The following is a 134552-nucleotide window of genomic DNA, read 5'->3' as shown; positions in this document are numbered from 1 at the left end:
GAGATTACCCATCGGAGTCCAACACTGCATTGAGTTAACCCTGCAACACATCACCCACCCAGCTTCATCAACATCATGTATAACACCTGCTTCAAATGCTGACCGCAACATCATGGACCCTGAGCAAGACCGAAGAAGGATGCGATTTGATATAAATGTGTTCTGTAGTTTTCTAGAAAGAATGTACGTATACAAGAGTCACACAGTTGTCGAGGAAACGTATTGATAATGGACAAAAGAGGATTGAATGAAGACAGTTGCCTCTTGATGTAGATTTGAATGATGGAGTAAGGTTTAATCTTGCTGATGTTTGAAAGGCAGCTCTTTGGTAACAGATATTAGAAGACTGCTGACAATGCATTTACATTGTGTGCTGTTTACCATGTGTTGGTGGTCAGATTGGATATTAATGCTGCAACATCAAAGGGCTGTCTTTCGGCTTCATCTCCGACTGTAGTTTGGGGAGAGGTTCATGTTACGCTGATGATTAAATCGTGCAATCAAATTCTCTGGCTGGAGATAAACAGATCAACTTTTTTAAACGATCAAGGTACACTTTATACCTTTTTAATCTGTTTGATATATGTAGTCATTCATGTTGTATATATTTGATACTAATGTACTTATGCTGGCTTGCTGTACGCTGTTGTTGTTGCTGCTGCTGCCTGCACAGATCATCAGCATTCAGTCGGGATACAGCAAAGGGCACCTGTTGACTGCTGGAGAAGCCTGTGAAAGTAGGGGAAGTAACTCTATAGTAGTGATGCTCTTCCAATGAAGGCCGAGAAATTTGATAGAATTATGCACTCGAATTTGAAAAAAGGAAAGCACCTCTGTAACGATGAATTGAATTGAGCACGTGCTTTTATGTAGCTGGATGATTAATATGTTGAATTCTTGTCATGTTGTGAAATTCTTCAAAACATCATTTTCACAACATCATATTGTTTTAGTATCTACACAACTTGATTAAGAAAAAAGGCCTTTATTGTGTTGACTGAAGTCAACAGTCTTGATAGACATTTGTCTAATGTAGAAATATATATGGACAGCATACACACTACCGGAATATCCCCTACTGAGGAATGTCCACGTTGGTATCCCGACAACATAGACTTGCTTTTAGCCCTTTGTCCTTCCCTTGTGATCTTGTTTTAGCTCTGTGTCATGTACAGCATGCACATAACTTCTTAGTTGACGAGGATGCAGTTGTGTATAATATCATGCTGTAATTTGTGATGCTATATTATTTAAATCATTACTGTTTGTGCTTGTTAATGATTCCTCCCCGGCAGTGCAGGCATCTGGTAACATACAGCTTTTGTGGTTAGCCCAGTAGCAACAATGTCTTGTGTTGGTGACATTGGGTGGTTTGGTAGGGTAGCCTCATGGTTCATGCACTTGCTCCTTCACCTAGACGGTCCAGGTTTGACTCCCTGCTGGATTCAGCCTTGGCCTGTCCTGGTGTACTGGTAAGGTAGCCTAATGGTTCATGCACTTGCTCCTTCACCTAGAAAGTACAGGTTTGACTCCCTGTTGGATTGCCTTTGGTGTTTCTTCGGACATCCATCTGACACTTTGGACCCACTTTTAAGTGTAGTCTAAGTCAGAGTTTCAGTGTGGGTTGGAATAGCAGATCCACTAACATCATGATCCTTGGTTTGTCCAGCAAGTACTGAATGTATGCAACTTGACCATAACCAAACCAAACTCCTTTCTTTCATCACTATGTTGGTGCACCTTATTGACACTTGCTCCTGTCATACTTTCATTGTTTGCTTGAGGGCTTGTTCTGAACGACAACAGACAGTGTCTGGGCTTTGTTTTTATGTGTTTGTAAACTTATCAGAACCTGAAAGGATTTTGGAATTAGATTTCGAGAAAGTGAATTCATTTTGTACATGAAAATCATAATCACTCTCACTGTCAATAAAATTGACTTGACAGCCATCTGTGACATATCATCATTTAAAACATCAGCATGTTTTTAGCTGCTGTGACAGAGCAGATGTGTTCAATAGTGTGTGTTGCGATGACAAGCCCAGGACATTATCTCCCATGTGGCTGGAATGTTGAAGTAAAATACGCTAGCATCCAAACACCCACCTACTCCTACTCCCAAACCCCCATCAATCTCTCCCTCTCATCCACACCCTACCACCGACGCACCCACACATATTCCACCCATCCACCGAGTACCACCCTCCCACCAAGTTGGATGTAACTCAGTGTCAGTCTCACAATATTGCCACCCACCCATTAACTCAATCTTCCAGACATCCACACACCCTCACTCACTAGACAAGTTTTGTTTCTGTTTAATGCCTCACTCAACAGTATTCCAGCTATATGACGACGGTCCGTAAATAATGGAGACTGGACCAGAAAATCCAGTGATTGATGTCATGAGCATCGATCTACGCAACTGGTATACGATAACATGCATCAACCAGGTCAGCGAGCCAGACCACCCGATCCCGTTTGTCGGCTCTTACGACAAGCAGCAAGCATGGGTTGCTGAAGACCTATTCTAACCCGGATCTTCATGGGCATCCATGCTGAAGACCCTGTTCAATTGCCCGTATGGGTAAAATGTGTGAAGCCCATTTTGGTGCCCCCTACTGTCATGTGGCTAGAATAATAAGTTAAACCCTTCTCACTCACTCACTCACTACCTATCTTACCCACTCACAGATACACATAAACCCACCCACCCACCAACTGACACTCTAACACTCACCCACATGGAGTAGTTGGGCCACTGCTTGACTGACTGATAATATATCACAAAGCGTATTGTAAAGTTGCCTGCACTAGAGTTGCGGACTGAAGACTCCCTGCCTGTTACTCTCTGCAGAAGCTGTTATCACTGTATATTATTTGTTTATACGGGGAGAAAGATTCCTACATTGTTACGTCGATATAACCTAGATCAATATCGTCCTTCCTGATTGTATACAAAGCATGAGGTCAGTGACCTCACTCTGACATTTCCCTTTCCTTCCTGCAAATACTTGCTTGTCCATCAGTGTGGCTTTTACCTGTGCTATGCAACAATATGGGTTCGCAAAATGCATGATTTCTGTGAATGAGGCATCGTAATTAAGCCTTACCCTTAATTAGCTAATGAGGAAGAAGAAACGAGTTGTTTTTTATTCTTGGGTACTTATCATGTACAAAACACTCCTGCTTTTCGTCAAAGATGAAAATTGTGGTCTAAGTTTACTCACTGCAACAATATCTAGGTCAGCTGCACTAAATTGTAAGTTATCTACACTAATATGTAGAATACCTGAACTAATGTAGGTCATCTGTGCTAAATCGTAATTTAAATCCTAGAGAACGAAATGTTCTTATTTTTATTGCTAATGTTTACAACTTGTTTTACTTGATCACGTTGTGCAATTGTCTAACATTTGCAAAAAGCAGATGTCAAGAAGCTGAACTCCTGAACAGATCTATATACCCGAGCCGTTCCTCTCAGCAGTGTGTATATAGTCGTTTGCTAGAGCTTTCTGCTGTTTGTTTGAAATCGTCAGTAGGGTCTTTCTACTGCATTGATCTGTGATGAAGGTGCAACATTTGTATGTGTAATGATAATTATTGTTTACTTTGTTTATTCCGTCTCAACCCATTTGGGCCCCTTCAACAAAGGGGGAACGGTGGGGTAGCCTTGTGGTTAAACAGGGGTGAGAATCGTCCGCGGATCCGCAAATTTCCACAAATCTTAGTGACAACAAATTTCTTAAAATCTGATGGCTTTCCCTCATAAACTCCCACAAATTATGGACCATGCTCCTTTGCAAAGAAGTTTCAGCTGGAAACGAAAATATCCGTTCTCATCCCTGGTTAAAGCATTTGCTGCTCACGCCAAAGACCCAGGTTCGATGGGTACAGTGTGTGAAGCCCATTTCTGGTGTCCCCCGCCATGATGTTGCTGGAATAGTCCTACAGGCGGTGTAATACCATACTCGCTCACTCCACAAAGTGATCAACGCACTCTAACTACCATTATCATGCCTCTGTTAGAGATGCAGCATGGTTGCTGGTAGGGTTCTTTGTCCACTGTCAGTCATTGTGTATCTTTGTCCCCTTATGATGTCACTGTCTGAGAGCAATTCATTTCCAACAAGTTTATCAGCTCATCTCCATTTCAGGACATTGCTGATAGTTCTGGGGGTTTTCACCAACCTATTACTTATGAGACTGTGACCCTTTATTTTAATGAGACATCTCTGATTATACTTGAGGGCAACTGCTCAATCTGTTATCTATTAGATCAGTGTTTTCAATTGTAACCATAACCTTAGTAATAATATTTAATAATAATTTTGAAAGTATCTGTCTGTAAGAGTTCTGCATGGTAAACATAGACATTGTGCTGAGTCATCACTTTATGGAATGAGTTCTAGTGTGATTTCTAGCCCATTGCCTGGACTTCTGAGTCTAATGGAGAGAAACAGTTGTATACGGCCATGATTAATCTGTAAATCGGGATCTTTGATTGGATAGTGTTTCTTTCTCCATGCTGTGGGGCTACACTGTTCAGGCCACACCAATTTTGTTTTACAATTGCTCCTTCCCCAAAATTTAAAATATGAAACAAATTGATTGTTTTTGTTGTTTTCACTTCTCTGTCAGTGTGTCAAGGGTGTGCATCTGAGGTGGACAACCTTTTTTATGTCACAGTCTGCTTCAAATTGTGACTGTCGACCACTACATTTCACAACACTGTAATATCACAACACTCAGTCACAGTGAATGTTGACAACAACGGTAAAGTCGACAACCCCTGTGGAAGTCAACAATCGTGTTGAATGTCGTTCAAGGTGAATGTTGATGACCACAGTGAATGTTGACAACAACGGTAAAAGTCGACAACCCCTGTGAAAGTCAACAGTCGTGTTGAATGTTGTTCAAGGTGAATGTTGACGGCCACAGTGAATGTCAACCACCTCTGTATGGGCCCAATGGGAAGCAGGTTAAGGTACACTCAACTTATATCAACTTTTATCTTTCAATCAGCCTGTTTTGCAGATCTCATACTTAGATAATGTGTTCCTTATGATTGTGAATAGTCTCCGGATCTGTCTGACCTCCCTGTCTCCCCACAGTCTCTCTTAAAGTGATAATCCAGTTGTTGTTTTTTAAGCATTTCTCTCATGACATTGACATTCTCGCCTCCTTGTGACCTGGGATAAAACTATTTACAGAATTGACTGGTATGGAATTATGTGTATTCAAAGTAGTGAAATTGCTCATATAGAATTAATATCAGTGTTACTGGATAGAGTTGAGAACTAAGTAATGAACATTGTTCAGGATTATTACCTGTAGGCAACAATTGGGTACAAAATGTGAGATTTGTGATTGTGTGTTTCCTGGTTCTGAGGAAGATGGTTGTTAGCTTGGGGAAATGTGGGTGAGCTTCATGCTGATATACGCCTTGTGGTAAATAGGTCCTGTTTCACAAAACCATGTGTGCTGGAGTGGTGGGATAGCCTGGTGGTTGAGGCGTTTGGTCTGATTAATATAGGAAAGCCATTCTTTACTTCCCCTGCCAACATATTGCTGGGACATGACTCAAGCCAACATGCTACCATACATGCTCACTCACTTGTTAGAATGTCCATTGGAGCTTCAGTACTGGAACCTAGCATGGAATGTTTGATTACTAACGCAAGTCCATGTTGAAGTTAAAGGGTAGACTTTACTGACAATTGCTTTGTGAGACAAGGTGAAGGTCACGTGGAGGTGACGGCAAGAAGCCTTTTCATTACTTCTTTGGGTCTGATTTTTATCTATTCAACACACAGGCATTTGTGAAAGCAACATTGTCATCCTATTTTTGCCATTTTGCTAGTATTATTTTTTTCAGGGAAAGAAGGTCTATGTAAATAGGGGCATTACTCTTTTCCTATGATACTGTACTCAAGGCTTGTTTTTTGCTGCATGTTTTTCCACTATGTGGTATTATCTGGATTAACGGGGGGTTTATCAGTACTTGTAAGTAGGCCACAGTCAGGATGCTCCTTTTGTCCACTGCAAAGGGTATCAATGTCAAGGTTAGGAGACATCAAGGTCAAGGTTAGGGGCATCAAGGTTAAGACAATAACTTTTTCAGTCTTTTAACACTTAATGGAAACAATAAGAAATTTATCTTAAATGCAGATCTTCATCGATCAAATTTCATCTTAATTATTCATCTATGCATTACAACAAGTTAGAAATGTCATTGTAATGCCAGTGTAGGCATTCACAGTATGATAGCGCCAGACATTGCAATATGTGTACATATCTGCCTGTCTTGGGTATGATGCTTTATTAGGCCGTGGATGCTGTAAGAATTGTATTGACTGTTACTGGTACACTTTACACTCACTGTAACACTTCTAGTCTTCAAACTTGTTTGTCAGTATTCCTTCAAGTGTCACTAATGCCACAAGATTGCTTTTCCACAAAAGATGCCTACATTATTTCCTGTACATGTGTTTGTAATACATATTTTCTTCAAAATATTGTGCTGTGCAATGTTTTCTAAATCCTGAATGTTCTCAGATTTATTTCCGAGATGAATGTTTTCTGTAGAAGCTCCAGCTCCAGCTCCAGCTCCAGCTCGGACTCAAGCAGTCAGTGCTGATTCATTCCCATGCCTCAGTTCAACAGGGGTATGGTTGACATTGTAGCTTACCAACACACTAGTGTCTACCCTTTCACTTAAACATTATTTATTTGCTGGACCACACTGAACAGATGGAGATTCTGTGGGTATTTACAGCATGTGTTCATCTGCTCTCTCTCCGAAGGCTGTATCATGACGATGTCCTGTGTGGGTACACATTGATGTCATGTATTCACACTAAGTGTCATGTGCTGCTGTTAGTGTTAAGCTTCCATCATCCAATTTGACCAGTGCCAAAGAAATTCCTCTGTGTTTATTGTTGTAGCACTGCTAATGTTGTAGAGAACTTTTGATTCTACCTTGTAATTTACACCAGTTTATTTCGCTGAGATCGATTAAGATTTTTAAAGTAACCTACAGATTTCTGTAATATGTTTTCCTTGATTTCATGTCATAAGATACCACTATTGATCAGCCATTGTTAAAGATGGTGGTCAAGTTTGTCATTACAGGCTTGATAAAATGACATCCTTAGTTTAATTTCTGTAAACTGGTTCTAATTGAAGGTCTTTTTGATACAATTTGTAGAAAATGATTGAATCTATATACTAACTTTGACAGGTGGCAGTATTCAGTGTATAAGTGTGACAGATACTTGTAATTTGTAAAGAATCCTTGCCCTTCAGTGTACAGGCTGTGCTGGATGGCTCTACTTGGCTTTGCATAATGCTGTTCTTGTTATACCGTGGTGATTCTATATAGACCTGATCAAAAGCTAGCACTAATCGGAACCTTACTGTATAAAGGGTAAATAATTGTAACATTGTTTCTTAGACTTCTGTACATAATAAATACTGCCCAGCCTCATCATATTGCCCGTGTTGCTTGTCTCTTTGTTTCATTCTGGTCATCCTGTGTTCCTTACTAACTGGAACCTAGTGGTAGTGTCCGCCCAGAGAGCGGAAGGTTCGGGGTCCGATTCCCGGCCTTGTCATGCCAAATGACGTTAAAAGATGGTACTTGATGTTACCCTGTCTGGCGCTCTGCATTAAGGGGCGAAAACAAGGACTGATCTGCTCGGAGTGAGTATACTGTGTCTGAGTGGGGTATTCATGTTAAACTGAGGCTTGGTATCTCAGTGGGCTAGCACTATAAATCAGCATCAGTCTGGACTAGTACAAGCGCGCGCACAAACGCACGCCATTCACACACACACACACACACACACAGTGTGCATGCACGTTGCTATGTAAGTGCAATAATCTTGGACGCGATGTTAAACTCCATTTCACCTCACCTCACCTCACCTCACCTCACCTCACCTCACCTCACCTCACCTCACCTACGAACTGGAACATCAGGATCTGAGTCTCCAACCACTCTTACAAACACGGGGGCGGTCAGGTAGCCAAGTGGTTAAAGAGTTCGCTTATCACACCGAAGACCCGGGTTCGATTCCCAACATGGGTACACTGTGTGAAGCCCATTTCTGGTGTCAACAGAATCTCCACCCACTCCTACAAAAACAGGGGCTGTGACCTAGACTGACAACACAATCTCCACCCACTCCTACAAACATGGTGTGCTGGGACCTAGACTGACAACAGAATCTCCATCCACTCTTGCAAACATTGGGTTCTGAGAGCTAGAATGATGAAGAATCTCCACCCACTCTTACAAACGTTAGGTGCTGGGACATTGACTGACAATGGCACCTCTACCCACTCTTACAAACATGGGGTTCTGGAAGCTAGACTGATCCAGAATATCCACACGCTCTTGCAAACCGTTAGGTGATGGGACATTGACTGACAATGGCATCTCTACCCACTCTTGCAAATATGGAGTGGTTGGTTGGTTGTTTTACGCTGCATTCGGCAATATTCCAGCTATATGACGGCGGTTGGAGTGCTGGGACCTTGACTGACAACAGAATCTCCACCCGCTCTTGCAAAGTGTAACCGAGAATGCCCACTGGGGCGATTATAAAGCAGTCGAAGTGAAACAATCGTTTGACAATTCACATCTACAGTGAGTCGAAAGTCATAGCCCTGATATAGTCAACAAGAAGTAAATTCCCTACAGATGGTACCTGCGATGCCACATAGAAACTTGGAACTGTTTTAAAGGGAGATGGCTGGCGCGTTGGACGCTTCTCGGAATTCAGCGTCTTCTAGAAAACTAACAAAGCAATAAGTGTTGGTTAAGTAATAGGTTTGAAGGTGCCCTAAAGTGTGCCACCGTGCTCTTCCGCTTGCCCAGGACCAGGGTGTTTGGACAGCCCATGTGATAATTTCAATGATGATAAACAAATTCCAGCGAAGGATTGAAAAGCACACGTATCGTTTCCAAGAAAACGGCTAAGATTGAAAGCTTGGGTTGTATGAGGATATATAAAACCAATATAGACTAGAGAAAGCCAGTCTGTCTTTGATTTCGGATATATACAAACCCATCCAAGATTGCTTAGAGAAGCAAGCGTTTGAAAGAATCCACATGGAGATTTGATGACTACAAAGTGTTTCAGTACGCCTGTACATTTGTTGAAGCATTGAAAATGGACCCTTTTTCAAAGATACCATGGGAAGCGTCTGACTTGGAAAATGACATTGCCGATTATGCATGTGTTCGTGGTGCAGTCGGCAGCGCTGACAGTTTTTGAAAAGTGAGATTGTGAGTTGGAATCCTTGGTTGAAACAATATTTGTAATTATCTTTTAGAGATGTATACAAGCCTAGCTGAATGAATGTTTTAAGGGGCGTTAAAATTTTGAAAGACTCCATTAGAGCACGTGGAAAAGAGAAGCAATGTAAATTATTTGTTTGCTGTACCTCATACTTGGGATCAGGCTTGAAGCCCGAGTTTCAAGATGGCTACGGTGAACGGCTGTTTTGAAATATTCCTCTGCCGCTTCAGTCAGTTGTATCCTATTGAACGCCACATTCAGCCCCTCTCACCACAAGAACAGTCTACAGGGTACCGAAACGGCTATTTGTTTAGTTTGCCAGCCCCTTCAGTCAGTCAGTCCATGTTTGTTTGTTTCACGCCGCACTCAGCAATTACTACCAGCTATATGATGGCGGTCTGTAAATAATCCGTGATTTTTGATATCTTTAAATCCTACTTTGATATCATCAATTGAATATAAGATATCCGCCTTACGATCAGAAGTTAACTTAGTTGTGCTTTCTTCAGCCTGGAACATGCCTTTGCCTAGGTAAGTGAAATAATATCAGTGGGTGGAAAAGAGAACAATTCACTACTCCATCAGAATGTTTGTTTGCTTGATTGTTGTTTAACGCCGCACTCGGCAATATTGCAGCTGTGTGACGGCGATCTTTAAATAATCGTAGGAAGCCCTAAAGAACAATATTGCTGACTGGCTTGGCTAATTATTGCGTTAATTAGTGGACGCTTTACCACTGGCCCGAGAGCGCTATCACATGTAACGAGTGGTCGTTTAACAGGTGTTTGGCACCCCATTAACACACATGCGTAATTACGTGAATAATGAATTGCGGTCCGCACTCCCATTCATCTTTACTTGAAAGCACACCTGCCATTGTTTATGTCAACATGACCGACCAATAAGATTAAGCGGATTAACACTTGAAAAGGTAAGAATTTATGGCTAACCCTTGCCCTAAGCAAGCTAACCCTAAGGACCGAAAAGGGGTGTTGGAACGTAAAGACGTGTAAGTTTCCCTAAGGACCGAAAAGGGGTGTTGGATCGTGAAGACGTGTAAGTTTCCCTAAGACCGAAAAGGGGTGTTGGATCGTAAAGACGTGTAAGTTTCCCTAAGACCGAAAAGGGGTGTTGGATCGTGAAGACGTGTAAGTTTCCCTAAGACCCCATATTTTATTAAGGATTTTCACTATGAGCTGCAGGCAAAATGAGCTGTAGGCACAATGAGATGTAGGCAGTATGAGCTGCAGGCAGAATGACCTGTAGCCAGAATGAACCGTAGGCAGAATGAGCTGTAGGCAGGATGACTTATAGGCACAATGAGCTGTTGCCAGTATGAGCTGCAAGAAGAATGACCTGTAGACAGATTGGATGAAGACACAATAAGCTCAAGCCATAATGAGCTGCAGGCAGAATGACCTGTAGACACAATATATGTAGGCACAATGAGCTGTACTCAGAATGAGTGTAGACACAATGAGCTGTTCTCAGAATGAGAGTAGACACAATGAGCTGTACTCAGAAAGAGTGTAGACACAATGAGCTGCACTCAGAATGGGGGTAGACACAATGAGCTGTACTCAGAAAGAGCGTAGACACAATGAGCTGCACTCAGAATGGGTGTAGACACAATGAGCTCTATTCACAATGAGATGCAGGCAGAATGAGCTGTAGGCAGAATGGGTGTAAACACAATGAGCTGTATATACAATGAGCTGTCGGCAGAATGGATGTAGACACAATGACCTGCAAGCAGAATGAGTGTATACACAATGAGCTGCAGGAAGAATGAGCGTAGACACAATAAGCTGTACTTAGAATGAGTGTAAACACAATGAGCTGCAGGCAGAATGAGCTGTAGACAGAATGGGTGAAGACACAATGAGCTGTAGTCAGAATGAGTGTAGACACAATGAGCTGAAGGCAGAATGAGCTGTAGGCAGAATGGGTGTAAACAATCAGCTCTATTCACAATGAGCTGCAAGCAGAATGGGTGTAGACACAATGGGCTGTACTCAGAATGAGGGTAGACACAATGAGCTGTACTCAGAATGAGCGCAGACAAAATGAGTTGTACTCAGAATGAGTGTAGACACAATGAGCTGTACTCAGAATGAGGGTAGACACAATGAGCTGTACTCAGAATGGGGGATACACAATGACCTGTACTCAGTATGAGGGTAGACACAATGAGCTGTACTCAGAATGGGGGTAGCAACAATGAGCTGTACTCAGAATTGGGGTAGACACAATGAGCTGTACTCAGAATGGGGGAGACACAATGAGCTGTACTGAGAATAGGGGTAGACACAATGAGCTGTACTCAGAATGGGGGTAGACACAATGAGCTGTACTCAGAATGGGGGAGACACAATGAGCTGTACTCAGAATGGGGGTAGACATAATGAGCTGTACTCAAATTGAGTGTAGACACAATGAGCTGTACTCACAATGAGGGTAGACACAATGAGCTGTACTCAGAATGAGGGTAGACACAATGAGCTGTACTCAGAATGAGAGTAGACACAATGAGCTGTACTCAGAATGAGAGTAGACACAATGAGCTGTACTCAGAATGAGGGTAGACACAATGAGCTGTACTCAGAATGAGGGTAGACACAATGAGCTGTACTCAGAATGGGGGAGACACAATGAGCTGTACTCAGAATGGGGGTAGACATAATGAGCTGTACTCAAATTGAGTGTAGACACAATGAGCTGTACTCAGAATGAGGGTAGACACAAGGAGCTGTACAAAGGATGGGGGTAGCCACAATGAGCTGTACTCAGATTGAGTGTAGACACAATGAGCTGTACTCAGAATGATTGTAGACACAATGAGCTGTACTCAGAATGAGGGTAGACACAATGAGCTGTACTCAGAATGAGGGTAGACACAATGAGCTGTACTCAGAATGAGGGTAGACACAATCAGCTGTACTCAGTATGAGGGTAGACAAAATGAGTTTACTCAGAATGAGTGTAAACACAATGAGCTGTACTCAGAATGGGGTAGACACAATGAGATGTACTCAGAATGAGGGTAAACACAATGAGCTGTACTCAGAATGAGGATAGACACAATGAGCTGTTTTCAGAATGAGGGTAGACACAATGAGCTGTACTCAGAATGGGGGTAGACACAATGAGCTGTTCTCAGAATGGGGGAGACACAATGAGCTGTACTCAGAATGGGGGTAGACACAATGAGCTGTACTCAGAATGAGAGTAGACACAATGAGCTGTACTCAGAATGAGGGTAGACACAATGAGCTGTACTCAGAATGAGGGTAGACACAATGAGCTGTACTCAGAATGGGGGAGACACAATGAGCTGTACTCAGAATGGGGGTAGACATAATGAGCTGTACTCAAATTGAGTGTAGACACAATGAGCTGTACTCAGAATGAGGGTAGACACAATGAGCTGTACTCAGAATGAGGGTAGACACAATGAGCTGTACTCAGAATGGGGGAGACACAATGAGCTGTACTCAGAATGGGGGTAGACATAATGAGCTGTACTCAAATTGAGTGTAGACACAATGAGCTGTACTCACAATGAGGGTAGACACAATGAGCTGTACTCAGAATGAGGGTAGACACAATGAGCTGTACTCAGAATGAGAGTAGACACAATGAGCTGTACTCAGAATGAGAGTAGACACAATGAGCTGTACTCAGAATGAGGGTAGACACAATGAGCTGTACTCAGAATGAGGGTAGACACAATGAGCTGTACTCAGAATGGGGGAGACACAATGAGCTGTACTCAGAATGGGGGTAGACATAATGAGCTGTACTCAAATTGAGTGTAGACACAATGAGCTGTACTCAGAATGAGGGTAGACACAAGGAGCTGTACAAAGGATGGGGGTAGCCACAATGAGCTGTACTCAGATTGAGTGTAGACACAATGAGCTGTACTCAGAATGATTGTAGACACAATGAGCTGTACTCAGAATGAGGGTAGACACAATGAGCTGTACTCAGAATGAGGGTAGACACAATGAGCTGTACTCAGAATGAGGGTAGACACAATCAGCTGTACTCAGTATGAGGGTAGACAAAATGAGTTTACTCAGAATGAGTGTAAACACAATGAGCTGTACTCAGAATGGGGTAGACACAATGAGATGTACTCAGAATGAGGGTAAACACAATGAGCTGTACTCAGAATGAGGATAGACACAATGAGCTGTTTTCAGAATGAGGGTAGACACAATGAGCTGTACTCAGAATGGGGGTAGACACAATGAGCTGTTCTCAGAATGGGGGAGACACAATGAGCTGTACTCAGAATGGGGGTAGACACAATGAGCTGTACTCAGAATGAGAGTAGACACAATGAGCTGTACTCAGAATGAGGGTAGACACAATGAGCTGTACTCAGAATGAGGGTAGACACAATGAGCTGTACTCAGAATGGGGGAGACACAATGAGCTGTACTCAGAATGGGGGTAGCCATAATGAGCTGTACTCAAATTGAGTGTAGACACAATGAGCTGTACTCAGAATGAGGGTAGACAAAAGGAGCTGTACAAAGGATGGGGGTAGCCACAATGAGCTGTACTCAGATTGAGTGTAGACACAATGAGCTGTACTCAGAATGAGAGTAGACACAATGAGCTGTACTCAGAATGAGGGTAGACAAAAGGAGCTGTACAAAGGATGGGGGTAGCCACAATGAGCTGTACTCAGATTGAGTGTAGACACAATGAGCTGTACTCAGAATGATTGTAGACACAATGAGCTGTACTCAGAATGAGGGTAGACACAATGAGCTGTACTCAGAATGAGGGTAGACACAATGAGCTGTACTCAGAATGAGGGTAGACACAATCAGCTGTACTCAGTATGAGGGTAGACAAAATGAGTTTACTCAGAATGAGTGTAAACACAATGAGCTGTACTCAGAATGGGGTAGACACAATGAGATGTACTCAGAATGAGGGTAAACACAATGAGCTGTACTCAGAATGAGGATAGACACAATGAGCTGTTTTCAGAATGAGGGTAGACACAATGAGCTGTACTCAGAATGGGGGTAGACACAATGAGCTGTTCTCAGAATGGGGGAGACACAATGAGCTGTACTGAGAATGGGGGTAGACACTATGAGCTGTACTCAAATTGAGTGTAGACACAATGAGCTGTACTCAGAATGAGGGTAGACACAAGGAGCTGTACAAAGGATGGGGGTAGCCACAATGAGCTGTACTCAGATTGAGTGTAGACACAATGAGCTGTACTCAGAATGATTGTAGACACAATGAGCTGTACTCAGAATGAGGGTAGACACAATGAGCTGTACTCAGAATGAGGGTAGACACAATGAGCTGTACTCAGAATGAGGGTAGACACAATCAGCTGTACTCAGTATGAGGGTAGGCAAAATGAGCTGTTTTCAGAATAAGGGTAGACACAATGAGCTGTACTCAGAATGGGGGTAGACACAATGAGCTGTACTCAGAATGGGGGTACACACTATGAGCTGTACTCAAATTGAGTGTAGACACAATGAGCTGTACTCAGAATGATTCTAGACACAATGAGCTGTACTCAGAATGGGGGTAGACACAATGAGTTGTACTCAGAATGGGGGTAGACACAATGAGCTGTACTCAAATTGAGTGTAGACACAATGAGCTGTACTCAGAATGATTGTAGACACAATGAGCTGTACTCAGAATGATTGTAAACACAATGAGCTGTACTCAGAATGATTGTAGACACAATGAGCTGTACTCAGAATGAGGGTAGACACAATGAGCTGTACTCAGAATGAGGGTAGACACAATGAGCTGTACTCAGAATGAGGGTAGACACAATGAGCTGTACTCAGAATGCGGGTACCCACTATGAGCTGTACTCAAATTGAGTGTAGACACAATGAGCTGTACTCAGAATAATTGTAGACACAAGAAGCTGTACTCAGAATGAGGATAGCAACAATGAGCTGTAGTCAGAATGAGTGTAGCCACAATGAGCTGTACTCAGAATGGGGGAGACACAATGAGCTGTACTCAGAATGGGGGTAGACACAATGAGCTGTACTCAGAATGAGGGTAGACACAATGAGCTGTACTCAGATTGAGTGTAGACACAATGATCTGTACTCAGAATGAGGGTACACACAATGAGCTGCAGGCAGAATGGGGGAGACACAATGAGCTGTACTCAGAATGGGGGTAGACATAATGAGCTGTACTCAAATTGAGTGTAGACACAATGAGCTGTACTCAGAATGAGGGTAGACAAAAGGAGCTGTACAAAGGATGGGGGTAGCCACAATGAGCTGTACTCAGATTGAGTGTAGACACAATGAGCTGTACTCAGAATGAGAGTAGACACAATGAGCTGTACTCAGAATGAGGGTAGACAAAAGGAGCTGTACAAAGGATGGGGGTAGCCACAATGAGCTGTACTCAGAATAATTGTAGACACAAGAAGCTGTACTCAGAATGAGGATAGCAACAATGAGCTGTAGTCAGAATGAGTGTAGCCACAATGAGCTGTACTCAGAATGGGGGAGACACAATGAGCTGTACTCAGAATGGGGGTAGACACAATGAGCTGTACTCAGAATGAGGGTAGACACAATGAGCTGTACTCAGATTGAGTGTAGACACAATGATCTGTACTCAGAATGAGGGTACACACAATGAGCTGCAGGCAGAATGGGGGAGACACAATGAGCTGTACTCAGAATGGGGGTAGACATAATGAGCTGTACTCAAATTGAGTGTAGACACAATGAGCTGTACTCAGAATGAGGGTAGACAAAAGGAGCTGTACAAAGGATGGGGGTAGCCACAATGAGCTGTACTCAGATTGAGTGTAGACACAATGAGCTGTACTCAGAATGAGAGTAGACACAATGAGCTGTACTCAGAATGAGGGTAGACAAAAGGAGCTGTACAAAGGATGGGGGTAGCCACAATGAGCTGTACTCAGATTGAGTGTAGACACAATGAGCTGTACTCAGAATGATTGTAGACACAATGAGCTGTACTCAGAATGAGGGTAGACACAATGAGCTGTACTCAGAATGAGGGTAGACACAATGAGCTGTACTCAGAATGAGGGTAGACACAATCAGCTGTACTCAGTATGAGGGTAGACAAAATGAGTTTACTCAGAATGAGTGTAAACACAATGAGCTGTACTCAGAATGGGGTAGACACAATGAGATGTACTCAGAATGAGGGTAAACACAATGAGCTGTACTCAGAATGAGGATAGACACAATGAGCTGTTTTCAGAATGAGGGTAGACACAATGAGCTGTACTCAGAATGGGGGTAGACACAATGAGCTGTTCTCAGAATGGGGGAGACACAATGAGCTGTACTGAGAATGGGGGTAGACACTATGAGCTGTACTCAAATTGAGTGTAGACACAATGAGCTGTACTCAGAATGAGGGTAGACACAAGGAGCTGTACAAAGGATGGGGGTAGCCACAATGAGCTGTACTCAGATTGAGTGTAGACACAATGAGCTGTACTCAGAATGATTGTAGACACAATGAGCTGTACTCAGAATGAGGGTAGACACAATGAGCTGTACTCAGAATGAGGGTAGACACAATGAGCTGTACTCAGAATGAGGGTAGACACAATCAGCTGTACTCAGTATGAGGGTAGGCAAAATGAGCTGTTTTCAGAATGAGGGTAGACACAATGAGCTGTACTCAGAATGGGGGTAGACACAATGAGCTGTACTCAGAATGGGGGTACACACTATGAGCTGTACTCAAATTGAGTGTAGACACAATGAGCTGTACTCAGAATGATTCTAGACACAATGAGCTGTACTCAGAATGGGGGTAGACACAATGAGTTGTACTCAGAATGGGGGTAGACACAATGAGCTGTACTCAAATTGAGTGTAGACACAATGAGCTGTACTCAGAATGATTGTAGACACAATGAGCTGTACTCAGAATGATTGTAGACACAATGAGCTGTACTCAGAATGATTGTAGACACAATGAGCTGTACTCAGAATGAGGGTAGACACAATGAGCTGTACTCAGAATGAGGGTAGACACAATGAGCTGTACTCAGAATGAGGGTAGACACAATGAGCTGTACTCAGAATGCGGGTACCCACTATGAGCTGTACTCAAATTGAGTGTAGACACAATGAGCTGTACTCAGAATAATTGTAGACACAAGAAGCTGTACTCAGAATGAGGATAGCAACAATGAGCTGTAGTCAGAATGAGTGTAGCCACAATGAGCTGTACTCAGAATGGGGGAGACACAATGAGCTGTACTCAGAATGGGGGTAGACACAATGAGCTGTACTCAGAATGAGGGTAGACACAATGAGCTGTACTCAGATTGAGTGTAGACACAATGATCTGTACTCAGAATGAGGGTACACACAATGAGCTGCAGGCAGAATGAGCTGTAGGCAGAATGGGTGAAGACACAATGAGCTGTAATCAGAATGTGTGTAGACACAATGTGCTGCACTCAGAATGTGTGTAGACACAATGAGCTGTAGGCAGAATGAGCTGTAGGCAGAATGGGTGTAGACACAATGAGCTGTATGCAGAATGGGTGTAGACACAATGAGCTGTATGCAGTATGGGTGTAGACAGAATGAGCTCTATTCACAATGAGCTGCAGGCAGAATAAGCTGCAGGCAGAATGAGCGTAGACACAATAAGCTGTACTTAGAATGACTGTAGACACAATGAGCTGCAGGCAGAATGAGCTGTAGGAAGAATGGGTGAGGACACAATGAGCTGTAATCAGAATGTGTGTAGACACAATGTGTTGCACTCAGAATGTGTGTAGACACAATGAGCTGTAGGCAGAATGAGCTGTAGGCAGAATGGGTGTAAACAATGAGCTCTATTCACAATGAGTTGCAGGCAGAATGGGTGTAGACACAATCAGCTTCAGGCAAAATGAGTGTAGACACAATGAGCTGTAATCAGAATGAGTGTAGACACAATGAGCTGCAGGCAGAATGAGTATAGACACAATGCGCTGTGGGCAGAATGAGCTGTAGGCAGAATGGGTGTAAACAAAATGAGCTCTAATCACATTGAGATGCAGGCAAAATGGATGTAGACACAATGATCTGCAGGCAGAATGAGTGTAGACACAATGAGCTGCAGGCAGAATGAACTGTAGGCAGAATGAGTGAAGAAACAATGAGCTCTATTCACAATGAGCTGCAGGCAGAATGGGTGTAGACACAATCAGCTTCAGGCAAAATGAGTGTAGACACAATGAGCTGTAATCAGAATGTGTGTAGACACAATGTGCTGCACTCAGAATGTGTGTAGACACAATGAGCTGTAGGCAGAATGAGCTGCAGGCAGAATGGGTGTAAACAATGAGCTCTATTCACAATGAGCTGCAGGCAGAATGGGTTTAGACACAATGAGTTGTAGGCAGAATGGGTGTAGACAAAATGAGCTGTAGGTAGAATGGGTGAAGACACAATGAGCTGTAATCAGAATGTGTGTAGACACAATGAGGTGTAGGCAGAATGAGCTGTAGGCAGAATGAGTGTAAACAATGAGCTCTATTCACAATGAGCTGGAAGCAGAATGGGTGTAGACACAATGAGCTGTACTCAGAATGAGGGTAGACACAATGAGCTGTACTCAGAATGGGGGTAGAAAAAATGAGCTGTACTCAGAATGAGTGCAGACAAAATGAGCTGTACTCAGAATGAGTGTAGACACAATGAGCTGTACTCAGAATGAGGGTAAACACAATGAGTTGTACTCAGAATGCGGGGAGACACAATGAGCTGTACTCAGAATGAGGGTAGACACAATGAGCTGTACTCAGAATGGGGGTAGCAACAATGAGCTGTACTCAGAATGGGGGTAGACACAATGAGCTGTACTCAGAATGGGGGAGACACAATGAGCTAAACTCATTCTGCCTGCAGAAGGTGTCTACCTTCATTCTGACTGCAGCTTATTGTGTCTACACTCATTGTGAGTACAGCTCATTGTGTCTACCTTCATTCTGACTGCAGCTTATTGTGTCTACACTCATTGTGAGTACAGCTCATTGTGTCTACACTCATTCTGCCTCCAGCTCATTGTGTCTACACTCATTCTGAGTACAGCTCATTGTGTCTACACTCATTCTGAGTACAGCTCCTTGTGTCTACACTCATTCTGAGTACAGCTCATTGTGTCTACACTCATTCTGAGTACAGCTCATTGTGTCTACACTCATTCTGAGTACAGCTCCTTGTGTCTACACCCATTCTGAGTACAGCTCATTGTTGCTACCCTCATTCTGAGTACAGCTCATTGTGTCTACCCCTATTCTCAGTACAGTTCATTGTGTGTCCCCATTCTGAGTACAGCTCATTGTGTCTATCCTCATTCTGAGGACAGCTCATTCTGTTTACCCTCATTCTGAGTACAGCTCATTGTGTCTCCACTCATTCTGAGTACAGCTCATTGTGTCTACCTTCATTCTGAGTACAGTTCATTGTGTCTATCGAAATTCTGAGAACAGCTCATTGTGTCTACCCTCATTCTCAGAACAGCTCATTTTGTCTGCACTCATTCTGAGTACAGCTCATTGTGTCTACCCCCATTCTCAGAACAGCTCATTTTGTCTGCACTCATTCTGAGTACAGCTCATTATGTCTACCCTCATTCTGAGTACAGCTCATTCTGTTTACACTCATTCTGAGTACAGCTCATTGTGTCTACACTCAATCTGAGTACAGCTCATTGTGGCTACCCCCATCCTTAGTACAGCTCCTTGTGTCTACAATTATTCTGAGTACAGCTCATTGTGTCTACACTCATTCTGAGTACAACTCATTGTGTCTACCCCCATTCTGAGTACAGCTCATTTTTGCTACCCCCCTTTCTGAGTACAGCTCATTGTGTCTACCCCTATTCTGAGTACAGCTCATTGTGTCTACCATCATTCTGAGTACAGCTATTGTGTCTACCCCTATTCTGAGTACAGCTCATTGTGTCTCCCCTATTCTGAGTACAGCTCATTGTGTCTCTCCCATTCTGAGTACAGCTCAATTTGTCTGCACTCATTCTGAGTACAGCTCAGTGTGTCTACCCTCATTCTGAGAACAGCTCATTTTATCTGCACTCATTCTGAGTACAGCTCATTGTGTCTACCCCCATTCTGAGTACAGCTGATTGTGTCTACCCTCATTCTGAGTACAGCTCATTGTGTCTCCACTCATTCTGAGTACAGCTCATTTTGTCTGCACACATTCTGAGTACAGCTCATTGTGTCTACCCTCATTCTGAGTACAGCTCCTTGTGTATACAATTATTCTGAGTACAGCTCATTGTGTCTACACCCATTCTGAGTACAGCTCATTTTGTCTACCCCCATTCTGAGTACAGCTCATTGTTGCTGCCCCCTTTCTGAGTACAGCTCATTGTGTCTACCCCCATTCTGAGCACAGCTCATTGTGTCTATCATCATTCTGAGTACAGCTCATTGTGTCTACCCCTATTCTGAGTACAGCTCATTGTGTCTCCCCCATTCTAAGTACAGCTCATTGTGTCTACCCTTATTCTGAGTACAGCTCATTGTGTCTACCCCCATTCTTAGTACAGCTCCTTGTGTCTACTCCCATCCTTAGTACAGCTCATTGCGTCTACACTCATTCTGAGTACAGCTCAATGTGTCTACACTCATTCTGAGCACAGCTCATTGCGTCTACCCCCATTCTGAGTACAGCTCATTGTGTCTACCCAATTCTGAGTACAGCTCATTGTGTCTACCCCCATTTTGAGTACAGCTCATTGTGTCTACACTCATTCTGAGTACAGCTCATTGTGTCTACCCAATTCTGAGTACAGCTCATTGTGTCTACCCCCATTCTGAGTACAGTTCATTGTGTCTACACTCATTCTGAGTACAGCTCATTGTGTCTACCCCCATTCTGAGTACTGCTCATTGTGTCTGCCCTCATTCTGAGTACAGCTCATTGTGTCTACACTCATTCTGAGTACAGCTCATTTTGTCTGCACTCATTATGAGTACAGCTCATTGTGTCTATCCCCATTCTGAGTGCACCTTATTGTGCCTACAATCATACTGATTGCAGCTCATTATGTCTATCCTCATTCTGAGTACAGCTCATTGTGTCTACCCCCATTCTGAGTACAGCTGATTGTGTCTATCCCCATTCTCAGTACAGCCCATTCTGAGTACAACCATTCTGAGTACAGCTCATTGTGTCTACCCCCATTCTGAGTACAACTCATTGTATCTACCCCCATTCTGAGTACAGCTCATTGTGTCAATACCCATTCTTTCTACAGCTCATTGTGTCTACACCCTTTCTGAGTACAGCTCATTGTATCTACCCCCATTCTGAGTACAGCTCATTGTGTCTACCCCCATTCTGAGTACAGCTCATTGTATCTACCCCCATTCTGAGTACAGCTCATTGTGTCAATACCCATTCTTTCTACAGCTCATTGTGTCTACACCCTTTCTGCTTGCGGCTTATTGTGTATACAATTGTGTATACATGTGATTCTGCCTACAGCTCATTCTGACTGCAGCTCATTTTGTCTACAGCTCAATGTGTCTACACCCGTTCTACCTATAGCTCATTGTGACTACAGGTCATTCTGCCTACAGCTCATTCTGACTGCAGCTCATTTTGTCTACAGCTCAATGTGTCTACACCCGTTCTACCTATAGCTCATTGTGACTACAGGTCATTCTGCATGCAGCTCATTCTGACTGCAGCTCATTTTGTCTACAGCTCAATGTGTCTACACCCGTTCTACCTATAGCTCATTGTGACTACAGGTCATTCTGCATGCAGCTCATTCTGCCTACAGCTCATTGTTCAGGTCAGGTCATTCTGTGCAGAGCTCCTTGTGTCTATATCCTTCTGCCTACAGTTCATTCTGTCTACAGCTCATTCTGTATACAGCTCATTGTGTCACCACCCATTCTGCCTGCAGCTCATTGTGCCTACAAGTAACTCTACATGCAGCTCCTGGTGTCTACAGCTCATTCTGCCTTCAGCTCATTCTACCTGCAGCTCATTGTGTCTATACCCAATCTTTCTACGGGTCATTCTGCCAGCAGCTCATTCTGTCAACAGCTCATTGTGCCTACATGTCATTCGCCTACATACCATTCTGCCTGCAGCTCACACAGCTCATTGTGCCACTTCAGGTGCGCCTGAAGTCCACTTCCGTTGTACCTGATATCCACTTCCGGTGTGTTTGATGTCAACGTCTAGTGTACCTCATGTCCTGTTGCCTGTCTGGTAACTCCAAACCACACGACCTCACACGTCTATATGTAACACTAGATGACTGCAACAACAAAGTGTTTCAATGTTACATTCTCAGATCATCCGTCTTTAATCAGTAACACACTGTTTCGAAGTCATGAAAAGGCTTGCCATCGGTTGACAGCCGACAGACCATGGCTTCGCCACAGACACCTAAGCACATTAATTCATTTACATTCCACACGGGCTTTCATGGGCTTAGCGTAAATCGCAAACACAGCGTTTATCATGAACCCACTGCACTAATTCTTAATTCCTATTTCAAAAAGTGCGCTCCGTCTTTAATCAGTAACACACTGTTTCAACGTCATGAAAATCCTTGCTATCGGTTGTCACCTCAGCACATTACATCATTCACATTCCGCATGGGCATTCATGGGCTGAGCGTAATGTGCATACACAGCGTGTGTCAGGACATTCGTGCACTAATTATTAATTCCTATTTCAAAAAGCGCGCTGCGATATGGTAAGATCAATATAAATATATTATATAACATTCCAGAAATATTATTCATATCCAACAAATAGTTTGGTTCTTTCTGCTTTCAAATTAATCAATAGCACATGTCTTTGTGGTTTAGACATCTCTTGCCTGTTTACAAAACTTGAAATTTCATGCAACGTGCAACGTACGTATGGTACGTTCAATGCAGGCGCCAGGAAGAAAACCTGCACTGGGGGCGGGTAACGGGGGATGTTGCGAGCTCGTAACCTGCAAATAAATTACCCCATGGCCGGACAAACGATCCAGTACACACACAAGCTAGAATGTGGCCACCAGTAATCTTATGGTAATCTCGCGGTATATCCGAACACTTATTAATAGAAAGGGTGTTTTCCAGACAATTCACCCCCGTCCGTAAATCCACTTTGGGCTACTTTGGGCTCATTTGGAAAAGTGCTCATGCCTCCAGCTTCGGTCTGCAGTGGCTCGGCACCGCTCACTTTGGCCCAGGCACGCCTTGAGTCGGGGCAAACCCCCATTCTAGTAAGAACTCTGTTTTGAAGGAACTTCTTACCTATTGCATGAACCCCCATCTCAACTCTCACCCCTCAACCCTCGCCAATCCAAATGCTCCCTTTTCCCCGGCCGACTGATCGCTTTGCTCCCTTTCTCTTCTTCGGCCTCCATTACCCGGGCCTCGCTTTCGCCCCGCTTCCGCCCCGTTTTAACGCGCTTCTTTAATTTCCCCGCTTTCCACTACAATTTTTAAACCAGATTAACTCGTCTTGTGTCTTTTCTTCCATCTTTTCTTTCATTTCGTTACCTTTTGGGCCAAAAAAATATCACTACAACCACTTTTTCATTTTTCTTTAGTCTGCTTCGTGTCATTTCACTTCTTGCACGTGCGTGGCGTATTTGTTTCTTGCTCTCCTTGCAACTGCTTTAACTCTCTTTCCATTTCTCACCATTAATTTCACACACAAATTACTGCATTATTCTACTTTATTTTTCAAATAAACATCGTACATGTATAGTAGTTCCATTTTTTCGACTTCTTTCCACTTTTCACACAAATCAACCAAATGACCCAACCGACTGCACCGGCTACACCCGGAGCATCTTGGCATTGCACCGACCGCCAAAAAACGCAGTTTAGACAGCCGGCACCAAGCCGCACGGAAGTAAGCGGCTGAGCTAAGAGAGCATCTGGGCTTTGCACCGACCGCCAAAAAACGCAGTTTAGACAGCCGGCACCAAGCCACCCGGAAGGAAGCGGCAAAGCACCAATCACAAGCGACAACACGTCATTTCCTCCATCGGCAAGCTCGCCATGGCGGACCACGTTTCTTGTATTCTGGATGGCTGGCATCACCCCGCCCGACCTCGCGAGCTCGCGAGCTCGGTCTTGTCGCGTCTGCATCGGTGGAGGGGACGATCTGAAGGTAACTTCATTCATATATTTCACTCCACGTCTCTTTCGTTCCCAAACAGATCGGCAATTCCAAATGTTCCAAACCCTGTCCACCCTTGGCCATTTCATTTCAACGTCTTCTTTCATCACACCAAATGTCACCTGTTTTGGCCGCTCTCTGCTGCACGTTGCAAGTGTTGTCGTGGCCAAGGAGCAGGCAGCGTGCTTCCTGTATTCTTGTACGTGTGATAAATTGCCTACCTTCAAAACCGACAAAAGAACGGCACTTTATTCACTGAATTTTTTGTCTTTATTCCATTGCTCCTGTACAGGCCTGCCGAACCGAACCGATGTCACACGACCCCGGCCCTCTCCCCCCGGCTCTCCCTCCCAATCCTGTCATGCTGCATAAAATGCAAAGGAAAAAGTTAATTGTATCATCCATTATTCTTGCTCCTTAAACACATGCTATTTTTTTTCGTCTGAAAACCTAACCAAAAAGTCAATAACATTCTTCACATTAGTCTCTTTTTGTTACCGCTTCATCGTAACCATGGTAACAGTTCTGTAATTATTCCAGTACCGGAAAAGTGACATTTGTTGAAACCTTAATCACTTGTGTTCATTGTGTTGGGCATTGTTGCAGATCCTCACCAACATGGCTCAGTGGCTGCCGACACAGTCTCCTGATACAACTTACCACAGCCCCTGACAGTTTCATCTTTATTGAACATTGTGAAAGGTGGGTCATTTTATTCCTTGGTCTCATTGTTCTCAACAATATTTGTCATGTGCTGTACCGTATTTAAGGTCATTAGGGTTGGGTACCCCTTTCCGATCAACCGACCCTTTACGATCATTAGGGTTGGGTACCCCTTTCCGATCAAACACCCCTTTACGATCCTTAGGGTTGGGTACCCCTCTCCGATCAAGCACCCCTTTACGATCCTTAGGGTTAGTTATGTTGAAGGGCATGGGTTAGCTATCTCTTGTACTTGATCCAAAGTAATTTAGGGAAAATTCGTACCATTTTTATCAAGGGTTGGTACCCCTTTCTGATCAAGCAGCCCTTTACGATCATAAGGGTTGGGTATCCCTTTCCGATCAAGCAGCCCCTTTACGATCATTAGGGTTGGGTACCCCTTTCCGATCAAACACCCCTTTACGATCATTAGGGTTGGGTACCCCTTTCCGATCAAACACCCCTTTACGATCGTTAGGGTTGGGCACCCCTTTACGATCAAGCACCCCTTTACGATCATTAGGGTATGGTATCCCTTTCCGATCAAACACCCCTTTACGATCCTTAGGGTTAGTTATGTGGAAGGGCATGGGTTAGCTATCTCTTTTACTTGATCCGAAGTAATTTAGGGAAAATCTATACCATTTTTATCAAGGGTTGGGTACCCCTATCCGATCAAACGTCCCTTTACGATCCTTAGGGTTGGGTACCCCTTTCCGATCAACCACCCCTTTACCATCATTAGGGTTGGATACCCCTTTCTGATCGAGCACCCCTTTAACATCATTAGGGTTGGGTGCCCCTTTCCGATCAAGCATCCCTTTACCATCATTAGGGTTGGGTACCCCTTTCCGATCAAACACCCCTTTACGATCCTTAGGGTTAGGTACCCCTCTCCGATCAAGCACCCCTTTACGATCCTTAGGGTTAGTTTTGTGGAAGGGCATGGGTTAGCTATCTCTTGTACTTGATCCAAAGTAATTTATGTAAAATCTGTACCATTTTTATCAAGGGTTGGTACCCCTTTCCGATCAAGCACCCTTTTCCGATCATTAGGGTTGGGTACCCCTTTCCGATCAAGCACCCCTTTCCGATCCTTAGGGTTGGGTACCCCTTTCCGATCAAGCACCCCTTTACCATCATTAGGGTTGGGTGCCCCTTTCCGATCAAACACCCCTTTACCATCATTAGGGTTGGGTACCCCTTTCCGATCAAACACCCCTTTACGATCATTAGGGTTGGGTATCCCTTTCCGATCAAACACCCCTTTACGATCCTTAGGGTTAGTTATGTGGAAGGGCATGGGTTAGCTATCTCTTTTACTTGATCCAAAGTAATTTAGGGAAAATCTATACCATTTGTATCAAGGGTTGGGTACCCCTTTCTGATCAAGCAGCCCTTTACGATCATAAGGGTTGGGTACCCCTTTCCGATCAAGCGACCCTTTACGATCATTAGGGTTGGGTACCCCTTTCCGATCTAACATCCCTTTACGATCATTAGGGTTGGGTACCCCTTTCCGATCAACCACCCCTTTACGATCCTTAGGGTTAGTTATGTGGAAGAGCATGGGTTAGCTATCTCTTGTACTTGATCCAAAGTAATTTAGGGAAAATCTATACCATTTTTATCAAGGGTTGGGTACCCCTTTCCAGTCAAGCACCCCTTTACCATCATTAGGGTTGGGTACCCCTTTCTGATCAAGCATCCCTTTACGATCCTTAGGGTTGGGTACCCCTTTCCGATCAAACACCCCTTTACCATCATTAGGGTTGGATACCCCTTTCCGATCAAACACACCTTTACCATCATTAGGGTTGGGTACCCCTTTCCGATCAAACACCCCTTTACCATCATTAGGGTTAGTTATGTGGAAGGGCATGGGTTAGCTATCTCTTGTACTTGATTCAAAGTAATTTAGGGAAAATCTATACCATTTTTATCAAGTTTCAAGCACCGCTTGATCTCTGACAACATGTGTAACTTGTGGATGGTTTCAATAAGCACCCCACTTTGTCAATTCGCCAAGCACCCAGGGTGCTTACTACGGCTTCATTTTCAAGAGAAATCTACATTTGCCATGGTTTTGTAGACTTGCTTGGGAGCTTTCCGATATTTCTTCTTCAGTGTCTGTATGAGAGACGATTGCTGTTGTTCCTCACACAGTATAACACCATCATCCTAAGTGTTTCAGCACTACATGTCCATATACCATATACCATGTCCATATACCATGTCCCAGACTTGATTATTTACTGCTGTGGTGATGCTGGAATATTGCTGCAACTTTCATTCACTCATACACATGCTTATAAGACTGGGAGAGTAGAAGGTCCAGGGTTCAATCCCCTGGTGGCCGTGTCATTCCAAAAGATTGTCAAGGATGGTACTTGTTGTTAGGGTGAGGGTTGAGCGACATTTTAAAGTTTAAGCCACATTTACATCCTTGTTTGATTAAATTATCTTCTGAAAACATTTGAACAGGAACAAAAAAATAATGGGATTTTTACAAGAGAGGTGCATAATTTCAGAAACAGGAAACTTGAATTGTGTTTTGAAATAGTGGAAGACCGGCTGTTGTGGCAGTTGGGCTGTGTTAGTGTGGCATTTACTCTGAAGACCAGTCAGCCCAGGATCTTTTGTTTTAGAATTATTGAATATACCGTAGTACACTTTCTTAACATTCCAATCAGATTGTTATCTTTGACACTGTTCAAAACGGGGTTCTGGGGTCCAAAAGGGATGATCCTATGTTATTTGAATCAAAGGGCCAGCAGATTTTATTATTTTGACAATTGAGTTTTAATGAGGGCCCTTCCTCTTTAAGGCTTAATTTCAAACACCGTTCAATCTTCTGGTTTCTTTTGTATATTTTGTTTCGATTCATTTATTAATCATTTGCATCAGATTTAAAAAAAAAAAAAATGTTTGTTTTTTTACAAAACACAGTTGAAGTGTTCTGTTTGCTTGTTTGGTAGTAAGTAATTAGAGCTGTCTGTGTCCTTGAAAGACTATAGCTGTGAGATAAAGGACTATAGCTGTGAGATTATGCAGACCATGGAGTGAACCCACATTCACTCAACCATGCATTCAGATACTGCTTTATTGAACAGGCGATACAATCATACATGTTGACAAACCATTGAAAAAGTTAAGGTCATATCAATATTAACTATCATTGTAAATCAACAGGCTGCATTCAACTGCCAAGTGCTATTTAGCTGTATGTGTGTGTCACACAATTGGTTTCTATACCCCTTACTTCCTGGTTCGCCATGCTGACAGGTAGCCAGGTGCACACATAGATTACTTATGTTGGTATCAGGGGGGGTGTTGTAGGACATGGATAGGGCACATTTTATGGTGCACTTTAGAGTCTTGACAAGTGTTGGGAGCTCTGGAAAGTAGCTGTGCTCAATGTTGAGCTTCATAATACTTATGGGCCAATTTGTTGTTAGATTTTGTTTAATGCTCCACTCAGCAATATTCCAGCTATATGATGGAAGTCTGTAAATAATTGAGTCCCATGATTGACATCATGAGCATTGATCCATGTAATTGGGATGCGATGACATGCATTCAACAAAGTCCAGCTGATCCATTTAGTTACCTTTTAGGACAAGCATAAGTGGCTGGTGACCTATATTCTTACCTGGAATCCCTGTAACCCTTTACCTGTGAAAAAGAAGGATATGTTTTGGGAGAACAGTGACCATCCACTTCTGAACAGCATGGGTCCAAGGTGTATTGTTTTCACAGATATTTGTGATTCAGGTTCATTGACCTCGGAATTAATACCGTTTTTGTCTATTTTTGAAAAGTATGTAACACTTGTGTTGGAGAGTGTGGATACTAGGTCCATGTATTCACAGGTCAGTTGACCACTGGTTATTCAAATCAAACTGCAGCACTGAGGGACCAATATTTCTCAGAAATTGAATCATTTGGTTTTTTTCATGGGTTGTTGGAAAATATATTACTAATAAAATCTTAGAACACACTTCATTGTGATACCATGAATATAGAACATAGTGACAAATTTAGCTTCTTAATTCGTTGTTGAGTGCTGAGCATGAATAATTGATTTCTCAAGTCAGTGACATGAATATTTGACACTCTGTAGCAGTTGCACTCTGGCTGCTGGAAAGGGTTGTGAGTGAGAGGCCTATTACTAGTATTAGTGAGCATCAATCATTGATGTTCTTGCTGTAGTCTGACAGATGGCCGTGTACTAATTCCTTCATTAAAGAGAGTCCGTCCAGACTGGCAGAGGTCTTGCTACATGTGTTGTTTATTATCAACATGGTGTATGCTGACAGTCAATGAACTCATTCGGCTACACTGAAGTTGAAAAGGATGTAGATGGAGAAAATATTTGATGTAAATTCACTTTGGTATCTTTGACTAAAAAGGATATAAGGTACTGTTTTTTCAAAGTCTAAAGAAAAAAGATTTGAAAGAGAAAGATTGTTTTGTGTTCCACTCCCAGCACAAGACTTCTCATGACACTGTTCGAAATAGGCGACCCTTCCCAGACTGATAAAACCAACCTCCTAAAACAATTTGTGAACCCTCCAAAAGAATGCATGAATGGTCAAGTCTTGTTGCCAGGACTGTATTTCACTTGTTTAAGCTGAGACCACCATGAGGCCCAAATTTGATAAGATAAGACCCATGAAGATCTTCAGCAACCAATACTTGCTGTAAAAGGCAACTATGCTTGTCGTAAGAGGCGACTAACAGGATCGGGTGGTCAGGCTTGCTGACTTGGTTGATGCATGTCATCGATCCCAATTGCGTGAATCGATGCTCATGATGTCAATCACTGGATAGTCTGGTCCAGACTCAATTATTTACAGACAGCCATCATATAGCTGGAATATTGCTGAGTGATAAGATAAATTCATGCATCTATGGTGTGTATATATATATATACCATGTTCTCATCTCTGTACCATACAAATGCACTATTTTGGTACCAGGTCCCAAGTGGGTGTTTTTCTACAAAGAATTCTATTCTATGATCAATACAGTATCAACACTTAGTATACGCTGCCATGATGTACTGTAATGATAATGTACATTATGTATATCTACCTCTCATGTTGATAGTTATATTTATGTCCATATGTAGATAGTTAGTACCCTGCCCTACGAGGGTGTTCTGTACGATAAACATTCTTGATTCTTCTTCTTGATATATACAAGCTTGCTTAGTATTAGTTGGTTCAGTTGCTCTGTAAGTCGCCATGTAGCATGTTTAATGCCTGTGATTAGAGACTTGGAATGAGTTGTATCTGGCTTTTCAAAGAAAGTAATGTTGTTCCTTGTGGAAGAGAGAATGGAGGTTGGTGCTTCGATCGCTGGCCATGTCATACCAAACGATGTTATAAATGGTACTTGTGCCTAGCGCTCGGCATTGAATGGGATAAAACAAAGATTACTGTGTCTGAATGCGGTATCTCAGTGGGCTAGCGCTGTAAAACTGGCATAAGTCTGAACTAGTACAAGGAGACACGCATGCATGCACAAACACACTGGCGCGCACGCACACACACACTGACAAACACACACACACACACACACACACACACACACACACACACACACACACACACACACACACTGACAAACTCTCACACACAATATGTTGCATAAGTGCAATAATCTTTTGTGTGAAATTAAACATCATTTCACCTCACCTCACCTCACCTCACCTCACCTCACCTCACCTCACCTCACCTCACCTCACCTCAACCTTATGAAAGGTGAGATGGCTCACTTGCAGCAACAGATGGGGTGGAGATGATTGCCGTTAGGAACGATGTTGTGAAACACAAGCTGTGTTTGCTTCCCCATGTGGGGGGATAAAGGAGGTACCTCTACACAGCTAAATGCATGTAGGGGAGGGGTGTGTGTACACAGGCTGTCTGGCGCAGTCTGGGATATGGATTAGCACTACTGCCTGACGAGCCCAAATGCTGATTAGTAGGTTTGACTTTCCAATGAATCAGTGTAATGCTCTTGTGGCGTGCTTGACAAAAAGTGTTAAGATTACCTTGATGGTGTGTGGACTGAAGGTCAGGGGAACATTGAAGGTTGCTGCTTGGGTCATGATCATTTTTGAATCTGATGACTTCTAAATCTTTTGTTTTTGAATTATGACAAGGCCTAGTCTGTCTGACAGTCCGGAACCATTGTATTGTCCCTTCCACTCAGTCCTTCTGTGATGTTATACCCTAAATGAAGCAAGTCTAGATTTTCCACAGGTTCAAGAACTACTGTGGGTTTCCTTTTCAATTTAAATGTAGTTTCTATCAAACTGATATATTTTCACAGGGTTAGAAATTGGCACTAGTCCTGTAGTTCTTGCCAAACTGCCAAATAGTTAAGGTATCATAAGGACTAGTAGAAATATGCCATTTTTATGTGTTTTGCTATTTGTTATCATTATAAGGACTAGTGGACTAATAATGTTAGTGTCTACCACTGTTTTCAGAGACTAAGCTTTAGTCTAACAAGGACCCCGAAGACCTCACAAACTGTTGTGAGAGGCACTTACGATAGATTATCATCAGTATTCTAAAAGTCAGGGTGCCCTTTTCCATGTTGTCAAAACCCAAATGTTCAAGATTCCTGAATAAGGGATCCCCAGATAAATGCACTATAACAGAAACCTTCAAGGATCCCAGAATCCACCTTAATTTTCTGTTGTAAAAACATCTGAGCATCTAGATCAGGTGTAACATTTGATTTCAGAAGGATTATTAGGGACAGTGTGGCAGTTCGTTGTGATTATAACATTGATAATTTATATCACAACAGACAGAGTAACATCTTCCTTGTATTGCAGGGTTAGACCTTATGACAAATTGTAAGGACTAGCAGCTATTCCCCCAAAACTAATTACAATAAACTAAGGACGTTGGATTTTTACCCAAGCACTAGGTGGCTTTTTCTTACAAAGATGTGTTAAGTATACACAATTCTGCATGCCTCTCAATCAACCAACTTTGGAATTATTTTGCCTGAAGCAAGTCAGGTAGTAATTCAGTTCATGAAAGTTTGGCTTTGAAAGTGGTTTATCTGGATGCCTGCCATTGTCACGAAAAAACAACAACAGTTAATTCAATCAGGAATTTGTAATCAAAGCAGCAAAGACATCTTTGTTGTTATTGCTTTAGAATATTCCAAATCTTGCACAGCCAGGTATGAAAAATTGATCTCTTATTAAATGTGACTGTTTTAATGTTCAGATTTATATTGTCTATTTCTGTTTTGGGTAATCCATTGTGAAATGTGGATTATTTTTATCAGTTCCTAATCTTCACACAGAATAAATGATGATGCTCCAGCTTCTATCCAGACAGATGTGTGCAGCTCAAATGAAAGAATTGACACAGTCCAAGCATCCATCTTCAAATAGCCAAAGACGTACTGTCTGTAGCACCAAGACATAAAGACACATATCCCTTGTCCATTAGTTGCATCTCTTAACACATGCTAAAATGAAGCCCTCCTGTCGAAAATGACAGATCATCAGTTTACAAATATACAAATTAAACACGAAAGGAGATTTGCAAATGTGAGCGAAGACGAATACAAGCTACGGTAATCTTGCTACAGAGGAAGGGAATCCTTTAAGCTTGAAGTCCCTGAAGAAGAGCCCTCTTATCAACACACGTCTCTGCAGAAAGCCTGGTGCGCACAGGTGTTTTTGTTAGGACGCCATGAACTCTCTCATCCAAACAATACTAGTCTGTTGTCACTGGCTTGCTGGTCTGCCAGTAGACTTAACTTTTCCTCAGATCTTTTCTTGAAATTGTGTGTGAAAATGCTTCATATCATACAGACATGTCACAAATATCAGATTTTTTTGCTGAACTGACAATTTTGGAAAGAGAGTTTACATTCATTATCATGGCTATTTAGTCTAATATATTTGTGTTTTTAGAATAATTTCCCCGAATATAAAACCTCTATTACATCATCGCCATAAGTGCTCTTATTGAAGTTTTTCAACAGAAGCCCTCATCATTGATAACTATCCATAAATAGTTGTGCAATTAATAGTATCTTGCTGCCCATGACTCCTGTGCAACAATCTGCTGACTAGATGCAGATAATTAAGTAGGTTTTTAAAATTAAAAGACATAATAATGTGTTTATGTTGATAGGTCACACTTTTAGAGTAACATTTGATTGGCGGGGTGCAGGTTTTACTGAGCTGATAAGGAATAATCATGCCCTTTAGTACTGCATGGATAAGTGCATGGAAAAAGACATGGAAGCAATCTGTGCAATAACTTTTGAGCTAGTGGCCCGAACTAGCATAAAGCACCATATTCAGATTTAGTGTTACTTTATGAACTATTACTTGTTGAGCTTACTAGACCTAATAGGTTAATGTCGCACATTGTGGATCATATTTCTCGTTGTGACCGCCTCCATTGTCTAGTGGTATTAAGGGGATAAAACAAGGTGCTGGTTGTAAGCTATTGCTCCCTTGGGGATTCCGGGTTAGAATAGAACCTGTGCTGGCTGAAAGCTATTACCCCCTTGGGGATTCCGGGTTGGAATAGAACCTGTGCTGGTTGTAAGCTGTTGCTCCCTTGGGGATTCCGGGTTAGAATAGAACCTGTGCTGGCTGAAAGCTATTACCCCCTTGGGGATTCCGGGTTAGACTAGGATCTGTTCTAGTCGTATTTGGTAATTATTTACAGGCCACCATCAAATAGCTGGTATATTTCCGGGTGGGCATTCAACACAGAAACATGATCATGGTGGCATATGAATACACATTGTCAAAGTATACTTGTTCCCCACTGATGAAGTGTAGTTGTGTTTAAATAAATACACACTGTCATAGTCAGAGTCCCACTGCTATGGCATTGCCGTAGAAAATAAATACAATTGCTTTTTTATAAACAGACGAACAGCATCTCTTCATCCTCCCAATCGCAGTGTGCTGACGATGGACCACTTCTACACATTGGTCCAATATTTGAACAGCGGTTGGCCATCATGAGGTTTACCTTTCCCCACTCTGGTGCCATATGTCAACTTTTCCATTTGACATAACTTTGAAAAAGCCATTGCCGCCCTTCCTGTCGTACTTTTCTAATTTTTATTCTAAACAACACTGAGATTTGAGTGAAAATGTTGTGTGTGTGTAATCTTGGACCGATGTCGGCTCAACCCAGCTTTGGGGGACCGGAGCAGCTGGTTTGGATGTACATCGCTGCAGGGTAGCCGAGCTTCTAAACCCGCTCAAGAACCATCTACCATATGCAAGATTTGTAATTAAAATCAGTTGTGTATCTTTGCTGTTTGGACCCACCCAATACAGCCAAAACACCTTTGTTCAACATGGAGAATGTGTCCTGGAGTTACGATGTTTTACACAACAAACATGACTGTCCTTGGACAAAGATATTTGGGTTGAAGCATCAAGTGTGACCACAGGCTCCTTGCATGACTGACCTGGTGATGGGTTGGTTAGCTTGTGCCTGGGGTCATAAGTCATGATTCACATCATTGCCTAGCCTTGCTCCATGGCTGTGCTGAATGACAAGTCCACGGGTGTATAGTTATTATATCCTTATAGGCAAGTCTTGATGAGCGGATAGTACATCAATGAGCAAGTCTCTTATAGGGACAACTTGTTCTTATCATTTATATAATCTAGAAATTATGATTTCTGAAAGTTATTTCCTCCAAGACTTGCGCAAGTCTAATTACTGCTGTCACGGCACAAATATAGCCTTCTCATCAACTCTGGGCATATTTTCTCAAGTTGTTTTCATGCTTATTATTCACACATTTTGTCTGAAGAGTTCTGGCTGAAAATATGTTTGATAGATAGAAGAAGAAGAAAGAAGAACATTTTCTGAACTAAGTGCCCACTCAGAACAATGCAAACATTACAGTAATAATTTGGCACATATAATAACATGATATACAATTTGAAACAGGTTTAAACTCAACTCAACTCAACTCAACTCAACTCAACTCAACTCAACTCACCCTATGTTCAATACATGGTAACTTCAGGTCTTTCTCCCAGAATTACCAACCCACCATGGTAGGCTGACATATTGTCAAGTGAGATCGGACAACACACTGTCCGTTATTGTAGGACTCTATTGTAATACTTGACCAATACTTCACAGCCTTGTGAATCAACACTACCTGATGGACAGATCAGAAGCATGTTAGCACTGTGGATTATTTTTATATTCCCAGAGGGATACAGCTTTTGTTTTAGCATAATCAACATTGTTAAAGGAGGCCAAGACAAATATGGGTGACCAAGTCAAACACCTTGCCATACATCTAGTATGGCCACTGGGGGTCCGAGTGAAAGTGGTCGTAATGGCGGAGCATCCTGACTATGTGTGGCCTTCAGCCAATACAATATGGCTGGTTGCACCATGCTGAAGCCGATGGGCTCTGGAAATTTGGTACACCTCGCAGGAACACACTCCATTGTCTGGCCACTATTGGAATGTAGTCCACACCTGCAATTGTATTCAGCCAGATGATATTCATTCTCTGTTGTCCTTGCTTCTTAGCCAGGCATCTCCAGAATGGAGTGGAAGTATTTGGTGGCCATTGGCTGAACAATCGAAAAGGGAAAGAAATTGTAGATTAATAGAATTAATTTGTAATTTTGTACCGATTTAGAAATGCCTGAGGAGTTTGCATGTTCAGAAGAGGGGAATTTGAGAGTCACTTGATGCCATCATATTGATTTTGTTGCAAAGTCATTCTTTGAAATAATTAATTGAAAATTTTGGTCCTTGTACCTTATTTCTGAAGGCTATTTCATATTGATGCATTTCGATAGTTGTCTGATTTGTGTGATTCCAACAGTCATCAATGCTGTTGGAGCCAGAAGAAATACAATTAGAATGTTCCAGAGGTACATATTTTTTGTTGATAAGAATACAGAGTTACCCCGGATTACAATGGGTTTCATTGGATTACCTCAGGAAAGATTCGCTACAAGAGGTGGGATAGCCAACCCTAACTCACAACTAACCCTAATGGTCATCAATGGTATTAACCAGAACACGATAAAGGGGTTAGCTAGCATCGTGGTTTCAGTGAAACCCTTGAAGATCCGGGGTAGAACAGATCTTCAGCAACCAATGCTTGTCGTAAAAGGTGACTATGCTTGTCATAAGAGGTGACTAACAGGATTGGGTGGTCAGGCTTGCTGACTTTGTTGATGCATGTCATGGATCCCAATTGCGGGGAGCAATGCTCACTCACTCACTCCAGCTTGTTAAAATACAGGCCATTTATTGATAAGGGCAGTCTTTTGATTTTGGAAACCCTTCCGATGCAGGTGACAATTACTACACTCTGTGATCTCTGTGTGGACTGACACAGTACTCAATCAGGTACTACTCCTGGGTATTTGATAGGCTGTGGGAGAGCCCTGCAGGGGTAGGTGTGTTTGATGTAGGTGCAAGCCAGTCATGGCAAGGTGACAGCGTGTACTCCCACTGATTGATTAATGGTGTCCTCGTCACTGCACACCATCTTGAAGCCTGGTCAATTCAACTATTAGCTGACCAACTCACTCATTTTCCGATCTCATTCTTGAACAATAATGACTTTGTATAGCCATTTATAGCACTAATCATTGGTTAAGTATATTTTTACTATTGAACCATGCCATTTCAGGAGTGGCCAAGTGCATATTCCTTTCTGACTACTGGACTAGATTCATAGTGAAATTTTATTTTGTAATTGATATAATTTGTAACTTGTGAGCCCTGGGTTACAATGGGTCACGTTGAAGGCGATAACGGCATCGGGTGGTCAAGCTGGAATATAGCTGGAATATTGATGAGTACGTTGTTAACAACACTTCACTTTGTGAAAGGGAGCCCTGCTTTTGTTCAATGTTTAACCGAGTTGAGCACTGTCTCATCCTGTGTGTCTGACTCCTAGTTAAGCACACATCACATATTGACTCATTTCAGAAATTACACTCATTATTCCTTGTACATACCCTTATGATGCTTTCACAACTAATTCAACAACAAATGTATTCAAAATCAGATTGGAACAAACAATTATCGATCTCTATAGTCTAAGACTGAGCACACAATTTCACTATCCCCCAAAATATTCATGATCCCCCATTTTTTTTGGTTCAGTATATATACATGTATCCTGTATTGAGGCATGAGTGAGTGAGTTTGATTTTACGCAGCTTTTAGCAATATTCCAGCAATATCACAGCGGGGGACACAAGAAATGAGCTTCACACATTGTACCCATGTCGGGAATCGAACCCGGGTCTTTGGCATGACGAGCAGACACTTTAACCACTAGGCTCCCCAACCACCCCTTATTGATGCATGACATAATCATACTTGAATATAGTCGCAAACTGCCGTAGTGAAACCCAGATGTCTGCAGCCTTGATGTTCCTCAATATTGCTGTGAGTGTTATGACTTCAACTGAGACCACATTGATATAATCATGTAATTGTTGTCATTGTTTGTTTCAGAAAACTAGTGAAGAGTTATCAACCACGGAAGAAAGAAGAAGATGATTATGTGTAAGTATGACACGTGTGGAATTGTACTTTGTTCATGCCAGGAGCCATGCTCTGATGGTGGGCTCACATACAATCATTGTACCCCTGTGTGACATGTATTACCTATCATAATCTGTGTAACAATCATCGTCTGTCAACTGTCCGTTTTCCATTTCCAGAGCAGAACTCTTAAACTGTTGAATATTTCTCCGTTTCAATGGTGCCCTGAATGTGGATCTGACTAATTGTTTTTTTAATTATTTTTTTGAATTACTATTTTTTTATGACAAGTTAGACTTATACTGAACACGAGGGTAATAGTTTGTCATGAAGAAAGATTTTTCAGTTGTTTGAAATTATTTTAAAACCCAACCAGGACAGTCGGGCAGGTGACCCATCAGTGTTTCCTGCCCATCTTCAAAGTTACCTGCCCACACTCAGACATAATAAATAATGAAAAATCACCCCAAGCAAAATTAGAGACAAATAGCATCTCGATTCAGTTGAAATAATGCAACCAATTACTTGAGAATCTACAAGGAGTCATAATAAAACTGAATACGAAAGTAGTCATATATTTATGTGCCAGAAAGTCAGGTAGGTGGAGGAAAATTTCATGCAGCTCAGCAAAAAGGTTACCAGCCACGTGCAGGCAGTTATTTCGGACACTGGTTGTTAGGAAAATAGTGTGGAAAACTCAGCTGCCATGTCAAGACGACCATGAAGAGTAAATACTACACTGAAACATACAATGAAACTCGTTGTCATATCTAAAGGTTTCTGTCACCTTTATTCCTTTGAAGAATTCATTATGACTTTCGAGTTGAATGTCAATTCACAAGGGACAAAATCTAATGAAATCAGTATATGTCTTTTAGAGGTCTGGTGGGATGAAGTAAAGCCAATATTCTTGGAAGATTTATGGCCTAAAAGACTGCAGTTTTATCGATGGTTCCGTCTGTTCCAGTGTATTGATCGCAAGTTCAACAATTAGCCGAGTCAATCTCATGGCAGGAACAACAAGATTTTAGACCTGATTGGGTTGCTTTATTAAAGAGTGGACATTTTATAGATGGTGCCAATAACCTGACAGATTTGAATATTCGTGCAGAAAAGTGTTGGTTTGTGGTTTGAGATATGGCTCTTGCATATGAGCGTTTCATATCGATAGAATGTAATCGTGACATGATACCCAATCGTATCAACACTATTTTCTGCTAGATATTGACACAATAATACTTTACGATCTGTTACCTTGACTTTATGTGAAAACCATGTTAGATCACGTCATAGAGATGGGGAAGAGACCACTTGAGATGCCAGGCAATGTTGCATCTTCTGCCTGAAGCTGACACATTGGGATATAAGTGAAATGCTTTTTTAAGGGGGTGGCAAGCTGTTCAAACTTCGTTGAAACTAAACCTTTTGGATAATAGTTACTAACCAATTATATACCCCTTATAAGCTTAAAAAAAAAAAATGTAATATAGACAGTAAAATGTGGACTTCAATGTAAATTTTCGTTCTTAGTAGGGTTGTGGTTCGAGCAGGATGCATGATATGCCAACTTTGGTATGCTTTTGAAGTTTAAATAGACAATCAAAAGCTATGGCATATTGATAGAGCATCAGTCTGGAAAGTGAAAGGTCAGTGCTTCGATTCCCAGGCCATGTCATAACAAAAGACATTAGAAGCGGGTACTTTGTTATCAAGCCTGACACTTGGCTTTTCACTGCACCTTTTTGAAACTAACACGTTTCTTTAAGGCATATTCATTAGACTTGCCAGTTCAGCTGCCTGACTTGAGTTTATCTGAATTTATACACTGATCCCACACTACACAACTCACCATGGCATAATCACACCTCACTCTACACAACCCCAATACAGACCCCCCCACACTTGGGGATAGACACGACCTCTTGTCGGTGGTCAGGTGATCAGGTCAGGTGGTCAGCCTTGCTGACTTGATTGATGCATGTCATTGATCCCAATTGCATGGATCGATGCTCATGATATCAATCACTGGATTGTCTGGTCCAGACTCGATTATTTACAGACCGCTGTCATATACAGACTGTTGTCATACAACATTCCATGTCGGACCTACCTAACTCAACTCTGTTACCCCACATCACACCATCACACCACCACACCACCACACAACCACACCATCACACCACCACACCATCACACCACCACACCACCACACCATCACACCACCACATCACCACAACACCACACCATCACACCACCACACCACCACACCACCACACCATCACACCACCACACAACCACACCATCACACCACCACACCATCACACCACCACACAACCACACCACCACATCACCACACCACCACACCATCACACCATCACACCACCACACCATCACACCACCACACCATCACACCACCACACCATCACACCACCACACAACCACACCATCACACCACCACACCATCACACCACCACACAACCACACCATCACACCACCACACCATCACACCACCACATCACCACACCACCACACCATCACACCACCACACAACCACATCACCACACCACCACACCACACCACCACACCACCACACAACCACATCACCACACCACCACACCACCACACAACCACACCATCACACCACCACACCATCACACCACCACACCATCACACCACCACACCATCACACCACCACACCATCACACCACCACACCACCACACAACCACATCACCACACCACCACACCATCACACCACCACACAACCACACCATCACACCACCACACCATCACATCACCACACAACCACACCATCACACCACCACACCATCACACCACCACACCATCACACCACCACATCACCACACCACCACACCATCCCAACACCACACCACACCACCACCACATCACCGTCACCATGCTGTACGTGACAACCGACAGTGGCACCACTGAATCAGTATTTGTTATACTTGATGATAACACTGCTGACAACAATTTGCCAGCAGATGGGTTGCCACTTAGTCAGTATTGATGTTTACTTTATGGATTATTCAAATGCATTAATCAACTTTAACATTGGCCATTAACACCTGGTGTTGATATGGAAGTCTTGTTGACTGATGCAGATACAGGAATTGTTCTGATGTACTGCTCGGTGTATTGGGTACAGCGGGTGTCAGATGTATGGCAGTATGTGAGTCCGGTAATACTTAAACAGTCAGAATACTATTATGTAAAAAAATGTGAATCTGCTATGACCATATCGATAAATTTTACAACTTCTGGTCAACATGTCATATGCTTTTCATGTAATTGTTGGAATGACCTACATCCAATAAAAATGTAAAGGGAAAAAAAAAAGGATAGAAAGAGGCCTGTCCCCAAGGTCACATGGTCATCTAGCCCATGTTAAAAGTACAATAAAATAAAGAAAGGGGCGTGTCATCTAGCCCATCTAGCCCAGTTGTCTAAGGCGCCGCAATTCGTTGCACGGAGTTGCATCCCTTGGGCATGCCAGAAAGCTATGATTGTGGGTTCGAATTCTGGTTTGCCCCAGTTATGTTTCTTGGTTTGTCAGCACCGAAGTGGTAAATGTCTAAGACCTGCATCACTTCGAGCTTTCCTCCCACATTAAGCTGACATGCTGTGATAAAACTGGAATGCTGTTAAAAGCGGTGTTACGCCCAATTCACTCACTCACTCACTCACTCAAAGTACAATGATCTCTAGAAAGGAGCGTGTCCCCAAGATCACATGGTTATGTGGCTGAGAATTTGACCTCATGGAGTGACCACAATTGGCTTACCTGTTACAATGTTGGTGTGTACTTTAAAAGTTGAAGATGGAAGAAAATAAGAAACAGTACTTGGTCATGAACATTCTTATCAAGTAACCCCTGTCGACCTACTTGTCTATCGGTCCCTAGCAACATGCAGTCAACAGTCATAAGGCCATTTCACTTTATTTTCTTGTTCACTGAACTGTTGTGATATACATCCTGGTGTGTTAGCAGCACTAGGTGTCAGATGTCAGTATTGCATGGCCCACTGCTGATCTCTGTAGGATAACCACAATCTCTCCATCACACAGGTGATCACAGAGCAAGCTTATTCTGTTCATTACCATATAGAATGCAGTCACAGGAATGGCAGCTCAGATAAGGAGGCACCCATGCAAAAGTCATGTAAAGGGGTCGTGGCACTTAGATGACCAGTGGTCAGCTGTAATTGTGACCATAATGGTGAAAAGGGGGCGTGGCACTTGGATCCCAAGTGGTCAGCTGTAATTGTGACCATAATGGTGAAAAGGGGGTGTGGCACTTGGATCACCAGTGGTCAGCTGTAATTGTGACCATAATGGTGAAAAGGGGGTGTGGCACTTGGATCACCAGTGGTCTCTTGTAATTGTGACCGTAATGGTGAGAAGGGGGCGTGGCACTTAAATCACCAGTGGTCAGGTGTAATTGTGACCATAATGGTGAAAAGGGGGTGTGGCACTTGGATCCCCAGTGGTCAGCTGTAATTGTGACCATAATAGTGAAAAGGGGGCGTGGCACACGACAAGCAAGTGGTCAGCTGTAATTGTGACCATAATGGTGAAAAGGGGGCGTGGCACACGACAAGCAAGTGGTCAGCCAAGAAAGGTGGTTGTGTTAGTGGTATGTGAAGGTTATAAATCAAATATGATTCATAATCTGTGTCATGTTAAAAACAGATAGATATCTATCCACAGTATTGTTGACATTGTAGTCACAATTGTGTTTGAAAATAAACAACATGGGTTGTAGTGAAAATGCAGCTAATATACAGAATAACCGTATTTATTGTACAATTGCTGAGGTAGATTTCCAAACAGATAAGGTATGCAGGTAAACTGCATCCTGCTGGTAATCAGAATAAACATTTTACACCTATTGTATAGTTCGGCTTTCCCATGTGAGTACAATGGTATAAAAAAGGGGGCGTTTCCCCGAGGTCACATGGTCATCTGGCCCATGTAAAGTACAATGATATAAAGAAAGAGGCGACTCCCTGAGGTCCTGATTATCTGGCTGAGAATTTGACCTCATGGAGTGACCACAATCAGCTTACCTGTGACAGCCATGTGTGCTGCGGATTAGCACGTACCTTGCCTCATTATGTTACAATGTTGGTGTGTACTTTAAGAGTTGAAAATGGAGGACAATAAGAACAGTTGATGATGAATATTCTTATTAACCCCTGTTGACCTACTTATCTATTGGTCCCTTTCAACATGCAGTCAACATAAGGCCACACCACTTTATTTCCTTGTTTACAGACAAGCCTTCCCACAGTTTGTATCCTGCCTCTTACCATACTAGGGCTGGTGGGGTAGCCTAGTGGTTAGAGTGTTCACTTGTCATCCTGAAAGGTGGGGTGAAATGGGGTTTAACGTCGAGTCCAAGATGATTGCACTTATATCGCTGTGTGCGAGCGTGCACTCACACTTGTACTAGTCAGGACTAATGCAGATTTTATAGGGCTAGCCCACTGAGATACCATGCTGTAGTTTTAACATGAATACTCCACTCAGACGCAGTATACTGACTCCAAACCAACTAGTCCTTGTTTTAGCCCCTTAATGCCAAGCACCAGGCAGGGTAACAACAAGTACCATCTTTTAACTTCTTTTGGTATGACGCGGCTGGGATTGAACCCCAGTCTTGCTGCTCTCCGGTCGTAGTTTCTACCACAAGACCTCAGAGGTGGTCCATCTTGAAAGGCCAAGGCTGGGTTCCCCACATGCATGTACAGTATCTGAAGCCTATTGTTGGTGTACCCTCCTGTGATATGGCTGGAATATTGCTAAAAGTAGTGTAGAACCCACCTCACTCATTCTCACCAAGAAGCTCTGAAAAGCCTTCAACTGGCCTGATATGCTTAAACAACCTGGAAGACAAGCCACGTAACACCCATATCATGTCTAGCTGCAGTCAACCAGAAACTGCTGTCACAGGTTTTTGTGTTGAAGATACCTCCTCCTCCTCCCTGCCAGGGCAGATAGTCACCCGAAGCTCTGTGCCTTCTACATTATTACCAACTCCAGGCTATGATAAGAAACAGCTGGTGAACCTGGCCTGGCATCCAGTACAGTCTCCACACCGGCGTAATCATAAAAAGCAATTTAATCCTGTTTATCTTGTGTAGTAGGCTGGTGATTAGGCAATGCTGGCTTCTTTCGTCCTCTTTGTTGATTGTTTTCATATGAAATAAAACACACGGGCTTTAGGTTTTGGTTTTGATAGATTGTGATGGTGTAATCAGACTAAGTGTGTGCGACACAAAGAAAATACATGATTGACAGAACATTACCATGATTACAGGAACATGCAATGCTTTGTAACAGTGGTGCAGTGGAGGTTTGAGCTTTGGCCTTCAGTACCCTGTGTTGTATGAACTGACTAATTTGGCATGCTTGCCATAAAAGGCGACTATGCTTGTCATAAGAGGTGACTAACGGTATCAGACTCACTGACTTGGTTCATGCATGTCATCGTATTCCAATGGCGTAGATTGATGCTCATGATGTCAATCACTGGATTGTCTGGTCCAGACTCTTATTTACAGACCGCCGTCATGTAGCTGGAATATTGCTGAGTGAGGTGTTAAACAACAAACAAAAAGGACTATTTTGGAGATTGGGTGATCACAATGGCTGCTACATATGAATATGGGCTGGAGACTTCACTGGGCTGAAGAGGTGTAATCCAGTAAAACATACATTGTGAGTGATCTCAGAGAAACAGGTTTAAGAACTAATTCCATGCCCTCCTTGTCATGAGAGCTGACCTTGCTGAGTGTCAGTATGCCCAGTGGCATGGATTGGTGCTCATGCTATCAACCTCTGGTTTGTCTAACCTTCAGTTTATTACAGACTGGTAGAGGTGTAGTATTGCTATCTGTACCATGCAACAACTTTCACTTACTGACTCCTGCTCCTGCTTAGCAATAAATGTGTTAAGTATGTGAGGACAATTAAACACTGGCTGATTGTTCATACCAAAGTTCGTAATAATACAGACATTGTCAAGCACTTGTCTATTACCCTATGACTTGACCCTATGCAGCGGTAGAAACTAACAGTTTTCGTCCACTAGTCCTTATAATGATTACATCTAGCAAAACCCTTAAAAAGGGCAAGTTTGTACTAGTCCTTATGATACCTTAACTATTGGGCAGTTAGTCAAGGCCAATTTCTCACACTGCTATGACAGTGACTAAGTAACATTCCATCTTGCATCTAATCATCAATAGGATCTTTATTCTTCCTGGAATGGCTTTGACCCAAAGGAATGACACAGACAGTCCTTCTATACTGACATCTCACCTGTGAGGGTGTAACCAGTATCTATAGCTGCCCCAGTGTGTTTATCTCATCCTACCTGGCTTCATCTATGGCAACTCTGCATGATCCTACCCACCTACCTGTGTAAAGTTGTGTTTCCTGGCAACTGTCCGGAGGTGTGGGTGGGGCTGTGTATTACCCCCTCCCTCCCTCCCTCCCAGGTGGATGACATCCCCTTTATATACCTGACAGTCAGGTAGGGACTCCAGCTCTTTCCATCCTGTAGTCTTTTATCTCAACAGCTCTTGTCGGGTCTGAAGAAAATCCGTTTAGCCATTTGATGCTGGTTTGGGGGAAAACAGGTCTTATTTTACATGGAAGGAATACTGCAGCCATGTGATGCTGGTTTTGGGGAAAACTTTACAGTGAAGACCAAAATGGTCCTACTTTACAACAAACATTACATAAGTAAACAGCTGGTGGCTATTGTAACTAATCCGTGGGTTTGTGTTTCAGGTTTACGTGGTCGCGGGCGTTTGTGGACATGGTGAAGGAGCTGCATGACATCGCGGGCCAGCATGAGATGGTGGCTGAGAACCTGCAGGGCACCGTCTTTAAAGACCTGCAGGCTCTCATCGGGGAGCTCAGACAGGAGAGGAAAAGGGTGATTGCTTGTTTCAGACTCAGTCTTAATAGGGGCCTGGGGTAGCCAAGTGGTTAAGCATTGGCTCGTCATGTCGCAAGCACAGGTTTGATTCCCTAGATGGGTGTGATGTGGGTTTCTGGTTACCACCACCATGATATCGCTGGAATATTGCTAAGTGTGGCGTAAAACCAGTCTTAATCATAACACACCAAATTTTGTATTTTAAAGTGAAGCTGGATGCAATGCAAATTAAGAAGTTAGAATGTCTGGTTGATCATTGGTTAATTTACCCCCAAAATCCTTTTTAAGTTGTTTTATTGACAGATGCACACATTAAAAGATGTTTAAAAATAGACTATTGTTTTCATGCTTTTACAAAACTCATAGAAACCCTATTGTTTATAATTGATACATATAAAGAGGTGTCATATAGACATTAGTTATAGATTTCCAAATGGTGGAGAGATCCATCCCTTACAGGCCTACTTCCCAACCTACAGGGATCAACCAAACTATAGGATATGTACACACTTAATATAGAAATGGCCACACATTTACAAACAGGACACAATCCCCATAAAGCGTGTGTGATAATGATTAAAATCTGCCACGTTTTCATGTCTTAGCTCCTGTGGGGTGTTCATGGATGTGTGTTTATCATTTCAGCATTTACATGAAGGAACAAGGATTCAAGATTCACTTAAACAGTCATACCAACAGTTAGATAAGGTGAGATGCATGGCCGTGACTTCTCTGTTGGGAGTTACCAACAGGTTGGGACACCTGAGCAAGGGGAGACAATTGGGAGTACTGTTAGATACCAACTTGTAGAATAAGTACAAGGCTATGCAAGCTCTATTTTCTTAGGTGTTTGTCTCAATTACATATGCCATGTGGTTGCCTGCTTCCGTGTTCTTGAACAAAGAGAGGTAACGCTCAAGACTGTGTGCCAGCTATCACAGTTTCAGCGGTAGACACTACACTACTTGAATTGATGTTTGTGCAGAGGAGACCCGTGAAGATCCGGGGTAGAATAGGTCTTCAGCAACCCATGCTTGCCGTAAGAGGCGACTATGATTATCGGAAGAGGCGACTAACGGGATCGGGTGGTCAAGCTCTCTGACTTTGTTGATGCATGTCATTGTATCCCAATTGCATGGATCGATATTCATGATTTCAATCACTGGATTGTCTGGTCATTTAGCTGGAATATTGCTGTGTGTGGCGTTAAACAACAAACAAACAAACAAAAATTGTGCAGAGGAATTTGTTTTAAACAACTGATCAGAGTAATTACATTGCATGCAAATATGACATCCGGCATTTCAAGTAATTAATGCTTTCAAATTGTAGTAAAAATAAATATGACATGGTCATTTTTGTATTGATTGTATATTCTCAAGTGAAGAAATGTAGATTGATGCAATATCTCTGAGTTAAAGGTATGTTGTGTACTGTTTCTGAGGTATAAGAATAACTTTACATGGTGTTGACATTATTTCTACACCTTTCAGTCAAAACGACAGTACGAAAGGGCTTTCAAAGACAGTGAAAAGGCTCTAGACAATTACAGGAAGGCTGATGCAGACATCAATCTGTCCCGAGCTGAAGTGGAAAAGGTAATTATCACCCTGTGTGTCAGTCTTGTTTGAGTAGAGCTTGACTTCAGTACTGGGCTATGTATGTGGGAAGAGCTAGTGTAGTGAGAGAACGATCTTCCTGTCACAGGAAGGCTCCAGGTTTGTTCCTCAAATGGAACATAGGTAAAAGTGTTATGTATATACTATTATCAGCTGAAAGTTGTGAAAATTTCAGACTAGGAGGTTGAGAGTATTTGGCACGGACTGCAGTAGGACTTTTACCATTTCAAGTTTCACCATGCTTGGACTCCCATGTTTTATTTCTTAACTTTGCAGCATCGAATTGTGATGAATACGAAGGCTTCTCAATGTGAGGATTGCAAAAACGAGTACGCTGCCCAGCTCCAGCAGACCAATGCTCATCAGAGAGAGTATTATTCCACCGGCATGCCACAAGTATTTCAGGTAGTACACCCGTCTTCATCATTCACAACATACCGTGAACTACAGTCATAACCAACTCAAAGGGACCACTTAGTTGAGTTTGTTATAACCGTAGTTTGTTATAGGCATATATGCAGCATATACAGCTTATGGACAGGACAAAAAAACTAACTGTTCGTTATATCCGTCAGTTGGTTATAAACGTCTTGGTTATAAATGTAGTTTACTGTATGCAATTTGTTTGAGCAAGGACCTTTTGTTGCCCACCTGGCAGCCTGTTCACAGTCCTGTTACTAAGATTGTCATAAATGTCTCATTGTGAAAAAGATCTTATCTAAGCCCATTCTTGAAGCTGTCTTAGTGCTACGTTTCTTGAAGCTGTCTTAGTGCTAAGTTTCTTGAAGCTGTCTTAGTGCTAAGTTTCTTGAAGCTGTCTTAGTGCTAAGTTTCTTGAAGCTGTCTTAGTGCTACGTTTCTTGAATCTGTCTTTGTGCTAAGTTATCTTAAGTTTATTACCAAAATTATAACAGTCATGCGCGATTAAGTAAACAATGACTTGCGCATGCGTGTGATGTCCCATTAATCTTTTCTTGAAACTACAACCGCTATTGTTTATGTCAACATGACCGACCAATCAGATTAACTCTTGAAAGGTAAGAATTTATGGCCTACCCTTGCCCTAAGCAAGCTAACCCTAAGGACCGAAAAGATATGTTGGATCGTAAATATGTGTTAGTTTCCCTAAAACCGAAAAGGGGTGTTGGATCGTAAAGATGTGTAAGTTTCCCTAAGACCGAAAAGGGGTGTTGAAGGATCGTGAAGCGAGAGTCACTGGAGTAGTATTGCGAGACAGCGGTCACACTATAGCGCAGTAATTGAGCGAGATGGTAGAGATCAGCCTGCACCCGGTAAACTGCATCGTCCCTTTGACCATGAGTACAACGTATGAAATATAGTGAATTGAGTGATCTCCTTATCAACTATGTACAGCTGGATGACTCTCTGTTTGAAAAGTTATTGAAAGAATATTCCTTTACGAATGATGTTGAAAATGTTTAAGGGCCAGCACATTTAAAAATGGTAACTCGGGTACCCGGGTCGAGGGGGTAACGAGTAGGACCCGGGTACCCACAGGACAACCCAGACTTGTGGTTAGTCACGTGATGTATTGTTTAAAGACAAAAATTATCTAAAACTCTATGGTTACGCTACAAGTCACTAATGTTCGCATTTCTTTCTGACTATGCACCCATTCTTTCGGACTATTGTTGAATAAAGATAATACTTAAGTCAACTTTATTGTATACATGACCAGATTGTTTGATACATGTATCTTAATACGTTTTGCCAATTGGAATTTTGTACCTGTCTCTTGAGACCCACAGTGGGTACCCAGGTAATAGAGGGGTGGGTACCCGGGTAGTAGAGGGGTGGGTACCCGGGTAGTAGAGGGGTGGGTACCCGGGTAGTAGAGGGGTGGGTACCCGGGTAGTAGAGGGAGGGGTACCCGGGTAGTAGAGGGGTGGGTACCCGGGTAGTAGAGGGGTGGGTACCCGGGTAGTAGAGGGAGGGGTACCCGGGTAGTAGAGGGGTGGGTACCCGGGTAATAGAGGGGTGGGTACCCGGGAAATAGAGGGGTGGGTACCCGGGTAGTAAATTTGGACTTGTTCCAGTCCTATTCGACCCAAACATTTTTGATGAAGCAGGGAGACATACACTTGCAATATCAATTCCACTACACAACCAGTCAAACAGAAGCTTTTACTGCTATCACACCGAGTTCCCAGAGATTAAGTAGTGATAGATGAAGCCTTCATTTATCAAGGGAGGGCACTTGTGGCCCAGTCGTCTCAGGCACCGCAATTCACTGTGCAGAGTTGCGCCCCTTGGACTCGCTAGAAACCTATGTTTGTGGGTTCGAATCCCGGTTTGCCCCAATTATGTTTCTAGGTTTGGCAGCACCATACCCATGCTTGTTGGTTTCACCAAAGTGGTAAACGCCTGATACCTGCATCACTTTGGGCTTTCCTCCCACATTAAGCTGACACGCCATGATATAACTGGAATACTGTTAAAAGCGGTGTTAAACCCAACTCACTCACTCACTCACTCACTCACTCACTCACTCACTCATTTATCAAGGAAAGTATCAGCTTGTGAAACATGTTTGCGACTATATGTCATACGCCATTTGAAAGGTCTAATCTTACTGTATATAAAAATGAAAGTTATGTCATGTTTATCACATTACTTTAAAAATACTTAATTAATAATTACTAAAATAAAATATCAGCCCAAGAACAAATCTGTCGGACTTCAGCAACCTAAGCTTGCCGTAAAAGGTGACTATGCTTGTCGTAAGAGGCGACTAACAGGATCGGGTGGTCAGGCTCACTGACTTAGTTGATGCATGTCATCATATCTCAGTTGTGGGGATCGATGCTCATGATATCAATCACTGGATTGTCTGGTCCAGACTCGATTATTTACAGACCACCGTCATATAGCTGGGATATTGCTGAGTGCGGCGTTAAACAACAAACAGATCAAATCAAAAATCTTAATCAACTTTTTATGTCATATTACCCTTTCATCTTTTTACAAGTACAAGCTTATTTTTGTGTGTTTCAGGGTTTACAAGATATGGACGAGAAGCGAATCAACCGCCTCCAGTCAGCTATAGGTCAGAGTGCAGAGGCTGACAGGAATGTCATCCCCATCATCAACACCTGCATCGACGGCATGCAGAAGGCTGCAGCAGCCATAAATGCAAAAGAAGTGAGACCTCAATACAACCATGCACAATTGTTCAATGTCTGAATGTAGTGTTGAATATTGCTAGTAGAGAAGAATATACTAATGCTTACCAGGAAGTAGATGACAGAGTTAGAGTCTTTGTTCGTTTGTTTGTTTGTTTGTTTGTTGTTTAACCCCGCACTCAGCAATACTCCAGCTGTATGGCGGCGGTCTGTAAATAATTGAGTCCAGACCAGACAATCCACTGATTGACGTCATGAGCATCGATCTACACAATACATCAAGCAAGTCAACGAGACTCACCACCTGATCCCATTAGTTGCCTCTTACGACAAGCATAGTCGCCTATTCTGGCAGGCATGTGTTCCTGGAGACCTATTCTGTCCAAGCTCTTCATGGGTACAGAGTAGCAGTAGACTGCTTCCCCCCGCACACGCACACACACACGCACACACACACACACTTGTACGTCGCTATTTAAGTGCTATACTTTTGGACGTGGCGTTTACTCCATTTCATCGGACCTCATCTTATGTTTTCAGGATTCAAAGATGGTTATCGAGAGGCACAAGTCAGGGTTTCAGGTCCCCAGTGACATTCCATTCGAAGATCTGAGCAACATGCAGGCCACCGAAAACTCGAACCACTCCACACCCAAATCAGCGCCTTCAGACATGAAAAATACCTATAAGACATCCACTGTTTCTGGCAAGAGTCGGAAACGAGGGGGAATATTTGGTTTATTTCAGTCATCAAAGGTAGGTCATGTTCAGATTGTTGGTCTCTCTACTAACATATTGGTCATTTTGGATTAGAATATTAACAGGAGTGTGCACTGTTCTTTTAGGAAGCACATGTACTACCAACCGAACATAAGGGAACGATGCACTTTGCTTTGTCTGTCATACAGACCTGAAAACAAATTGATCCCGTACAGCCCATGCTGGTCTGTAATATTTGGCAAGTCTAGATTACTGCAGTTTCTCAAAATGAAGTCCCTGGGCTCTTTTTTGTTGTATTTTATTAAGAGGATAATTTATCTGTAAAATATTTTCATTCCAGAGACTAGATGTTAGTCCACATTTTATTGTAATCCTTTAGGTAAACTAGACTCAGAGATTCTTTTAAATGTAATGACTGTGACATCTCATCTCACATGTCTACTGATTTTACTGGTGTTTTCCAAGCTTTATTTCATGTTGGCTCATCTAGACTTAAAGAAACTTTTGAAGTGAATAGGGCATCCTACATATCTGTTTCAAATCCTGTGTTTGAACCTTTGACCAAAAGACCCACATAATACAATATCCTACCGTTGCCAGCCCCCTTTTATTTCACAGATGTAATTGATCAGTAAGTATTCAGTCTCAAGCTGTGTGTGTGAACTCACAAAATGTTAGCAGGTGGTACACTATGAGGAACTTTAAGAACGCCAAAATATTTCGCCCACTTTATTGTTCCCTTACTCTGTGTTGGTAGTACTGCTAGATTGTAAGATGTGTTTTTGACTATTGTAGGGCAAGGTATTATTGTCAGTAGATGTGATTTACCAGGGAGGGAATTCGTTCTGTTTACAATGAATCAACGTTTGTCTTACTTTCAAAAAAAGACAAGATGTTTATCCATACTATACCAAATCTTCTTTATTCCTAATGTTCTTAACTATGTGTAGGCAGCCATATGCCACTAACCCGAGCTAGAGTGTTTGTTGCATTGATTATAATAGGCTAGATTATAATACAGCTTTCACTGTAGAGACTGTGTGGTATGCACTCCGATGTATTTCACAACCTCTTGCATATGGTCATCTGACCTACTGTATCATGTGTAAAGTGAATATTTATCATGCACTTCATTGTACGGTCTACTCTAGGTGTTACTTTTGCAGATTCTTTTTTTAATTTTTTTAAAAGGTTTTTATTTAAAAATTTGGGGCGTAATGGAGTCATTCCTACAGATATGTTGTGCTCAGTTGTTTTTACCATTATTCCCAATTTGTAATTATAAATATGTGGAATTTCCAAGTTTGTTTTCTAAAGATGATTTGTCTTCTTAAACATTGACTGAACATTTTTATTAACTGTTGCTGCAGAAATCTCAGGTCTGTTTGATGGCAGTTAGACTAGATGTTGGATGTCAGTGAAGCTCCTGTGTTAGATCAGTTGTCAGACATGTTTCATCTTGCCTCATCGTCGGCTTCATCCTTCAAGGGCACATAACGTTCATCACATCAATTCACATGTATTCACATGTATTCTCATGTCTCACGTAGCAGACCTTTCACCGTAGTTCATTTTCATGAATTGCATACATCTTTCCTGACAACTGATTTAACTCAAGAGACGTATTAATGTTATGACGCTTCCAATTTTTCGTCAGGATATATTCTTTTCGATTTGAGTGCTTGGTGTCTGACTGTTGACTCAATTTGTTTGTAGGTTTCTCTTCAGTGTATTTGTGTGAGTGTTAACAACCAACAGAATTTCTCGGGAGAATTTTGTACCAAAGTTTTATTTTCTAGCCAGCCGTTATTATTTGTTTTTCCTCATGTTAAAGATCATTGGATTATTGGTATGTAAAGAATGCAGTCCTGTTTTCCATCCTGCATTATAGTTTCCCCTGAGTTTCCTGTCTAGTACCCAGTCCTATGTTTTCAGCATGGCATGAGTAGGTGTGTGAGTAGTTGTGCTGCAAGCAGTTTGACAGCGTCGGCCAGATTGGGAGGACACCTTGTGTTCCATGTAGTTTTGTAGCATCCGAATAATGTCACATTACTTTAATTTTATGAATGCGTTTTTAAAAGCTATATGGAAAGATAGCTGAGGTAAGTGTATCTCTGTGCTGCCTTGATATTGACATGTGGCTATGCACAGCTACGGGCTGTCCCATCATGTTTACCTAATAGATTCCCGATTTGGAACATCCGCACTAACAACCCTGCCGTATGTACATGAATCATAACCCCATGAAGACCACAAGGCAATTTGCTTCCTAATAGATTTGCCTTCAAATATGTGTACATCTATTTTCCATCATGCAGCTTTCCATGTACTTACCGGGTATGGATCCTCGAGAAGGTACAGATTTATGGCTGTCATCGTTGAGAGCTATTGCAGATAAAAAATCTTTACCAGTCCGATTTCCAACTCGATAAGTAAATATATTGTTGCTCCATCTACAATATAAGTACTTGTATGTGAAGACGAGTGTCTCATGAAGTAAATCATGTTGCCTTTGTCGTTAGATCATGACGCTGGCACTTTGCTGAAGCCTATAAAGTACGATGCACATTTGGATCGGGAATCTATTAGGAACACTGGCACAGTCAGCAGCTCCGTGTAGCAACAAGTCCAAATCTAAATTGTTTTAAGGGGGCAGCACTGAGATAGGGTTACTACAGCGATATGGTAAACCACAGGTAATAAGTCAACAATTAAACTTCTGAAATGGAGCCCTTTTATGAAGTCAATAAGTCCATGGAACACTAGAGGTAGCTGCTGATCATGGCATAATGCTGGGTATCTTTGTCAAGGTGCATGGTCAGATTGCTTCCAGGTATTGTTTTGTTAATTTTGTTCTTTTGTGCGTCACTGTTTACATTGCTTTTTTCCAGGACAAAGATTTATTACAATAGAATTTTACATTTCTCATTTGTTTGGAACTATGACGAACTGAGGTGATGGTTGGCACAGTTTTATTAGAAACCTCACCTTCTTCAGCACGTTTTCCAGGCCTACTTGGAATCAAGTTGGATGATTTCATCAACACCCAGAAAGTATCTCGATGCGTTAATTATTATTTGACTTGGTGAAAAAATTCAAAATTAATCCATCTTCTTTAACGATAATGTATCCCAACTTGGTAAAATGTGCGTACATGTTTCTATGAATTGCAACTTCGGTCTGATATGAAGAGTGGTTGGTTTTAGTTTGGGTAGCTTCATACAGAGAGAGTTGAATCCATATAAGCATAGAGCGCTAGAGATGCTCATCCAAGCTAGATACTTTGGAACTGAAGGCTATGTGTGTATTTATTTTGTTTCTAGCTGTTATCGCAGTTACCCACAATCTCTACCACGGTAAATATGTCGCCCACCTCGTATGTCTGTGTCACTGTCCGTCGTCCGTCAGTCTCTCTCACTGGATCTACTGCACTATGTCATAGACAGACCATGCATTACAGCCACAGACAATCACTCTACACAGTACTCCTATGTTTGCTCTCAGAAACTAGGTGTTCCTATGTTGGAATGCAGGAAATACGTTCCCTTTAAATTCTGAATTTCTTGTCTTTAAAAAGTTATAATTTAGATTTCAAGTTGAAAAATAGCTATCCAAAGTTTCATAAGTATCATCCAAATTCACAAAAACATCACTTCTGGTAAAGTTAAGATGTCACCATGACAACCTGTCATGTTTAAGTGTGATAACTGTTCGTTCTGATAGGACAGTGTCCACTTTCTTAGCAACCCACATCTTTTTTTAAACCAATTTCTAAAACGTAATCCCTGTGCCCTGTAACAAACAACTTTTACACCATTTCGAAATTATTATTTTTTATATCCCAGTAACATTTTGCATATATTTAATACTAACATAGCTTAAAGTATGGAATATATTGCAATCACATCACAGATGTATGCAACTTGTCACAGATGTAAGCAATGTGTCAAATATGTATGCTATGTGTCACACATGTACCCAGTGTATATGAAGGTTAGATCCAGGTATGCCGTGTCTATGATATCTTGTAGCATCCAGACCCAGGTGTCAGAACAGGCTGAGTAGATGATCATATCAGAACATGGCATTTCAGAAAACATCCCCTCCTCCCCTGAATCCCAAATCCCCTCTCATTTTTCAGTCGGTCTCATTTGTTCACCCCTGAATCCCAAAGACTACTTAACACAATTCTTAAAATTCACTCTACGAAGGCAGAATCCAGATCGCAGACGAAAAACTTTCAAACTCATTCCTAGCTCATGAAAGGGTATGATTTGAAATTGAATGACTGAGAAAAATATTTTAAAAATAGAATACATACCGGTAAAGGGAATTATTATGTACCTTATATTTTGTTAAATGTTGAATATACGTACCAAATAGATTTTATTTGCGTCCCAAATTCCCTTTAAATAGACCCTTGAATCCCATGTACAAAAGGACGTCTCTTTCTTGACTCCATTATATTGCTAGCATTATTGGTATTCATTATGGAGCTGTCAATCCTGGCCTGGGCAGATATGGTTTGATATGATGATCTACTGAGCCTGCATCTTACTCAGTTCCTAGAGTTAGCAGATGCAACACACTGTGACAGTTGATTTGGTCATGTCTAGGATTAGTGTAGTCAGTTGTATACACAGTGTTAAACTAGTTAATGAAATGTCATAACTACAGCCTGTTAGTTGTCACTGTGTGGCAAATCTGCTCCACAATGTTTTCTGTTGCCTGTTTTACAAAGCAAATGTCGGAAATTGCACAATGGGCTTTTTCCTGTTTAACGATCACAAGAATTCATTTTTTTTGAGAGCTCTGTGAAGTAAGAATTGTGTTTGCATCCTTTTACTCAGGAAGGAACAAAATGTATTTCCTCTGAATGTGTATAGCATGATGACATTTGCTTTGAAAAATGGCAGCAGAATGACAAGTAATATGATTCCAACTGGGTTAGCCATAGACTTCTGGATCTGTGGTATATACTGTGAATCTACCACCCTGTCTGGTGTATATATACAAGGGGAAATAATTCATCACACTCTGGCTTCTGAGCAAACAGTCAAGACTGTTGAATCTGTCATCCAGAAATATTTGAAACATGTTCTCAAACAGAAGATTGCACCTCCAACAAATTTCTTTTATCAGTGAAGATAGATGACAGTTTCTTTTCACATAGTTGTCAAGATCCGATGTTTATCAAACATGTAGTGCTATCAAATACGCAAACAACAATGTTTGGCATGGGGCATCTTTGCAGAAGAGTCCCAAGGAAATACATTTATGTTGCAACTGTTTAAAGTGCATGGAATACAATCAAAATTAATCCGGACAGGTGAGTTATGTAGACTTGTGATGCTGTATCTTGTTTGAAAACAGGATTTTCAGAGAGGAACAAATCTTATATACGTTGAAAAAACAGCTTCAGCATCTGATTTTCACTTGTGGGCTATTGTTTAAGAACATATTTCTCCCTTGTACAACACCAGATGGGGATATAAAACGTGGGATGGTCTGGGAAATTTTCTTAATCATTGTCAAAGAGCACTTTAACAAACAGCACAGCATAATGATTGGGAGAGTTTCACAGAGGGCATGCCCAGGTTACAAATTGACAACTTGTAGTCCTAGATGTACTTCCTTCAGTATGTAACCATGGTAACTGTCTTAGAGAACATGTAGCGACTCTGTGATGTCATCAAGAAAGATGCATGTCTATCTATTGTATATAACAGGAAATTGTTCCATCAAAGCAGTGTTGGTACAGAAATATGGATATCTATCTATGGAGAGAAATATTCGAGAAAGTTAACTCAAATTTGCTACATAGTGTGACCGTGTCTAAATCTTCATCTCTTTAGATGATACGTCCATTGTCACAAGCAACCAGCCTGAGCACCATGTTTTATATAATTATCTCCCCTAACTTTTGAAAAAGATAGATGCAACTATACTTTTTTTAGAAACAAGGAAGAAAAGCAAACAAACCATCCCATTTAGTTCCATCTCCAGCACTGTTTTGTGAGTTATTAACCAAATGATTTCTGTTGTACTTAACTACCATGATGACCTTGACCTTTAGATGTTGGTGGCCGGGAACTCTAATTACCATCAGTGTTGTTCTAACATGACACTGTTACTAATACAACATGGCTGTGCCCTGGAGGTGCCCAAATGTACGACAACATGTAAAGTTATTTCTTGTGGCTGCGATTTGATTCAGAATTCAACCCTGTCAAGATCCGGGTTAAAATTGGTCTTCAGCAACCCATGCTCACCTCAAGAGGCCACTATCAGGTTCAGATGGTCAGGCTTGTTGACTTGGTTGATGTATCCCATTTGTGTAGATGGATGCTCATGATGTCATGACTGGATTTTCTGGTCCAGACTCTATGAGGTGGAATATTGCTGAGTGTGGGGTTTGACAGCAAGCAAACAAATGACATGTCCACGGAGTGATGTTGAAGTGGATCTCCATTGATACCCATTGATACCCAATGATACCCTCTGACATGTCGGTGGGGATTCCAAGTATCTGATGTTTGTCTTAAGCACTTCTAAACCTGGGATCTTTCTGATACTATGGCTCTAGCTGGCGTGGATATTTGCTCATGCTGTCAACCACTGGTTTTCCTGTGTGAAATTCAGTTACTGGATGTTGTCATATAGCTGAAATACTTCAGCGAAAAACAACATTCACTCTCTCACTCACTCTGAAATGTGCAAATGCTTCATTAAACTCTAAAGTTTGATGTGAGGTGAAATGGGGTTTAGCGTCGTGTTCAAGATTGTTTTACTTATATCAACATACATGCATGAGTGTGTATGGCTGCTTGTACTACTAGTCCAGATTAAAACTGGTTTTACAGTGCCCGCCCACTGAGATACCATGCCACAGTATAACATGGATACTCCACTCAGACACAGTGTACAGACTGAGCTGACTAGTCCTTGTTTTATTCCCTTGATGCAGAGAACCGGGCAAGGCAACAACAAGTACCATATGACATGGCCAAGGACGCGAACCATTGACTTTCCATTCTCCAGGCGGACGCTCTGTCCACTAGGCCACAGGGCAGTCATAAAGTCAGAATACAAACCACAGTTGACAAATATGCTTGTGTAAATGTTAATTTGACTTAACATGCAACTATACATTAATGTCAACTGTCCACGAGGATGGATTAATGTCTTGATAACATGGTGCTCTGTAATATGGAAGACTACAGTTTACTTGACAAATAACGAAATCAATTTCTATTACATGAAGTTCAGGCTATGAATTCTAAGCGAGAACAGTATGTGACAACTATTTGGTACGACTTTGTTTACAAGGTGCAATTAGAGAGTGAGTATTGTTATTGTGCCAGAAGCTGTAAATCAAGCCATGGGGTCATCGGAGTGTTGCTGCACAATATCAACACTTGACTTCACAAGTAGGCGGGTCAGGTTGACTTCCTCAACCCTGTCCTCACACTGGTGTAAGAGGCTACTTAACATTCCCTGCGTTCTCACCAGTGTTTTCTGCATGTTGTCCATAACAGAACATTACATTGTCCTTAGGCTCGCAGTGGGTTTTTTTTGCCTGGAATTATTTTTTGTTGATTTAATGTGTTACATTTGCAGGATATGCTTTACTTTTCCTAAGCAAGTGTCCAGGTTTGATATTTGATGGACTGAGGCACCATTCACTGGACATTTAATCAATGCCTGGGATATTTATTTACATTTTTGCTGTGCTCAGTAAATGCTGTTTACGATCTACTGATTAATTTAACTGACCGGTGGAGATCCGGGGTAGAATAGGTCTTCAGCAACCCATTCTTGCCCTAAACGGCAACTATGCTTGTCATAAGAGGTGACTAACGGGATCGGGTGGTCAGGCTCACTGACTTTGTTGATGGATGTCATCGTATCCCAACTGCATGGATTGATGCTTGTGATGTCAATCACTGGATTGTCTGGTCCAGACTTGATTATTTACAGATCGCTGTCATATAGCTGGAATATTGCTGAGTGCGGTCTTAAACAACAAACAGAACAAAAAGATTAATTTAAGTATTTCATCTGATAACATTTTGTAATGAAACAGTATAGACAGCTTAATCGCTGTCTCGTGCTTACAAATGAGTAAGTGGAATACCAAAACGGTTTTAGGTGGTTATAAACAGCAGTGGTAGAAATTGCATGCTGTGGTATGCTTTGGTATTGCATGCGTGCATGTTGAGGGTTATCAGTGGTAGATGCTAGTATGAGGTCCCTTGACCTCGTTGTGGCATTGTCATTAATACAGTTGTCCTTTACGAATGATGATGGTGATGATGATGTGCGGTCATTTCAGTGACATACAGCCATATCATTGTATATGAATTGTGACCTGCCATGAAATTAACATTGAGTAATTTTGTGTAACATGGCATGATCCCACAGATAAAGAACGCAAATTTAGCAGCTTATTTCGCTTTGCTTAATGAACATGTAGAGTATTGTTATGTGAATGACATGCTTTGTGGTAAATACAAAATGTTTTGTTAGAAATGATTTGTTAAAGATACTTGTGACATATCTGCTTGATGGTGGGCGTTTACATGGATATTGACCAGTTTAGAGTGAGATATGACTGGTTTGATTGTCTTCAGGTGGATGACCCAAAGGAAGACTTCAGTGACCTGCCTCCCAATCAGCGTCGGAAGAAGCTGCAGCAGAAGATTGATGCAATCAAGAAGGAAATGGCCAAAGAACAGGCAGAGAGGTACTCTAGGGTTGTGGGAGGGTGGTAGTCCTTGGGGGTAAGACAGACAGAAAGGTACTGTAGGGTTGTGGGAGGGTGGTAGTCCTTGGGGGTAAGACAGGCAGAGAGGTAATGTAGTGTTGTGGGAGGGTGGTAGTCCTTGGGGGTAAGACAGGCAGAGAGGAACTGTAGGGTTGTGGGAGGGTGGTAGTCCTTGGGGGTAGCACAGACAGAGAGGAACTGTAGAGTTGTGGGAGGGTGGTAGTCCTTGGGGGTAGCACAGACAGAGAGGAACTGTAGGGCTGTGGGAGGGTGGTAGTCCTTGGGGGTAGGACAGGCAGAGAGGAACTGTAGAGTTGTGGGAGGGTGGTAGTCCTTGGGGGTAAGACAGGCAGAGAGGTAATGTAGAGTTGTGGGAAGGTGGTAGTCCTTGGGGGTAGGACAGGCAGAGAGGAACTGTAGAGTTGTGGGAGGGTGGTAGTCCTTGGGGGTAAGACAGGCAGAGAGGTAATGTAGAGTTGTGGGAGGGTGGTAGTCCTTGGGGGTAAGACAGGCAGAGAGGTAATGTAGAGTTGTGGGAGGGTGGTAGTCCTTGGGGGTAGGACAGGCAGAGAGGAACTGTAGGGTTGTGGGAGGGTGGTAGTCCTTGGGGGTAAGACAGGCAGAGAGGAACTGTAGGGCTGTGGGAGGGGGGTAGTCCTTGGGGGTAGGACAGGCAGAGAGGAACTGTAGAGTTGTGGGAGGGTGGTAGTCCTTGGGGGTAGGACAGGCAGAGAGGAACTGTAGAGTTGTGGGAGGGTGGTAGTCCTTGGGGGTAAGACAGGCAGAGAGGTAATGTAGAGTTGTGGGAGGGTGGTAGTCCTTGGGGGTAAGACAGGCAGAGAGGTAATGTAGAGTTGTGGGAGGGTGGTAGTCCTTGGGGGTAAGACAGGCAGAGAGGTAATGTAGAGTTGTGGGAGGGTGGTAGTCCTTGGGGGTAGGACAGGCAGAGAGGTAATGTAGGGTTGTGGGAGGGTGGTAGTCCTTGGGGGTAGGACAGACAGAGGTAATGTAGAGTTAAACTGTTACAGGGATAGCTTTGTTTCAACTTGAGATTATATAGGACTTGCTGTTACAGAGATAGCTTTGTTTCAACTTGAGATTATATAGCACTTGCTGTTACAGGGATAGCTTTGTTTCAACTTGAGATTATATAGCACTTGCTGTTACAGGGATAGCTTTGTTTCAACTTGAGATTATATAGCACTTGCTGTTACAGGGATAGCTTTGTTTCAACTTGAGATTATATAGGACTTGCTGTTACAGGGATAGCTCTAATTCAGCTTGAGATTATGTGGGACTTGCCTGTACAGGGATAGCTATAGTTCAACTTGAGATTACATGGGACTTGCCTTTACAGGGATACCTTGAGATTACAGTGAAACACTGTTGTGTCAAACTTACTGTTGTCTCAAAGTAAAAGCATTGCCCCTGCATGTTCCTTCTTTATTTATCATTTTCGGTTGTGTGGAACCTCAGTATTGACATAGGTCTCTCAACTCCAACACAACGGTGTTTGACTGTATACATGGCTTGCTGTTACAGGGAAGGCATGTTGAAGATGAAAGATGTTTATGCAAACAACCCGGCTCTAGGAGATCCAAGTACCTTAGATAAGAAAATAGAAGAAAATGCTCAAAAGATAGATGATCTACGGCAAGATCTGCAAAAGTTTGAGGTGAGTGAAAACACGTTGATGCCATTTAAACAATATGATTCCAAGTACAGACATGGGGGGCAGGTGGACACACAGACACGTCAGTTAGATCACTCTCGTCAATCAGTAGGTCCTGAAACATATAACATTATACTGGAGAGTTCTTAAGGATTGTCGTATGAATACTTCCGACAATATGTTTGGAAAATACTGGTGTATATTGGGTTTTTCAAAATCATGCATATTTTCATCTTGTTGGCAAAATGTACATCAGTGACAACTCCAGTTGAAATTATGAAATTAGCATCTGATTCCTGTGATCGAAGAAGCCAATTTATTCACGACCAGCCTCCTGTATAGGATCTGTCTATTACGTTTGTGTTGTGGCCAGAGTAACATCCAACAAAATGGTGGACTGCTACAAAGTTGTCAAAAAACTGCAGGGGAAGTGTGATGTATGTGACCTTTTTTAGTATTTTGTTACATGAATCATTATTGCAATTTATGGCTATAGAAAAGGCCAATACCCATCACTACTGACTACGTAAATCTACCTACTGTTTTCGTAGAGATGAATTGCTTGCTGAAATTAGTTGTTTGGATAAACAAGTGTCCGGCAATAATGAGTTTCATGTTCAACATTGTCCCTGAATTATTTCCAGGCTATCGAGGTTCCACGAAAGTCAGCATTCAACTTACTAGGTAGTGTGGACATATTGAGTGATGAAATGAGTGTTTGTGTTATGTGTTCCAGAATTATCTAGGTGAGGCTGATGGTAAACATCGGCGCCACAGTACGTCTAACGAGTCGCTGTCCCCAAGTGTGTCAGATGGCAGTACCCCAGCCAGTCAACAGCAGGTCTCCGAGCCAGGAACACCAAACCTGCAGCATAATGTGTATGCGTAAGTATATGCTGTCCGTGTCTGTCACATCATGGTGCTGTGGGGGCACGGGGTGCCCAGTCGTCTAAGGTGCCGCAGTTTGCCGTGGGTTTTGAATCCTGGTTCGCCCTGGTAATGTTTCTAGATTTGTAAGCAGCACACCCGAGCTTGTGGGTTTCACCAAAGTGGTAACTTCTGAGACCTGAATCACTTCGGTCTTTCCTCCTGACTTGAAGTGACATCACAAGTGGAATAAGTGATGTCACGACCGGAACCAATACCGGAAGTGACGTCATAGATGACACTTTTATGACCTTTGAGAGACCGGAAATGACATCTAGAAAGGAAATGAAGTCATTTAGACCCGAAATGACCTGCCTCTGCACATGGAAGAGGTCGTCCAGAGTGCTATTAGGGATACGACTAATGATGTATAGTTGACAGTGAGGAGGACTTCTGATGAAAATCTGATTGTTTAGTTTTAGTGTGGTCGCAGCCTGAATACAATATTATGGCAGTGATGTAATAGAGGTAGTATTCCAAGAATTATCAACAATAACAATTGTTTTGATGTTGATACAAATGTTACTCTGAATATTTGCAATGTTCATTTCACATCCATAGAAAACAAACATCTAGCTGAACCTTACATATGATATGTACCTCTGATATTTATGTTTCTGTGTGGAAACTTCACTGTATCGTAATATGAAACTGCCTCCCACTCACTGCTAACGTCTCATACTGACCTTCTGTTTCAGGCCTATTGATGGAGATGAGGAGGGGGAGGATGAGTTTGAAACGTTTCCTATCATCGGAACCTGTCGGGCATTATATCCTTTTGATGGTGAGTTCTACAACTGTAGCAAAGCCCATGCCAACTTTCATCACAACATCCGTACCAAAGTAGCTTGATGCTGATTTATCTTTATGTACACGTGTTGACCATCTGTCATTAGACAGCAGAAAACACAGTCCTCCTAAATAAGACCGCCTCCATGGTCTTGTTGAAACAGCATCTGCCCGGAGACGTCATGCCAATAGACGTTAAAAGAAGGTAGTTGTTTTTGTCCTGCCTGACACTCAGTAGTTTGGGGACAAGACAAGGACTGGTTGGCTCGGAGTCAGTATACTGTGTCTGAGTGGAGTGTCCATGTTGAACTGCAGCATGGTTTCTCAGTGGGCTATCACTATAAGACCGGCAATAGTTCGGACTAATACAGGAAGACACGCACACGCATGCACGTCGCTATATAAGTGCAATAGTCTTTAACATGACATTACCCCCATTTCACTTTACATTACCTCTCCCAAATAAACTCACCCTGTTGCTGTGGTTTTCAGGAAGCAGCGAAGGGTCGATCTCCATGCTGGAGAATGAAGAGTTCAACATCATAGAGGCTGACCAGGGCGACGGGTGGACGCGGGTCAAGCGGGACGATACCTCCGAGGGCTTCGTGCCGACATCCTACATAGAGGTCCACCTGTACGATCAGGATCAAGTCTAGCACACCATATAGCATTACTCTAGTTCACAGACCTGAAAGATGTCACTGTCGGTTGTTAAAACGAGATCTCCAGGATGCAAGCTGCTGATTGAGTGTCGTGTTTCATAACCAGGAGAACATTGAGGTGTCTGCAGCGGGCAAATCCCACTAGTGTTTGGAACAGACCGTCTCCATAGTTCCTTCATCAAGCCATGCTAGAAAATGCACCGTCCTGTTTTAACAGACTGAGAGCCGACTTGGAATGTGTGAAAGTACTATCATCAGGTGACAAGGTAACCTAGGTCATCTTTCAGGTGGTCAGTCCACAGCTCCATGCTTGCAATCAGTCAGATGCCTGCGCAGGCCCATCAGGTGATGGAGAAGCCCTAGCTTGCGTTGTCATCGGTTACACAGCTACGTAACATTCACCTTGTGATTGCATCAATTATCAAGCTACATAGATGCATCTTATGACCTTGTACGGGACAGGGTTGCATCAGTTCGTAAGCTAGTAGGATTCACCTTGTGACCTTGTGGGTACCGGAGATGACTGATGATACCTTCCACTGGGCAGTATCTGCCTGAAGCAGCTTCAGCCTCTCCCACTACAGTCCACGGTCCATGATGCTGTGTCACGCCATTGCTGTCCAGTGTCCATCTGCTTCATCTAGTAACTAGGTCAGTCAGATCTATGTAGGGTAGGGTTGATGGTGTCATTACTTCACGTGGTGAGATTACCCATCGGAGTCCAACACTGCATTGAGTTAACCCTGCAACACATCGCCCACCCAGCTTCATCAACATCATGTATAACACCTGCTTCAAATGCTGACCGCAACATCATGGACCCTGAGCAAGACCGAAGAAGGATGCGATTTGATATAAATGTGTTCTGTAGTTTTCTAGAAAGAATGTACGTATACAAGAGTCACACAGTTGTCGAGGAAACGTATTGATAATGGACAAAAGAGGATTGAATGAAGACAGTTGCCTCTTGATGTAGATTTGAATGATGGAGTAAGGTTTAATCTTGCTGATGTTTGAAAGGCAGCTCTTTGGTAACAGATATTAGAAGACTGCTGACAATGCATTTACATTGTGTGCTGTTTACCATGTGTTGGTGGTCAGATTGGATATTAATGCTGCAACATCAAAGGGCTGTCTTTCGGCTTCATCTCCGACTGTAGTTTGGGGAGAGGTTCATGTTACGCTGATGATTAAATCGTGCAATCAAATTCTCTGGCTGGAGATAAACAGATCAACTTTTTTAAACGATCAAGGTACACTTTATACCTTTTTAATCTGTTTGATATATGTAGTCATTCATGTTGTATATATTTGATACTAATGTACTTATGCTGGCTTGCTGTACGCTGTTGTTGTTGCTGCTGCTGCCTGCACAGATGATCAGCATTCAGTCGGGATACAGCAAAGGGCACCTGTTGACTGCTGGAGAAGCCTGTGAAAGTAGGGGAAGTAACTCTCTAGTAGTGATGCTCTTCCAATGAAGGCCAAGAAATTTGATAGAATTATGCACTCGAATTTGAAAAAAGGAAAGCACCTCTGTAACGATGAATTGAATTGAGCACGTGCTTTTATGTAGCTGGATGATTAATATGTTGAATTCTTGTCATGTTGTGAAATTCTTCAAAACATCATTTTCACAACATCATATTGTTTTAGTATCTACACAACTTGATTAAGAAAAAAGGCCTTTATTGTGTTGACTGAAGTCAACAGTCTTGATAGACATTTGTCTAATGTAGAAATATATATGGACAGCATACACACTACCGGAATATCCCCTACTGAGGAATGTCCACGTTGGTATCCCGACAACATAGACTTGCTTTTAGCCCTTTGTCCTTCCCTTGTGATCTTGTTTTAGCTCTGTGTCATGTACAGCATGCACATAACTTCTTAGTTGACGAGGATGCAGTTGTGTATAATATCATGCTGTAATTTGTGATGCTATATTATTTAAATCATTACTGTTTGTGCTTGTTAATGATTCCTCCCCGGCAGTGCAGGCATCTGGTAACATACAGCTTTTGTGGTTAGCCCAGTAGCAACAATGTCTTGTGTTGGTGACATTGGGTGGTTTGGTAGGGTAGCCTCATGGTTCATGCACTTGCTCCTTCACCTAGACGGTCCAGGTTTGACTCCCTGCTGGACTCAGCCTTGGCCTGTCCTGGTGTACTGGTAAGGTAGCCTAATGTTTCATGCACTTGCTCCTTCACCTAGAAAGTCCAGGTTTGACTCCCTGTTGGATTGCCTTTGGTGTTTCTTTTGACATCCATCTGACACTTTGGACCCACTTTTAAGTGTAGTCTAAGTCAGAGTTTCAGTGTGGGTTGGAATAGCAGATCCACTAACATCATGATCCTTGGTTTGTCCAGCAAGTACTGAATGTATGCAACTTGACCATAACCAAACCAAACTCCTTTCTTTCATCACTATGTTGGTGCACCTTATTGACACTTGCTCCTGTCATACTTTCATTGTTTGCTTGAGGGCTTGTTCTGAACGACAACAGACAGTGTCTGGGCTTTGTTTTTATGTGTTTGTAAACTTATCAGAACCTGAAAGGATTTTGGAATTAGATTTCGAGAAAGTGAATTCATTTTGTACATGAAAATCATAATCACTCTCACTGTCAATAAAATTGACTTGACAGCCATCTGTGACATATCATCATTTAAAACATCAGCATGTTTTTAGCTGCTATGACAGAGCAGATGTGTTCAATAGTGTGTGTTGCGATGACAAGCCCAGGACATTATCTACCATGTGGCTGGAATGTTGAAGTAAAATACACTAGCATCCAAACACCCACCTACTCCTACTCCCAAACCCCCATCAATCTCTCCCTCTCATCCACACCCTACCACCGACCCACCCACACATATTCCACCCATCCACCGAGTACCACCCTCCCGCCAAGTTGGATGTAACTCAGTGTCAGTCTCACAATATTGCCACCCACCCATTAACTCAATCTTCCAGACATCCACACACCCTCACTCACTAGACAAGTTTTGTTTCTGTTTAATGCCTCACTCAACAGTATTCCAGCTATATGACGACGGTCCGTAAATAATGGAGACTGGACCAGAAAATCCAGTGATTGATGTCATGAGCATCGATCTACGCAACTGGTATACGATAACATGCATCAACCAGGTCAGCGAGCCAGACCACCCGATCCCGTTTGTCGGCTCTTACGACAAGCAGCAAGCATGGGTTGCTGAAGACCTATTCTAACCCGGATCTTCATGGGCATCCATGCTGAAGACCCTGTTCAATTGCCCGTATGGGTAAAATGTGTGAAGCCCATTTTGGTGCCCCCTACTGTCATGTGGCTAGAATAATAAGTTAAACCCTTCTCACTCACTCACTCACTACCTATCTTACCCACTCACAGATACTCATAAACCCACCCACCCACCGACACTGACACTCTAACACTCACCCACATGGAGTAGTTGGGCCACTGCTTGACTGACTGATAATATATCACAAAGCGTATTGTAAAGTTGCCTGCACTAGAGTTGCGGACTGAAGACTCCCTGCCTGTTACTCTCTGCAGAAGCTGTTATCACTGTATATTATTTGTTTATACGGGGAGAAAGATTCCTACATTGTTACGTCGATATAACCTAGATCAATATCGTCCTTCCTGATTGTATACAAAGCATGAGGTCAGTGACCTCACTCTGACATTTCCCTTTCCTTCCTGCAAATACTTGCTTGTCCATCAGTGTGGCTTTTACCTGTGCTATGCAACAATATGGGTTCGCAAAATGCATGATTTCTGTGAATGAGGCATCGTAATTAAGCCTTACCCTTAATTAGCTAATGAGGAAGAAGAAACGAGTTGTTTTTTATTCTTGGGTACTTATCATGTACAAAACACTCCTGCTTTTCGTCAAAGATGAAAATTGTGGTCTAAGTTTACTCACTTCAACAATATCTAGGTCACCTGCACTAAATTGTAAGTTATCTACACTAATATGTAGAATACCTGAACTAATGTAGGTCATCTGCGCTAAATTGTAAGTTAAATCCTAGAGAACGAAATGTTCTTATTTTTATTGCTAATGTTTACAACTTGTTTTACTTGATCACGTTGTGCAATTGTCTAACATTTGCAAAAAGCAGATGTCAAGAAGCTGAACTCCTGAACAGATCTATATACCCGAGCCGTTCCTCTCAGCAGTGTGTATATAGTCGTTTGCTAGAGCTTTCTGCTGTTTGTTTGAAATCGTCAGTAGGGTCTTTCTACTGCATTGATCTGTGATGAAGGTGCAACATTTGTATGTGTAATGATAATTATTGTATACTTTGTTTATTCCGTCTCAACCCATTTGGGCCCCTTCAACAAAGGGGGAACGGTGGGGTAGCCTTGTGGTTAAACAGGGGTGAGAATCGTCCGCGGATCCGCAAATTTCCACAAGTCTTAGTGACAACAAATTTCTTAAAATCTGATGGCTTTCCCTCATAAACTCCCACAAATTATGGACCATGCTCCTTTGCAAAGAAGTTTCAGCTGGAAACGAAAATATCCGTTCTCATCCCTGGTTAAAGCATTTGCTGCTCACGCCAAAGACCCAGGTTCGATGGGTACAGTGTGTGAAGCCCATTTCTGGTGTCCCCCGCCATGCGGTTGCTGGAATAGTCCTACAGGCGGTGCAATACCATACTCGCTCACTCCACAAAGTGATCAACGCACTCTAACTACCATTATCATGCCTCTGTTAGAGATGCAGCATGGTTGCTGGTAGGGCTCTTTGTCCACTGTCAGTCATTGTGTATCTTTGTCCCCTTATGATGTCACTGTCTGAGAGCAATTCATTTCCAACAAGTGTATCAGCTCATCTCCATTTCAGGACATTGCTGATAGTTCTGGGTTTTTTCACCAACCTATTACTTATGAGACTGTGACCCTTTACTTTAATGAGACATCTCTGATTATACTTGAGGGCAACTGCTCAATCTGTTATCTATTAGATCAGTGTCTTCAATTGTAACCTTAACCTTAGTAATAATATTTAATAATAATTTTGAAAATATATGTCTGTAAGAGTTCTGCGTGGTAAAAATAGACATTGTGCTGAGTCATCACTTAATGGAATGAGTTTTAGTGTGATTTCTAGCCCATTGCCTGGACTTCTGAGTCTAATGGAGAGAAACAGTTGTATACGGCCATGATTAATCTGTAAATCGGGATCTTTGATTGGATAGTGTTTCTTTCTCCATGCTGTGGGGCTACACTGTTCAGGCCACACCAATTTTGTTTTACAATTGCTCCTTCCCCAAAAATTTAAAATATGAAACAAATTGATTGTTTTTGTTGTTTTCACTTCTCTGTCAGTGTGTCAAGGGTGTGCATCTGAGGTGGACAACCTTTTTTATGTCACAGTCTGCTTCAAATTGTGACTGTCGACCACTACATTTCACAACACTGTAATATCACAACACTCAGTCACAGTGAATGTTGAAAACAACGGTAAAGTCGACAACCCCTGTGAAAGTCAACAATCGTGTTGAATGTCGTTCAAGGTGAATGTTGACGACCACAGTGAATGTTGACAACAACGGTAAAAGTCGACAACCCCTGTGAAAGTCAACAGTCGTGTTGAATGTTGTTCAAGGTGAATGTTGACGGCCACAGTGAATGTCAACCACCTCTGTATGGGCCCAATGGGAAGCAGGTTAAGGTACACTCAACTTATATCAACTTTTATCTTTCAATCAGCCTGTTTTGCAGATCTCATACTTAGATAATGTGTTCCTTATGATTGTGAATAGTCTCCGGATCTGTCTGACCTCCCTGTCTCCCCACAGTCTCTCTTATAGTGATATTCCAGTTGTTGTTTTTTAAGCATTTCTCTCATGACATTGACATTCTCGCCTCCTTGTGACCTGGGATAAAACTATTTACAGAATTGACTGGCATTGAATTATGTGTATTCAAAGTAGTGAAATTGCTCATATAGAATTAATACCAGTGTTACTGGATAGAGTTGAGAAGTTAGTAATGAACATTGTTCAGGATTATTACCTGTAGGCAACAATTGGGTACAAAATGTGAGATTTGTGATTGTGTGTTTCCTGGTTCTGAGGAAGATGGTTGTTAGCTTGGGGAAATGTGGGTGAGCTTCATGCTGATATACGCCTTGTGGTAAATAGGTCCTGTTTCACAAAACCATGTGTGCTGGAGTGGTGGGATAGCCTGGTGGCTGAGGCATTTGGTCTGATTAATATAGGAAACCCTTTCTTTACTTCCCCTGCCAACATATTGCTGGGACATGACTCAAGCCAACATGCTACCATACATGCTCACTCACTTGTTAGAATGTCCATTGGAGCTTCAGTACTGGAACCTAGCATGGAATGTTTGATAACTAACGCAAGTCCATGTTGAAGTTAAAGGGTAGACTTTACTGACAATTGCTTTGTGAGGCAAGGTGAAGGTCACGTGGAGGTCACGGAAAGAAGCCTTTTCATTACTTCTTTGGGTCTGATTTTTGTCTATTCAACACACAGGCGTTTGTCAAAGCAACATTGTCATCCTATTTTTGCCATGTTGCTATTATTTTTTTCAGGGAAAGAAGGTCTATGTAAATAGGGGCATTACTCTTTTCCTATGATACTGTACTCAAGGCTTGTTTTTTGCTGCATGTTTTTCCACTATGTGGTATTATCTGGATTAACGGGGTTTATCAGTACTTGTAAGTAGGCCACAGTCAGGATGCTCCTTTTGTCCACTGCAAAGGGTATCAATGTCAAGGTTAGGAGACATCAAGGTCAAGGTTAGGGGCATCAAGGTTAAGACAATAACTTTTTCAGTCTTTTAACACTTAATGGAAACAATAAGAAATTTATCTTAAATGCAGATCTTCATCGATCAAATTTCATCTTAATTATTCATCTATGCATTACAACAAGTTAGAAATGTCATTGTAATGCCAGTGTAGGCATTCACAGTATGATAGCGCCAGACACTGCAATATGTGTACATATCTGCCTGTTTTGGGTATGATGCTTTATTAGGCCGTGGATGCTGTAAGAATTGTATTGACTGTTACTGGTACACTTTACACTCACTGTAACACTTCTAGTCTTCAAACTTGTTTGTCAGTATTCCTTCAAGGGTTACTAATGCCACAAGATTGCTTTTCCACAAAAGATACCTACATTATTTCCTGTACATGTGTTTGTAATACATATTTTCTTCAAAATATTGTGCTGTGCAATGTTTTCTAAATCCTGAATGTTCTCAGATTTATTTCCGAGATGAATGTTTTCTGTAGAAGCTCCAGCTCCAGCTCCAGCTCCAGCTCCAGCTCGGACTCAAGCAGTCAGTGCTGCTTCATTCCCATACCTCAGTTCAACAGGGGTATGGTTGACATTGTAGCTTACCAACACACTAGTGTCTACCCTTTCACTTAAACATTATTTATTTGCTGGACCACCCTGAACAGATGGAGATTCTGTGGGTATTTACAGCATGTGTTCATCTGCTCTCTCTCCGAAGGCTGTATCATGACGATGTCCTGTGTGGGTACACATTGATGTCATGTATTCACACTAAGTGTCACGTGCTGCTGTTAGTGTTAAGCTTCCATCATCCAATTTGACCAGTGCCAAAGAAATTCCTCTGTGTTTATTGTTGTAGCACTACTAATGTTGTAGAGAACTCTTGATTCTACCTTGTAATTTACACCAGTTTATTTCGCTGAGATCGATTAAGATTTTTAAAGTAACCTACAGATTTCTGTAATATGTTTTCCTTGATTTCATGTCATAAGATACCACTATTGATCAGCCATTGTTAAAGATGGTGGTCAAGTTTGTCATTACAGGCTTGATAAAATCACATCCTTAGTTTAATTTCTGTCCACTGGTTCTAATTGAAAGTCTTTTTGATACAATTTGTAGAAAATGATTGAATCTATACACTAACTTTGACAGGTGGCAGTATTCAGTGTATAAGTGTGACAGAAACTTGTAATTTGTAAAGAATCCTTGCCCTTCAGTGTACAGGCTGTGCTGGATGGCTCTACTTGGCTTTGCATAATGCTGTTCTTGTTATACCGTGGTGATTCTATATAGACCTGATCAAAAGCTAGCACTAATCGAACCTTACTGTATAAAGGGTAAATAATTGTAACATTGTTTCTTAGACTTCTGTACATAATAAATACTGCCCAGCCTCATCATATTGCCCGTGTTGCTTGTTTCTTTGTTTCATTCTGGTCATCCTATGTTCCTTACTAACTGGAACCTAGTGGTAGTGTCCGATCAGAGAGCGGAAGGTTCGGGGTCCGATTCCCGGCCTTGTCATGCCAAATGACGTTAAAAGATGGTACTTGATGTTACCCTGTCTGGCGCTCTGCATTAAGGGGCGAAAACAAGGACTGATCTGCTCGGAGTGAGTATACTGTGTCTGAGTGGGGTATTCATGTTAAACTGAGGCTTGGTATCTCAGTGGGCTAGCACTATAAATCAGCATCAGTCTGGACTAGTACAAGCGCGCGCACAAACGCACGCCATTCACACACACACACACACACACACACACAGTGTGCATGCACGTTGCTATGTAAGTGCAATAATCTTGGACGCGATGTTAAACTCCATTTCACCTCACCTCACCTCACCTCACCTCACCTCACCTCACCTCACCTCACCTCACCTACGAACTGGAACATCAGGATCTGAGTCTCCAACCACTCTTACAAACACGGGGGCGGTCAGGTAGCCAAGTGGTTAAAGCGTTGGCTTATCACACCGAAGACCCGGGTTCGATTCCCAACATGGGTACACTGTGTGAAGCCCATTTCTGGTGTCAACAGAATCTCCACCCACTCCTACAAACATAGGGGCTGTGACCTAGACTGACAACACAATCTCCACCCACTCCTACAAACATGGTGTGCTGGGACCAAGACTGACAACAGAATCTCCATCCACTCTTGCAAACATTGGGTTCTGAGAGGTAGAATGATGAAGAATCTCCACCCACTCCTACACACGTTAGGTGCTGGGACATTGACTGACAATGGCACCTGTACCCACTCTTACAAAAATGGGGTTCTGGAAGCTAGACTGATCCAGAATATCCACACGCTCTTGCAAACCGTTAGGTGATGGGACATTGACTGACAATGGCATCTCTACCCACTTTTGCAAATATGGAGTGGTTGGTTGGTTGTTTTACGCTGCATTCGGCAATATTCCAGCTATATGACGGCGGTTGGAGTGCTGGGACCTTGACTGACAACAGAATCTCCACCCGCTCTTGCAAAGTGGTGTAACCGAGAATGCCCACTGGGGCGATTATAAAGCAGTCGAAGTGAAACAATCAGTTGACAATTCACACCTACAGTGAGTCGAAAGTCACATAGAAACTTGGAACTGTTTTAAAGGGAGATGGCTTGCGCGTTGGACGCTTCTCGGAATTCAGCGTCTTCTAGAAAACTAACAAAGCAATAAGTGTTGGTTAAGTAATAGGTTTGAAGGTGCCCTAAAGTGTGCCACCGTGCTCTTCCGCTTGCCCAGGACCAGGGTGTTTGGACAGCCCACGTCATAATTTCAATGATGATAAACAAATTCCAGCGAAGGATTGAAAAGCACACGTATCGTTTCCAAGAAAACGGCTAAGATTGAAAGCTTGGGTTGTATGAGGATATATAAAACCAATATAGACTAGAGAAAGCCAGTCTGTCTTTGATTTCGGATATATACAAACCCATGAAAGATTGCTTAGAGAAGCAAGCGTTTGAAAGAATCCACATGGAGATTTGATGACTACAAAGTGTTTCAGTACGCCTGTACATTTGTTGAAGCATTGAAAATGGACCCTTTTTCAAAGATACCATGGGAAGCGTCTGACTTGGAAAATGACATTGCCGATTATGCGTGTGTTCGTGGTGCAGTCGGCAGCGCTGACAGTTTTTGAAAAGTGAGATTGTGAGTTGGAATCCTTGGTTGAAACAATATTTGTAATTATCTTTTAGAGATGTATACAAGCCTAGCTGAATGAATGTTTTAAGGGGCGTTAAAATTTTGAAAGACTCCATTAGAGCACGTGGAAAAGAGAAGCAATGTAAATTATTTGTTTGCTGTACCTCATACTTGGGATCAGGCTTGAAGCCCGAGTTTCAAGATGGCTACGGTGAAGGGCTGTTTTGAAATATTCCTCTGCCGCTTCAGTCAGTTGTATCCTATTGAACACCACATTCAGCCCCTCTCACCACAAGAACAGTCTACAGGGTACCGAAACGGCTATTTGTTTAGTTTGCCAGCCCCTTCAGTCAGTCAGTCCATGTTTGTTTGTTTCACGCCGCACTCAGCAATTACTACCAGCTATATGATGGCGGTCTGTAAATAATCCGTGATTTTTGATATCTTTAAATCCTACTTTGATATCATCAATTGGATATAAGATATCCGCCTTACGATCAGAAGTTAACTTAGTTGTGCTTTCTTCAGCCTGGAACATGCCTTTGCCTAGGTAAGTGAAATATTATCAGTGGGTGGAAAAGAGAACAATTCACTACTCCATCAGAATGTTTGTTTGCTTGATTGTTGTTTAACGCCGCACTCGGCAATATTGCAGCTGTGTGACGGCGATCTTTAAATAATCGTAGGAAGCCCTAAAGAACAATATTGCTGACTGGCTTGGCTAATTATTGCGTTAATTAGTGGACGCTTTACCACTGGCCCGAGAGCGCTATCACATGTAACGAGTGGTCGTTTAACAGGTGTTTGGCACCCCATTAACACACATGCGTAATTACGTGAATAATGAATTGCGGTCCGCACTCTCATTCATCTTTACTTGAAAGCACACCTGCCATTGTTTATGTCAACATGACCGACCAATAAGATTAAGCGGATTAACACTTGAAAAGGTAAGAATTTATGGCTAACCCTTGCCCTAAGCAAGCTAACCCTAAGGACCGAAAAGGGGTGTTGGAACGTAAAGACGTGTAAGTTTCCCTAAGGACCGAAAAGGGGTGTTGGATCGTGAAGACGTGTAAGTTTCCCTAAGACCGAAAAGGGGTGTTGGATGGAAAGACGTGTAAGTTTCCCTAAGACCGAAAAGGGGTGTTGGATCGTGAAGACGTGTAAGTTTCCCTAAGACCCAATATTTTATAAAGGATTTTCACTATGAGCTGCAGGCAAAATGACCTGTAGGCACAATGAGATGTAGGCAGTATGAGCTGCAGGCAGAATGACCTGTAGCCAGAATGAACCGTAGGCAGAATGAGCTGTAGGCAGGATGACTTATAGGCACAATGAGCTGTTGCCAGTATGAGCTGCAAGAAGAATGACCTGTAGACAGATTGGATGAAGACACAATAAGCTCAAGCCATAATGAGCTGCAGGCAGAATGACCTGTAGACACAATATATGTAGGCACAATGAGCTGTACTCAGAATGAGTGTAGACACAATGAGCTGTTCTCAGAATGAGAGTAGACACAATGAGCTGTACTCAGAAAGAGTGTAGACACAATGAGCTGCACTCAGAATGGGGGTAGACACAATGAGCTGTACTCAGAAAGAGCGTAGACACAATGAGCTGCACTCAGAATGGGTGTAGACACAATGAGCTCTATTCACAATGAGATGCAGGCAGAATGAGCTGTAGGCAGAATGGGTGTAAACACAATGAGCTGTATTTACAATGAGCTGTTGGCAGAATGGATGTAGACACAATGACCTGCAAGCAGAATGAGTGTATAAACAATGAGCTGCAGGAAGAATGAGCGTAGACACAATAAGCTGTACTTAGAATGAGTGTAGACACAATGAGCTGCAGGCAGAATGAGCTGTAGGGAGAATGGGTGAAGACACAATGAGCTGTAGTCAGAATGAGTGTAGACACAATGAGCTGAAGGCAGAATGAGCTGTAGGCAGAATGGGTGTAAACAATGAGCTCTATTCACAATGAGCTGCAAGCAGAATGGGTGTAGACACAATGAGCTCTACTCAGAATGAGGGTAGACACAATGAGCTGTACTCAGAATGGGGGTAGACACAATGAGCTGTACTCAGAATGAGCGCAGACAAAATGAGCTGTACTCAGAATGAGTGTAGACACAATGAGCTGTACTCAGAATGAGGGTAGACACAATGAGCTGTACTCAGAATGGGGGATACACAATGACCTGTACTCAGTATGAGGGTAGACACAATGAGCTGTACTCAGAATGGGGGTAGCAACAATGAGCTGTACTCAGAATTGGGGTAGACAAAATGAGCTGTACTCAGAATGGGGGAGACACAATGAGCTGTACTGAGAATAGGGGTAGACACAATGAGCTGTACTCAGAATGCGGGAGACACAATGAGCTGTACTCAGAATGGGGGTAGACACTATGAGCTGTACTCAAATTGAGTGTAGACACAATGAGCTGTACTCAGAATAATTGTAGACACAAGAAGCTGTACTCAGAATGAGGGTAGACACAATGAGCTGTTTTCAGAATGAGGGTAGACACAATGAGCTGTACTCAGAATGGGGGTAGCCACAATGAGCTGTACTCAGAATGAGAGTAGACACAATGAGCTGTACTCAGAATGAGGGTAGACACAATGAGCTGTACTCAGAATGAGGGTAGACACAATGAGCTGTACTCAGAATGGGGGAGACACAATGAGCTGTACTCAGAATGGGGGTAGACATAATGAGCTGTACTCAAATTGAGTGTAGACACAATAAGCTGTACTCAGAATGAGTGTAGACACAAGGAGCTGTACAAAGGATGGGGGTAGCCACAATGAGCTGTACTCAGATTGAGTGTAGACACAATGAGCTGTACTCAGAATGATTGTAGACACAATGAGCTGTACTCAGAATGGTGGAGACACAATGAGCTGTACTCAGAATGGGGGTACACACTATGAGCTGTACTCAAATTGAGTGTAGACACAATGAGCTGTACTCAGAATAATTGTAGACACAAGAAGCTGTACTCAAAATGAGGGTAGACACAATGAGCTGTTTTCAAAATGAGGGTAGACACAATGAGCTGTACTCAGAATTGGGGTAGACACAATGAGCTGTACCCAGAATGGGGGTAGACACAATGAGCTGTACTCAAATTGAGTGTAGACACAATGAGCTGTAATCAGAATGATTGTAGACACAATGAGCTGTACTCAGAATGATTGTAGACACAATGAGCTGTACTCAGAATGAGGGTAGACACAAGGAGCTGTACAAAGGATGGGGGTAGCCACAATGAGCTGTACTCAGATTGAGTGTAGACACAATGAGCTGTACTCAGAATGATTGTAGACACAATGAGCTGTACTCAGAATGGTGGAGACACAATGAGCTGTACTCAGAATGGGGGTACACACTATGAGCTGTACTCAAATTGAGTGTAGACACAATGAGCTGTACTCAGAATAATTGTAGACACAAGAAGCTGTACTCAGAATGAGGGTAGACACAATGAGCTGTTTTCAAAATGAGGGTAGACACAATGAGCTGTACTCAGAATGGGGGTAGACACAATGAGCTGTACCCAGAATGGGGGTAGACACAATGAGCTGTACTCAAATTGAGTGTAGACACAATGAGCTGTAATCAGAATGATTGTAGACACAATGAGCTGTACTCAGAATGATTGTAGACACAATGAGCTGTACTCAGAATGAGGGTAGACACAAGGAGCTGTACAAAGGATGGGGGTAGCCACAATGAGCTGTACTCAGATTGAGTGTAGACACAATGAGCTGTACTCAGAATGATTGTAGACACAATGAGCTGTACTCAGAATGGTGGAGACACAATGAGCTGTACTCAGAATGGGGGTACACACTATGAGCTGTACTCAAATTGAGTATAGACACAATGAGCTGTACTCAGAATAATTGTAGACACAAGAAGCTGTACTCAGAATGAGGGTAGACACAATGAGCTGTTTTCAAAATGAGGGTAGACACAATGAGCTGTACTCAGAATGGGGGTAGACACAATGAGCTGTACTCAGAATAGGGGTAGACACAATGAGCTGTACTCAGAATGAGGGTAGACACAATGAGCTGTACTCAGAATGAGGGTAGACACAATCAGCTGTACTCAGAATGAGGGTAGACAAAATGAGTTTACTCAGAATGAGTGTAAACACAATGAGCTGTACTCAGAATGGGGTAGACACAATGAGATGTACTCAGAATGTGGGTAAACACAATGAGCTGTACTCAGAATGAGGATAGACACAATGAGCTGTTTTCAGAATGGGGGTAGACACAATGAGCTCTACTCAGAATGGTGGTAGACACAATGAGCTGTACTCAGAATTGCGGAGACACAATGAGCTGTACTCAGAATGGGGGTAGACACTATGAGCTGTACTCAAATTCAGTGTAGACACAATGAGCTGTACTCAGAATAATTGTAGACACAATGAGCTGTACTCAGAATGGGGGTAGACACAATGAGCTGTACTCAAATTGAGTGTAGACACAATGAGCTGTACTCAAATTGAGTGTAGACACAATGAGCTGTACTCAGAATGATTGTAGACACAATGAGCTGTACTCAGAATGATTGTAGACACAATGAGCTGTTTCAGAATGAGGGTAGACACAATGAGCTGTACTCAGAATGGGGATAGACACAATGAGCTGTACTCAGAATGAGAGTAGACACAATGAGCTGTACTCAGAATGAGGGTAGACACAATGAGCTGTACTCAGAATGAGGGTAGACACAATGAGCTGTACTCAGAATGAGGGTAGACACAATGAGCTGTACTCAGAATGGGGGAGACACAATGAGCTGTACTCAGAATGCGGGAGACACAATGAGCTGTACTCAGAATGCGGGTACACACTATGAGCTGTACTCAAATTGAGTGTAGACACAATGAGCTGTACTCAGAATAATTGTAGACACAAGAAGCTGTACTCAGAATGAGGGTAGACACAATGAACTGTTTTCAAAATGAGGGTAGACACAATGAGCTGTACTCAGAATGGGGGTAGACACAATGAGCTGTACTCAGAATTGGGGTAGACACAATGAGCTGTACTCAAATTGAGTGTAGGCACAATGAGCTGAATTCAGAATGATTGTAGACACAATGAGCTGTACTCAGAATGATTGTAGACACAATGAGCTGTACTCAGAATGAGGGTAGACACAAGGAGCTGTACAAAGGATGGGGGTAGCCACAATGAGCTGTACTCAGATTGAGTGTAGACACAATGAGCTGTACTCAGAATGATTCTAGACACAATGAGCTGTACTCAGAATGAGGGTAGACACAATGAGCTGTACTCAGAATGAGGGTAGACACAATGAGCTGTACTCAGAATGAGTGTAAACACAATGAGCTGTACTCAGAATGAGGGTAGACACAATGAGCTGTACTCAGAATGAGGGTAGACACAATGAGCTGTACTCAGAATGAGAGTAGACACAATGAGCTGTACTCAGAATGGGGGAGACACAATGAGCTGTACTCAGAATGCGGTTACATACTATGAGCTGTACTCAAATTGAGTGTAGACACAATGAGCTGTACTCAGAATAATTGTAGACACAAGAAGCTGTACTCAGAATGAGGGTAGCAACAATGAGCTGTAGTCAGAATGAGTGTAGCCACAATGAGCTGTACTCAGAATGGGGGAGACACAATGAGCTGTACTCAGAATGGGGGTAGACAAAATGAGCTGTACTCAAATTGATTGTAGACACAATGAGCTGTACTCAGAATGAGGGTAGACAAAATGAGCTGTACTCAGAATGAGTGTAAACACAATGAGCTGTACTCAGAATGGGGTAGACACAATGAGCTGTTTTCAGAATGAGGGTAGCAACAATGAGCTGTAGTGAGAATGAGTGTAGCCACAATGAGCTGTACTCAGAATGGGGGTAGACACTATGAGCTGTACTCAAATTGAGTGTAGACAAAATGAGCTGTACTCAGAATGAGTGTAGACACAATGAGCTGTACTCAGAATGAGGGTAGACACAATGAGCTGTACTCAGAATGGGGGATACACAATGACCTGTACTCAGTATGAGGGTAGACACAATGAGCTGTACTCAGAATGGGGGTAGCAACAATGAGCTGTACTCAGAATTGGGGTAGACAAAATGAGCTGTACTCAGAATGGGGGAGACACAATGAGCTGTACTGAGAATAGGGGTAGACACAATGAGCTGTACTCAGAATGGGGGAGACACAATGAGCTGTACTCAGAATGGGGGTAGACACTATGAGCTGTACTCAAATTGAGTGTAGACACAATGAGCTGTACTCAGAATAATTGTAGACACAAGAAGCTGTACTCAGAATGAGGGTAGACACAATGAGCTGTTTTCAGAATGAGGGTAGACACAATGAGCTGTACTCAGAATGGGGGTAGACACAATGAGCTGTATTCAGAATGAGAGTAGACACAATGAGCTGTACTCAGAATGAGGGTAGACACAATGAGCTGTACTCAGAATGAGGGTAGACACAATGAGCTGTACTCAGAATGGGGGAGACACAATGAGCTGTACTCAGAATGGGGGTAGACATAATGAGCTGTACTCAAATTGAGTGTAGACACAATGAGCTGTACTCAGAATGAGGGTAGACACAAGGAGGTGTACAAAGGATGTGGGTAGCCACAATGAGCTGTACTCAGATTGAGTGTAGACACAATGAGCTGTACTCAGAATGATTGTAGACACAATGAGCTGTACTCAGAATGAGGGTAGACACAATGAGCTGTACTCAGAATGAGGGTAGACACAATCAGCTGTACTCAGAATGAGGGTAGACAAAATGAGTTTACTCAGAATGAGTGTAAACACAATGAGCTGTACTCAGAATGGGGTAGACACAATGAGATGTACTCAGAATGTGGGTAAACACAATGAGCTGTACTCAGAATGAGGATAGACACAATGAGCTGTTTTCAGAATGGGGGTAGACACAATGAGCTGTACTCAGAATGGTGGTAGACACAATGAGCTGTACTCAGAATTGCGGAGACACAATGAGCTGTACTCAGAATGGGGGTAGACACTATGAGCTGTACTCAAATTGAGTGTAGACACAATGAGCTGTACTCAGAATAATTGTAGACACAATGAGCTGTACTCAGAATGGGGGTAGACACAATGAGCTGTACTCAAATTGAGTGTAGACACAATGAGCTGTACTCAAATTGAGTGTAGACACAATGAGCTGTACTCAGAATGATTGTAGACACAATGAGCTGTACTCAGAATGATTGTAGACACAATGAGCTGTTTCAGAATGAGGGTAGACACAATGAGCTGTACTCAGAATGAGGGTAGACACAATGAGCTGTACTCAGAATGAGAGTAGACACAATGAGCTGTACTCAGAATGAGGGTAGACACAATGAGCTGTACTCAGAATGAGGGTAGACACAATGAGCTGTACTCAGAATGAGGGTAGACACAATGAGCTGTACTCAGAATGGGGGAGACACAATGAGCTGTACTCAGAATGCGGGAGACACAATGAGCTGTACTCAGAATGCGGGTACACACTATGAGCTGTACTCAAATTGAGTGTAGACACAATGAGCTGTACTCAGAATAATTGTAGACACAAGAAGCTGTACTCAGAATGAGTGTGGACACAATGAGCTAAACTCATTCTGCCTGCAGCTCATTGTGTCTACCTTCATTCTGACTCCAGCTTATTGTGTCTACACTCATTGTGAGTACAGCTCATTGTGTCTACACTCATTCTGCCTGCAGCTCATTGTGTCTACACTCATTCTGAGTACAGCTCATTGTGTCTACCCCCATTCTGAGTACAGCTCATTATGTCTACCCTCATTTTGAGTACAGCTCATTGTGTCTACAATCATTATGAGTACAGCTCATTGTGTCTGCACTCAATCTGAGTACAGCTCATTGTGGCTACCCCCATCCTTAGTACAGCTCCTTGTGTCTACAGTTATTCTGAGTACAGCTCATGGTGTCTACACTCAATTTGAGTACAGCTCATTTTGTCTACCCCCATTCTAAGTACAGCTCATTGTGTCTCCCCCATTCTGAGTACAGCTCATTGTGTCTACACCCATTCTGAGTACAGCTCATAGTGTCTACCCTCATTCTGAGTACAGCTCATTGTGTCTACACTCATTCTGAGTACAGCTCATTTTCTCTACCCCCATTCTGAGTACAGATCATTGTGTCTACCCCCATTCTGAGTACAGCTCATTGTGTCTACCCTCATTCTGAGTACAGCTCCTTGTGTCTAGAATTATTCTGAGTACAGCTCATTGTGTCTACCCTCATTCTGAGTACAGCTCAACGTGTCTACACTCATTCTGAGCACAGCTCATTGTGTCTACCCTCATTCTGAGTACAGCTCATTTTGTCTGCACTCATTATGAGTACAGCTCATTGTGTCTATCCCCATTCTGAGTGCACCTTATTGTGCCTACAATCATACTGATTGCAGCTCATTATGTCTATCCTCATTCTGAGTACAGCTCATTGTGTCTACCCCCATTCTGAGTACAGCTCATTGTGTCTACCCCCATTCTGAGTACAGCTCATTGTATCTACCCCCATTCTGAGTACAGCTCATTGTATCTACCCCCATTCTGAGTACAGCTCATTGTGTCAATACCCATTCTTTCTACAGCTCATTGTGTCTACACCCTTTCTGCTTGCGGCTTATTGTGTATACAATTGTGTATACATGTGATTCTGCCTACAGCTCATTCTGACTGCAGCTCATTTTGTCTACAGCTGAATGTGTCTACACCCATTCTACCTATAGCTCATTGTGACTACAGGTCATTCTGCATGCAGCTCATTTTGTCTACAGCTCAATGTGTCTACACCCGTTCTACCTATAGCTCATTGTGACTACAGGTCATTCTGCATGCAGCTCATTCTGCCTACAGCTCATTGTTCAGGTCAGGTCATTCTGTGCAGAGCTCCTTGTGTCTATATCCTTCTGCCTACAGTTCATTCTGTCTACAGCTCATTCTGTATACAGCTCATTGTGTCACCACCCATTCTGCCTGCAGCTCATTGTGCCTACAAGTAACTCTACATGCAGCTCCTGGTGTCTACAGCTCATTCTGCCTTCAGCTCATTCTACCTGCAGCTCATTGTGTCTATACCCAATCTTTCTACGGGTCATTCTGCCAGCAGCTCATTCTGTCAACAGCTCATTGTGCCTACATGTCATTCGCCTACATACCATTCTGCCTGCAGCTCACACAGCTCATTGTGCCACTTCAGGTGCGCCTGAAGTCCACTTCCGTTGTACCTGATATCCACTTCCGGTGTGTTTGATGTCAACGTCTAGTGTACCTCATGTCCTGTTGCCTGTCTGGTAACTCCAAACCACACGACCTCACATGTCTATATGTAACACTAGATGACTGCAACAACAAAGTGTTTCAATGTTACATTCTCAGATCATCCGTCTTTAATCAGTAACACACTGTTTCAAAGTCATGAAAAGGCTTGCCATCGGTTGACAGCCCACAGACCATGGCTTCGCCACAGACACCTAAGCACATTAATTCATTTACATTCCACACGGGCTTTCATGGGCTTAGCGTAAATCGCAAACACAGCGTTTATCATGAACCCACTGCACTAATGCTTAATTTCTATTTCAAAAAGTGCGCTCCGTCTTTAATCAGTAACACATCGTTTCAACGTCATGAAAAGCCTTGCTATCGGTTGACACCTCAGCACATCACATCATTCACATTCCGCATGGGCATTCATGGGCTGAGCGTATATTGCATACACAGCGTGTGTCAGAACGTTGGTGCACTAATTATTAATTCCTATTTCAAAAAGTGCGCTGCGATATGGTAAGATTAATATAAATATATCATATAACATTCCAGAAATATTATTCATATCCAACAAATAGTTTTGTTCTTTCTGCTTTCAAATTAATCAATAGCACATGTCTTTGTGGTTTAGGCATCTCTTGCCTGTTTACAAAACTTGAAATTTCATGCAACGTGCAACGTACGTATGGTACGTTCAATGCAGGCCCCAGGAAGAAAACCTGCACTGGGGGCGGGTAACGGGGGATGTTGCGAGCTCGTAACCTGCAAATAAATTACCCCATGGCCGGACAAACGATCCAGTACACACACAAGCTAGAATGTGGCCACCAGCAATCTTATAGTAATCTCGCGGTATATCCGAACACTTATTAATAGAAAGGGTGTTTTCCAGACAATTCACCCCCGTCCGTAAATCCACTTTGGGGTACTTTGGGCTCATTTGGAAAAGTGCTCATGCCTCCAGCTTCGGTCTGCAGTGGCTCGGCACCGCTCACTTTGGCCCAGGCACGCCTTGAGTCGGTGCAAACCCCCATTCTAGTAAGAACTCTGTTTTGAAGGAACTTCTTACCAATTGCATGAACCCCCATCTCAACTCTCACCCCTCAACCCTCGCCAATCCAAATGCTCCCTTTTCCCCGGCCGACTGATCGCTTTGCTCCCTTTCTCTTCTTCGGCCTCCATTACCCGGGCCTCGCTTTCGCCCCGCTTCCGCCCCGTTTTAACACGCTTCTTTCCCCGCTTTCCACTACAGTTTTTAAACGAGATTAACTCGTTTTGTGTCTTTTCTTCCATCTTTTCTTTCATTTCGTTACCTTTTGGGCCAAAAAAATATCACTACAACCACTTTTTCATTTTTCTTTAGTCTGCTTCGTGTCATTTCACTTCTTGCACGTGCGGGACGTATTTGTTTCTTGCTTTCCATTTCTCACCATGTATTTTACACACAGTCTTCAGGTTTAATACATCTCCTAAAATTAATGCATTATTCTACTTTATTTTTCAAATAAACATCGTACATGTAGTAGTTCCATTTTTTCGACTTCTTTCCGCTTTTCACACAAATCAACCAAATGACCCAACCGACAGCACCGGCTACACCCGGAGCATCTTGGCATTGCACCGACCGCCAAAAAACGCAGTTTAAGTCAGCCGGCACCAAGCCGCACGGAAGTAAGCGGCTGAGCTAAGAGAGCATCTGGGCTTTGCACCGACCGCCAAAAAACGCAGTTTAGACAGCCGGCACCAAGCCACCCGGAAGGAAGCGGCAAAGCACCAATCACAAGCGAGAACACGTCATTTCCTCCATCGGCAAGCTCGCCATGGCGGACCACGTTTCTTGTATTCTGGATGGCTGGCATCACCCCGCCCGAGCTCGCGAGCTGGCGAGCTCGGTCTTGTCGCGTCTGCATCGGTGGAGGGGACGATCTGAAGGTAAGTTCATTCATATATTTCACTCCACGTCTCTTTCGTTCCCAAACAGATCGGCAATTCCAAATGTTCCAAACCCTGTCCACCCTTGGCCATTTCATTTCAACGTCTTCTTTCACCACACAAAATGTCACCTGTTTTGGCCGCTCTCTGGTGCACGTTGCAAGTGTTATCGTGGCCAAGGAGCAGGCAGCGTGCTTCCTGTATTCTTGTACGTGTGATAAATTGCCTACCTTCAAAACCGACAAAAGAACGGCACTTTATTCACTGATTTTTTGTCTTTATTCCATTGCTCCTGTACAGGCCTGCCGAACCGAACCGATGTCACGCGACCCCGGCCCTCTCCCCCCCCCCCCCCCCGGCTCTCCCTCCCAATCCTGTCATGCTGCATAAAATGCAAAGGAAAAAGTTAATTGTATCATCCATTATTCTTGCTCCTTAAACACATGCTAATTTTTTCGTCTAAAAACCTAACCAAAAAGTCAATAACATTCTTCACATTAGTCTCTTTTTGTTACCACTTCATCGTAACCATGGTAACAGTTCTGTAATTATTCCAGTACCGGAAAAGTCACATTTGTTGAAACCTTAATCACTTGTGTTCATTGTGTTGGGCATTGTTGCAGATCCTCACCAACATGGCTCGGTGGCTGCCGACACAGTCTCCTGATACAACTTACCACAGCCCCTGACAGTTTCATCTTTATTGAACATTGTGAAAGGTGGGTCATTTTATTCCTTGGTCTCATTGTTCTCAACAATATTTGTCATGTGCTGTACCGTATTTGCGGTCATTTGGGTTGGGTACCCCTTTCCGATCAAGCGACCCTTTACGATCATTAGGGTTGGGTACCCCTCTCCGATCAACCGCCCCTTTACGATCATTAGGGTTGGGTACCCCTTTCCGATCAAGCGACCCTTTACGATCATTAGGGTTGGGTACCCCTTTCCGATCAAACACCCCTTTGCGATCCTTAGGGTTAGGTACCCCTCTCCGATCAAGCACCCCTTTACGATCCTTAGGGTTAGTTATGTGGAAGGGCATGGGTTAGCTATCTCTTGTACTTGATCCAAAGTAATTTAGGGAAAATCTGTACCATTTTTATCAAGGGTTGGTACCCCTTTCTGATCAAGGAGCCCCTTTACGATCATTAGGGTTGGGTACCCCTTTCCGATCAAACACCCCTTTACGATCATTAGGGTTGGGTACCCCTTTCCGATCAAACACCCCTTTACGATCATTAGGGTTGGGTACCCCTTTACAATCAAGCACCCCTTTACGATCATTAGGGTTGGGTACCCCTTTCCGATCAAACACCCCTTTACGATCCTTAGGGTTAGTTATGTGGAAGGGCATGGGTTAGCTATCTCTTTTACTTGATCCAAAGTAATTTAGGGAAAATCTATACCATTTTTATCAAGGGTTGGGTACCCCTATCCGATCAAGCAGCCCTTTACGATCCTTAGGGTTGTGTACCCCTTTCCGATCAAGCAGCCCTTTACGATCCTTAGGGTTGGGTACCCCTTTCCGATCGAGCACCCCTTTAACATCATTAGGGTTGGGTGCCCCTTTCCGATCAAACTCCCCTTTACGATCATTAGGGTTGGGTACCCCTCTCCGATCAAGCACCCCTTTACCATCCTTAGGGTTAGTTATGTGGAAGGGCATGGGTTAGCTATCTCTTTTACTTGATCCGAAGTAATTTAGGGAAAATCTATACCATTTTTATCAAGGGTTGGGTACCCCTATCCGATCAAACGTCCCTTTACGATCCTTAGGGTTGGGTACCCCTTTCCGATCAACCACCCCTTTACCATCATTAGGGTTGGATACCCCTTTCTGATCGAGCACCCCTTTAACATCATTAGGGTTGGGTGCCCCTTTCCGATCAAGCATCCCTTTACCATCATTAGGGTTGGGTACCCCTTTCCGATCAAACACCCCTTTACGATCCTTAGGGTTAGGTACCCCTCTCCGATCAAGCACCCCTTTACGATCCTTAGGGTTAGTTTTGTGGAAGGGCATGGGTTAGCTATCTCTTGTACTTGATCCAAAGTAATTTATGTAAAATCTGTACCATTTTTATCAAGGGTTGGTACCCCTTTCCGATCAAGCACCCTTTTCCGATCATTAGGGTTGGGTACCCCTTTCCGATCAAGCACCCCTTTCCGATCCTTAGGGTTGGGTACCCCTTTCCGATCAAGCACCCCTTTACCATCATTAGGGTTGGGTGCCCCTTTCCGATCAAACACCCCTTTACGATCATTAGGGTTGGGTACCCCTTTCCGATCAAACACCCCTTTACGATCATTAGGGTTGGGTATCCCTTTCCGATCAAACACCCCTTTACGATCCTTAGGGTTAGTTATGTGGAAGGGCATGGGTTAGCTATCTCTTTTACTTGATCCAAAGTAATTTAGGGAAAATCTATACCATTTGTATCAAGGGTTGGGTACCCCTTTCTGATCAAGCAGCCCTTTACGATCATAAGGGTTGGGTACCCCTTTCCGATCAAGCGACCCTTTACGATCATTAGGGTTGGGTACCCCTTTCCGATCTAACATCCCTTTACGATCATTAGGGTTGGGTACCCCTTTCCGATCAACCACCCCTTTACGATCCTTAGGGTTAGTTATGTGGAAGAGCATGGGTTAGCTATCTCTTGTACTTGATCCAAAGTAATTTAGGGAAAATCTATACCATTTTTATCAAGGGTTGGGTACCCCTTTCCAGTCAAGCACCCCTTTACCATCATTAGGGTTGGGTACCCCTTTCTGATCAAGCATCCCTTTACGATCCTTAGGGTTGGGTACCCCTTTCCGATCAAACACCCCTTTACCATCATTAGGGTTGGATACCCCTTTCCGATCAAACACACCTTTACCATCATTAGGGTTGGGTACCCCTTTCCGATCAAACACCCCTTTACGATCATTAGGGTTAGTTATGTGGAAGGGCATGGGTTAGCTATCTCTTGTACTTGATTCAAAGTAATTTAGGGAAAATCTATACCATTTTTATCAAGTTTCAAGCACCGCTTGATCTCTGACAACATGTGTAACTTGTGGATGGTTTCAATAAGCACCCCACTTTGTCAATTCGCCAAGCACCCAGGGTGCTTACTACGGCTTCATTTTCAAGAGAAATCTACATTTGCCATGGTTTTGTAGACTTGCTTGGGAGCTTTCCGATATTTCTTTTTCAGTGTCTGTATGAGAGACGATTGCTGTTGTTCCTCACACAGTATAACACCATCATCCTAAGTGTTTCAGCACTACATGTCCATATACCATATACCATGTCCATATACCATGTCCATATACCATGTCCCAGACTTGATTATTTACTGCTGTGGTGATGCTGGAATATTGCTGCATCTTTCATTCACTCACACACATGCTTATAAGACTGGGAGAGTAGAAGGTCCAGGGTTCAATCCCCTGGTGGCCGTGTCATTCCAAAAGATTGTCAAGGATGGTACTTGTTGTTAGGGTGAGGGTTGAGCGACATTTTAAAGTTTAAGCCACATTTACATCCTTGTTTGATTAAATTATCTTCTGAAAACATTTGAACAGGAACAAAAAAATAATGGGATTTTTACAAGAGAGGTGCATAATTTCAGAAACAGGAAACTTGAATTGTGTTTTGAAATAGTGGAGGACCGGCTGTTGTGGCAGTTGGGCTGTGTTAGTGTGGCATTTACTCTGAAGACCAGTCAGCCCAGGATCTTTTGTTTTAGAATTATTGAATATACCGTAGTACACTTTCTTAACATTCCAATCAGATTGTTATCTTTGACACTGTTCAAAACGGGGTTCTGGGGTCCAAAAGGGATGATCCTATGTTATTTGAATCAAAGGGCCAGCAGATTTTATTATTTTGACAATTGGGTTTTAATGAGGGCCCTTCCTCTTTAAGGCTTAATTTCAAACACCGTTCAATCTTCTGGTTTCTTTTGTATATTTTGTTTCGATTCATTTATTAATCATTTACATCAGATTTAAAAAAAAAAAAAAATGTTTGTTTTTTTACAAAACACAGTTGAAGTGTTCTGTTTGCTTGTTTGGTAGTAAGTAATTAGAGCTGTCTGTGTCCTTGAAAGACTATAGCTGTGAGATAAAAGGACTATAGCTGTGAGATTATGCAGACCATGGAGTGAACCCACATTCACTCAACCATGCATTCAGATACTGCTTTATTGAACAGGCGATACAATCACACATGTTGACAAACCATTGAAAAAGTTAAGGTCATATCAATATTAACTATCATTGTAAATCAACAGGCTGCATTCAACTGCCAAGTGCTATTTAGCTGTACGTGTGTGTCACACAATTGGTTTCTATACCCCTTACTTCCTGGTTCGCCATGCTGACAGGTAGCCAGGTGCACACATAGATTACTTATGTTGGTATCAGGGGGGTGTTGTAGGACATGGATAGGGCACATTTTATGGTGCACTTTAGAGTCTTGACAAGTGTTGGGAGCTCTGGAAAGTAGCTGTGCTCAATGTTGAGCTTCATAATACTTATGGGCCAATTTGTTGTTAGATTTTGTTTAATGCTCCACTCAGCAATATTCCAGCTATATGATGGAAGTCTGTAAATAATTGAGTCCCATGATTGACATCATGAGCATTGATCCATGTAATTGGGATGCGATGACATGCATTCAACAAAGTCCAGCTGATCCATTTAGGACAAGCATAGGTGGCTGGTGACCTATATTCTTACCTGGAATCCCTGTAACCCTTTACCTGTGAAAAAGAAGGATATGTTTTGGGAGAACAGTGACCCTCCACTTCTGAACAGCATGGGTCCAAGGTGTATTGTTTTCACAGATATTTGTGATTCAGGTTCATTGACCTCGGAATTAATACCATTTTTGTCTATTTTTGAAAAGTATGTAACACTTGTGTTGGAGGGTGTGGATACTAGGTCCATGTAATCACAGGTCAGTTGACCACTGGTTATTCAAATCAAACTGCAGCACTGAGGGACCAATATTTCTCAGAAATTGAATCATTTGGGTTTTTTCATGGGTTATTGAAAATATATTACTAATAAAATCTTAGAACACACTTCATTGTGATACCATGAATATAGAACATAGTGACAAATTTAGCTTCTTAATTCATTGTTGAGTGCTGAGTATGAATAATTGATTTCTCAAGTCAGTGACATGAATATTTGACACTCTGTAGCAGTTGCACTCTGGCTGCTGGAAAGGGTTGTGAGTGAGAGGCCTATTACTAGTATTAGTGAGCATCAATCATTGATGTTCTTGCTGGAGTCTGACAGATGGCCGTGTACTATTTCCTTCATTAAAGAGAGTCCGTCCAGACTGGCAGAGGTCTTGCTACATGTGTTGTTTATTATCAACATGGTGTATGCTGACAGTCAATAAACTCATTCGGCTACACTGAAGTTGAAAAGGATGTAGATGGAGAAAATATTTGATGTAAATTCACTTTGGTATCTTTGACTAAAAAGGATATAAGGTACTGTTTTTTCAAAGTCTAAAGAAAAAAGATTTGAAAGAGAAAGATTGTTTTGTGTTCCACTCCCAGCACAAGACTTCTCATGACACTGTTCGAAATAGGCGACCCTTCCCAGACTGATAAAACCAACCATACAAATGCACTATTTTGGTACCAGGTCCCAAGTGGGTGTTTTTCTACAAAGAATTCTATTCTATGATCAATACAGTATCAACACTTAGTATACGCTGCCATGATATACTGTAATGATAATGTACATTATGTATATCAACCTCTCATGTTGATAGTTATATTTATGTCCATATGTAGATAGTTAGTACCCTGCCCTACGAGGGTGTTCTGTACGATAAACATTCTTGATTCTTCTTCTTGATATATACAAGCTTGCTTAGTATTAGTTGGTTCAGTTGCTCTGTAAGTCGCCATGTAACATGTTTAATGCCTGTGATTAGAGACTTGGAATGAGTTGTATCTGGCTTTTCAAAGAAAGTAATGTTGTTCCTTGTGGAAGAGAGAATGGAGGTTGGTGCTTCGATCGCTGGCCATGTCATACCAAACGATGTTATAAATGGTACTTGTGCCTAGCGCTCGGCATTGAATGGGATAAAACAAAGATTACTGTGTCTGAATGCGGTATCTCAGTGGGCTAGCGCTGTAAAACTGGCATAAGTCTGAACTAGTACAAGGAGACACGCATGCATGCACAAACACACTGGCGCGCACGCACACACACACACACTGACAAACACACACACACACACACACACACACACACACACACACACACACACACACACACACTGACAAACACTCACACACATTATGTTGCATAAGTGCAATAATATAGGACTGTATTTCACTTGTTTAAGCTGAGACCACCATGAGGCCCAAATTTGATAAGATAAGACCCATGAAGATCTTCAGCAACCAATACTTGCTGTAAAAGGCAACTATGCTTGTCGTAAGAGGCGACTAACAGGATCGGGTGGTCAGGCTTGCTGACTTGGTTGATGCATGTCATCGATCCCAATTGCGTGAATCGATGCTCATGATGTCAATCACTGGATAGTCTGGTCCAGACTCAATTATTTACAGACAGCCATCATATAGCTGGAATATTGCTGAGTGATAAGATAAATTCATGCATCTATGGTGTGTATATATATATATACCATGTTCTCATCTCTGTACCATACAAATGCACTATTTTGGTACCAGGTCCCAAGTGGGTGTTTTTCTACAAAGAATTCTATTCTATGATCAATACAGTATCAACACTTAGTATACGCTGCCATGATATACTGTAAAGATAATGTACATTATGTATATCAACCTCTCATGTTGATAGTTATATTTATGTCCATATGTAAATAGTTAGTACCCTGCCCTACGAGGGTGTTCTGTACGATAAACATTCTTGATTCTTCTTCTTGATATATACAAGCTTGCTTAGTATTAGTTGGTTCAGTTGCTCTGTAAGTCGCCATGTAACATGTTTAATGCCTGTGATTAGAGACTTGGAATGAGTTGTATCTGGCTTTTCAAAGAAAGTAATGTTGTTCCTTGTGGAAGAGAGAATGGAGGTTGGTGCTTCGATCGCTGGCCATGTCATACCAAACGATGTTATAAATGGTACTTGTGCCTAGCGCTCGGCATTGAATGGGATAAAACAAAGATTACTGTGTCTGAATGCGGTATCTCAGTGGGCTAGCGCTGTAAAACTGGCATAAGTCTGAACTAGTACAAGGAGACACGCATGCATGCACAAACACACTGGCGCGCACGCACACACACACACACTGACAACACACACACACACACACACACACACACACACACACACACACACACACACACTGACAAACACTCACACACATTATGTTGCATAAGTGCAATAATATAGGACTGTATTTCACTTGTTTAAGCTGAGACCACCATGAGGCCCAAATTTGATAAGATAAGACCCATGAAGATCTTCAGCAACCAATACTTGCTGTAAAAGGCAACTATGCTTGTCGTAAGAGGCGACTAACAGGATCGGGTGGTCAGGCTTGCTGACTTGGTTGATGCATGTCATCGATCCCAATTGCGTGAATCGATGCTCATGATGTCAATCACTGGATAGTCTGGTCCAGACTCAATTATTTACAGACAGCCATCATATAGCTGGAATATTGCTGAGTGATAAGATAAATTCATGCATCTATGGTGTGTATATATATATATACCATGTTCTCATCTCTGTACCATACAAATGCACTATTTTGGTACCAGGTCCCAAGTGGGTGTTTTTCTACAAAGAATTCTATTCTATGATCAATACAGTATCAACACTTAGTATACGCTGCCATGATATACTGTAAAGATAATGTACATTATGTATATCAACCTCTCATGTTGATAGTTATATTTATGTCCATATGTAAATAGTTAGTACCCTGCCCTACGAGGGTGTTCTGTACGATAAACATTCTTGATTCTTCTTCTTGATATATACAAGCTTGCTTAGTATTAGTTGGTTCAGTTGCTCTGTAAGTCGCCATGTAACATGTTTAATGCCTGTGATTAGAGACTTGGAATGAGTTGTATCTGGCTTTTCAAAGAAAGTAATGTTGTTCCTTGTGGAAGAGAGAATGGAGGTTGGTGCTTCGATCGCTGGCCATGTCATACCAAACGATGTTATAAATGGTACTTGTGCCTAGCGCTCGGCATTGAATGGGATAAAACAAAGATTACTGTGTCTGAATGCGGTATCTCAGTGGGCTAGCGCTGTAAAACTGGCATAAGTCTGAACTAGTACAAGGAGACACGCATGCATGCACAAACACACTGGCGCGCACGCACACACACACACACTGACAAACACACACACACACACACACACACACACACACACACACACACACACACACACTGACAAACACTCACACACATTATGTTGCATAAGTGCAATAATATAGGACTGTATTTCACTTGTTTAAGCTGAGACCACCATGAGGCCCAAATTTGATAAGATAAGACCCATGAAGATCTTCAGCAACCAATACTTGCTGTAAAAGGCAACTATGCTTGTCGTAAGAGGCGACTAACAGGATCGGGTGGTCAGGCTTGCTGACTTGGTTGATGCATGTCATCGATCCCAATTGCGTGAATCGATGCTCATGATGTCAATCACTGGATAGTCTGGTCCAGACTCAATTATTTACAGACAGCCATCATATAGCTGGAATATTGCTGAGTGATAAGATAAATTCATGCATCTATGGTGTGTATATATATATATACCATGTTCTCATCTCTGTACCATACAAATGCACTATTTTGGTACCAGGTCCCAAGTGGGTGTTTTTCTACAAAGAATTCTATTCTATGATCAATACAGTATCAACACTTAGTATACGCTGCCATGATATACTGTAAAGATAATGTACATTATGTATATCAACCTCTCATGTTGATAGTTATATTTATGTCCATATGTAAATAGTTAGTACCCTGCCCTACGAGGGTGTTCTGTACGATAAACATTCTTGATTCTTCTTCTTGATATATACAAGCTTGCTTAGTATTAGTTGGTTCAGTTGCTCTGTAAGTCGCCATGTAACATGTTTAATGCCTGTGATTAGAGACTTGGAATGAGTTGTATCTGGCTTTTCAAAGAAAGTAATGTTGTTCCTTGTGGAAGAGAGAATGGAGGTTGGTGCTTCGATCGCTGGCCATGTCATACCAAACGATGTTATAAATGGTACTTGTGCCTAGCGCTCGGCATTGAATGGGATAAAACAAAGATTACTGTGTCTGAATGCGGTATCTCAGTGGGCTAGCGCTGTAAAACTGGCATAAGTCTGAACTAGTACAAGGAGACACGCATGCATGCACAAACACACTGGCGCGCACGCACACACACACACACACTGACAAACACACACACACACACACACACACACACACACACACACACACACACTGACAAACACACACACTGACAAACACACACACTGACAAACACACACACTGACAAACACTCACACACAATATGTTGCATAAGTGCAATAATCTTTTGTGTGAAATTAAACATCATTTCACCTCACCTCACCTCACCTCACCTCACCTCACCTCACCTCAACCTTATGAAAGGTGAGATGGCTCACTTGCAGCAACAGATGGGGTGGAGATGATTGCCGTTAGGAACGATGTTGTGAAACACAAGCTGTGCTTGCTTCCCCATGTGGGGGGATAAAGGAGGTACCTCTACACAGCTAAATGCATGTAGGGGAGGGGTGTGTGTACACAGGCTGTCTGGTGCAGTCTGGGATATGGATTAGCACTACTGCCTGACGAGCCCAAATGCTGATTAGTAGGTTTGACTTTCCATTGAATCAGTGTAATGCTCTTGTGGCGTGCTTGACAAAAAGTGTTAAGATTACCTTGATGGTGTGTGGACTGAAGGTCAGGGAAACAGTGAAGGTTGCTGCTTGGGTCATGATCATTTTTGAATCTGATGACTTCTAAATCTTTTGTTTTTGAATTATGACAAGGCCTAGTCTGTCTGACAGTCCGGAACCATTGTATTGTCCCTTCCACTCAGTCCTTCTGTGATGTTATACCCTAAATGAAGCAAGTCTAGATTTTCCACAGGTTCAAGAACTACTGTGGGTTTCCTTTTCAATTTAAATGTAGTTTCTATCAAACTGATATATTTTCACAGGGTTAGAAATTGGCACTAGTCCTGTAGTTCTTGCCAAACTGTTTAAAAATAGTTAAGGTATCATAAGGACTAGTAGAAATATGCCATTTTTATGTGTTTTGCTATTTGTTATCATTATAAGGACTAGTGGACTAATAATGTTAGTGTCTACCACTGTTTTCAGAGACTAAGCTTTAGTCTAACAAGGACCCCGAAGACCTCACAAACTGTTGTGAGAGGCACTTACGATAGATTATCATCAGTGTTCTAAAAGTCAGGGTGCCCTTTTCCATGTTGTCAAAACCCAAATGTTCAAGATTCCTGAATAAGGGATCCCCAGATAAATGCACTATAACAGAAACCTTCAAGCACCCCAGAGACCACCTTAATTTTCTGTCGTAAAAACATCTGAGCATCTAGATCAGGTGTAACATTTGATTTCAGAAGGATTATTAGGGACAGTGTGGCAGTTCATTGTGATTAAAACATTGATAATTTATATCACAACAGACAGAGTAACATCTTCCTTGTATTGCAGGGTTAGACCTTATGACAAATTGTAAGGACTAGCAGCTATGCCCCCAAAACTAATTACATTAAACTAAGGACGTTGGATTTTTACCCAAGCATTAGGTGGCTTTTTCTTACAAAGATGTGTTAAGTATATACGATTCTGCATGCGTCTCAATCAAGCTACTCTGGAATTATTTTTCCTAAAGCAAGTCCAGTTGTAATTCAGTTCATGTAAGTTTGGCACCAGCTTTGAACGTGGTTTATCTGGATGCCTGCCATTGTCATGAAAAAAACAACAACAGTTAATTCAATCAGGAATTTGTAATCAAAGCACCAAAGACATCTTTGTTGTTATTGCTTTAGAATATTCCAAATCTTGCACAGCCAGGTATGAAAAATTGATCTCTTATTAAATGTGACTGTTTTAATGTTCAGATTTATTTGAACATTCCAAGTTTTGTAAAGCCAGGTATGAAAAAGTTATCTCTTATTAATGCGACTTTTAATGTTCAGGTTTATATTGTCTATTTCTGTTTTGGGTAATCCATTGTGAAATGTGGATTATTTTTATCAGTTCCTAATCTTCACACAGAATAAATGATGATGTTCCAGCTTCTAGTTCTATCCAGACAGATGTGTGCAGCTCAAATGAAAGAATTGACACAGTCCAAGCATCCATCTTCAAATAGCCAAAGACGTACTGTCTGTAGCACCAAGACATAAAGACACATATCCCTTGTCCATTAGTTGCATCTCTTAACACATGCTAAAATGAAGCCCTCCTGTCGAAAATGACAGATCATCAGTTTACAAATATACAAATTAAACACGAAAGGAGATTTGCAAATGTGAGCGAAGACGAATACAAGCTACGGTAATCTTGCTACAGAGGAAGGGAATCCTTTAAGCTTGAAGTCCCTGAAGAAGAGCCCTCTTATCAACACACGTCTCTGCAGAAAGCCTGGTGCGCACAGGTGTTTTTGTTAGGACGCCATGAACTCTCTCATCCAAACAATACTAGTCTGTTGTCACTGGCTTGCTGGTCTGCCAGTAGACTTAACTTTTCCTCAGATCTTTTCTTGAAATTGTGTGTGAAAATGCTTCATATCATACAGACATGTCACAAATATCAGATTTTTTTGCTGAACTGACAATTTTGGAAAGAGAGTTTACATTCATTATCATGGCTATTTAGTCTAATATATTTGTGTTTTTAGAATAATTTCCCCGAATATAAAACCTCTATTACATCATCGCCATAAGTGCTCTTATTGAAGTTTTTCAACAGAAGCCCTCATCATTGATAACTATCCATAAATAGTTGTGCAATTAATAGTATCTTGCTGCCCATGACTCCTGTGCAACAATCTGCTGACTAGATGCAGATAATTAAGTAGGTTTTTAAAATTAAAAGACATAATAATGTGTTTATGTTGATAGGTGACACTTTTAGAGTAACATTTGATTGGCGGGGTGCAGGTTTTACTGAGCTGATAAGGAATAATCATGCCCTTTAGTACTGCATGGATAAGTGCATGGAAAAAGACATGGAAGCAATCTGTGCAATAACTTTTGAGCTAGTGGCCCGAACTAGCATAAAGCACCATATTCAGATTTAGTGTTACTTTATGAACTATTACTAGTTGAGCTTACTGGACCTAATAGGTTAATGTCGCACACTGTGGATCATATTTCTCGTTGTGACCGCCTCCATTGTCTAGTGGTATTAAGGGGATAAAACAAGGTGCTGGTTGTAAGCTATTGCTCCCTTGGGGATTCCGGGTTAGAATAGAACCTGTGCTGGCTGAAAGCTATTACCCCCTTGGGGATTCCGGGTTGGAATAGAACCTGTGCTGGTTGTAAGCTGTTGCTCCCTTGGGGATTCCGGGTTAGAATAGAACCTGTGCTGGCTGAAAGCTATTACCCCCTTGGGGATTCCGGGTTAGACTAGGATCTGTTCTAGTCGTATTTGGTAATTATTTACAGGCCACCATCAAATAGCTGGTATATTTCCGGGTGGGCATTCAACACAGAAACATGATCATGGTGGCATATGAATACACATTGTCAAAGTATACTTGTTCCCCACTGATGAAGTGTAGTTGTGTTTAAATAAATACACACTGTCATAGTCAGAGTCCCACTGCTATGGCATTGCCGTAGAAAATAAATACAATTGCTTTTTTATAAACAGACGAACAGCATCTCTTCATCCTCCCAATCGCAGTGTGCTGACGATGGACCACTTCTACACATTGGTCCAATATTTGAACAGCGGTTGGCCATCATGAGGTTTACCTTTCCCCACTCTGGTGCCATATGTCAACTTTTCCATTTGACATAACTTTGAAAAAGCCATTGCCGCCCTTCCTGTCGTACTTTTCTAATTTTTATTCTAAACAACACTGAGATTTGAGTGAAAATGTTGTGTGTGTGTAATCTTGGACCGATGTCGGCTCAACCCAGCTTTGGGGGACCGGAGCAGCTGGTTTGGATGTACATCGCTGCAGGGTAGCCGAGCTTCTAAACCCGCTCAAGAACCATCTACCATATGCAAGATTTGTAATTAAAATCAGTTGTGTATCTTTGCTGTTTGGACCCACCCAATACAGCCAAAACACCTTTGTTCAACATGGAGAATGTGTCCTGGAGTTACGATGTTTTACACAACAAACATGACTGTCCTTGGACAAAGATATTTGGGTTGAAGCATCAAGTGTGACCACAGGCTCCTTGCATGACTGACCTGGTGATGGGTTGGTTAGCTTGTGCCTGGGGTCATAAGTCATGATTCACATCATTGCCTAGCCTTGCTCCATGGCTGTGCTGAATGACAAGTCCATGGGTGTATAGTTATTATATCCTTATAGGCAAGTCTTGATGAGCGGATAGTACATCAATGAGCAAGTCTCTTCTAGGGACAACTTGTTCTTATTATTTATATAATCTAGAAATTATGATTTCTGAAAGTTATTTCCTTCAAGACTTGCGCAAGTCTAATTACTGCTGTCACGGCACAAATATAGCCTTCTCATCAACTCTGGACATATTTTCTCAAGTTGTTTTCATGCTTATTATTCACACATTTTGTCTGAAGAGTTCTGGCTGAAAATATGTTTGATAGATAGAAGAAGAAGAAAGAAGAACATTTTCTGAACTAAGTGCCCACTCAGAGCAATGCAAACATTACAGTAATAATTTGGCACATATAATAACATGATATGCAATTTGAAACAGGTTTAAACTCAACTCAACTCAACTCAACTCAACTCAACTCACCCTATGTTCAATACATGGTAACTTCAGGTCTTTCTCCCAGAATTACCAACCCACCATGGTAGGCTGACATATTGTCAAGTGAGATCGGACAACACACTGTCCGTTATTGTATGACTCTATTGTAATACTTGACCAATACTTCACAGCCTTGTGAATCAACACTACCTGATGGACAGATCAGAAGCATGTTAGCACTGTGGATTATTTTTATATTCCCAGAGCGATACAGCTTTTGTTTTAGCATAATCAACATTGTTAAAGGAGGCCAAGACAAATATGGGTGACCAAGTCAAACACCTTGCCATACATCTAGTATGGCCACTGGGGGTCCGAGTGAAAGTGGTCGTAATGGCGGAGCATCCTGACTATGTGTGGCCTTCAGCCAATACAATATGGCTGGTTGCACCATGCTGAAGCCGATGGGCTCTGGAAATTTGGTACACCTCGCAGGAACACACTCCATTGTCTGGCCACTATTGGAATGTAGTCCACACCTGCAATTGTATTCAGCCAGATGATATTCATTCTCTGTTGTCCTTGCTTCTTAGCCAGGCATCTCCAGAATGGAGTGGAAGTATTTGGTGGCCATTGGCTGAACAATCGAAAAGGAAAAGAAATTGTAGATAAATAGAATTAATTTGTAATTTTGTACCGATTTAGAAATGCCTGAGGAGTTTGCATGTTCAGAAGAGGGGAATTTGAGAGTCACTTGATGCCATCATATTGATTTTGTTGCAAAGTCATTCTTTGAAATAATTAATTGAAAATTTTGGTCCTTGTACCTTATTTCTGAAGGCTATTTCATATTGATGCATTTCGATAGTTGTCTGATTTGTGTGATTCCAACAGTCATCAATGCTGTTGGAGCCAGAAGAAATACAGTTATAATGTTCCAGAGGTACATATTTTTTGTTGATAAGAATACAGAGTTACCCCGGATTACAATGGGTTTCATTGGATTACCTCAGGAAAGATTCGCTACAAGAGGTGGGATAGCCAACCCTAACTCACAACTAACCCTAATGGTCATCAATGGTATTAACCAGAACACGATAAAGGGGTGTTAACCGAAAGGCTTGTAAGGGATGTTAACCAGAAAATTATAAAGGGTGTCAGGGATTTACCTGGGTCCATCTACTTTTGGCTTCTAAAGAACTCAGTAATAGATTTTGGGGGCCAAGATTTTCTGGATGTCAAGCCATTGCGCATGATCAGAAACTTTTAGCCTGTTATAGATAGGGATTCTAATGTTAGACTGAAGAAGTTTCCCTGTGACACCTTGAACTTTTCAGTGTATTTCTTACGAGAAAAGAAATATCACTAATATGTGACATGCAGTCTGCAATGTTGATAAGTTTATTGACACAGTCAATTTTTCTTCCGTCCAACAGGACTCACAGTGAGTATTATGTGCGCCCATTCACAATTTGTATGCATGTAGGATGCTATACCTTGCATCCAGTAAAACCCTGGGGGGTTACCCATAAGGATTGTAAATGGGGGTTGACCCTAATGATTGTAAAAGGGTTCTTGATTGGACAGGGAATCTAAGCGCTAAGGATAGTTGGGTTGAGATTAAGATGATATTTCCGATATTGATTGAGATTGCTTGTGGCTTAGGTAGATGGCAGACTCCATAAGACACTGTAACCTACATTGGGACACTCATAGTGCCTGTGCCAACGATAAGCCCAACAGTTAGCTATCATCGTGGTTTCAGTGAAACCCTTGAAGATCCGGGGTAGAACAGATCTTCAGCAACCAATGCTTGTCGTAAAAGGTGACTATGCTTGTCATAAGAGGTGACTAACAGGATTGGGTGGTCAGGCTTGCTGACTTTGTTGATGCATGTCATGGATCCCAATTGCGGGGAGCAATGCTCACTCACTCACTCCAGCTTGTTAAAATACAGGCCATTTATTGATAAGGGCAGTCTTTTGATTTTGGAAACCCTTCCGATGCAGGTGACAATTACTACACTCTGTGATCTCTGTGTGGACTGACACAGTACTCAATCAGGTACTACTCCTGGCTATTTGATAGGCTGTGGGAGAGCCCTGCAGGGGTAGGTGTGTTTGATGTAGGTGCAAGCCGTCATGGCGAGGTGACAGCGTGTACTCCCACTGATTGATTAATGGTGTCCTCGTCACTGCACACCATCTTGAAGCTGGTCAATTCAACTATTAGCTGACCAACTCACTCATTTTCCGATCTCATTCTTGAACAATAATGACTTGGTATAGCCATTTATAGCACTAATCATTGGTTAAGTATATTTTTACTATTGAACCATGCCATTTCAGGAGTGGCCAAGTGCATATTCCTTTCTGACTACTGGACTAGATTCTTAGTGAAATTTTATTTTGTAATTGATATAATTTGTAACTTGTGAGCCCTGGGTTACAATGGGTCACGTTGAAGGCGATAACGGCATCGGGTGGTCAAGCTGGAATATAGCTGGAATATTGATGAGTACGTTGTTAACAACACTTCACTTTGTGAAAGGGAGCCCTGCTTTTGTTCAATGTTTAACCAAGTTGAGCACTGTCTCATCCTGTGTGTCTGACTCCTAGTTAAGCACACATCACATATTGACTCATTTCAGAAATTAGTCATTATTCCTTGTACATACCCTTATGATGCTTTCACAACTAATTCAACAACAAATGTATTCAAAATCAGATTGGAACAAACACTTATCGATCTCTATAGTCTAAGACTGAGCTCACAATTTCACTATCCCCCAAAATATTCATGATCCCCCAACTCTTTTGGTTCAGTATATATACATGTATCCTGTATTGAGGCATGAGTGAGTGAGTTTGATTTTAGGCAGCTTTTAGCAATATTACAGCAATATCACAGTGGGGGACACAAGAAATGAGCTTCACACATTGTACCCATGTCGGGAATCGAACCCGGGTCTTTGGCATGACGAGCAGACGCTTTAACCACTAGGCTCCCCGACCACCCCTTATTGAAGCATGACATAATCATACTTGAATATAGTCGCAAACTGCCGTAGTGAAACCCAAATGTCTGCAGCCTTGATGTTCCTCAATATTGCTGTGAGTGTTATGACTTCAACTGAGACCACATTGATATAATCATGTAATTGTTGTCATTGTTTGTTTCAGAAAACTAGTGAAGAGTTATCAACCACGGAAGAAAGAAGAAGATGATTATGTGTAAGTATGACACGTGTGGAATTGTACTTTGTTCATGCCAGGAGCCATGCTCTGATGGTGGGCTCACATACATTACAATCATTGTACCCCTGTGTGACATGTATTACCTATCATAATCTGTGTAACAATCATCGTCTGTCAGCTGTCCGTTTTCCATTTCCAGAGCAGAACTCTTAAACTGTTGAATATTTCTTGCTATACTGATCAGTCTAGTGGTAAACGTCCTTCCTACACCAACTTGAACCGTCTGTTTGGTCAGATTATCAGCTCCATCACTGCCTGTCTCCATTTCAATGGTGCCCTGAATGTGGATTTTTAATTATTTATTATTTATTATATGATTATACTGAAAACAAGGGTAATAGCTTGTCATGAAGAAAGATTTTTCAGTTGTTTGAAATTATTTTAAAACCCATCCAGGACAGTCGGGCAGGTGACCCATCAGTGTTTCCTGCCCATCTTCAAAGTTACCTGCCCACACTCAGACATAATAAATAATGAAAAATCACCCCAAACAAAATATGAGACAAATAGTGTCTGGATTCAGTTGAAATAATGCAACCAATTACTGGAGAATCTACAAGGAGTCATAATAAAACTGAATACGAAAGTAGTCATATATTTATGTGCCAGAAAGTCAGGCAGGTGGAGGAAAATTTCATGCAGCCCGGCAAAAAGGTTACCAGCCACGTGCAGGCAGTTATTTCGGACACTGGTTGTTAGGAAGATAGTGTGGAACACTCAGCTGCCATGTCAAGACGACCATGAAGAGTAAATACTACACTGAAACATACAATGGAACTCGTTGTCATATCGAAAGGTTTCTGTCACCTTTATTCCTTTGAAGAATTCATTATGACTTTCCAGTTGAATGTCAATTCACAAGGGACAAAATCTAATGAAATCAGTATATGTCTTTTAGAGGTCTGGTGGGATGAAGTAAAGCCAATATTCTTGGAAGATTTATGGCCTAAAAGACTGCAGTTTTATCCATGGTTCCGTCTGTTCCAGTGTATTGATCGCAAGTTCAACAATTAGCCGAGTCAATCTCATGGCAGGAACAACACGATTTTAGACCTGATTGGGTTGCTTTATTAAAGAGTGGACATTTTATAGATGGTGCCAATAACCTGACAGATTTGAATATTCGTGCAGAAAAGTGTTGGTTTGTGGTTTAAGATATGGCTCTTGCATATGAGCGTTTCATATCGATAGAATGTAATCGTGACATGATACCCAATCGTATCAACACTATTTTCTGCTAGATATTGACACAATAATACTTTACGATCTGTTACCTTGACTTTATGTGAAAACCATGTTAGATCACGTCATAGAGATGGGGAAGAGAGAGACCACTTGAGATGCCAGGCGATGTTGCATCTTCTGCCTGAAGCTGACACATTGGGATATAAGTGAAATGCTTTTTTAAGGGGGTGGCAAGCTGTTCAAACTTCGTTGAAACTAAACCTTTTGGATAAGAGTTACTAACCAATTATATACCCCTTATAAGCTTAAAAAAAAAAAATGTAATATAGACAGTAAAATGTGGACTTCAATGTAAATTTTCGTTCTTAGTAGGGTTGTGGTTCGAGCAGGATGCATGATATGCCAACTTTGGTATGCTTTTGAAGTTTAAATAGACAATCAAAAGCTATGGCATATTGATAGAGCATCAGTCTGGAAAGTGAAAGGTCAGTGCTTCGATTCCCAGGCCATGTCATAACAAAAGACATTAGAAGCGGGTACTTTGTTATCAAGCCTGACACTTGGCTTTTCACTGCACCTTTTTGAAACTAACACGTTTCTTTAAGGCATATTCATTAGACTTGCCAGTTCAGCTGCCTGACTTGAGTTTATCTGAATTTATACACTGATCCCACACTACACAACTCACCATGGCATAATCACACCTCACTCTACACAACCCCAATACAGACCCCCCCACACTTGGGGATAGACACGACCTCTTGTCGGTGGTCAGGTGATCAGGTCAGGTGGTCAGCCTTGCTGACTTGATTGATGCATGTCATTGATCCCAATTGCATGGATCGATGCTCATGATATCAATCACTGGATTGTCTGGTCCAGACTCGATTATTTACAGACCGCTGTCATATACAGACTGTTGTCATACAACATTCCATGTCGGACCTACCTAACTCAACTCTGTTACCCCACATCACACCATCACACCACCACACCACCACACAACCACACCATCACACCACCACACCATCACACCACCACACCACCACACCATCACACCACCACATCACCACAACACCACACCATCACACCACCACACCACCACACCACCACACCATCACACCACCACACAACCACACCATCACACCACCACACCATCACACCACCACACAACCACACCACCACATCACCACACCACCACACCATCACACCATCACACCACCACACCATCACACCACCACACCATCACACCACCACACCATCACACCACCACACAACCACACCATCACACCACCACACCATCACACCACCACACAACCACACCATCACACCACCACACCATCACACCACCACATCACCACACCACCACACCATCACACCACCACACAACCACATCACCACACCACCACACCACACCACCACACCACCACACAACCACATCACCACACCACCACACCACCACACAACCACACCATCACACCACCACACCATCACACCACCACACCATCACACCACCACACCATCACACCACCACACCATCACACCACCACACCACCACACAACCACATCACCACACCACCACACCATCACACCACCACACAACCACACCATCACACCACCACACCATCACATCACCACACAACCACACCATCACACCACCACACCATCACACCACCACACCATCACACCACCACATCACCACACCACCACACCATCCCAACACCACACCACACCACCACCACATCACCGTCACCATGCTGTACGTGACAACCGACAGTGGCACCACTGAATCAGTATTTGTTATACTTGATGATAACACTGCTGACAACAATTTGCCAGCAGATGGGTTGCCACTCAGTCAGTATTGATGTTTACTTTATGGATTATTCAAATGCATTAATCAACTTTAACATTGGCCATTAACACCTGGTGTTGATATGGAAGTCTTGTTGACTGATGCAGATACAGGAATTGTTCTGATGTACTGCTCGGTGTATTGGGTACAGCGGGTGTCAGATGTATGGCAGTATGTGAGTCCGGTAATACTTAAACAGTCAGAATACTATTATGTAAAAAAATGTGAATCTGCTATGACCATATCGATAAATTTTACAACTTCTGGTCAACATGTCATATGCTTTTCATGTAATTGTTGGAATGACCTACATCCAATAAAAATGTAAAGGGAAAAAAAAAAGGATAGAAAGAGGCCTGTCCCCAAGGTCACATGGTCATCTAGCCCATGTTAAAAGTACAATAAAATAAAGAAAGGGGCGTGTCATCTAGCCCATCTAGCCCAGTTGTCTAAGGCGCCGCAATTCGTTGCACGGAGTTGCATCCCTTGGGCATGCCAGAAAGCTATGATTGTGGGTTCGAATTCTGGTTTGCCCCAGTTATGTTTCTTGGTTTGTCAGCACCGAAGTGGTAAATGTCTAAGACCTGCATCACTTCGAGCTTTCCTCCCACATTAAGCTGACATGCTGTGATAAAACTGGAATGCTGTTAAAAGCGGTGTTACGCCCAATTCACTCACTCACTCACTCACTCAAAGTACAATGATCTCTAGAAAGGAGCGTGTCCCCAAGATCACATGGTTATGTGGCTGAGAATTTGACCTCATGGAGTGACCACAATTGGCTTACCTGTTACAATGTTGGTGTGTACTTTAAAAGTTGAAGATGGAAGAAAATAAGAAACAGTACTTGGTCATGAACATTCTTATCAAGTAACCCCTGTCGACCTACTTGTCTATCGGTCCCTAGCAACATGCAGTCAACAGTCATAAGGCCATTTCACTTTATTTTCTTGTTCACTGAACTGTTGTGATATACATCCTGGTGTGTTAGCAGCACTAGGTGTCAGATGTCAGTATTGCATGGCCCACTGCTGATCTCTGTAGGATAACCACAATCTCTCCATCACACAGGTGATCACAGAGCAAGCTTATTCTGTTCATTACCATATAGAATGCAGTCACAGGAATGGCAGCTCAGATAAGGAGGCACCCATGCAAAAGTCATGTAAAGGGGTCGTGGCACTTAGATGACCAGTGGTCAGCTGTAATTGTGACCATAATGGTGAAAAGGGGGCGTGGCACTTGGATCCCAAGTGGTCAGCTGTAATTGTGACCATAATGGTGAAAAGGGGGTGTGGCACTTGGATCACCAGTGGTCAGCTGTAATTGTGACCATAATGGTGAAAAGGGGGTGTGGCACTTGGATCACCAGTGGTCTCTTGTAATTGTGACCGTAATGGTGAGAAGGGGGCGTGGCACTTAAATCACCAGTGGTCAGGTGTAATTGTGACCATAATGGTGAAAAGGGGGTGTGGCACTTGGATCCCCAGTGGTCAGCTGTAATTGTGACCATAATAGTGAAAAGGGGGCGTGGCACACGACAAGCAAGTGGTCAGCTGTAATTGTGACCATAATGGTGAAAAGGGGGCGTGGCACACGACAAGCAAGTGGTCAGCCAAGAAAGGTGGTTGTGTTAGTGGTATGTGAAGGTTATAAATCAAATATGATTCATAATCTGTGTCATGTTAAAAACAGATAGATATCTATCCACAGTATTGTTGACATTGTAGTCACAATTGTGTTTGAAAATAAACAACATGGGTTGTAGTGAAAATGCAGCTAATATACAGAATAACCGTATTTATTGTACAATTGCTGAGGTAGATTTCCAAACAGATAAGGTATGCAGGTAAACTGCATCCTGCTGGTAATCAGAATAAACATTTTACACCTATTGTATAGTTCGGCTTTCCCATGTGAGTACAATGGTATAAAAAAGGGGGCGTTTCCCCGAGGTCACATGGTCATCTGGCCCATGTAAAGTACAATGATATAAAGAAAGAGGCGACTCCCTGAGGTCCTGATTATCTGGCTGAGAATTTGACCTCATGGAGTGACCACAATCAGCTTACCTGTGACAGCCATGTGTGCTGCGGATTAGCACGTACCTTGCCTCATTATGTTACAATGTTGGTGTGTACTTTAAGAGTTGAAAATGGAGGACAATAAGAACAGTTGATGATGAATATTCTTATTAACCCCTGTTGACCTACTTATCTATTGGTCCCTTTCAACATGCAGTCAACATAAGGCCACACCACTTTATTTCCTTGTTTACAGACAAGCCTTCCCACAGTTTGTATCCTGCCTCTTACCATACTAGGGCTGGTGGGGTAGCCTAGTGGTTAGAGTGTTCACTTGTCATCCTGAAAGGTGGGGTGAAATGGGGTTTAACGTCGAGTCCAAGATGATTGCACTTATATCGCTGTGTGCGAGCGTGCACTCACACTTGTACTAGTCAGGACTAATGCAGATTTTATAGGGCTAGCCCACTGAGATACCATGCTGTAGTTTTAACATGAATACTCCACTCAGACGCAGTATACTGACTCCAAACCAACTAGTCCTTGTTTTAGCCCCTTAATGCCAAGCACCAGGCAGGGTAACAACAAGTACCATCTTTTAACTTCTTTTGGTATGACGCGGCTGGGATTGAACCCCAGTCTTGCTGCTCTCCGGTCGTAGTTTCTACCACAAGACCTCAGAGGTGGTCCATCTTGAAAGGCCAAGGCTGGGTTCCCCACATGCATGTACAGTATCTGAAGCCTATTGTTGGTGTACCCTCCTGTGATATGGCTGGAATATTGCTAAAAGTAGTGTAGAACCCACCTCACTCATTCTCACCAAGAAGCTCTGAAAAGCCTTCAACTGGCCTGATATGCTTAAACAACCTGGAAGACAAGCCACGTAACACCCATATCATGTCTAGCTGCAGTCAACCAGAAACTGCTGTCACAGGTTTTTGTGTTGAAGATACCTCCTCCTCCTCCCTGCCAGGGCAGATAGTCACCCGAAGCTCTGTGCCTTCTACATTATTACCAACTCCAGGCTATGATAAGAAACAGCTGGTGAACCTGGCCTGGCATCCAGTACAGTCTCCACACCGGCGTAATCATAAAAAGCAATTTAATCCTGTTTATCTTGTGTAGTAGGCTGGTGATTAGGCAATGCTGGCTTCTTTCGTCCTCTTTGTTGATTGTTTTCATATGAAATAAAACACACGGGCTTTAGGTTTTGGTTTTGATAGATTGTGATGGTGTAATCAGACTAAGTGTGTGCGACACAAAGAAAATACATGATTGACAGAACATTACCATGATTACAGGAACATGCAATGCTTTGTAACAGTGGTGCAGTGGAGGTTTGAGCTTTGGCCTTCAGTACCCTGTGTTGTATGAACTGACTAATTTGGCATGCTTGCCATAAAAGGCGACTATGCTTGTCGTAAGAGGTGACTAACGGTATCAGACTCACTGACTTGGTTCATGCATGTCATCGTATTCCAATGGCTTGGATTTATGCTGATGATGTCAATCACTGGATTGTCTGGTCCAGACTCTTATTTACAGACCGCCGTCATGTAGCTGGAATATTGCTGAGTGAGGTGTTAAACAACAAACAAAAAGGACTATTTTGGAGATTGGGTGATCACAATGGCTGCTACATATGAATATGGGCTGGAGACTTCACTGGGCTGAAGAGGTGTAATCCAGTAAAACATACATTGTGAGTGATCTCAGAGAAACAGGTTTAAGAACTAATTCCATGCCCTCCTTGTCATGAGAGCTGACCTGGCTGAGTGTCAGTATGCCCAGTGGCATGGATTGGTGCTCATGCTATCAACCTCTGGTTTGTCTAACCTTCAGTTTATTACAGACTGGTAGAGGTGTAGTATTGCTATCTGTACCATGCAATAACTTTCACTTACTGACTCAGTCACTGCTCCTGCTTAGCAATAAATGTGTTAAGTATGTGAGGACAATTAAACACTGGCTGATTGTTCATACCAAAGTTTGTAATAATACAGACATGGTCAAGCACTTGTCTATTACCCTATGACTTGACCCTATGCAGCGGTAGAAACTAACAGTTTTCGTCCACTAGTCCTAATAATGATTACATCTAGCAAAACCCTTAAAAAGGGCAAGTTTGTACTAGTCCTTATGATACCTTAACTATTGGGCAGTTAGTCAAGGCCAATTTCTCACACTGCTATGACAGTGACTAAGTAACATTCCATCTTGCATCTAATCATCAATAGGATCTTTATTCTTCCTGGAATGGCTTTGACCCAAAGGAATGACACAGACAGTCCTTCTATACTGACATCTCACCTGTGAAGGTGTAACCAGTATCTATAGCTGCCCCAGTGTGTTTATCTCGTTCCTAGCTGGCTTCATCTATGGCAACTCTGCATGATCCTACCCACCTACCTGTGTAAAGTTGTGTTTCCTGGCAACTGTCCGGAGGTGTGGGTGGGGCTGTGTATTACCCCCTCCCTCCCTCCCTCCCTCCCAGGTGGATGACATCCCCTCTATATACCTGACAGTCAGGTAGGGACTCCAGCTCTTTCTATCCTGTAGTCTTTTATCTCAACAGCTCTTGTCGGGTCTGAAGAAAATCCGTTTAGCCATGTGATGCTGGTTTGGGGAAAACAGGTCTTATTTTACGTGGAAGGAATACTTCAGCCATGGCATGCTGGTTTTGGGGAAAACAGGTCTTATTTTACATGGAAGGAATACTCCAGCCATGGCATGCTGGTTTTGGGGAAAACAGGTCTTATTTTTCATGGAAGGAAGACTTCAGCAAAGGCATGCTGGTTTTGGGGAAAACAGGTCTTATTTTACATGGAAGGAAGACTTCAGCAAAGGCATGCTGGTTTGGGGGAAAACAGGTCTTACTTTACAGGAAGGGAATACTCCAGCCATGTGATGCTGGTTTGGGGGAAAACAGGTCTTATTTTACATGGAAGGAATACTGCAGCCATGTGATGCTGGTTTCGGGGAAAACTTTACAGTGAAGACCAAAATGGTCCTACTTTAACAACAAACATTACATAAGTAAACAGCTGGTGGCTATTGTAACTAATCCGTGGGTTTGTGTTTCAGGTTTACGTGGTCGCGGGCGTTTGTGGACATGGTGAAGGAGCTGCATGACATCGCGGGCCAGCATGAGATGGTGGCTGAGAACCTGCAGGGCACCGTCTTTAAAGACCTGCAGGCTCTCATCGGGGAGCTCAGACAGGAGAGGAAAAGGGTGATTGCTTGTTTCAGACTCAGTTTTAGTAGGGGCATGGGGTAGCCAAGTGGTTAGCATTGGCTCGTCATGTCGCAAGCACAGGTTTGATTCCCTAGATGGGTGTGATGTGGGTTTCTGGTTACCACCACCATGATATCGCTGGAATATTGCTAAGTGTGGCGTAAAACCAGTCTTAATCATAACACAGTCTTAATCATAACACACCAAATTTTGTATTTTAAAATGAAGCTGGATGCAATGCAAATTAAGAACACTTAGAATGTCTGGTTGATCATTGGTTAATTTACCCCCCAAATCCTTTTTAAGTTGTTTTATTGACAGATGCACACATTAAAAGATGTTTAAAAATGGACTATTGTTTTCATGCTTTTACAAAACTCATAGAAACCCTATTGTTTATAATTGATACATATAAAGAGGTGTCATATAGACATTAGTTATAGATTTCCAAATGGTGGAGAAATCCATCCCTTACAGGCCTACTTCCCAACCTACAGGGATCAACCAAACTATAGGATATGTACACACTTAATATAGAAATGGCCACACATTTACGAACAGGACACAATCCCCATAAAGCGTGTGTGATAATGATTAAAATCTGCCACATTTTCATGTCTTAGCTCCTGTGGGGTGTTGATGGATGTGTGTTTATCATTTCAGCATTTACATGAAGGAACAAGGATTCAAGATTCACTTAAACAGTCATACCAACAGTTAGATAAGGTGAGATGCATGGCCGTGACTTCTCTGTGGGGAGTTACCAACAGGTTGGGACACCTGAGCAAGGGGAGACAATTGGGAGTACTGTTAGATACCAACTTGTAGAATAAGTACAAGGCTATGCAAGCTCTATTTTCTTAGGTGTTTGTCTCAATTACATATGCCATGTGGTTGCCTGCTTCCGTGTTCTTGAACAAAGAGAGGTAACTCTCAAAACTGTGTGTCAGCTATCACAGTTCAGCGGTAGACACTACACTACTTGAAGTGATGTTTGTGCAGAGGTGACCCGTGAAGATCCGGGGTAGAATAGGTCTTCAGCAACCCATGCATGCCGTAAGAGGCGACTATGATTATCGGAAGGGGCGACGTAAGGGATCGGGTGGTCAAGCTCTCTGACTTGGTTGATGCATGTCATTGTATCCCAATTGCATGGATCGATATTCATGATTTCAATCACTGGATTGTCTGGTCATTTAGCTGGAATATTGCTGTGTGTGGCGTTAAACAACAAACAAACAAACAAAAATTGTGCAGAGGAATTTGTTTTAAACAACTGATCAGAGTCATTACATTGCGTGCAAATATGACATCCGGCATTTCTTGAAAGTAATTAATGCTTTCAAATTGTAGTAAAAATAAATATGACATGGTCATTTTTGTATTGATTGTATATTCTCAAGTGAAGAAATGTAGATTGATGCAATATCTCTGAGTTAAAGGTATGTTGTGTACTGTTTCTGAGGTATAAGAATAACTTTACATGGTGTTGACATTATGTTTACACCTTTCAGTCAAAACGACAGTACGAAAGGGCTTTCAAAGACAGTGAAAAGGCTCTAGACAATTACAGGAAGGCTGATGCAGACATCAATCTGTCCCGAGCTGAAGTGGAAAAGGTAATTATCACACTGTGTGTCAGTCTTGTGTGAGAAGAGCTGGAGCTAGTGTAGTGGGGGAACCATTTTCCTGTCACAGGGAGGCTCCAGGTTTGTTCCTCAAGTGATACAATGAGTAAAGCACTTTTAGTCCTGGAACGTAGGTAAAAGTGTTATGTTTATACTGTTATCAGCTGAAAGTTGTGAAAATTTCCCATGTTTTATTTCTTAACTTTGCAGCATCGAATTGTGATGAATACGAAGGCTTCTCAATGTGAGGATTGCAAAAACGAGTACGCTGCCCAGCTCCAGCAGACCAATGCTCATCAGAGAGAGTATTATTCCACCGGCATGCCACAAGTATTTCAGGTAGTACATCCGGCTTCATCATTCACAACATACCGTGAACTACAGTCATAACCAACTCAAAGGGACCACTTATTTAAGATTGTTATAACCGTAGTTCGTTATAAGCATATATGCAGCATACACAGCTTATGGACAGGACAAAAAAACTAACTGTTCGTTATATCCGTCAGTTGGTTATAAACGTCTTGGTTATAAATGTAGTTTACTGTATGCAATTTGTTTGAGCAAGGACCTTTTGTAGCTCACCTGGCAGCCTGTTCACAGTCCTGTTACTAAGATTGTCATAAATGTCTCATAGTGAAAAAGATCTTATCTAAGCCCATTCTTGAAGCTGTCTTAGTGCTACGTTTCTTGAAGCTGTCTTAGTGCTACGTTTCTTGAAGCTGTCTTAGTGCTACGTTTCTTGAAGCTGTCTTAGTGCTACGTTTCTTGAAGCTGTCTTAGTGCTAAGTTTCTTGAAGCTGTCTTAGTGCTAAGTTTTTTTAAGCTGTCTTAGTGCTATGTTTCTTGAAGCTGTCTTAGTGCTACGTTTCTTGAATCTGTCTTAGTGCTAAGTTATCTTAAGTTTATTACCAAAATTATAACAGTCATGCGCAATTAAGTAAACAATGACTTGCGCATGCGTGTGATGTCCCATTAATCTTTTCTTGAAACTACACCCGCTATTGTTTATGTCAACACGACCGACCAATCAGATTAACTCTTGAAAAGGTAAGAATTTATGGCCTACCCTTGCCCAAAGCAAGCTAACCCTAAGGACCGAAAAGATATGTTGGATCGTAAAAATGTGTTAGTTTCCCTAAAACCGAAAAGGGGTGTTGGATCGTAAAGATGTGTAAGTTTCCCTAAGACCGAAAAGGGGTGTTGAAGGATCGTGAAGCGAGAGTCACTGGAGTAGTATTGCGAGACAGCGGTCACACTATAGCGCAGTAATTGAGCGAGATGGTAGAGATCAGCCTGCACCCGGTAAACTACATCGTCCCTTTGACCATGAGTACAGCGTATGAAATATAGTGAATTGAGTGATCTCCTTATCAACTATGTACAGCTGGATGACTCTCTGTTTGAAAAGTCTATGAAAGAATATTCCTTTACGAATGATGTTGAAAATGTTTAAGGGCCAGCACATTTAAAAATGGTAACTCGGGTACCCGGGTCGTGGGGGTAACGAGTAGGACCCGGGTACCCACAGGACAACCCAGACTTGTGGTTAGTCACGTGATGTATTGTTTAAAGACAAAAATTATCTAAAACTCTATGGTTACGCTACAAGTCACTAATGTTCGCATTTCTTTCTGACTATGCACCCATTCTTTCGGACTATTGTTGAATAAAGATATAACTTAAGTCAACTTTATTGTATACATGACCAGATTGTTTGATACCTGTATCTAAATACGTTTTGCCAATTGGACATTTTGTACCTGTCTCTTGAGATCCACAGTGGGTACCCGTGTAGTAGAGGGGTGGGTACCCGGGTAGTAGAGGGGTGGGTACCCGGGAAATGGAGGGGTGGGTACCCGGGTAATAGAGGGGTGGGTACCCGGGTAATAGAGGGGTGGGTACTTTGTAGTAGAGGGGTGGGTACCCGGGTAGTAGAGGGGTGGGTACCCGGGTAATAGAGGGGTGGGTACCCGGGTAGTAAATTTGGACTTGTTCCAGTCCTATTCGACCCAAACATTTTTGATGAAGCAGGGAGACATACACTTGCAATATCAATTACAAAACACAACCAGTCCAACAGAAGCTTTTACTGCTATCACACCGAGTTCCCAGAGATTAAGTAGTGATAGATGAAGCCTTCATTTATCAAGGGAGGGCACTTGTGGCCCACTCGTCTCAGGCACCGCAATTCACTGTGCAGAGTTGCGTCCCTTGGGCTAGCCAGAAACCTATGATTGTGGGTTCGAATCCCGGTTCGCCCCGATTATGTTTCTAGGTTTGGCAGCACCATACCCATGCTTGTGGGTTTCACCAAAGTGGTAGACGCCTGATACCTGCATCACTTCGGGCTTTCCTCCCACATTAAGCTGACACGCCATGATATAACTGGAATACTGTTAAAAGCGGTGTTAACCCAACTCACTCACTCACTCATTTATCAAGGAAAGTATCAGCTTGTAAAACATGTTTGCGACTATATGTCATACACCATTTGAAAGGTCTAATCCTACTGTTTATGAATATGAAAGTTATGTCATGTTTATCACATTACTTTAAAAATACTTAATTAATAATTACTTATATAAACTATCAGCCCAAGAACAAATCTGTCGGACGTCAGCAACCCATGCTTGCCGTAAAAGGCGACTATGCTTGTCGTAAGAGGCGACTAACAGAATCGGGTGGTCAGGCTCACTGCATGTCATGATATCTCAATTGCGGGGATCGATGCTCATGATATCAATCACTGGATTGTCTGGTCCAGACTTGATTATTTACAGACCGCCGTCATATAGCTGGAATATTGCTGAGTGCGGCGTTAAACAACAAACAGATCAAATAAAAAATCTTAATCAACTTTTATGTCATATTACCCTTTCATCTTTTTACAAGTACAAGCTTATTTGTGTGTGTTTCAGGGTTTACAAGATATGGACGAGAAGCGAATCAACCGCCTCCAGTCAGCTATAGGTCAGAGTGCAGAGGCTGACAGGAATGTCATCCCCATCATCAACACCTGCATCGACGGCATGCAGAAGGCTGCAGCAGCCATAAATGCAAAAGAAGTGAGACTTCAATACAACCATGCACAATTGTTTAATGTCTGAATGTAGTGTTGAATATTGCTAGTAGAGAAGAATACATTTATGCTTACCAGGAAGTAGATGACAGAGTTAGAGTCTTTGTTCGTTTGTTTCTTTGTTTGTTGTTTAACCCCACACTCAGCAATACTCCAGCTGTATGGCGGCGGTCTGTAAATAATTGAGTCCAGACCAGACAATCCAGTGATTGATGTCATGAGCATCGATCTACACAATTCATCAAGCAAGTCAGCGAGACTGACCACCTGATCCCATTAGTTGCCTCTTACGACAAGCATAGTCGCCTATTCTGGCAGGCATGTGTTCCTGGAGACCTATTCTGTCCAAGCTCTTCATGGGTACAGACTGCTCTTCTCCCCCCCCCCCCCCCCCCCCCCCCACACACACACACACACATACACACTCACACACACTTGTACGTCGCTATTTAAGTGCTATACTTTTGGACGTGGCGTTTACTCCATTTCATCGGACCTCATCTTATGTTTTCAGGATTCAAAGATGGTTATCGAGAGGCACAAGTCAGGGTTTCAGGTCCCCAGTGACATTCCATTCGAAGATCTGAGCAACATGCAGGCCACCGAAAACTCGAACCACTCCACACCCAAATCAGCGCCTTCAGACATGAAAAATACCTATAAGACATCCACTGTTTCTGGCAAGAGTCGGAAACGAGGGGGAATATTTGGTTTATTTCAGTCATCAAAGGTAGGTCATGTTCAGATTGTTGGTCTCTCTACTAACATATTGGTCATTTTGAATTAGCATATTAACAGGAGTGTGCACTGTTCTTTTAGGAAGCACATGTACTACCAACCGAACATAAGGGAACGATGCACTTTGCTTTGTCTGTCATACAGACCTGAAAACAAATTGATCCCATACAGCCCATGCTGGTCTGTAATATTTGGCAAGTCTAGATTACTGCAGTTTCTCAAAATGAAGTCCCTGGGCTCCTTTTTGTTGTATTTTATTAAGATGATAATTTATCTGTAAAATATTTTCATTTCAGAGACTAGATGTTAGTCCACATTTTGTTGTAATCCTTTAGGTAAACTAGACTCAGAGATTCTTTTAAATGTAATGACTGTGACATCTCATCTCACACATCCACTGATTTTGCTGGTGTTTTCCAAGCTTTATTTCATGTTGGCTCATCTAGACTTAAAGAAACTTTTGAAGTGAATAGGGCATCCTACATATCTGTTTCAAATCCTGTGTTTGAACCTTTGACCAAAAGACCCACATAATACAATATCCTACCGTTGCCAGCCCCCTTTTATTTCACAGATGTAATTGATCAGTAAGTATTCAGTCTCAAGCTGTGTGTGTGAACTCACAAAATGTTAGCAGGTGGTACACTATGAGGAACGCCAAAATATTTCGCCCACTTTATTGTTCCCTTACTCTGTGTTGGTAGTACTGCTAGATTGTAAGATGTGTTTTTGACTATTGTAGGGCGAGGTGTTATTGTCAGTAGATGTGATTTACAGGGAGGGAATTCGTTCTGTTTACAATGAATCAACGTTTGTCTTACTTTAAAAAAAAGACAAGATGTTTATCCATACTATAGCAAATCTTCTTTATTCCTAATATTCTTAACTATGTGTAGGCAGCCATATGCCACTAACCCAAGCTAGAGTGTTTGTTGCATTGGCAGATAGGCTAGATTATAATACAGCTTTCACTGTAGAGACTGTGTGGTATGCACTCGGATGTATTTCACAACCTCTTGCATATGGTCATCTGACCTACTGTATCATGTGTAAAGTGAATATTTATCATGCACTTCATTGTACGGTCTACTCTAGGTGTTACTTTTGCAGATTCTTTTTTTAATTTTTTTAAAAGGTTTTTATTTAAACATTTGGGGCGTAATGGAGTCATTCCTACAGATATGTTGTGCTCAGTTGTTTTTACCATTATTCCCAATTTGTAATTATAAATATGTGGAATTTCCAAGTTTGTTTTCTAAAGATGATTTGTCTTCTTAAACATTGACTGAACATTTTTATTAACTGTTGCTGCAGAAATCTCAGGTCTGTTTGATGGCAGTTAGACTAGATGTTGGATGTTAGTGAAGCTCCTGTGTTAGATCAGTTGTCAGACATGTTTCATCTTGCCTCATCGTCGGCTTCATCCTTCAAGGGCACATAACGTTCATCACATCAATTCACATGTATTCACATGTATTCTCATGTCTCACGTAGCAGACCTTTCACCGTAGTTCATTTTCATGAATTGCATACATCTTTCCTGACAACTGATTTAACTCAAGAGACGTATTAATGTTATGACGCTTCCAATTTTTCGTCAGGATATATTCTTTTCGATTTGAGTGCTTGGTGTCTGACTGTTGACTCAATTTGTTTGTAGGTTTCTCTTCAGTGTATTTGTGTGAGTGTTAACAACCAACAGAATTTCTCGGGAGAATTTTGTACCAAAGTTTTATTTTCTAGCCAGCCGTTATTATTTGTTTTTCCTCATGTTAAAGATCATTGGATTATTGGTATGTAAAGAATGCAGTCCTGTTTTCCATCCTGCATTATAGTTTCCCCTGAGTTTCCTGTCTAGTACCCAGTCCTATGTTTTCAGCATGGCATGAGTAGGTGTGTGAGTAGTTGTGCTGCAAGCAGTTTGACAGCGTCGGCCAGATGGGGAGGACACCTTGTGTTCCATGTAGTTTTGTAGCATCCGAATAATGTCACATTACTTTAATTTTATGAATGCGTTTTTAAAAGCTATATGGAAAGATAGCTGAGGTAAGTGTATCTCTGTGCTGCCTTGATATTGACATGTCGCCATGCACAGCTACGGGCTGTCCTATCGTGTTTACCTAATAGATTCCCGATTTGGAACATCGGCACTAACAACCCTGCCGTATGTACATGAATCATAACCCCATGAAGACCACAAGACAATTTGCTTCCTAATAGATTTGCCTTCAAATATGTGTACATCTATTTTCCATCATGCAGCTTTCCATGTACTTACCGGGTATGGATCCTCGAGAAGGTACAGATTTATGGCTGTCATCGTTGAGAGCTATTGCAGATAAAAAATCTTTACCAGTCCGATTTCCAACTCCATAAGTAAATATATTGTTGCTCCATCTACAATATAAGTACTTGTATGTGAAGACGAGTGTCTCATGAAGTAAATCATGTTGCCTTTGTCGTTAGATCATGACGCTGGCACTTTGCTGAAGCCTATAAAGTACGATGCACATTTGGATCGGGAATCTATTAGGAAAACACTGGCACAGTCAGCAGCTCCGTGTAGCAACAAGTCCAAATCTAAATTGTTTTAAGGGGGCAGCACTGAGATAGGGTTACTACAGCGATATGGTAAACCACAATAATAAGTCAACAATTAAAGTTCTGAAATGGAGCCCTTTTATGAAGTCAATAAGTCCATGGAACACTAGAGGTAGCTGCTGATCATGGCATAATGCTGGGTATCTTTGTCAAGGTGCATGGTCAGATTGCTTCCAGGTATTGTTTTGTTAATTTTGTTCTTTTGTGCGTCACTGTTTACATTGCTTTTTTCCAGGACAAAGATTTATTACAATAGAATTTTACATTTCTCATTTGTTTGGAAGTATGACGAACTGAGGTGATGGTTGGCACAGTTTTATTAGAAACCTCACCTTCTTCAGCACGTTTTCCAGGCCTACTTGGAATCAAGTTGGATGATTTCATCAACACCCAGAAAGTATCTTGATGCGTTAATTATTATTTGACTTGGTGAAAAAATTCAAAATTAATCCATCTTCTTTAACGATAATGTATCCCAACTTGGTACAATGTGCTTACATGTTTCTATGAATTGCAACTTCGGTCTGATATGAAGATATTGGTTGGTTTTAGTTTGGGTAGCTTCATACAGAGAGAGTTGAATCCATATAAGCATAGAGCGCTAGAGATGCTCATCCAAGCTAGATACTTTGGAACTGAAGGCTATGTGTGTATTTATTTTGTTTCTAGCTGTTATCGCAGTTACCCACAATCTCTACCACGGTAAATATGTCGCCCACCTCGTATGTCTGTGTCACTGTCCGTCGTCCGTCAGTCTCTCTCACTGGATCTACTGCACTATGTCATAGACAGACCATGCATTACAGCCACAGACAATCACTCTACACAGTACTCCTATGTTTGCTCTCAGAAACTAGGTGTTCCTATGTTGGAATGCAGGAAATATGTTCCCTTTAAATTCTGAATTTCTTGTCTTTAAAAAGTTATAATTTAGATTTCAAGTTGAAAAATAGCTATCCAAAGTTTCATAAGTATCATCCAAATTCACAAAAACATCACTTCTGGTAAACTTAAGATGTCACCATGACAACCTGTCATGTTTAAGTGTGATAACTGTTCGTTCTGATAGGACAGTGTCCACTTTCTTAGCAACCCACATCTTTTTTTAAACCAATTTCTAAAACGTAATCCCTGTGCCCTGTAACAAACAACTTTTACACCATTTCGAAATTATTATTTTTTTATATCCCAGTAACATTTTGCATATATTTAATACTAACATAGCTTAAAGTATGGAATATATTGCAATCACATCACAGATGTATGCAACTTGTCACAGATGTATGCAATGTGTCACATATGTATGCTATGTGTCACACATGTACCCAGTGTATATGAAGGTTAGATCCAGGTATGCCGTGTCTATGATATCTTGTAGCATCCAGACCCAGGTGTCAGAACAGGCTGAGTAGATGATCATATCAGAACATGGCATTTCAGAAAACATCCCCTCCTCCCCTGAATCCCAAATCCCCTCTCATTTTTCAGTCGGTCTCATTTGTTCACCCCTGAATCCGAAAGACTACTTAACACAATTCTTAATATTCACTCTACGAAGGCAGAATCCAGATCGCAGACGAAAAACTTTCAAACTCATTCCTAGCTCATGAAAGGGTATGATTTGAAATTGAATGACTGAGAAAAATATTTTAAAAATAGAATACATACCGGTAAAGGGAATTATTATGTACGTTATATTTTGTTAAATGTTGAATATACGTACCAAATAGATTTTATTTGCGTCCCAAATTCCCTTTAAATAGACCCTTGACTCCCATGTACAAAAGGACGTCTCTTTCTTGACTCCATTATATTGCTACCATTATAGGTATTCATTATGGAGCTGTCAATCCTGGCCTGGGCAGATATGGTTTGATATGATGATCTACTGAGCCTGCATCTTACTCAGTTCCTAGAGTTAGCAGATGCAACACACTGTGACAGTTGATTTGGTCATGTCTAGGATTAGTGTAGTCAGTTGTATACACAGTGTTAAACTAGTTAATGAAATGTCATAACTACAGCCTGTTAGTTGTCACTGTGTGGCAAATCTGCTCCACAATGTTTTCTGTTGCCTGTTTTACAAAGCAAATGTAGGAAATTGCACAATGGGCTTTTTCCTGTTTAACGATCACAAGAATTCATTTTTTTTGAGAGCTCTGTGAAGTAAGAATTGTGTTTGCATCCTTTTACTCAGGAAGGAACAAATTGTATTTCCTCTGAATGTGTATAGCATGATGACATTTGCTTTGAAAAATGGCAGCAGAATGACAAGTAATATGATTCCAACTGGGTTAGCCATAGACTTCTGGATCTGTGGTATATACTGTGAATCTACCACCCTGTCTGGTGTATATATACAAGGGGAAATAATTCATCACACTCTGGCTTCTGAGCAAACAGTCAAGACTGTTGAATCTGTCATCCAGAAATATTTGAAACATGTTCTCAAACAGAAGATTGCACCTCCAACAAATTTCTTTTATCAGTGAAGATAGATGACAGTTTCTTTTCACATAGTTGTCAAGATCCGATGTTTATCAAACATGTAGTGCTATCAAATACGCAAACAACAATGTTTGGCATGGGGCATCTTTGCAGAAGAGTCCCAAGGAAATACATTTATGTTGCAACTGTTTAAAGTGCATGGAATACAATCAAAATTAATCCGGACAGGTGAGTTATGTAGACTTGTGATGCTGTATCTTGTTTGAAAACAGGATTTTCAGAGAGGAACAAATCTTATATAGGTTGAAAAAACAGCTTCAGCATCTGATTTTCACTTGTGGGCTATTGTTTAAGAACATATTTCTCCCTTGTACAACACCAGATGGGGATATAAAACGTGGGATGGTCTGGGAAATTTTCTTAATCATTGTCAAAGAGCACTTTAACAAACAGCACAGCATAATGATTGGGAAAGTTTCACAGAGGGCATGCCCAGGTTACAAGTTTACAACTTGTAGTCCTAGATGTACTTCCTTCAGTATGTAACCATGGTAACTGTCTTAGAGAACATGTAGCGACTCTGTGATGTCATCAAGAAAGATGCATGTCTATCTATTGTATATAACAGGAAATTGTTCCATCAAAGCAGTGTTGGTACAGAAATATGGATATCTATCTATGGAGAGAAATATTCGAGAAAGTTAACTCAAATTTGCTACATAGTGTGACCGTGTCTAAATCTTCATCTCTTTAGATGATACGTCCATTGTCACAAGCAACCAGCCTGAGCACCATGTTTTATATAATTATCTCCCCTAACTTTTGAAAAAGATAGATGCAACTATACTTTTTTTAGAAACAAGGAAGAAAAGCAAACAAACCGTCCCATTTAGTTCCATCTCCAACACTGTTTTGTGAGTTATTAACCAAATGATTTCTGTTGTACTTAACTACCATGATGACCTTGACCTTTGGATGTTGGTGGCCGGGAACTCTAATTACCATCAGTGTTGTTCTAACATGACACTGTTACTAATACAACATGGCTGTGCCCTGGAGGTGCCCAAATGTACGACACCATGTAAAGTTATTTCTTGTGGCTGCGATTTGATTCAGAATTCAAACCTGTCAAGATCCGGGTTAAAATTGGTCTTCAGCAACCCATGCTCACCTCAAGAGGCCACTATCAGGTTCAGATGGTCAGGCTTGTTGACTTGGTTGATGTATCCCATTTGTGTAGATGGATGCTCATGATGTCATCACTGGATTTTCTGGTCCAGACTCTATGAGGTGGAATATTGCTGAGTGTGGGGTTTGACAGCAAGCAAACAAATGACATGTCCACGGAGTGATGTTGAAGTGGATCTCCATTGATACCCATTGATACCGTCTGACATGTCGGTGGGGATTCCAAGTATCTGATGTTTGTCTTAAGCACTTCTAAACCTGGGATCTTTCTGATACTATGGCTCTAGCTGGCGTGGATATTTGCTCATACTGTCAACCACTGGTTTTCCTGTGTGAAATTCAGTTACTGGATGTTGCCATATAGCTGAAATACTTCAGCAAAAAACAACATTCACTCTCTCACTCACTCTGAAATGTGCAAATGCTTCATTAAACTCTAAAGTTTGATGTGAGGTGAAATGGGGTTTAGCGTCGTGTTCAAGATTGTTTTACTTATATCAACGTACATGCATGAGTGTGTATGGCTGCTTGTACTACTAGTCCAGATTAAAACTGGTTTTATAGTGCCCGCCCACTGAGATACCATGCCACAGTATAACATGGATACTCCACTCAGACACAGTGTACAGACTGAGCTGACTAGTCCTTGTTTTATCCCCTTGATGCAGATAACCAGGCAAGGCAACAACAAGTACCATTTTTGGTATGACATGGCCAAGGACGCAACCATTGACTTTCCATTCTCCAGGCGGACGCTCTGTCCACTAGGCCACGGGGCAGTCATAAAGTCAGAATACAAACCACAGTTGACAAATATTCTTGTGTAAATGTTAATTTGACTTAACATGCAACTATACATTAATGTCAACTGTCCACGAGGATGGATTAATGTCTTGATAACATGGTGCTCTGTAATATGGAAGACTACAGTTTACTTGACAAATAACGAAATCAATTTGTATTACATGAAGTTCAGGCTATGAATTCTAAGCGAGAACAGTATGTGACAACTATTTGGTACGACTTTGTTTACAAGGTGCAATTAGAGTTAGTGAGTATTGTTATTGTGCCAGAAGCTGTAAATCAAGCCATGTGGTCATCGGAGTGTTGCTGCACAATATCAACACTTGACTTCACAAGTAGGCGGGTCAGGTTGACTTCCTCAACCCCGTCCTCACACTGGTGTAAGAGGCTACTTAACATTCCCTGCGTTCTCACCAGTGTTTTCTGCATGTTGTCCATAACAGAACATTACATTGTCCTTAGGCTCGCAGTGGGTTTTTTTTGCCTGGAATTATTTTTTGTTGATTTAATGTGTTACATTTGCAGGATATGCTTTACTTTTCCTAAGCAAGTGTCCAGGTTTGATATTTGATGGACTGAGGCACCATTCAATCAATGCCTGGGATATTTATTTACATTTTTGCTGTGCTCAGTAAATGCTCTTTACGATCTACTGATTAATTTAACTGACCGGTGGAGATCCGGGGTAGAATAGGTCTTCAGCAACCCATTCTTGCCCTAAACGGCAACTATGCTTGTCATAAGAGGTGACTAACGGGATCGGGTGGTCAGTCTCACTGACTTGGTTGATGGATGTCATCGTATCCCAACTGCATGGATTGATGCTTGTGATGTCAATCACTGGATTGTCTGGTCCAGACTTGATTATTTACAGATCGCCGTCATATAGCTGGAATATTGCTGAGTGCGGTCTTAAACAACAAACAGAACAAAAAGATTAATTTAAGTATTTCATCTGATAACATTTTGTAATGAAACAGTAGACAGCTTAATCGCTGTCTCGTGCTTACAAATGAGTAAGTGGAATACCAAAACGGTTTTAGGTGGTTATAAACAGCAGTGGTAGAAATTGCATGCTGTGGTATGCTTTGGTATTGCATGCGTGCATGTTGAGGGTTATCAGTGGTAGATGCTAGTATGAGGTCCCTTGACCTCGTTGTGGCATTGTCATTAATACAGTTGTCCTTTAGGAATGATGATGGTGATGATGATGTGCGGTCATTTCAGTGACATACAGCCATATCATTGTATATGAATTGTGACCTGCCATGAAATTAACATTGAGTAATTTTGTGTAACATGGCATGATCCCACAGATAAAGAACGCAAATTTAGCAGCTTATTTCGCTTTGCTTAATGATCATGTAGAGTATTGTTATGTGAATGACATGCTTTGTGGTAAATACAAAATGTTTTGTTAGAAACGATTTGTTAAAGATACTTGTGACATATCTGCTTGATGGTGGGCGTTTACATGGATATTGACCAGTTTAGAGTGAGATATGACTGGTTTGATTGTCTTCAGGTGGATGACCCAAAGGAAGACTTTAGTGACCTGCCTCCCAATCAGCGTCGGAAGAAGCTGCAGCAGAAGATTGATGCAATCAAGAAGGAAATGGCCAAAGAACAGGCAGAGAGGTACTCAAGGGTTGTGGGAGGGTGATAGTCCTTGGGGGTAGGACAGGCAGAGAGGAACTGTAGAGTTATGGGAGGGTGGTAGTCCTTGGGGGTAAGACAGGCAGAGAGGTAATGTAGGGTTGAGGGAGGGTGGTAGTCCTTGGGGGTAAGACAGGCAGAGAGGAAATGTGGGGTTGTGGGAGGGTGGTAGTCCTTGGGGGTAAGACAGGCAGAGAGGAACTGTAGGGCTGTGGGAGGGTGGTAGTCCTTGGGGGTAGGACAGGCAGAGAGGTAATGTAGGGTTGAGGGAGGGTGGTAGTCCTTGGGGGTAGGACAGGCAGAGAGGAAATGTGGGGTTGTGGGAGGGTGGTAGTCCTTGGGGGTAAGACAGGCAGAGAGGTAATGTAGGGTTGTGGGAGGGTGGTAGTCCTTGGGGGTAGGACAGGCAGAGAGGTAATGTAGGGTTGAGGGAGGGTGGTAGTCCTTGGGGGTAAGACAGGCAGAGAGGAAATGTGGGGTTGTGGGAGGGTGGTAGTCCTTGGGGGTAAGACAGGCAGAGAGGAACTGTAGGGCTGTGGGAGGGTGGTAGTCCTTGGGGGTAGGACAGGCAGAGAGGTAATGTAGGGTTGAGGGAGGGTGGTAGTCCTTGGGGGTAGGACAGGCAGAGAGGAAATGTGGGGTTGTGGGAGGGTGGTAGTCCTTGGGGGTAAGACAGGCAGAGAGGTAATGTAGGGTTGTGGGAGGGTGGTAGTCCTTGGGGGTAGGACAGGCAGAGGTAATGTAGAGTTAAACTGTTACACGGATAGCTTTGTTTCAACTTGAGATTATATAGGACTTGCTGTTACAGGGATAGCTTTGTTTCAACTTGAGATTATATAGGACTTGCTGTTACAGTGATAGCTCTAATTCAGCTTGAGATTATGTGGGACTTGCCTTTACAGGGATAGCTATAGTTCAACTTGAGATTACATAGGGCTTGCCTTTACAGGGATACCTTGAGATTACAGTGAAACACTGTTGTGTCAAACTTACTGTTGTCTCGAAGTAAAAGCATTGCCCCTGCATGTTCCTTCTTTATTTATCATTTTCGGTTGTGTGGAACCTCAGTATTGACATAGGTCTCTCAACTCCAACACAGCGGTGTTTGACTGTATACATGGCTTGCTGTTACAGGGAAGGCATGTTGAAGATGAAAGATGTTTATGCAAACAACCCGGCTCTAGGAGATCCAAGTACCTTAGATAAGAAAATAGAAGAAAATGCTCAAAAGATAGATGATCTACGGCAAGATCTGCAAAAGTTTGAGGTGAGTGAAAACACGTTGATGCCATTTAAACAATATGATTCCAAGTACAGACACAGGGGGCAGGTGGACACACAGACACGTCAGTTAGATCACTCTCGTCAATCAGTAGGTCCTGAAACATATAACATTATACTGGAGAGTTCTTAAGGATTGTCGTATGAATACTTCCGACAATATGTTTGGAAAATACTGGTGTATATTGGGTTTTTCAAAATCATGCATATTTCATCTTGTTGGCAAAATGTACATCAGTGACAACTTCAGTTGAAATTATGAAATTAGCATCTGATTCCTGTGATCGAAGAAGCCCAATTATTCACGACCAGCCTCCTGTATAGGATCTGTCTATTACGTTTGTGTTGTGGCCAGAGTAACATCCAACAAAATGGTGGACTACTACAAAGTTGTCAAAAAACTGCAGGGGAAGTGAGATGTATGTGACCTTTTTTATTATTTTGTTACAAATTACAAATGAAAGAAGGCATGCAATATATTGTGGTATGTATCGCAATACATGAATCATTATTGCAATTTATGGCTATAGAAAAGGCCAATATCCATCACTACTGACTACGTAAATCTACCTACTGTGTTCGTAGAGATGAATTGCTTGCTGAAATTAGTTGTTTGGATAAACAAGTGTCCGGCAATAATGAGTTTCATGTTCAACATTGTCCCTGAATTATTTCCAGGCTATCGAGGTTCCACGAAAGTCAGCATTCAACTTACTAGGTAGTGTGGACATACTGAGTGATGAAAAGAGTGTTTGTGTTATGTGTTCCAGAATTATCTAGGTGAGGCAGATGGTAAACATCGGCGCCACAGTACGTCTAACGAGTCGCTGTCCCCAAGTGTGTCAGATGGCAGTACCCCAGCCAGTCAACAGCAGGTCTCCGAGCCAGGAACACCAAACCTGCAGCATAATGTGTATGCGTAAGTATATGCTGTCAGTGTCTGTCACGTCATGGTGCTGTTGGGGCATGGGATGCCCAGTCGTCTAAGGTGCCGCAGTTTGCCGTGGGTTTGAATCCTGGTTCGCCCTGGTAATGTTTCTAGATTTGTAAGCAGCACACCCGAGCTTGAGGGTTTCACCAAAGTGGTAACTTCTGAGACCTGAATCACTTCGGGCTTTCCTCCTGACTTGAAGTGACATCACAAGTGGAATAAGTGACGTCACGACCGGAACCAATACCGGAAGTGACGTCATAGATGACACCTTTATGACCTTTGAGAGACCGGAAATGACATCTAGAAAGGAAATGAAGTCATTTAGACATGGAAGAGGTCGTCCAGAGTGCTATTAGGGATACGACTAATGATGTATAGTTGACAGTGAGGAGGACTTCTGATGAAAATGTGATTTTTTAGTTTTAGTGTGGTCGCAGCCTGAATACAATATTATGGCAGTGATGTAATAGAGGTAGTATTCCAAGAATTATTAACGATAACAATTGTTTTGATGTTGATACAAATGTTACTCTGAATATTTGCAATGTTCATTTCACATCCATAGAAAACAAACATCTAGCTGAACCTTACATATGATATGTACCTCTGATATTTATGTTTCTGTGTGGAAACTTCACTGTATCGTAATATGAAACTGCCTCCCTCTCACTGCTAACGTCTCATACTGACCTTCTGTTTCAGGCCTATTGATGGAGATGAGGAGGGGGAGGATGAGTTTGAAACGTTTCCTATCATCGGAACCTGTCGGGCATTATATCCTTTTGATGGTGAGTTCTACAACTGTAGAAAAGCCCATGCCAACTTTCATCACAACATCCGTACCAAAGTAGCTTGATGCTGATTTATCTTTATGTACACGTGTTGACCATCTGTCATTAGACAGCAGAAAACACAGTCCTCCTAAATAAGACCGCCTCCATGGTCTTGTTGAAACAGCATCTGCCCAGAGACGTCATACCAATAGACGTTAAAAGAAGGTAGTTGTTTTTATCCTGCCTGACACTCAGTAGTTTGGGGACAAGACAAGGACTGGTCGGCTCGGAGTCAGTATACTGTGTCTGGGTGGAGTGTCCATGTTGAACTGCGGCATGGTTTCTCAGTGGGCTAGCACTATAAGACCGGCAATAGTTCGGACTAATACAGGAAGACACGCACACGCATGCACGTCGCTATATAAGTGCAATAGTCTTTAACATGACATTAACCCCATTTCACTTTACATTACCTCTCCCAAATAAACTCACCCTGTTGCTGTGGTTTTCAGGAAGCAGCGAAGGGTCGATCTCCATGCTGGAGAATGAAGAGTTCAACATCATAGAGGCTGACCAGGGCGACGGGTGGACGCGGGTCAAGCGGGACGATACCTCCGAGGGCTTCGTGCCGACATCCTACATAGAGGTCCACCTGTACGATCAGGATCAAGTCTAGCACACCATATAGCATTACTCTAGTTCACAGACCTGAAAGATGTCACTGTCGGTTGTTAAAACGAGATCTCCAGGATGCAAGCTGCTGATTGAGTGTCGTGTTTCATAACCAGGAGAACATTGAGGTGTCTGGAGCGGGCAAATCCCACTAGTGTTTGGAACAGACCGTCTCCATAGTTCCTTCATCAAGCCATGCTAGAAAATGCACCGTCCTGTTTTAACAGACTGAGAGCCGACTTGGAATGTGTGAAAGTACTATCATCAGGTGACAAGGTAACCTGGGTCATCTTTCAGGTGGTCAGTCCACAGCTCCATGCTTGCAATCAGTCAGATGCCTGCGCAGGCCCATCAGGTGATGGAGAAGCCCTAGCTTGCGTTGTCATCGGTTACACAGCTACGTAACATTCACCTTGTGATTGCATCAATTATCAAGCTACATAGATGCATCTTATGACCTTGTACGGGACAGGGTTGCATCAGTTCGTAAGCTAGTAGGATTCACCTTGTGACCTTGTGGGTACAGGAGATGACTGATGATACCTTCCACTGGGCAGTATCTGCCTGAAGCAGCTTCAGCCTCTCCCACTATAGTCCACGGTCCATGATGGTGTGTCACGCCATTGCTGTCCAGTGTCCATCTGCTTCATCTAGTAACTAGGTCAGTCAGATCTATGTAGGGTAGGGTTGATGGTGTCATTCCTTCACGCGGTGAGATTACCCATCGGAGTCCAACACTGCATTGAGTTAACCCTGCAACACATCGTCCACCCAGCTTCATCAACATCATGTATAACACCTGCTTCAAATGCTGACCGCAACATCATGGACCCTGAGCAAGACCGAAGAAGGATGCGATTTGATATAAATGTGTTCTGTAGTTTTCTAGAAAGAATGTACGTATACAAGAGTCACACAGTTGTCGAGGAAACGTATTGATAATGGACAAAAGAGGATTGAATGAAGACAGTTGCCTCTTGATGTAGATTTGAATGATGGAGTAAGGTTTAATCTTGCTGATGTTTGAAAGGCAGCTCTTTGGTAACAGATATTAGAAGACTGCTGACAATGCATTTACATTGTGTGCTCTTTACCATGTGTTGGTGGTCAGATTGGATATTAATGCTGCAACATCAAAGGGCTGTCTTTCGGCTTCATCTCCGACTGTAGTTTGGGGAGAGGTTCATGTTACGCTGATGATTAAATCGTGCAATCAAATTCTCTGGCTGGAGATAAACAGATCAACTTTTTTAAACGATCAAGGTACACTTTATACCTTTTTAATCTGTTTGATATATGTAGTCATTCATGTTGTATATATTTGATACTAATGTACTTATGCTGGCTTGCTGTACGCTGTTGTTGTTGCTGCTGCTGCCTGCACAGATGATCAGCATTCAGTCGGGATACAGCAAAGGGCACCTGTTGACTGCTGGAGAAGCCTGTGAAAGTAGGGGAAGTAACTCTATAGTAGTGATGCTCTTCCAATGAAGGCCGAGAAATTTGATAGAATTATGCACTCAAATTTGAAAAAAGGAAAGCACCTCTGTAACGATGAATTGAATTGAGCACGTGCTTTTATGTAGCTGGATGATTAATATGTTGAATTCTTGTCATGTTGTGAAATTCTTCAAAACATCATTTTCACAACATCATATTGTTTTAGTATCTACACAACTTGATTAAGAAAAAAGGCCTTTATTGTGTTGACTGAAGTCAACAGTTTTGATAGACATTTGTCTAATGTAGGAATATATATGGACAGCATACACACTACAGGAATATCCCCTACTGAGGAATGTCCACGTTGGTATCCCGACAACATAGACTTGCTTTTAGCCCTTTGTCCTTCCCTTGTGATCTTGTTTTAGCTCTGTGTCATGTACAGCATGCACATAACTTCTTAGTTGACGAGGATGCAGTTGTGTATAATATCATGCTGTAATTTGTGATGCTATATTATTTAAATCATTACTGTTTGTGCTTGTTAATGATTCCTCCCCGGCAGTGCAGGCATCTGGTAACATACAGCTTTTGTGGTTAGCCCAGTAGCAACAATGTCTTGTGTTGGTGACATTGGGTGGTTTGGTAGGGTAGCCTCATGGTTCATGCACTTGCTCCTTCACCTAGACGGTCCAGGTTTGACTCCCTGCTGGATTCAGCCTTGGCCTGTCCTGGTGTACTGGTAAGGTAGCCTAATGGTTCATGCACTTGCTCCTTCACCTAGAAAGTCCAGGTTTGACTCCCTGTTGGATTGCCTTTGGTGTTTCTTTTGACATCCATCTGACACTTTGGACCCACTTTTAAGTGTAGTCTAAGTCAGAGTTTCAGTGTGGGTTGGAATAGCAGATCCACTAACATCATGATCCTTGGTTTGTCCAGCAAGTACTGAATGTATGCAACTTGACCATAACCAAACCAAACTCCTTTCTTTCATCACTATGTTGGTGCACCTTATTGACACTTGCTCCTGTCATACTTTCATTGTTTGCTTGAGGGCTTGTTCTGAACGACAACAGACAGTGTCTGGGCTTTGTTTTTATGTGTTTGTAAACTTATCAGAACCTGAAAGGATTTTGGAATTAGATTTCGAGAAAGTGAATTCATTTTGTACATGAAAATCATAATCACTCTCACTGTCAATAAAATTGACTTGACAGCCATCTGTGACATATCATCATTTAAAACATCAGCATGTTTTTAGCTGCTATGACAGAGCAGATGTGTTCAATAGTGTGTGTTGCGATGACAAGCCCAGGACATTATCTACCATGTGGCTGGAATGTTGAAGTAAAATACACTAGCATCCAAACACCCACCTACTCCTACTCCCAAACCCCCATCAATCTCTCCCTCTCATCCACACCCTACCACCGACCCACCCACACATATTCCACCCATCCACCGAGTACCACCCTCCCGCCAAGTTGGATGTAACTCAGTGTCAGTCTCACAATATTGCCACCCACCCATTAACTCAATCTTCCAGACATCCACACACCCTCACTCACTAGACAAGTTTTGTTTCTGTTTAATGCCTCACTCAACAGTATTCCAGCTATATGACGACGGTCCGTAAATAATGGAGACTGGACCAGAAAATCCAGTGATTGATGTCATGAGCATCGATCTACGCAACTGGTATACGATAACATGCATCAACCAGGTCAGCGAGCCAGACCACCCGATCCCGTTTGTCGGCTCTTACGACAAGCAGCAAGCATGGGTTGCTGAAGACCTATTCTAACCCGGATCTTCATGGGCATCCATGCTGAAGACCCTGTTCAATTGCCCGTATGGGTAAAATGTGTGAAGCCCATTTTGGTGCCCCCTACTGTCATGTGGCTAGAATAATAAGTTAAACCCTTCTCACTCACTCACTCACTACCTATCTTACCCACTCACAGATACTCATAAACCCACCCACCCACCGACACTGACACTCTAACACTCACCCACATGGAGTAGTTGGGCCACTGCTTGACTGACTGATAATATATCACAAAGCGTATTGTAAAGTTGCCTGCACTAGAGTTGCGGACTGAAGACTCCCTGCCTGTTACTCTCTGCAGAAGCTGTTATCACTGTATATTATTTGTTTATACGGGGAGAAAGATTCCTACATTGTTACGTCGATATAACCTAGATCAATATCGTCCTTCCTGATTGTATACAAAGCATGAGGTCAGTGACCTCACTCTGACATTTCCCTTTCCTTCCTGCAAATACTTGCTTGTCCATCAGTGTGGCTTTTACCTGTGCTATGCAACAATATGGGTTCGCAAAATGCATGATTTCTGTGAATGAGGCATCGTAATTAAGCCTTACCCTTAATTAGCTAATGAGGAAGAAGAAACGAGTTGTTTTTTATTCTTGGGTACTTATCATGTACAAAACACTCCTGCTTTTCGTCAAAGATGAAAATTGTGGTCTAAGTTTACTCACTTCAACAATATCTAGGTCACCTGCACTAAATTGTAAGTTATCTACACTAATATGTAGAATACCTGAACTAATGTAGGTCATCTGCGCTAAATTGTAAGTTAAATCCTAGAGAACGAAATGTTCTTATTTTTATTGCTAATGTTTACAACTTGTTTTACTTGATCACGTTGTGCAATTGTCTAACATTTGCAAAAAGCAGATGTCAAGAAGCTGAACTCCTGAACAGATCTATATACCCGAGCCGTTCCTCTCAGCAGTGTGTATATAGTCGTTTGCTAGAGCTTTCTGCTGTTTGTTTGAAATCGTCAGTAGGGTCTTTCTACTGCATTGATCTGTGATGAAGGTGCAACATTTGTATGTGTAATGATAATTATTGTATACTTTGTTTATTCCGTCTCAACCCATTTGGGCCCCTTCAACAAAGGGGGAACGGTGGGGTAGCCTTGTGGTTAAACAGGGGTGAGAATCGTCCGCGGATCCGCAAATTTCCACAAGTCTTAGTGACAACAAATTTCTTAAAATCTGATGGCTTTCCCTCATAAACTCCCACAAATTATGGACCATGCTCCTTTGCAAAGAAGTTTCAGCTGGAAACGAAAATATCCGTTCTCATCCCTGGTTAAAGCATTTGCTGCTCACGCCAAAGACCCAGGTTCGATGGGTACAGTGTGTGAAGCCCATTTCTGGTGTCCCCCGCCATGATGTTGCTGGAATAGTCCTACAGGCGGTGCAATACCATACTCGCTCACTCCACAAAGTGATCAACGCACTCTAACTACCATTATCATGCCTCTGTTAGAGATGCAGCATGGTTGCTGGTAGGGCTCTTTGTCCACTGTCAGTCATTGTGTATCTTTGTCCCCTTATGATGTCACTGTCTGAGAGCAATTCATTTCCAACAAGTGTATCAGCTCATCTCCATTTCAGGACATTGCTGATAGTTCTGGGTTTTTTCACCAACCTATTACTTATGAGACTGTGACCCTTTACTTTAATGAGACCTCTCTGATTATACTTGAGGGCAACTGCTCAATCTGTTATCTATTAGATCAGTGTCTTCAATTGTAACCTTAACCTTAGTAATAATATTTAATAATAATTTTGAAAATATATGTCTGTAAGAGTTCTGCGTGGTAAAAATAGACATTGTGCTGAGTCATCACTTAATGGAATGAGTTCTAGTGTGATTTCTAGCCCATTGCCTGGACTTCTGAGTCTAATGGAGAGAAACAGTTGTATACGGCCATGATTAATCTGTAAATCGGGATCTTTGATTGGATAGTGTTTCTTTCTCCATGCTGTGGGGCTACACTGTTCAGGCCACACCAATTTTGTTTTACAATTGCTCCTTCCCCAAAAATTTAAAATATGAAACAAATTGATTGTTTTTGTTGTTTTCACTTCTCTGTCAGTGTGTCAAGGGTGTGCATCTGAGGTGGACAACCTTTTTTATGTCACAGTCTGCTTCAAATTGTGACTGTCGACCACTACATTTCACAACACTGTAATATCACAACACTCAGTCACAGTGAATGTTGAAAACAACGGTAAAGTCGACAACCCCTGTGAAAGTCAACAATCGTGTTGAATGTCGTTCAAGGTGAATGTTGACGACCACAGTGAATGTTGACAACAACGGTAAAAGTCGACAACCCCTGTGAAAGTCAACAGTCGTGTTGAATGTTGTTCAAGGTGAATGTTGACGGCCACAGTGAATGTCAACCACCTCTGTATGGGCCCAATGGGAAGCAGGTTAAGGTACACTCAACTTATATCAACTTTTATCTTTCAATCAGCCTGTTTTGCAGATCTCATACTTAGATAATGTGTTCCTTATGATTGTGAATAGTCTCCGGATCTGTCTGACCTCCCTGTCTCCCCACAGTCTCTCTTATAGTGATATTCCAGTTGTTGTTTTTTAAGCATTTCTCTCATGACATTGACATTCTCGCCTCCTTGTGACCTGGGATAAAACTATTTACAGAATTGACTGGCATTGAATTATGTGTATTCAAAGTAGTGAAATTGCTCATATAGAA

The 134552-nt window shown here is 42.2% G+C and overlaps 4 protein-coding genes across 4 annotated transcripts; 3 read left to right on the top strand and 1 right to left on the bottom strand.

The window, feature by feature from the left end:
• The first annotated feature begins 34390 nt into the window (after nt 1-34390).
• LOC139458553 (cdc42-interacting protein 4 homolog) lies at nt 34391-52074 on the top strand. Its single transcript, XM_071239983.1, has 9 exons — nt 34391-34452; nt 37735-37785; nt 45584-45731; nt 46380-46442; nt 47228-47332; nt 47630-47758; nt 50369-50515; nt 51037-51252; nt 52012-52074. Exons 1-9 carry the CDS (start codon nt 34391-34393, stop codon nt 52072-52074), a joined length of 984 nt encoding a protein of 327 aa, XP_071096084.1.
• A 7816-nt stretch (nt 52075-59890) lies between these two features.
• On the bottom strand, nt 59891-61417 carry LOC139458552 (uncharacterized). The gene is made up of 2 exons (XM_071239982.1): nt 61385-61417; nt 59891-60964 (listed from the first exon to the last, which is right to left on the bottom strand). The coding sequence occupies exons 1-2, from the start codon at nt 61415-61417 to the stop codon at nt 59891-59893; spliced, it is 1107 nt and encodes a 368-aa protein (XP_071096083.1).
• Nucleotides 61418-61532: 115 nt separating this feature from the next.
• Nucleotides 61533-64027, top strand: LOC139458551 (formin-binding protein 1-like). Its single transcript, XM_071239981.1, has 4 exons — nt 61533-61658; nt 62392-62540; nt 63281-63366; nt 63864-64027. The coding sequence occupies exons 1-4, from the start codon at nt 61533-61535 to the stop codon at nt 64025-64027; spliced, it is 525 nt and encodes a 174-aa protein (XP_071096082.1).
• Nucleotides 64028-98422: 34395 nt separating this feature from the next.
• On the top strand, nt 98423-128572 carry LOC139458550 (cdc42-interacting protein 4 homolog). Its single transcript, XM_071239979.1, has 13 exons — nt 98423-98484; nt 102390-102440; nt 110613-110760; nt 111427-111489; nt 112278-112382; nt 112602-112730; nt 115313-115459; nt 115988-116203; nt 124778-124890; nt 126043-126175; nt 126960-127108; nt 127826-127911; nt 128409-128572. The coding sequence occupies exons 1-13, from the start codon at nt 98423-98425 to the stop codon at nt 128570-128572; spliced, it is 1566 nt and encodes a 521-aa protein (XP_071096080.1).
• The last annotated feature ends 5980 nt before the right edge of the window (nt 128573-134552 follow it).

This window comes from Haliotis cracherodii, unplaced genomic scaffold, assembly GCF_022045235.1.
Source record: "Haliotis cracherodii isolate W230 unplaced genomic scaffold, xgHalCrac1.p SCAF_13, whole genome shotgun sequence".
Lineage (NCBI taxonomy): Eukaryota > Metazoa > Mollusca > Gastropoda > Lepetellida > Haliotidae > Haliotis > Haliotis cracherodii.
The sequence above is the reverse complement of the archived record's forward strand: the minus strand, read 5'-3'. Positions and strand labels throughout refer to the sequence as shown.

What these genes read in the sequence shown, in the direction of transcription:
- LOC139458553 (XM_071239983.1), top strand. Translation starts at nt 34,391, where the DNA reads ATGTCGGCTCAACCCAGCTTTGGGGGACCGGAGCAGCTGGTTTGGATG. An exon ending in GCATGCCACAAGTATTTCAG is followed by an intron (nt 47,759 to 50,368) that starts GTAGTACACCCG and finishes TGTGTGTTTCAG; the next exon opens with GGTTTACAAGATATGGACGA. An exon ending in GTTTATTTCAGTCATCAAAG is followed by an intron (nt 51,253 to 52,011) that starts GTAGGTCATGTT and finishes TGACTATTGTAG; the next exon opens with GGCAAGGTATTATTGTCAGT.
- LOC139458552 (XM_071239982.1), bottom strand. Translation starts at nt 61,417, where the DNA reads ATGCAGGGGCAATGCTTTTACTTTGAGACAACA. An exon ending in GCTTTTACTTTGAGACAACA is followed by an intron (nt 60,965 to 61,384) that starts GTAAGTTTGACA and finishes CCTACCCCCAAG; the next exon opens with GACTACCACCCTCCCACAAC.
- LOC139458550 (XM_071239979.1), top strand. Translation starts at nt 98,423, where the DNA reads ATGTCGGCTCAACCCAGCTTTGGGGGACCGGAGCAGCTGGTTTGGATG. An exon ending in CTGCAGCATAATGTGTATGC is followed by an intron (nt 127,109 to 127,825) that starts GTAAGTATATGC and finishes CTTCTGTTTCAG; the next exon opens with GCCTATTGATGGAGATGAGG. An exon ending in GGCATTATATCCTTTTGATG is followed by an intron (nt 127,912 to 128,408) that starts GTGAGTTCTACA and finishes TGTGGTTTTCAG; the next exon opens with GAAGCAGCGAAGGGTCGATC.
- LOC139458551 (XM_071239981.1), top strand. Translation starts at nt 61,533, where the DNA reads ATGTTGAAGATGAAAGATGTTTATGCAAACAACCCGGCTCTAGGAGAT. An exon ending in AAGATCTGCAAAAGTTTGAG is followed by an intron (nt 61,659 to 62,391) that starts GTGAGTGAAAAC and finishes TATGTGTTCCAG; the next exon opens with AATTATCTAGGTGAGGCTGA. An exon ending in GGCATTATATCCTTTTGATG is followed by an intron (nt 63,367 to 63,863) that starts GTGAGTTCTACA and finishes TGTGGTTTTCAG; the next exon opens with GAAGCAGCGAAGGGTCGATC.